This window comes from Sminthopsis crassicaudata, chromosome 6, assembly GCF_048593235.1.
Source record: "Sminthopsis crassicaudata isolate SCR6 chromosome 6, ASM4859323v1, whole genome shotgun sequence".
Lineage (NCBI taxonomy): Eukaryota > Metazoa > Chordata > Mammalia > Dasyuromorphia > Dasyuridae > Sminthopsis > Sminthopsis crassicaudata.
The window spans coordinates 189,278,418-189,396,630 of NC_133622.1; the positions used below are offsets into that span (position 1 = coordinate 189,278,418).

Consider the following 118,213-nt stretch of genomic DNA (forward strand, 5'->3'; position numbering starts at 1 on the left):
TTATTTATTAAATTACATTTTGTGACATTCCCATTAGAAAAAAAGATATTTTATAGCAGTGACCATGTTTTACAATTTCTGTGTATTTATTCTGTTACCATAAATCTGTTAATGCTTTGTTATGCAGGACTCACAATTTTTACACCTGTGAGAGAAAACAAATTGTAGATACTCAGTGTGATGAGGGTTGGAGTCCCTTTAAGATTCCTAATTGCCCAACCAAGGACTGACCTTGATTCACAAATCCTGGTCAAAGGCATCTTTGAATATCCGGGCCCAGCCCCACTCTCAGCTCAGCTTCCCCCAGCCCTCACCTGATCTGGGTTAACTGAAAAGCCCGACAGAACTGGGTACCGCTCATCATCTTTTGGGTATAAAAGAAACAAGGTGGAACGCCCTCTTTGCAGGAGCCCTTCCAGCCATGCAAGGGTCCCTGCCCGCCAACGGCCACCTTTGGCCCAGGTGTCTACCTGAGCTTTACTTCCAAGTTCCTACAATAAACCTTTTATTTATCAATCTAGGTTTTTGGGCCTGTAAATTCATTTTACAGGGGACACTGCGCCTCATGGGATCTATGCGCCGACAAATGGGGTTCCCCCTTTCCTTTCCCTCATTAAGTGTAGGGCAGTTTAAAGGCTGGAAGGCTTGCTGCTGGCTCCATAAGCAAAGTGGATCCAAGACTTGGGAAGACAGGACTAAAATATAGTTGATATCTAGCAATGAGTTTACTTCACTTTTTGTGGCTATACAAGATTTTTGCAAAATCTTAGCAAGTTGCCTGGAATATAGTAGGTGACTAATAAATGCTTGTTGATTGTTTTTTTTCACTTGAATTTATTTATATGAGAGACCCAGAGCATCTTGAAATGAGGGAAAACTGAAATGCCTCAGAAGCACACAATTCTAATAGGTTTGAGAGTGTAGAAGATGGGATACAGTGTAAAGGGTCACAGTCAGTGAGGAGACTCTGGATGAGGTATAAGAGCCTTCACCCAGAGGGAACCTGCTAACAGTGTCTGGTCCAGCTCCCCATCTCCCCATCTCAGCCTTCCGGAGAAATCCGGGGAAGGTAACCACCTGTGTTGTGATTGAAGCAGACTGATACCAGGTGACAAACTACATACAATAGCAAGTTGTTTATGTGGTCCCACGAGCACAGTGTTGTTTTTGTTACATTATATAGAGGGGAAAGTCCTTGAAATAAAAGGACTTCATTTTCCCACCATCCTCAAGAGTCTCACCTCATCACTTCTTTACTAGGATGGTATATTTTAATCACCCCAACTTGGGGGCTCTAGAAAGCAGGAATATAGTATATAGTATACAATATAGTATAACCCCTGCAATGGATCTGATGACTAGGGATCTCCATTATGGGTTACAAGAGAATTTCTACTAACTTTTAACCCTAAGGGTATAGACCATGGGCCACACCTAACCCATAAACTAATCATGGCCTCAGACTTAGAACTGAGTCACAAATCTAGGGGATCAAAGTCCAATTAAATGCTTTGGGGCTCTACTTATCTAGCTAGAAGTATTTAGCTTCCAACCCTTGGCCCCTGGAGCAAAGAATTTCTTCTGGGAGAAAAAGGTCACACCCAGTTTAAACCTCCGGGAACTGACCGAATACTTTTTTTTTTTTTTTTTTTTTTAAGCTTTTTATTTTCAAAACAGATGCACAGATAATTTTTTAACATTGGTCCTGGCATAGCCTTGAGTTTCAGATTTTTCCCTCCTTCCCCACCCCCTCCCCTAGATGGCAAGCAATATGTTATATACATGTTAAAATATATTTTAAATCCAATATGTGTAAACATGTATACAATTCTCTTGTTGCACAAGAAAAATCAGATCAAAAAGGAAAGAAAATGAGAAAGAAAACAAAATATAAGTGAACAAACAACATCAAAAAGAGTGAGAATGTTATGTTGTGATCTACACTCAGTTCCCATAGTTCTCTCTCTGGATGCAGATGGCTCTCTTCATCACAAGATCATTCACTGAACTGGCCTCAATCATCTCATTGTTGGAAAGAATCGTGTGCATCAGAATTTGTCGAATGGTATTGATGTTGGCAGAACACTTTTTACTACGATGAGATAAATTCCTTCCTAACAAAAAAAGATCCTCAGCTCATGTGCTCTGACCTTTGAAAAGAGGTCTATGTTTGAAAACAGGGCTGAAAAGCAGAGGCTGTACAAGCAGTGAGTCAAAAACCACTTATGAAGTGCCTAGTCCGAGCCAGGCACTGTGCTCCACATCCGTGGTAGAACAATGCTTAGCAGAAATGAGAGACTAGATACCGTGCACAGAAGCTGCCAGGCCCTGGGACTAATGCAAACAGCACTGTCGAACCAGACAGCACTAGAAGCTTTGTAAGTGGCCTCTGCAAGGCAGGTACCCCTTCCCATGGTTGTGGGTTATGGATAATAACAGTAGCATCTACACAGCTCTTTAAGGTTTGAAATTAACTAATGCCCACAATCACTTACTCAGTCCGCAGACACTGATTGGGCCTCGGGCCTTGGCGCCAGGCACACAGTCTCAGGAAAGCAATTTTGTATAAACAAGAGAGAAACAGTAGAAGTTGAAGAGGATGTTCTGAGAGAAGGCACCCGGTTAGGTGTAATTATCTCTATGTTGGAGATAAGAAAACTTAGGCTGTTTGCCACAGTTACTTATCAGGTATTATGCCTTTTTCAATTACACTATTTGTGTGATTTTAGGGATTACTCCTTTTCTATGTTAAGCCTCAGTTTCCTCACCCGAAAAATGATGCTGGACCTTTAAAAAACTTTCTAGCTCAAAATCTCTGATCCTGTTTGAATAAATGCCTTTCCTTTGAACTATGCGTATGTTTCCCTTGCTTTTTATTTTTATTTCTTTAAAGAGGAGCTCAAGAGCTATGGCTTTGAACGGAGAATAGTTTTTCAGCAGGGCTCGGTGCACAGATGGCTGGGCTTGCGGGGAAAGGTCAGGAAGACTCGCGCGCCAGCCCCTTCGCGCATGCGCTGACCTGTTGGGTAAATAGGCAACTCTGCCGAGCACCATAACAAGCCAAGAAGGCACAGATTTGCAAGAGTGCGGGGAGTTTTTTAAGCCAATGAAATCATAGCTTCTGTCAAAAAACCAAAACGAAACCGTATATCGCACTACTTAAATCAGCATGCTAGGCTAGGAAGGAGGCTACCTGAATAAGAGGCAGGCTCTTTATCTATAACGCCTTCAGGGAACCCCATTCTGTTTGAAACCCTGACTCTATCTGGCACAGTGCCTTACATAAACTACAAGCCCCAGAGATCATTGCGACCGGTCAGCTCGCGCCTTCCTCACCTGGCCGTAGGGGTCGACCCATAGCCTGCTGGGACTTGTAGTCTTTTACTTCGGCCAGCCGAATGTGAGCTTTTCGCCTTACCTGGCACGAGGCCGGGGTCTGTAGCGAGACTGGCCGAGCCAATGGGAGCGGCCGGGTGGGGTGAGAGGGCGGGGGTGCTGGCGTATCCTTGCCCCACCCCTCCCAGCGCCCTACGTTGGTCGCTGCCGGGACATGGCGACTGCCGGCGCCGGAGCCTCAAGCTGAGCAGACGCCGTCAACCGCCCCGAGCCAACGGCTAACGTTCCGCTACTGCCGCCGTCGCCGGCGTGCGTGCGTACGTGGTGCGTGCGACGTGCGGGCCGCGAGCCTGCGAGGCCGGGCTGGGCCGGGCCGGGCCGCCGCGGAGGAGCCAGGAGGAGCCAGGAAGCCCGCGACGGAGCGCAGCGAGTCAGTGCCGGGCACATGGCGTCCATCTTACTGAGGAGTTGCTGCGGACGTGGGGCCGTCCGCCTCGCCCAGCCCCACGCCGTCCCCACCACCGCCACTGCGATCCCAAGGGGTAAGCGCCGGGCCGGCCGCCTGGGTCTGCCCTGTCGCCGGGGTCACCCGAGGGGAGTGACCTGAGGAGGCCTGTGACCACACGGGCGGCCCTCGAGATGCGGGCCGGGGATGGGGTGACCTTTTTGTCCGTGCGCCTGCCCAGCCTGGGAAGCCATCCCCTTCCTCGTCCCCCCTATGCCCTCTAGTGCCCGGCCCTGCGAGCCTCTTCCCGTCCTCCCCCGGGCCCTCCTCCTCTGTTGCCTCGGACATCCCCTTCCTCTCTTTACCCCTCCAAACGCTTCCTTTCTTCGTCTGCTCCCTCCCTTCCTTTCCCCTCTCCCCTTTTCTCTCCCCTCTCTTCTCATTCCCGTGCTCCCCCTGTCTACCCTCCCCTACTCTCCAGCCTCCTCTTTCCGTCCTTCCCACCCTGCTCAGGATGAGAGGCTAACCATTCTCTTCTCCCCTCCCCCCATTATCTTCCTTAGGTAAACTCTTTGGAAAAGCCTTGCTTTCTGGAAGGGACTCCCTCTTGTCTGTTTCCTCTTGAGAACTTCCCCCCATCCCATTCCGGGCCCATGGCTGTCATGAGTCCCGGGGTGGATGCTTGGCACAGCACTTTATAACCATTAACCACTACTTGCCCTCTGCACTCATTACTGTGCAGCCCGCTGCCTCTTGCTGTGCCGCTTGTCCTGACTCTCGGTCCTGCCAGCTGTCTGAGTCCCTTTGCTCACTCTGCCTCTCTACATGAAGTTTGATTTTGTTCCAACTAATCCGGAGTCTCCTCCTTTCCCCTTAGTCACATTTTCAGGTGGAGTCATTTTCATTTTTTCCCCCTTTTATTTCACTGAAATCAGAGGGGTGGTTTATTGACACTTGTATTGAATGGCTCCTGAGATCTTTTGAAGTGAGGGGATTGTGAGATTTTTCTGTAGGCATTATTTCTTGGTCTGTCTCAAAAGCACTAGAAGCCTGGATGTAGAACAGAAAGGGATTTTAGAGTTCACCCAGCCCAACGTCCTCATGTTACAGGTGAGGAATTTTAGATACTGAGAATTGAAATGATTTCCCAAAGTCAAAAGTGCTTTCAAAGTCAAAAGTGAGTGGCACAGCTCAGGTGAACTCTCAACCCTGGACTCTCCACAGTAACTGTTAATTTTTTTTAATGTTAATTTTCTGAACTTCAAAAGTAGTGTTATTTCTCTCCATTTGCTGGTTATTAGATGTATAAAAAAATCAGCGGTATTTTAACAAAGATATATGTTGTCCAGAGTGTGCAACTCACTGTGGCCCTGTTTAGGATTTTCTTGCCAAAGATCCTGGAGCAGTTTACTATTTCCTTCTCTAGTTCATTTTACAGATAAAGAAACTGAGGCAAACAGGGTTAAGTGATCTGCCTAGGGTCACACAGTTGGGAAGTATCTGAGACAAGTTGAATCTTCCTAAGTATCTGAGATAAGATGAGTATTCCTAATTCCAGGCCCAGCTCCTAATGCACTCATACCTAACTTCCTAAAGAGGGAAGTAAGAACAAAGAATATAGAATAAAACTTCTTCCTTATAAGTTTCCTAGAATGTTTTATCTGGCTCTTACCTTTGCTCCCATCATTTGTAAAAGTATATTCTCCCACTAGATTGTAAGCTTGAGGAATGCAGCAAGCTGTCATTTTTTATCTCCATATTTCAGCGCTCAGTAACTTTTTAAAAGACAAAGTCAAGAAAGGTAAAATGAATGGCATATATATAATAGCTCTCGTTTTATAAATACTAAAATTTGACAGTTAAATTTACAAGAGATATAACAAAACAAAATATGTATAACAAAAGAAAGACATATATAATAATAGTGGGAGATAGCTACTCTCCATTATCTGAATATGAAAATCTAACAAAAATGATTAACAGTGAATATTACTAAATATGCATATCTTAATTGCATATTTACTTAATTGATATTTAAAAATAAAAACTGCTCAGTAATTTAACAGAAACAGGTAGTGTGCTCCTTATAAATGTTTGTTAAAATGGAATTGTAATATTATCTGTATTGTGAGAATAAGAGTGTAATACCTTTCTTAGGTTTGTTGTAAAGATCAAATGAGAATGGGTGCTACATAAAAGTCAACTTGATTTTCTCTTATTTCAGAAATTGGTATTTAGGGAGTTGTTATTGGGTTCACTGACTTCCTTGTTGATAACATGAGAGTGTGATCTAACACCTTTTATCCTTTTATTGCTCATTGGTAGCGGAAAGAACCCTGCACTTGCTTTTCAGAAGACCTGGGTTTTGAGACCTAGTATCATCCCGTTAGTTGTATGATGGAAAGAACACTGAATTTGGAATCAGAAGACTTGGCTTAACACCTAGCTCTGTCACTTCACAGAATCATGGTAGTCTGTGTTTTCAGCTTTGTGATCCTCAGGCAAGTCATTTGACTTCTCAGATCATCAACTTGTCTGTCTGTGCAAATTAGACATGTAATACTTGCATGAGAAAGGAATTTGTTAAACTTAAAGTATTAGGGAAATGTGATTTATTTTTACCTCACATTAGTTTATTTTTATATTGCATTTGATTTGATACATGTTTGTTAAAACTGGCCCAGCCACTTTGACTATCTTTCACATTGTTCCGTTCCCTATCTTCAATTCTGACCAAGGCAGATCACTGAACCCTGGGCAATCATTAGTCTAGTTTCAGCTGCCTCATGTGAATTCAAACCTTTCTCACCTCAGATCTGGGACTCAGGGCCAGTTTGTTTCTGTCTGAATTTGTTAGTTATATATGGTTGAGTAATAGGTTTTCCAGATTCCTAAGTTCCACAATTGACAGATCCACTGTGCCACCATTTTGTCTTAGTATATACTAACAGTATCTATACACTGTTAGTATATACTAGTACTGTTATTCAGGAGATAGAATCTAGACCTAACTACATAGATATATGGCAAGGATGATATTTGCAGATTCACAATGGGATCCCTTTGTAAGTACTAGTGATAGAAAAGAAGACTTTTATGGCCTTCTGTTTATTTGTGTGTGTGTGTGTGTGTGTGTGTGTGTCAATTGAGGGTTAAGTGACTTGACTAGAGTCACCTAGCTAGTGTTGTGTCTGACACTAGATTTGTACTCAGGTTCTCCTGACTCCAGGACCGTTGCTCTATTCACTATAACATTTAGCTGCTTAGTGTTTTGTTTTTTAATAAGGCTTTTACTATATGACTATGTTTTGAGGGAAATGATTGATTTTGGGTCTTTGTCAAAATCTGTAATTACAAATCATGCTATATCCAAATTGTGGAGTGATCATGTCTTGAACTCAGCCTCATTCATCAGAATACACATTCTCTCAGGTTCTAGAGTTAACTGGGTTTATAAAGACAGTGCCCATGGAGTGTGGCAAGGGACTGGGCTTGCAGAGCTACAGCAGTTGCTAATATGGAGATGATTCTTTCTCTGTTGTTCAGTGTCAGCCTAGCTGAATACAGACAGACTCTTCACTGGATTGATTTCCTGCAGGATTATGGATTCTGGTCTATATTGATGATTGAAGAATCCAAAGGGACAAAATTAACAATCCCTTGATTACAATTTTTTTCTATTAATTAGTCACCAACAAAAATAAATAACTCAGTTTTGTACAATTACAGAGTAAGGCCACTGAATTGACAAGCAAAAAATATGCAAAAATGATTTTATTCTGCCATTCTGCCTTTCTTTCCAGATCTGCCTTTTTTTTTTTTTTTTTTTTTTTTAAATAGTCAAAAATAATGTCTTTCTAGTTCTGGTTCTACTGATTGCACTTTCTTAGACTTTATCTAGGTTTTTCCAAATCTTTTTATATGTTTCATAGTTTTTTTTTTAATCACTAAATTACTCCATAATGATAATGTACCATAGTTGGACATAAGTTACTAACAACTGTTTTTACTATTACAAATTGATTAGCTCTAGATATTTTCATATAAGTAAGTTTTTTTTTTTTTTTTTTTTCTTTTTCTTTTTTAATTTTGCTTTAGCACAAAACCCTCACAAAAATCACTTGAGTTGAGAGGTTGGAAGATTGAATGCATTATATATACATAAAAGTGTGTGATTATTTTCTTGGTGAGACCATCATATAAATTTGAACTTTTGAACACACAAGGAATCTTTTTTCTTCTCATATACTCCATGGACATGATGTGCCCCCTGTTAGAATATAAGCTTCCTCAGAGCAGGGACTGTCTCATTTTTGTCTTTGGATACATAATATCTGATACTGAGTATGCATTTGATAATTTTTTGTTGATTGATAACAGTAAGGGCAAGGCTTCAATTAAACTCAGAAAGGGTAGGATTAGAACCCAGATCTGTGCGGACTCCAAGGCCAGTCAATATTCTTCATACTATCCCATGCTGTTGGTTTAACTTTTAACATTGTCCATGCATTGTATGCACTTACATTTTATATTCTTTTTTTTTTTTTTTTTTTTTTTTTTTTTTAATTTTTTTTTTGGAGGCTGGGGTTAAGTGACTTGCTCAGGGTCACACAGCTAGGAAGTGTTAAGTGTCAGAGACCAGATGCCAATGTGCTGGGAACTTATCAACCCACTTGGATTTTTAAAAGACAACATACTTTTTTAAAAATTAATTTTATAATTATAATTTTTTTTGACAGTACATATGCATGGGTAATTTTTTACAACATTATCCCTTGTACTCCCTTCTGTTCCGAATTTTCCCCTCCTTCCCTCCACCCCCTTCCCAAGATGGCAGGCAGTCCCATACATGTTAAATGTGTTATAGAATATCCTAGATACAGTATATGTGTGCAGAACTGAATTTCTTGTTGCACAGGAAGAATTGGATTCACAAGGTAAAAATAACCTGGGAAGGAGGACAAAAATGCAAACGATTTACACTCATTTCCCAGTGTTCTTTCTCTGGGTGTAGCTGATTCTGTCCATCATTGATCAGTTGGAACTGAATTAGATCATCTTTTTGAAGATACCCACTTCCATCAGAATACATCCTCATACAGTATAGTTGTTGAAGACACATATTTTTTAAAAGACGTAATAGGCAATAGAAGATGAATCAAAAGTATGATATGGTCCCTTATGAATAGTGTCAGGAATGTCAAATTGCTGGTCCTCTCAAGGAAGGGAGATGGAGAGAATTTGGAACTCAAAAAGTTTTAAAAACTAAAAAAAAAAATGCTTTTTACATGTAATTGGGAAAAAATAAATTCAGGAATGCTAAAGTTTGGGATGAGATGAGATTGGTGAAGACAGTAAAGTTTTACAAATGTGTTAAAAGGTAATAGATTATAATATTTAAAGCTAAAGTTTTTTAAAAGCCATATAATAGACAAATAAAAATTCTTGATTGTTAAAAATCATTAAAATTTTTTTTTTTTTTAAATTTATTTTGCAAACTATAGGTTAATGAGCTTCATTTTGATTCTTGGCAAAATTCCCAAATTTTTTATTAAGGATCTGGTCAGTGAACATTTCAAAGGAATAGTTGATGGCAGTGCAGCAGTGCCTTTTTGACACTATTAGTAAGCTGGCAGGTCTGAGAAAGCTTTAGATGTTGTTTCTGTATAGCTTATGACTTAGGAACTAATTGAATAGGTTGAACCTAAAGAAGAGTTATCAATAGTTTAATGTTATTTTGGAAGAAAGTTTTCACTTAAGGCCCATAGTCATTTGTGTTTGGATCTGGGCTGCTTAACATTTTAATGACTTGCATAAAGGTAAAAGTGGTTACTAAATTTGTAGATGACACAAAGCTAAAGAGAGATAACTAATACTACTGGTTGGCAAAGGAAGGATTCAGAAAGATTGATTAGTAACTTTGTTAATTTATTTTTCTAATACATTGGTTAATTTTTAAAAATAATTTTATTTTTTCCAGTTACATGTAAAGTAATTTTTAACTATGTTGGTTAATTTTACAATTTTTTTCTTTTTTTCTTTTTTTCCCACATTGCAATAGTATTTTATTTTTTCAAAAACATGTAACTATAGTTTTCAACATTCATTTTTGTATTCTGAATTTTTCTCCCTCCCTTCCTTACCTATCTCCTCAAGGCAGCAAACAATCTTGTATAGATTAAATTACTTATGTAAATTAAATTGAATGTACATATTTAATCTATATATGTGCAATTCCATTAAACATATTCCCAAGGTTGGTCATGTTGTGCTAGGAAAATCCAAAATGTGGGGGGACGACTACAAGAAAGGGAAAAATCTAAACCAGATACAGAAAAAGGTGAAAATACTATGCTTTGATACATATTCAGTCTTCAGAATTCTGTCTGGATGCAATTGGCATTTTTCATCCCAAATGTATTGGAATTGCCTTGAATCACAGCATTGTTGTAAAGAGCCAAGCCCATCACAGCTGATGATCATATAATCACTGTGACACAAACTTTCAGCCAAGTCTAGTAAGACAAAATGTAATGGTGATAAATGTGAAGTTTTGCATCTTGGTTTAGAAAACCAGCCTAGGTGCAGGATATGGGAGATGAGATTAGGGAGCCGTTTGAAAAAGATGTGGAGTTAAATAGTGTGAAAAATGATATGATTTTTAATAATAAAAGGCATAAAGTGTAGGGCATGTGATATTCTCACTGTATGTGCCCTTAGTCATAGCATCAGAAGACCTTAGCTTGAACACTTGTATCAGTTTCCAAGTATTAAGTTCCTTTTCAGTGCCAGCCCTTTGCTGGTGCTAGGAATACAGATCATGTTTTCAAAGAAGGCCAGTGACATCAGGGGGTGATGTCTTAACTTGCTCATGAATTCAATTTAAGTAAGACAGTTGCACAGTTATCAGTCAGCAATTGCTCTCTCTTCCTGAATCATGAAGTCTAATGGAAAGACAAGAGTCAAGATGACTGATGCGGTGATTTTGGTGTCTTCTATTTCTGACCAAATTCTATGTGTTCCACAGTGCCTATTTCATCTGCCTTCATAGCTTTTGGAACCAATTGTTCCATTCTGCTGTGGGACGTCTTTACATGCTTGAGGTAGACATCATTGATGACTTTGGGGCCTCTTGGTTATCCTCAGCCTGGCTTAACTTTGCTAAGATGGTTTACTGGGCTGTGGCCACTGCACATGATACAGTGTCTTAGAGCCACAAGTGGGAATTAAGTGAATAGATGGACAACTAATGTGGATGAGCAGCTCTGAGAAGGGCTGGCAAATCTTCACACCAGTGGTACTAGTTCTCCTCATCTTATATATCTCATGGAAACAGCCCTTATTGGAATTTGATGATGATTTAGTTCATCCCCATCAGTTTACAGAGAAGGCGAGTGAAGATCTTTGCTTAGAAATGACCAAATCATAGACAAAGGACTAGAGATTGGATTTGAACCAAGGTCTTACCTGGTTAAATCTTGGATTCTTCACATAGCATAGTGAGAAATAGGATGCTGTGCTAATTTATTAGAATTGTTTAATGTCTATTTTGTAGATTTCAAATTCTTTCATGTGAAAAGTCTTGTATTCATTATCAGTAAAGATATTGTTTATTAACTCCAGTGTGCCATAAATAATATATGAATTCTATTTTTCTGTGACTTGAGTTCCCCTGACTTCATAGTCCACAATTGACAGTATATATAGTATCAGCAGTTCAACAAAATTCTAACTCAGACTGTCAGTAATGTCAAGTACAGAAAGACAAACTCATTAATTTATAATAGTTATAATTTTGGGAGTAGATTAGGAATAGATGTAGTCCGGTGTAGTGATTTCATCTTAGCTGATATACAAATTGGCAATTGATATCTAGTCTTAGAAAGTTGCATAAGGTAGTAAAAGCTTCCGTGTCTCACCTGGTGATATCATAACTGGTTATTTGGCAGAGATATTACTAGAATTCAGGAATTTTTGACTCTTAAGGCTTGCCCAGCTTACTGGCAACATTGCCTCTCAACTTTAGTGATACTGTTTCCCTTTGTCTTAGCTCAACCTTTCTCGCTACTGTTTAACATAATGAAAAGTGGTTTTTTTTTTTTAAATTTTTAAACCCTCTGTTACTTGTTTCATGACATAACTATTAGAAATTGCTCATAGCAGATATATTTTCTTCTGTGACTTAAAAACCTCTTAGTTCTTTCATATTTGGGTATTTTTAAGGACTTCCTGTGTACCCCCTGTATACTCAGGAATATACTGACTTATTAATATTGGATCCCATTTAATTCCTTGGAATATGGCAGATAATTTTAGACACATTCTCTATTAAAATAGTTTTCACATTCAGGAGGACCTGAGTTCAAATCTGATCTCAGAAACTTGATAGCTGTGTGACTCTGGGCAAGTCACTTAACCCCATTGCCTCAGCAAAAAAACCAAATTAAAAAAAAAATAGTTTTCACAGGTTGTCAATTAACATTTGTTAATTGTCTGCTACATATGAGGTGGTATACTCTGTGCTGGAGATTCAGAGAAAGGTAAAAACAAAACAAAAACCAAATAGTCCTTGCCCTAGTGGAGCTCCCAGGCTAATGGGGAGACTACAGACAAACAACTCTGTATAGGTAGATCCAGGCTACATTGGAGGTCATCAGCAGAAAGATGGGAAAGAAGGCTTTTTCTAGAAGGAAGGATTGGAGGTGAGATTGAGGGAAGCTGGAAGGCAGAAATGTAGAGGCCTAAAGGGACAGCCAGTGAGTATGTACCAAGTTGGGAGTAGATTATCAGATTTGGGGAACAGCCTAGGAATTCACTTTTACAGGATTATAGAAGATCTAAGGAGGAGGGAAGTGGAAAAGGAGGAAGGGAAAAATCCATAAAGGGCTTGGAGAACTATAGACAATCAGTAAACATTTATTAAGCATCTATTAAGTACTAGGCATTGTGTGTGCTAAGCATTGGGAATATAAAAAAAGACAGATTCTGCCCTTAAAAAGCTTACAACCTAAGGAGGGGAATATGATGCAAAAACATATAAAAAAGTATACTATATACAGGATAAATAGGAAATAATTAGAAGAGGTTAGGCATTGGAATTAAGAGGGATTAGAGAATACTTCCTGTAGAAAATGGGATTTTAGCTGGAACCAAAAAGAATCCAGGGAGGTCATGTAGTCTGAGCTGAGGAAGGAAAGCATTCTTGGAGTGGGAGATAGCCAGAGCAAAAAATTTTTTTTAGTTAGACCCTGCAGGTGATTAGGGAGCAATTGGAGTTGAATAAATAGGGAATGACAGTCAAACCTTCCCTTTAGGAAAAACAATATAGGCACAGGGAAAAAGAAACAATATTAAAGACTTGAGGAAGGATGGGTGTTTTAATTTTGATCATATGATGCTAATATTTTTTTCTGTTGCATTTGATCAGAGTTTTGTTGCCTTTCAAGGTTGTCTTTATTAGAGTCAGACAGGTTTTTTTAAAAAGAACTTGGTAAATATCAACAAAAAAGGTTTCATCATCTTGAACAGAAAGAAGGTTGCACATGAAATTGTGAATTTCTGCTGTCTGTAAGTTTAAGTGAACATTACGAGAGGATGATTAGAACTTTACCCAGAGGACTGGGTAGTTTCACCATTACTTTCCTAGCAGCATCTCTTTAATAGCTAACATCTCTTATAAACATCTGCTATGGAAAATTTCTAAGACTGCACCTTATTTCCCTATACATAAGTGGTCAAAAAATAGGTACAAATTATATAAGTAGAAATTGAAACTATATCAACAATCAAATATACCCTAAATCTTAAGAAATACACATTAAAACAGTACTGAAATAACACTTTGTATCCATCAAATTAAGCACTTTTTTTTTTTTTATGGAAAAATTTTTTTGTTTATCAGTACGGGAAACTCTCAGTGAGGAACTCCTGCCAGTGCAGATCTGGCCCTTAGAACCTCATAGAGTTTACCTGGCACACTAAGGGATGAGGTCACATGGCTAATGAGTGACCAAAGCAGGACTTGAATGCAGATCTTCCTGAGTCTGGGGCCATTTCTCTATTTGTTTTGCTATGCTGCTTCAGCCAACATAATAAAAGATTGGAGGTGTGGTGGAAGGGCAGGCATAATGGCAGGTAGGATAGAGGAGAACAACTCTGGAGAGAATTTAACTCAAATACAGAGGCCAGTATCGCCTCACAGGAGTGATATCCCAGAGTCTTGTCGTTGCTGTGAAGAAAGGAGAAGGAGGTGATATCACATCCCAGTTGCTATGAAAGAGCTCTATGCTTAATTGGTTACTTCTTTGGAAGAAACCACATAATAAAATCCATTTATAGGGAAGTTTAAAAAATCAAGGGCTGGGGATTCAAAGAAAGGTAAAAATAGCCCCAGCCTTCCAGGAGTTCACCTTGTTGTTTCCTATTCATGGGGTGCTCCAGAAGTTCCCCTTAGGTATAGTATAGTTTCTTTGGGTTTCTTCAGAAATCTTGAAATCACTTCCCCTCCACCCCCACCCCCCAAACCCCATTAATGTTCCCTATACAGAGGCAGGGATGCTGGTTGTACTAAGAAGGGGATTAGGGAAATCCAGCTCCTTTGATTCTGTGTAAAGTTCAGGTCATCCTTTGGCCCAGGGAGAATAAAGAGACTAAAGGAAATAGCACCTTGAAGGGAGTGATGAGAAAAATCTTATGCTCATCAAGTTAATTAAGATATTAAAATTCCTTGTGGCTGGTGCTCTATGAAGAATTTCACTGCTGATAGAACTATGAAAATAGTACATCATGAAGTAAATCAGTTAAACAACAAGCATTTATTACTACTTGTTAGTCCCTGCCCCAAGGATTTCATTCTAATTTGTATGTGCAAATGCAGCATGTAGGTCCTAGAGCCAGTATGCTCTATCTTCCTTCCCCTTAAGAGTTGTCTATTCTCTATTGGTCTTGATCATCCTTCAGCTTATATTCTTTCCCTATACTTAACTGTCATTGTTAGAGGCCAGTTACTAGCATCCCAGGAAGCTTTTTCTTTTTTTTTTTTTTTTTTTTTTATTTATTATATTTTTTATTATTTATATATATATATATATATATATATTTTATAATATTATCCCTTGTATTCATTTTTCCAATTTACCCCCCCTCCCTCTATTCCCTCCCCCCGACGACAGGCAATACCATACATTTTACATGTGTTACTAGCATCCCAGGAAGCTTTTTCAAAAGTATTCTTCCTTCACAGCTAAAACATGTACAAAATACAGAATTCTACTAATGCAATTACAGCTCCAGTCTCTTGACTCCCATAATTTACCTTTCATCTGTGTCTTCTGTTGCTTGACTCCCAAACAAGAATTCGACCTTCCTGAATTTTTTATCTTATGTCCTTGGGTCTAGCCATTGGATATGCTTTAATTTGCTTAATCCATTTGTGAAAGATGGAGATATTTCATTAGTGCAAGGAATTCTCTATTATTGAAGCTTACCAAGCTTCTGTAATACTCTTGTGTTACCTTAGTCTCCCAGAGGTAAAATCTCCCATAATTGTTGTATATGGTCATCTAACTATTAGGCTGTTAAAAGGCAGACTGTTGACACTCAGAGGCTAGTATTCTATACCATTGACCTATATTGCCTCCTTAATATTTATTGGATTGAATTAATAACAAGATAAGTGAATTTTATAACATTTTAATGCTTTATTAAACTTTTTTGATCCTTATAATAGCCCTTTGAGGTAGGTATTATAGGAATTATTCCCTTTTACAAATGAGGAAAAAAAAACAGGGAACTTCAGTGATTGACTTGGTAGTCACATATTTAGTTCAGGCCCATAGCTAGTTCAATACTATTTAAATTCAGATCTGTCTTAACTCCAAATAGTCTTTTTTCTTTTCAAAGGTTGCACCTTTAAGTCTATTGTCTTAGGTGAAGGGAAGAATGTCATCCTGGCCTCAGTTAACCTAATTTAGAATCTAAATCCCTGATAGGCTAAATCCCTATTGATGTTAATAATCTACCTGAAATAATTTCTCTGTGTTTTTTCTCTTATCCGGTGATTCAGAACCCAAGGCTGGCCTTCATTATTCAGATTCTTTCTCCAATACTGCTTGTCATCTTATTGTGCTATCTGTAATGTTTATTCATAGGTTTTAAAAAAATTGATTTAATCTTAATTAAATCTCTTCCTTTCTTACTACTTTCAACTTCTGGCTTTCACTGAGACCTGTTGGTCTCTTAAATAAAGAAGGTATCTTAGAAATATGTCTCCTCTCATTTTATAAGAGGGGACCATCAAGGTTTAGAGGTTAGGTGATTTATTTGTCCAATCTTATGAGTTATGAAAGGGAAAAAAACTGAACTCAGTTTCTGTTACTTCAATTCAGGCATATTTTAATTTGATTGTAAAGAAGAGGAAAAATATCAGAATAATGGAGAAAATTAGACAATTTTGCTCACAAAAAAATTAAGAAAACATCTATAATCACCAATTTATAGGCCCACTTTCTTATATTTTCTTTGAGAATTATTAGCGGAATCCTTGATGAAAATATGAGGCAATAAATAACAGATTTTTGTAAGATTTTCTTCAGTGGATCACACCTTTTTTTTTTTTTTTTTTACAGTTTATTGAAGTATGTAGAGGATATAACAACCGTTTACGCTTATTGTTTGTTTGCTATGACAAGCATTAGAATAAAATGCAGACCTAAATTTTCTCTTTCAGTAACAAGTCTTAAACATGCATGTATTAAAATCATAAAAAGGTTCTGGTCACTACAAACAGATATTTAGATTATTATCAGTTGAGGCAAATAAGAGAAATGTACTGTCATGGAAAACAGTCTGTTCAAGTTGAAGGATTCCTTAAAGATGATGAGGTCCTCTAGATGGCTTTCATTCTTTGATAATGTGTTCTTTTTATTGCATTGATCCCTGAATATTAATGAGATATCCAGCCTTACCTATAAAAAGGTTGGCTTAATAATCCACATAGGAGGGGCAGTTAGAAAGCACAGTGGATAGAGCACCAGCCCTGAAGTTAGGAGGGCCCTGGTTCAAATCTGGTCTCAGACTCTTAACACTTCCCTAGCTGAGTGACCCTGGGCAAGCCACTTAACCCCAATTGCTTAAGCAAAAAAAAAAAAAAAAATAATAATAATAATAATAATAATCCACATAGAAAAAAATAAGTTAGGTGAAGAAGAGAGTAGTGAGTGTTATTTAGTCTATCAGTGATCTAGTGTGGAAAATGGCACATCTGTTGAATTAATATGTCATCATATACATGTGTATTGGACAGGTATTACTGAAGGACATTGAAGCAGATCTCAATTTGAATGGGAAAAAAGAGAATATATTAGCTTACATTTAGGAAATTGAATAGTTTAACAATCCTAAAGAACTCCCTTGATATGGAACACATTTTAAAAAATATAATAACAGCTTTTTATTTTATTTTATTTTATTTTTTTCTCTCCTTTTAAAATTAATTTTATAATTATAATTTTTTGACAATATATATGCATGAGTAATTTTTTTTTTTTTACATTATCCCTTATATTCATTTTTCCAAATTTTCCCCTCCCTCCCTTTACTCCCTCCCCTAGATGACAGGCAATCCCATATATTTTACATGTGTTACAGTATAACCTAGAAAAAATATATGTGTGTAAATCCAATTTTCTTGTTGCACGTTAAGGATTGGATTCCGAAGGTATAAGTAACCTGGGTAGATAGACAATAGTGCTGATATTTTACATTCAATTCCCAGTGTTCCTTCTCTGGGTGTAATTGTTTCTGTCCATCATTGATCAACAGCTTTTTATTTTTAAAAATACATACAAAAAGTTTTCAACCCTTGCAAAACCTTGTGTTCCAAATTTTTCTCTCTCCCTTCCTACTTTGTGCCTCCAACAGCAAGTAATCCAGTATGTTTAAGCATGTACAATTCTTCTAACTATATTTCTACATTTATCATGCTACACAAGAAAAATCAGATCTAAAATGAAAAAAAAAAAAAAACTGAGAAAAACAGGCATGCAAGCAACAACAACGAAAAAAAAGATGAAAATATTGTGTTGTGATCCACATTCAGTTCCCACACTCTTCTCTGGATGCAGATGGCTCTCTCCACAAATCTTTTGGAATTGAGCTGAATTACCTTATTGTTGAAAGGAGCCAAGTCCCTCGGAATTGATCATCACACAATCTTGTTATTGCTATGCACAATGTTCTCTTAGTTCTACTCACTTCACTTAGTGTTTTGGAACACATTTTGAACATAATGATTTCTTTATAATAATTCGCTAAATATTTCTTTTAAAATTTTAAAATTATTCTTTTTACATAAATACAAATTTGGAGTGGTTGGGATTTAATTTTTTTGTTTGTTTTTGGTTTTAGGTAGTCTGGGAGACCGTGCTTGTCTAAGTTGTACATCTCTGAGTTTGATAAACCATACGTAAGTAAAAGTTAAACATGAAATCAAATTTTTTCATAATTCTTTGTAAGTTCCTGTGTGAGAATTTTCAGTTTTTTCTTCATTGCTTGTAGAAAAATTTTGGGTAATTATTTCTTCCATTAAAAAAAAATAAACATTGTTTCTTGTTTAACCTTTATTTTTTTTCTTAATATCTGGAGATGTCATTACATGGTTTTTTGTATTGCTGAGAATGTTATAGAATATTTATTTGGGTTTTCTCATTGTTGTGTATTTATTTTGCTGTATGTTTGTAAATCAGTCATTGATAGTATATTTGTGACCAAATAAATGAGCAAAGCCAGAACTGTGACCATTTCTAATGGATAATATCCTGGAAAGATGATAATAGTAGCTTGATGACAACATAATTTCTTAATGGTTTTTATTTGTCCAAATACATGTAATGATAGTTTTCAACAGTCACCCTTACAAAATTTTGAGTTCCAAATTTTTCTCCCTCTCCCCCCCAACCTCCTCCCATATACAGGAAACAATCCAATATAGGTTAAATGTGCATTTCTTCTATATTTGCCATGCTGCACAAGACAAATTAGCTCAAAAGGTGAAAGAAAGAAAAAAAACTCAAGCAAATCAACAACAAAAACTGAAAATACTATGTTTTAGCCCACATTCAGTCTCCATAGTTCTCTGTCTGGGTGTAGATGTTCTATTTCCGTAACAAGTCTATTGGAATTGCTTGAATTACCTTATTTTTTTGAAAAGAGCCAAGTCTCTCACAGTTGATCATGACATAATCTTGTTATTGCTATGTACAATGTTCTCTTGGTTCTACTCACTTAGCTTGCTTATTACTTCATGTAAATCTCTCCAGGCCTCTCTGAAATTATTCTGCTGATTATTTCTTATAGAACAGTAAAATATTACTATAACATTCATATGCCATACTCATATACCATAAATGGTACCTCAGAGTTATATTAATTTGAATTTCTGTAATCAGTAGTGATTTAGAGCATTTTTTCAAATGATTAGAAATGATTTTAATTTATTCCCTCCATCCCTCCCTTCCTCTCTGTCTTTCTCCCTCCCTTCCTTCCTCCCTCCCTCTATTCCTTCTTCCCTCCCTCCCTCTAAGGCAATTGGCGTTTAGTGACTTGCCCAAGGTCACACAGCTAAGAGTATTAAGTGTCTGAGGTCAGATTTGAACTCAGATCCTCCTGACTTCAGGGCTGGTGTTCTATCCTTTGGGCCACTTAGCTGCCCCTGATTTAAATTTCTTCATGTGAAAATCAACTGGGGAGTAACTTGTATTCTTGTAAATTTGAGTGAGTACTCTCTATATTTTAGAAATGAGGCCTTTATCAGAAACACTGGCTGCAAAAATTTCTTCCTAGTTTTCTGCTTCCCTTCTAATCTTGACTGTATTAGTTTTGTTTGTATAAAACTTTTAAAATTTAATATAATCAAAATTATCTGTTTTGAATTTCATAATGTTCTCTACTTCTTTGGTCATAAATTATTTCCTTCTTCAGAGATCTTGAGAGGTAGACTGTAATGAGCCAGAACTCTGGAGAAATAAACTTGAGGCAAGGATTCTACCACAAGGTGTTAAACTCAGTGGAATTGATAAGACAATGGTTATTTAGTTCAGTATAGTGACTAGTAATTCTCTAGTTTAGTATGATTGTTTAAGTGATTCCCTAGTGATGTAATGATTGGCTTATACTCAGTATGATAAATTTATTTAATTGTAATAGAGTATATAAACTGGGGACAAACTCAGCCACAAGAGAGACTTGACCAGCCATGGTGGTTCTCCTGCCTTCATCACTTCTCCACTAAGGCCAAGGACTTGGGCTAGTCCTGAGATCCTCCAGAGATCTAGTCTGGACACTGTATTTTAATCCACCCCAGTGGATTAGAAAGCAACGGTATGTTTTGTCACCCTAACTTGGGGACTCTAGAAAGCAGGACATTACATTTGGATGTGCAGACTGCTGACTGACTGACTGACTGGATAGGAGCAGAGACTGACTGAGATTGCTGGTGCAGACTGGGAAACTGAAAGAGACTTTATCCCTGGCTATTCTGGTGGTAATTATTCTTTTTTTTTTTTTTCCTGAGGCTGGGGTTAAGTGACTTGCCCAGGGTCACACAGCTAGGAAGTGTTAAGTGTCTAAGACCAGATTTGAACTCGAGTCCTCCTGAATTCACTGCGCCACCTAGCTGCCCCTGGTGGTAATTATTCTACTGAGACAAAGGCTGGTCCCAAGGCCCTCCAAAAAGCTAGTCAGAACATTACAGTAGACTATCCCTTGTCTTCCTCATTTGTTTATAGTATCACTCTTTATGTCTAAATCTTGAACCCATTCCGACTTTATCTTGGTATATATAGGGTGTTAGATGTTGATCAGTGCCTAGTTTCTGAATTCTATTTTCTAGTTTTCCCAGCAATTTCTGTCAAATATAGGAAATTCTTATCAAACATTAGATTCCGTAGTCTTTGTTGTAAACCTAACCTATTCCATTGATCCACTACTATTTTTTGGGCAGTACCAATGGTTTTATTGACTCTTGCTTTATAATAGTTTTAGATTTGGTACAGCTAGACCACCTTCTTTTGCATTTTTTTTTCATTAATTCCCTTGAAATTGTTGATCTTTTTTTCTTGCAGATGTTTTCTACTTTTTCTAATACTATAATTTCTTGGTTGTTTGATTGGTATGACACTAAGTAGATCAATTTAGGTAGAATTGTCATTTTTATTATATTAGCTCAGCCTACCCATGAGACTTGATATTCTTCCAAATTGTTTAGATCCAACATCATTTGTATGAAAAGTGTTTTGTAATTGTGGGTTTCTGGCTTTGTCTTGGCAAGAAGATGTAAAAATATTTTATATTATCTATAGTTATTTTAAGTGGAATTTCTCTTTCTATCTTATTGCTGGACTTTACTGGTAACTTATAGAAATGCCAGTGATTTATGTAGGCTTATTTTATATCTTGCCACTTTGCTAAAGTTTTTGTATTTAGTAGTTTTTTAATAGATTCTCTAAGTATACCATCATATGTTTGCTAACGTTTCCTTCATCACTTTTAGTTACATATATTTTTATTTTTGCTTGATCTGAGATCAGGATTGCTACTCCTGATTTTTTTACTTCAGCTGAAGCATAATATTTTCTATTTCAGCCTTTTACCTTTACTCTGTATGTATCTCTGTTTCAAATGTGTTTCTTACAAATAGCATATTATAGGATTCTGACTTTTTAATCCAGTCTGCTATCTGCTTCTCTTTTATGGAGAGTTCATCCTATTCACATTCATAATTAAGATTATTAATTTTGCTATCCTATTTTTCCCTAAGTTATACTTTTTTCTCTTTTTATCCTTTCTCTCCTTGCCAGTGTATTGCTTACTACCACCACTTCCCTCAATCTGCCTTCCCTTTTTTCAAATCCCCCCTTAATCCCCTTTCCGCTTTTACTTCTTCGCTCTTTTGTATTAGCTTTTCCTTTCCTCTTTTCCCTCCTACTACCCTCTAGGATGAGACAAATTTCTATACCACCTAAGTGCACAGTGTTATGCCCTCTTTGAGCCAAATCTGATGAGATTCAGGTTCAAACAATGCTTATCCCCTTCCCTTTTTTTCCAAGTATAATACATCTTTTGTGTCTCTTCATGTGGCATATTTACCCAATCTTACTTCCAATATCCTCTTCTCTTAGTAAAATCTCTTGTCTACCCCTATTTTCTTTTTAAAATCATTACATTAAAGTCAACTTATTTAAGCACTAATTATACGTCTTCTAACTATTCTGACAAAAATACAGTTCTCAAGAGTTGTGCGTTTCTTCTGGGTGTAAACATTTTAACATTTAACATTTAAAAACAATTTTTTTCCCATTTACCTCATTTTGCTTCTCTTGAGTCTTATATTTGGAAATCATATTTTCTGTTCTGCTCTGGTTTAAAATCATTAAAATAATTGAAAATCCCCTGTTTCCTTGAATGTCTATATTTTCCCCTGAAATATTTTTTATTAATTTTATAATTATAATTTTTTTGATAGTACATATGCATGGGAAATTTTTTTTTTTTTTTTTTTTTTTTTTTTTTTTTTTTACATTATCCCTTGTATTCACTTTTCGAAATTTTCCCCTTCCTCCCTCTACTTCCCTCCCCTAGCTGACAGGCAATCCCATACATGTTAAATGTGTTACAGTATATCCTAGATACAATATATGTGTGTAAAACCAAATTTCTTGTTGCACGGTAAGAATTGGATTCCAAAGGTATAAATAACCTGGGTAGAAAGATAATAGTGCAAACATTTTACACTCAATTCCCAGTGTTCCTTCTCTGGGTGTAGCTGTTTCTGTCCATCATTGATCAACTGGAACTGAATTAGATCTTTATGTTGAAGTGTATAGTGATCTCCAGGTTCTGCTCATTTCACTCAGCATCAGTTGATGTAAGTCTCTCCAAGCCTCTCTGTATTCCTCCTGCTGGTCATTTCTTACAGAACAATAATATTCCATAACCTTCATATACCATAATTTACCCAACTATTCTCCAATTGATGGGCATCCATTCATTTTCCAGTTTCTAGCCACTACAAAAAGGGCTGCCACAAACATTTTGGCACATAAAGGTCCCTTTCCCTTCTTTAGTATTTCCTTGTGATATAAGCCCAGGAGTAGCACTGCTGGGTCAAAGGGTATGCACAGTTTGATAACTTTTTGGGCATAATTCCAGATTGCTCTCCAGAATGGTTGGATTCTTTCACAACTCCACCAACAATGCATCAGTGGCCCAGTTTTCCCACATCCCCTCCAACATTCATCATTATTTGTTCCTGTCATCTTAGCCAATCTGACAGATGTGTAGTGGTATCTCAGAGTTGTCTCAATTTGCATTTCTCTGATCAATAGTGATTTGGAACACTCTTTCATATGAGTGGAAATAGTTTCAATTTCATCATCTGAAAATTGTCTTTGACCATATCCTTTGACCACTTATCAATTGGAGAATGGCTTTATTTCTTATAAATTAGAGTCAATTCTCTGTATATTTTGGAGATGAGACCTTTAACTGTAAAAATGTTTTCCCAATTTGTTACTTCCCTTCTAATCTTGTTTGCATTAGCTTTGTTTGTACAAAAGCTTTTTAATTTGATGTAATCAAAATGTTCTATTTTGTGATCAATAATGATCTCTAGTTCTCCTTTGGTCACAAATTCCTTCCTCCTCCACAAGTCTGAGAGGTAAACTATCCTATGTTCCTCTAATTTATTTATGATCTTGTTCTTTATGCCTAAATCATGGACCCATTTTGATCTTATCTTAATATGTGGTGTTAAGTGTGGGTCCATGCCTAGTTTCTGCCATACTAATTTCCAGTTTTCCCAGCAGTTTTTGTCAAATAATGAATTCTTATCCCCAAAAGTTGGGATCTTTGGGTTTGTCAAACACTAGATTGATATTTTTATTCACTATCTTTCCCTGTGAACATAACCTATACCACTGATCAACTAGTCTATTTCTTAGCCAATACTAAATGGTTTTGGTGACTGCTGCTATATATAATATACTTCTAGATCAGGTACAGCTAGGCCACCCTCATTTGATTTTTTTTTTTTTTTTTTTTCATTAATTCCCTTGAAATTCGTTACCTTTTGTTCTTCCATATGAAGTTTGTTGTTGTTTTTTCTAGGTCATTAAAATAGTTTCTTGGGAGTCTGATTGGTATAGCACTAAGTAAATAGATTAGTTTTGGGAGTATTGTCATCTTGATTATATTCGATCGGCCTATCCAAGAGCACTTAATATTTTTCCAATTATTTAAATCTGACTATTTTTGTGGCAAGTATTTTGTAATTTTGCTCATATAATTCCTGACTTTCCTTTGGTACATAGATTCCCAAATATTTTATACTCTCAACAGTTATTTTGAATGGAATTTCTCTTTGTATCTCTTGATGTTAGATTTTGTTGGTAATATATAAAAATGCTGAGGATTTATGTGGATTTATTTTGTATCCTGCAATTTTGCTAAAGTTAAGAATTATTTCTAATAGCTTTTTAGCAGAATCTTTGGGGTTCTCTAATTATACCATCATATCATCTACAAGGAGTGATAGTTTGGTTTCCTCATTACCTACTCTAATTCCTTGAATCTCTTTCTCGGCTCTTATTGCCGAGGCTAGCGTTTCTAGTATAATACTGAATAGTAATGGTGATAGTGGGCAACCTTGTTTCACTCCTGATCTTACTGGGAAAGGTTCCAGTTTATTGCCATTACATATGTTTACTGACGGTTTTAAATATATGCTCCTGATTATTTTAAGGAATAGTGCATTTATTACTATACTTTCAAGTTTTTAGTAGGAATGGATGTTGGATTTTATCAAATGCTTTTTCTGCATCTATTGAGGTGATCATATGGTTTTTGTTAATTTGGTTATTGATATAGTTGATTATGCTAATAGTTTTCCTAATATTTAACCAACCCTGCATTCTTGGTATAAATCCCACTTGGTCATAGTGTATTATCCTGTTCCCCTGAAATAGAATGCTTAATCTTGCTGGGTAGTTTATTCTTGGTTGTAGTCCAAGCTCCTTTGCCTTCCAGAATATCTTATTCCAGACCTTCTGATCCTTTAATGTGGTCTTGGGTAAACTTGATTGTTGTTCCTTGATAATTGAATTGTTTCTTTCTGTCTGCTTGCAGTATTTTCTCCTTAATTTGATAATCTTAGAATTTAGCTGCAATATTCCTTGGGGTTTTCCTTTTGGGATCTCTTTCAGGAGATGATTAGTAGATTCTTTCAGTGACTATTTTACCCTCTGAGTCTAAGATATCAGGGTGGTTTTCCTTGATGATTTCTTCAAAGATGCTGTCTATTCTCTTTTTTCCTTCCTGGTTTTCAGATAATCCAGTCATTCTTAGATTGTCTTTCTTGGATCTATTTTCCAGGTTAGGTGTTGTACATTTTTTTCTATTTTTTCAGTTTTTTGATTTTGTTTGTTGACTTCTCATTGACTCATTCATTTCCATTTGTCCAGTTCTGACAAATTTTAGTAAATTGTTTTCTTCAGTTAGCTTTTTTACCTTCTTTTATATTTGGCTAATTGTACTTTTAAAGGACTTGTTTTGTTCAATGGATTTTTTTTCCATTTTGCCAATTCCATTAAAAATTAAAAATTCCTTAAAAGAGTTGTTTTCTTCAGTATATTTTTTCTATTACATTAAACTAATTTTTAAATGAGCTGTTTTCTATAGTCAATTTCTCTATTTCCTTTTCCAAGGTATTGGTTTTCCTTTCCCAATTTTCCTAATTCTCCTGCAAAGCTCTCATTTCTTGTCCCCATTTTTCTTCTTTCTCTCTTTTTAGATCCTTTTTGAACTCTTCCAAGAAGGCCTTTTGAATTGGAGATTAGTTCATATCCTGCTTTGAGGCTTCATCTATAGACATTTTGCATTTTCTCCCTTCTTCTGTGTTTGTGTTCTAGTTTTCCCTGATATTTCTCCATAGTAGCTCTGTGTTCAGAACTTATTTTTAAAGGTTGAATTCTGCTCCTGGGGCACAGAGAAGATTGTCTTAATCTTCCTCTACAGGGCAACAGGGGCTTCTCACTCACTGTGCTGGTGCTGCAGGCTTCCTTACGGCCCCAGTGGGCTGCCCAAGTCCCACATATTTATTATGTTGGAGTACAGAGGTTCACAATTTGCCTTCTGTAGGTGCTTTGTAGACCTCACAGCTATTCTGCTGATCTGTCCTTCTGAACTAGGACTGAGAAATCAATGTTTCTATAGTTGGCTAAGAGCCTCTTGCTCTGCCCTGGGCCTCCCTATACTAGGCTTGCCCACTCTGCATTTGCCTGTACTATGCCTTGTATGGACTGCATTCCCCCTTAGCCAGTTGAAACAGACTTTTGCTAGAGTCTTTTCAAAATATTTTAAGCTGGAAAATTATTACACTTGAAATGTTTGTAGATTCTGTCACTCTTAAATCTGTTCATTGGCTTGGTCTAGTCTTCATTAGAGAAATCAGAAAGACCTCAGGTAATATCTTGTTTATTCTTTGCCATTTTGGCTCCTCCCATTGACAAAAAAAATTCCAAGAGAGAAAATTTATTTAAAAAATTTATTTTTGTCATGCTTTAAAAGTTTTAAGTTCTAGATTCTATTCCTCTTACTCCTCTTCTACCCACTGAGAAAACAAACAATATGTCCATGTAGATATGTATGTGAAGTCATACAAAATGTATTTCCCATATCAGCCATGTCACCAAAAAAAAAAAAAAAAAAAAAAAGGAAAAGAAAATAAGACAATTATACTAATTTTTATACTTAAGAGTTCATTGTTTTTCTTCAGAGATTTATTTAATCTCTTTGGGATATACATGTAGAAGTATTGCTGGATAAAAGGATATACCCAGTTTTTTAGTTCTTTGAGTATAGTTCCAGATTATTCTCTAGAAGTTGGACCAGTTCACTGCTGTATCTTATTTTCCCTCATCCCTCCTGCATTTATCATTTTTGATATGTATAAGGTTGTTTTTGTTTGTTTGTTTGTTTTTGTTTTTGTTTTTTTGCTGAGGCAATTGGGGTTAAGTGACTTGTCCAGGGGCAGCTAGGTGGTGCAATGGATAGAGCACCAGCCTTGAATTCAGGACCTCAGACACTTAACACTTCCTAGCTGTGTGACCCTGGGCAAGTCACTTAACCCAGCCTCCCTCCCCCCAAAAAAAAAAAAAAAAAAGGGACTTGCCTAGGGTCACACAGCCAGGAAATGTTAAGTGTCTGAGATCAGATTTGAACTCAGGTCCTCCTGACTTCAGGGCTGGTGCTCTGAACTACCTAGCTGCCCCAAGGTTTTTCAAAGGTTAAAAAAAAAAAAAAATTAGACTCCATCCCCTATATATTTGAAAAATGAGACTTTTATTGGAGAAATTTGCAATAAAATATTTTTATTTTACTTTTTTTCCGATGGTATCTTTTAGCAAAATGTAGTTTCCTTGTTTATCTCTTTTCATTTAGACATTTTTTATGCGTGCTTTGACTCATGATCTGTATAACATCAACCATGTTCTCCATGGTTGTCATCTCTGCCCTTTTTATTCAGTTGAAGCAACCCTTCATTTCAACTCTGTGTTTAACTCTTTTCAGAATTTGTTTGCATTGCTCGTTTCTTTTTTCCTTACTTTATTTTCCCCCAGTTACACATAAAGATAATTTTTAACATTTTCACAAATTTGAGTTCCAGATTTTCTTCCTTTCCCTCACTTTCCCCTTTTGAGACAATATGCAATTTGATATAGTTATAACTGTGCAATCATGCAAAACATATTTCCATATTAGTTATGTTTTCAAAGAATATGGCCAACTAAAAGAAAAAAAAACAACCAAAAAGTTAAGGGAAAAATAGCATGCTTTGATGTGCATTCAGACTCTATTCTTTTTCTAGATGCGTATAGTATTTTCATGATGACTCCATTTCTTTTCTGTTTTTTCTTATCCATTCTTTAACCCTTCTAGGAATTCTCATTGAACTTGGCTCCATTTAGCATTTTTAAAAAGATTATTTAAAAATTTAAAAAAAATTGATAATAGCATTTTATTTTCAAAATACATAGTTTTCAACACTCATCTTTGCAAAACCTTATATTCCAAATTTTTCTCCCTCCCTTTTTTCCATTTCCCCTAGATAGAAAATAATGCAATAGAGATTAAACATGTGAAATTATTCTACACAGATTTCCACATTTATCTTGCTGCACAAGAAAAATTAAAAAGGAAAAAAATGAGAAAAAAAAGCAAGCAATAAAAAAAGTGAAAATACCATATCGTTAAATTTATTCCATAGTCTCCATAGTTCTCTCTGGATGGAGATGGCTCTCTCTATCACAAGTCTATTGGAATTGGCCTGAATCACCACACTGTTGAAAAACGAGCCAAGTCCGTCACAGTTAATCATCACATAATTTTGTTGCTGTGCACTGTGTTCTTTTGGTTTTTACTCACTTCACTTAGCATCAGTTCAGGTAAGAGATGTCATTGCATTTTTAACATTTGCTGCATTGGTGGTGTGATAGAGTCCAGTAGGAGATTTGAACTGATGTTGGAGAGAACTTTTACAGCTTGTCCAGGAAAATGTCCAGGGCTGGGATACCTTCCATAAGCCCTTTGCATTTGTGGGTCTCTGCCACAATCTGGCAAGGATGGCTTCTCTATCCTTTCAATTAATTAATTAATTATTATTTCTTTTGCTGAGGCAATTGGAGATAAGTGGCTTGCTCAGAGTCAACACACAAATAACAGGACTTGTCAATGTCTGAGGCTGGATTTGTACTCAGTCCTCCTGACCCTAGGGCCAGTGCTCTATCCACTGTGCCATCTAACTGCCCCCTCACTATGCTTTTTAGAAGGAGTTTTTCAAGGTCTGTTGTAGAAAGGAAACGGCACCTGCACCTCAGCCCATTGTCTCTGGAACCTTGTCTTTACCATTCTTTTTCATCTATCCCCCAAATATAGTCTGAGATTTTGTAGAACTATACCAGTTTGTAGAGGAGACTGTACTCTCTCTCTTTTTTTCCAACTATACACTGAATATAGATAAGTTCAGCTGAGAGATGGTAGGAATTGTTTTCAGTTGTGGATAGAAACTCAGATTCTGCCCTCTCCAGATTGAGATAATATCAGCTTTTCTCCAGCCCTTGGTGATGGAATAGGCATCATTTTATGGGAAACATTTTAACTTTAAGGGATCAAAGTCTCATCCCTGAACTTGGATACCTGGAGAAGAGAGTGAGACTACAGGCCTTGCCTTTCTCTGCCCTGCTTTCATGCAGATGTCACCCTCCTGATGTTTGCTGTGCTCTTTGGGAGAGAAACAACAAGGAACATCACCAAGAAGGAGTTTTGTTGGGGGAACAACTTCTCTCTTGTGATGTTCTTAGTATAGGAATTCTTTCCATCAATTCATGAGATCTTGCTCAGAAGTCAGGAGGATGGTTCAGGCACCACCTCTCTGACTCCTTCGGCAAGTCGCTTACATTTGCTGGGACTCAGGCTGCTTCATGTAGAATGATGGGTCTAGATTGGATGACAACAGGAGACTAAAGATCCTGGAGAACTGCCAGTGGTCATAGACAGTAAGTGTCAAAGGCCTCATCGTGTGAACTCAGGGCTTTCTGACACCTAGTACTTATTAGTTTAATTCCTGCTCCATGTCTGGTTTAGTATTAATGTATTTCTCTGCTTGTGGGATATTCTAAAGAATATCAGTTGTGTATGCTTAGGGTAGCTCATAAATGAACAAGACCCAGAAATTTTAGGGCTGTTGACCTCTGCTGAGAAACAGACAGGATGTAATTTTCATTTCTGTGAAAGATGTAAGAGCCTTGACCTACCTTGCAGGTACCTGAGGTATTTCTGATACCTCATATAATTCCCAGGGTGAGGCAGAAGAGTTGGTGTACATTTTGAACTAATTCCTCTGATATACTCTCTGATTCTCTGAAGGATATGGTGAGAAAACAATATCATCCAAATTAGCATTCCTGATTTGTCACACAGTTTCAGATTGATTTTCTTACCTAGGTCTGGGATGGCCTTCTAAGGTGTTTATGGTGTAGTTTCAATAGTTAAGGAATTCATGAGACTGAACCATATATTACTTTTACTTAGTAAAACTTTATTAATAGTATAACAGTTTTATGGGCATTTTAAAATATTCTTAATACATTTTTAAATTCCCTGTGAATATAAAATTGGCAATTATCCTATGTATTCCTTAAAGTAGGGCTATTAAAGATTTCCCTTCATTTATTTTTAATATATTCACTAGACCGAATAAAACAATTCTTTTAAAAAGTCACTTATTTAGAATGACTTTTGCTATAATTAGATTGAATTAGTAAAATTTTGACTGTGCCACTTCTCAGCTTTTCTTTCTTTAAGAAAAATACTTTTGCTGTTCTTTAGCTTTCCTAGTTGAATAATTAATAAACATTCTAAATCAAAGCTTTTTGATTAAAATATTAATACTGTGATCAGTTATTATGAAACTTAATAAAACTCCAGTGATAAGAATTCTAATAATGATATTTTATAAAGAAAGGGATATTCAGTTTTTCCCATCCTCAAGTATCTTAAAAAATAAAATTTTTAAAGAGATACATAATGAGACTTGATTGTAACTTTTAATATAGTTGGTTGCTCAATTCCCTCTAGGATCCTAATAGATTATCAGATTATTGTAGAGAAGGTGAGTCTAAATTTATTTTTCTTTAGATTTTACCTTTAGTCTAAAAAAATTATCTGAAGCCTTTGATATTTTGAAATTTATTTCCTCTTATCTCCTTCAAGTTGGTATTATGGTAGGTTGCATTTTAATGGTCATTAGCATTAAAATGAGTGAAAAATGACTATAATCCTGATTCTTGCAAAATACATTAAATTGAATCTATTTGCAGGCCTTCATCTACAGTACTTCATGATCATGTTGCATAGCAGCCTCATTTTTTGATTGAACAATTCACATTGAAATGCTGACTTCTGAATCTGTAGCTTAGAGATAAGATTAATTAAAAATTCATTTCATTTTAAGGTTTCTGTTAAATTGTAGGGCAGTGGAAGGGAACAAATTTTACTACTACTTAATCATTATAAAGCCTAAGGTTCTTTAAATGTTTTACAAATTAATTCTCAAATTTTTAAAAGAAATTCATAACATCTGATGAAAAAAGTGCCACATTCTTTGAAATTGAATTATTTTATTCTTATTTATAAAATATATATTTCATATTTTATATATATGATAATAGTGTGTTTTAAGTAGTAATTTCAATAAAAATGTGAGAAAAAATTATGGCTGGCTTATTTTTGTTAACAGGTAATACAGATTCAGCATATATTGAGTATACACATTCAAATAGATACCCTGAATAACAGAAATCATGATAGTCACTTGGCAATCACTAATTACATTTATATGAAGTTTGTAAAGCTGTTCCTCAGATCAACCCCTGAATTAGTAGAAGCTGATATTTCAAAGAAAAGGAAAAAAGGCCTCTTATATCAAAGAAAAGGAAAAAAGGCCTCTTATATTTCAAAATAATTTTAGCAGTATTTTTGTAGTAAGAAAAAAACAAAATGGGCATCCATTAATTGGAAATGACAATAAATTGTGGAGTATTTATGTATATGTATTCATATACATACACACATCCCCATTCCTGATGTGAATAGGTTTTCAACACTTTGACCTCTCCTATCTATGTGGCTCTTTGTCTATTCTTCCTCTGTACCTCATTTGTATGATGTAATTAATATTTTTACTTTAACTCTGCCTCAATCTTTCTACTGTTGATGTTAATCTTAAACATATAGCATACATTTCTCATGTTAAAAAAACAAACAATTGGCCCATATTGAGTTCCTTGAAATTAGTCTTTGGTATTGATTCTTATATGTTAAATTTTCTAAAAGTTCTGAAAATCTGCAAGTTAATTGAATATCATTTTTTCTTGTTCAATATTATAGATAATTTTGCTGAATATGATATTTTTGGCTGTAGGCCTAGTTCTTTTGATTGTTGGTAGATATGATTTCAAGACCTGTGGTGTGTTATTGTGGATGCTGATAAGTTCTGTAGAATTCTAATTGCAGCTCCAATATTTTTGAATTGTTTCTTGCAAAATTTTATCTTTGATCTGGGGTTTTTTGAAATTTGGCAATAATATTCTGTTTTCCACAAAGGATCTTGTTGTGGTGGTGATCAGTGGTTTTTTTTTTTTTTTTCCATTCCTACTTTTCCCTCATGTTCTAAAACTCCAGGACAATTTTCTTGGATTATTTTTTGCATTATTGTTTCAAAGTCCTTTTTTTGGTCATAACTTCCAGGCAGTCCAATTACTCTTGTAATTTTCTCTTCTTGATCTGTTCTCGAGATCTGTCGTTTTTAATGTGTTTCACGTTCTGTTCTAGTTTCTCATTCTTTAGAATCTGTTTTGTTATTTTGTGGTCTCATAGCTTCACTCACCTATTCTAATTTTCAGAGTTATTTTCATTTTTGAGACTCTGTATCTCCTTTTCTTGTTGATTAACTTCTTTTTTCATAATCCCGTTTTTCTTGGATGGTTTTTATTTTTCCTTCAATGTGTCTCATTTGATTTTTAAATTATTTTTTGAATTCCATAAACTCTCTCTGGACAGGGAGCCATTTCATGTTATTCTTTGGTCTGGAAGTTTTTTTTTTTTTTTTTTTTTCTTAATTGTCTTCTGAAGATGAACTCTGGTCTTCCTTGTTCTCATAGTAAGTTTCTATAGGTGGGTTCTATCTTCCTTACTGATTCTTTTTTTTTTTTTTTTTTAATAGTTATTAGTGTAAGCAATTCTGATGGGAGGAAGGAGAGGAAGGGGTGCCTCAAGCTTCTCGTCAGCTCTCCACTTTGATCAGGAACCCCAAACCAAGAGCGTCACCCTTCTGCAAGTGCCCATAGCTAGGAGCATCCCTGCCTCATGGCTTCTATATTCACCAGCTGCTGGTTCCTTTTCACTCAGTATGTTCACAATCAGCTGAGATTCACTCAGTTTTCCTGGACTCTAGTCTATAGATAATACCAGGAGGTGAAATATCTCTTTGATTCCTGCTGAAGCTCCAGTCACATCTTGCCCCAGGACTCCCCATGAGACTTTTCTGAGGAATGGGCCTGGAGGTTTTTGCATTTATTCAGGTTAATTTTGGCCCTGAGGTCTTCCTGTTGTGCCCCAAATCTTCTGGATTTTTCACCAGTCTTTGTTCACCCTGAGGTACACATTTGTTCTATTTGTGTGGAAAATCTGGAGAGCTTGAAATTTACCAACCTATTCCACCATCTTCCCAGAATCCTCTGATGAGGAAAATACTTTTAAAGCATTAAAGTGTTAATAAGCTATAATTGTGAAGCTTATGGATGTGTGTGTATGGGTTTTAAACAAGTTTTTGGTTTTTTATTCTTTGCTTTTGAACATAATTTTTCCATTTTTATTTATCAATAACTTGTGACCAATTTTGCATGGAGGTCAAGTACCAAAATACTACTTGATTTCACTTGAAAGGTTTAGAAAGGGTGGTAAGATCTGTGGGCATTGTATTTGGATGTGTCAAAAACTGCCACATTTAGAAGGTAAGAGATCCTGGATTGGTGAGAGTGGGATGGGGTTGGGAAGGGCTGATCTATGATACTAACTGCTGAGAAGTTGAGGAAGATGAGACTGAACCATTTATACTTAACTGATTATACTTTGAATATAATTCTCTAGTGTTAAAAACTTATAAGCATTAAAAAAAATTTCAAACAGGAATTTTATCTTTCATTACAGATTATGGAAGGAAAAGTCTCTAATCCCCTTTTCTCCTCCCCCCCTTTTTTTTTTTTTTAAGAATTAAGTTAGGGAGACATTTTGAAGGCTAAATGGTTCATAAGAATCAGACATTTTTTCTACTTAGTTGACTGTAAAGATAACCTTGATTTATACTTTTTTGAGATTGATGTTTACGAGGAAGAGGAAAATTTCTTACTTAAATGTAGATCAATCCCACAATCCTAGCTTCCTTGGTATCTTATCTTAACCAGCCAACTTGACCACTTCTGCCTATTCTTTTTCTTGGTAGAACCAGCAATTCAAATATTTATAAACAGGTCACCTTGGAGGCTAGAGACTACAAAATATCCTTTCAATATTATAGACAGAGTTTTATGGTAATAGAAAATGATTTATTTCTTGACTCAAGAAGGGATTTTTTTCCCCACTTAATAGTTTAACCTGAAACATTTAGTTAGTATATTGTTTTCTTAACTGATTTTTAACATTTTGTTTAGTGCCACTTTATATAGGTATTTTCTTCTAAAGAAAATAGCAGAAAACATTTTGCTTATATATCAAAAACTGATGAAAAAAAATTCAAATATTTCCCAATTATAAAACATCCACATTAATTGGACAACAAGTAGAGAATTTAAAGAATCCAGTTTCAGGGGGCAGCTAGGGGGTGCAGTGGATAGAGCACCAGTCTTCAAGTCAGGAGGACCTGAGTTCAAATTTGGCCTCAGACACTTAACACTTCTAGCTGTGTGATCCTGGGCAAGTCACTTAACCCTGATTGCCTCAGGAAAAAAAAAAAAAAAAAAAAAAAAGAATATCAATAAATCTGAAGTATGGGTTATACTAGATAACCTTTAGGTTTCTAGCTCTAAATCTTATATGGATCTTTTTTTAGGCTATAATATGTCATGATATAAAGATATATTTTGAGAAAGTAATGGTGTATTTCAATTCATAGAACATATTTAGGTTTTAGATCATAAATTAAATTCTTTGATTGCTCACTGTTTTCTCTCTCTCTTTTTTAAAGGAATATTAAGTTTGGTTGTTGCACTCATGTCCATCCTGTTTACATTTCCTTCAAAAGTAATCACTTAAGTTGTTGGACTAAAAGACCTGAACAAACATATATGGTAATAAGATCTTCTGAATCATGGACGCCTCTTTCCAGTTTGCACTCTCTGGAACCTCCACACATTTCTGTGCGGTGCTTGCATTCTTCTTGTCCCCTACAAGATGACTCGGTAGTGGAAAAGTCCCTGAAGACTATTAAGGATAAAAATAAGAAGCTCGAAGAAGGTGGACCAGTCTATAGCCCCACTGTAGAGGTGCCTGTGAAGAAATCAATTGTCCAAAAGGTTGTAGATGAGTTGAAGCACTATTATCATGGCTTTCGGTTGTTGTGGATTGATACAAAAATTGCTGCACGGACACTTTGGCGAATTCTCCATGGTAGCACCTTATCTCGGAGGGAGCGGAGACAGGTAACAGGGAGTGAAGATCTTTAATTATCCCTTCTTTGGTTTTGCTTGATTTTGTTGCTTTAACATTTTTAAATTTGTGGGTAGGAACAGACGTTATCATCCCTTATGAGGACTAATTTATGGTTTTCCTTGCATGGAAAAAATTTCCTACTTTCCTATCCTCTTCCTCCCTTTCTTTTTAAGTATAAAGGTTGTTTTTTTTGTTTTGTTTTGTTTTGTTTTTTTTTGAGGCAGTTGGAGTTAAGTGACTTGCCCAGGGTCTCACAGCTAGGAAGTATTAAGTGTTCTGAGATCAGATTTAGACTCAAATCTTCCTGACTTCAGGATTGGTGTTCTAATTACTGTGCCACTTGCTGCCTGTTAAGTATAAAGATTAACATTTTGAGAGTTAATTCAATGGATTGGGCTAGATGGTGGAAGACATATATTGCTGATTATCTTGGAACTAAATGCTCTATTGCTCTCTTCTCCACTTAAAGAAGAAAATAAGCCTATTTTCTTAGCCTATTTATTGTGGAGGCATATTCAAGGAGATTCATCTGAATATATTTTGTTAATGCTCTTGAAATTGTACAAACTATATGTAGAATGTGAATGATTATCATTGTTAGTACTTACAAAGGAAACAAAATTAAGACACATTTAATACCCCTAAATTTAATTTTACATATATATTAATCTAATGATGTCATAATAATAGTAATAGTTACATGTTTAATACTCTAGACAAAAGCATTAATAGAATATGCTATATTGTCATAACATTTTCATTGAATGCTATAAAAGGATTTATCTGACAAATATATTGGATTTTTACCAACAGTTTTCATATCTTATTAAGCTTGCTGAAGAAAAAAAAGAAAAGCATTTTTTGATCTGTGAGAGTTACTTAGACTGTGATCTTTTTCTTGAAAATAGTATTAACAGTAAGAGCCATAGAAGGACAGATAAACTTTGTGTACCCCCAAAACAATAGAGTTGAAACTTTTGTGTAGAAGAGACAGGATATGCAGATTAGTACTTTATTACATGCAAGTCTTGGACTATTCAGTTCTAAGAGTATTTGATTACTTGAAATCTAATGAAACATTATCTTCATTTGGGTATTTGGAATAAAAAAGAAAAGCTTTATGAATTCCAAATTCTTTCCATAAGTGTGTGTATACAAGCACAAGTTTTGAAAAGGAAATAAAAGAATGCTTTGTTCAAATATCATGTTTAAAATATTTAATGGCCATTGTTGGTTATAAGTTTTACATTTTTTGTTATGTCTTTTTAAAAAGAGTAGGGTATTTGGTTATTGTCTAAAAATGTGACTTCTAATTTTGCTTTTCAGATTTTAATAGGTTTTTTTAAATTTGTATGGGTTTTTTTTTTTTTTTTTTTTTTTTTTTCAAATAGCTTTTATGGAGGAGCAATGCAAAATATCCAAATGACCAATTTTAGGTAGAAAATGAAGTTTTGACTGATTTAATAGTAGGCCTTTTTTTTTAGGTGTAATTCATGCCATTGAATAGTTGGACATATCAGAATTATAATATTGGGCATTTATTTTTTTCAGTATATGTTTTCTTTAGCATATTATGTTTTGAGTCAGATATTTATTGATCTATGATTTAAATTTAGCATCAGTACTGGAAATTATATTTGTATTTCATAATTACTAACCGGAATAACATATAAGACTAGCTATCTCAGTAGATGCCTGCTTTATTGAAGAATTCAAAATTGAGGTTTTAATGTTGGGTGCATAAATGAAAACTTTTAAGAATATATAGCTTATAAATATAGTGCCTGCTAATTTTTTTATTGTGATTACTTTAAAAAAATGTCTAAAAGTATGATGTTTTTCCTGAAGTATTTCAGTTGGAAACTTTTAAACAGTAAAGATCAAAGTAGTGATATCCTTAGGACAATTCAAAGTAGCAGCAGGAGACTCTGACACAATGAATGAACCCTTAGAATTTAAGAATCTGGAGAGTCAGGCAGATTGACAGCAAATTAGTGTGTAATGTCTCCAGGGTTTTTTTTTTTTTCCGTTTGTTTTTGTTTTTTTAGATCAATGAAGGTAACTAATTAGTCTTAGCCTTTAGAGTATTCCACTTCACTTATTTACGTCTGAATAAATGAAATTTTTCATTTATTTCTGAACAAGTGTAGTAAATAGCATAGGCTTTGAGAATGGTGAGAAGCAGAGCTGCTGTCAGGAATTTTTCTCCTCACTTTAAAATTGTATATTCATTGTAAGTTGAGATTGGATGCATGATGAGAGATCCCCTCTGAAGGGAAAATGTATCTAGAAAAGAGTAACATTAAAATAATTGTAGTTGTGCATTGCAGACCATATGGTGTTTCTTGCCTTTTTTCAGGAAAGTAACTGGCAGCTCATTATATTGTCAGCCAGCTTTTGTCTCCATTTTTAGAGGCATGCCTCTGCTAATCGGAAGTGTCCTAATGATGGTTCTGGCTGGAGTGAAAGTGGGGGAAATGCTGTTAATATATGTTAGATACTTAATATCAAATGATAAATTCATAGTTCAGAAAATAACTGCAAAGAATTTTTTGTGAGTCTTGACATTAAAAATATTTTTTAAATGGAGAGTCTCTCAGAACCCAAGTTTTAAGAAAGGAGACATTGTCAAAAATCTATTTTTTTTTTAAATTAAGTATTTTTTTCAGAAGACCACAAATAATTGTCAGTGTATATGGAAAGCTTTAGAATTAAAATAAACCTGGGGCAGCTAGGTGGTGCAGTGGATAGAGCACCAGCCTTGAATTCAGGAGGACCTGAGTTCAAATATGGTCTATGGTCTCAGACACTTAACACTTACTAGCTGTGTGACCCTGGGCAAGTCACTTAACCCCAGCCTCGGGGGGAGGGGAGGGGAGGGGAAGAATTAAAATAAACCTGAGAGATAACTGCAAGTTTTTTTCTTCCAGTTTTATATGTGAAATAACAGAGACTACAGAGAGATGAAGTGATTTGCCCATAGTTACTTTCTTGATGGGTACTTAGCCTGGAGCCCAGGGTCTTTAATTCTTTCTCTGCCTTGTAGCTCAGAAAGAATCATGAATTGACCACAACATGACTTGGGAAATTCCATTGTTTTGTTCTCTTCTGACTGAAATAGAAAAAGATGGTAGCATAGAAAATGAGAAAGTAAAGACCTGGGTAACATAACTATCCTGGAGCCATTGTCTGCTAACTACTTTCCCCTTAGGTTAGAAAGTGAATGCAGCACATATGAAACCGTCTACCATTTGTTGTTAGATGACAGACATTTTGGAATGTAACTGTCTCTACAAATTAGAAAACAAATTGAATAATATCTAATGATTTGGCATGTAATATAGTGACATGGATACTATAAAAAGTAAGAAAAGACTTTGAACAAACTGTCAATAATTATAGTACTTGTAGAAAAAGTTATCTTTCAGTCTTATTGTGGTGTAGTGCTAAATCCCTGTCAGGTTTTGTAAAACTGAAAAGGCTTTCAAAAGTAGGTCAAGTGATAGATTGTACTTCTGGTATAGACCAGTCTGGCTAAATTTGGACAAATTCATTAAATGGAGGACCATAGAGTAATGGTTGCTTTCTGCCATGGCACCTGATGAAAATTATAAATTAAGGGCAGAGAAAACTTTCAGTCGTCTGTGGAGAGAATATTTGTCCTGATGAAATCAAAGGTTCTTGAACGATCAAAATTAAGAGAAAAATCACATAAAAATTATGATGGGCTAAAGCTCAAATGATGAGAAACTGAGGTTTATTTTTTTCCATGTGCTTTATGATGAAAAGATTTTTTTAAGTAATAACTTTTTATTTTTAAAATAATGCAAAGATAGTTTTCAGCATTCACCCTTGTAAAACCTTGTGTTCCAAATTTTTCTCCCTTCTTACCCTCTGCTTCCTTCCCTTACACAGCAAGTAATTCAATGTACATTAAACATGTGCAATTCTTTGAAACATATTTCCACATTTATGATGCTATACAAAGAGAATTAGATCAAAAAGAAAAACAAATGAGAGAAAAAAATCAAGTAAACAACAAAATAGGCGAAAATACTATGTTGTGATCCACATTCAGTCCCCATAGTCCTCTTTCTGGATGCAGATAGCTCTCTCCATCACAAATCTGTTGGAATTGGCCTGAATCATCTCATTGTTGAAAAGAGCCAGATCCATTAGAGTTGATCATCAACATATTCTTGTTGCTGTGTACAATGTTGTCTTGGTTCTGCTCACTTCACTTAGTATTAGTTTATGTAAGTCTCTTCAGGCCTTTCTGAAATCATCCTGCTGATTGTTTCTTATAGAATGATAATATTCCATTACATTTATATATCATAACTTATTCAGCCATTCTCCAACTGATGAGATCCACAAAACTGAGATTTATTTAAAGAAGCCCCTCAGAAAAATGCTGCCAAATGAGATCATAGATATAAATTGTTTGGATAATCTGAAAACATTATATAAATACAATTATATATTATATAAAAATGCCTAAATGTTATATAAATACAATTATATACAACTATTGTTACTTAGAATATCAATATGACCATTTTAAAAAGGCTGGGGAAATTTTATTTGTATTGAGGATCATAATAAGAGGTAAATATTATTTTGCAGTTATATATACATAGAATGAGATTTTTCTGAAAAGTTCTTAAAATTTCTTTTCCTTTTGACTTCTATAAATCAGGAGAAACATTTCTGTGCTTAATTTGGAGAATAATAAAATTTAACTTAAAAAGAGTATGGCAAGAAATTGTTTTTTAATGAATTTTGGAAAATCAAAAGTAGTTCCCACCATGTCACAGAGTAATATTGAAATTGATACACAACAGTTGTAGTCAGTATGAGAAGTATTACTATAGACAGAAATAGCAGTAGTTAACCCTTCATAGCTTCCTGATTTAGCTTTGTTCTCTGTATTGCTGCAGTGGGTCCAGTACTTCTAATTTTTACCTTAAGATCTTTATGATCTATTTTCCCCCATCCTTGTTTTTGATTGTTATTTTCCATACATCTTTGATTTTGTAACCTTGAGATTGAGATCTGTTTCTTGGTATTTTTTGGTGAGATTAAATCCCTGATTATTGGATAATGATTATAATTATTCCAGTGTGTCTGACTGTCCATTAGTCAACACCAAGCAGGAGATATGTACTGGAAGACAGAGGCTTTGTTACCTTACTGGCTTCCTGAGATCTTAAGTTATTATCTTTTATTTTTTTCTTAAGATAAACTATTTTCATTTGTTTTGGGGAGCATCCTGAATTCTATCTTTCTATCTTCATCTTGATTTCTTTGGCCTCTTATTTTTTCTTAGATTTTAGCTATTGAGGAGAGTTTTATCCCTCAGCAAGAGCTTTAGCTGTTTTCAACAAAGACTTAAGTTAGATTTAACTAAAGATAAGTATTTGTAATGACAGACATGAGATTCTTGTCAGCTTTGGCAATTTCCCTGAATTTTAGACATTCTTTCTTTTTTTTTTTTTTTAATTTTAATAGTATTTTATTTTTCCAAACACATGCAAAGATAGTCCTCAACATTCACCTTTGCAAAGCCTTGTGTTCCACAATTTTCTCCCCCCTTCTCACTTTTCCCTCTCTCCAAGACATCAAGCAATCTGATAAACATGTTAAACATGTGCAATTCTTCTAAAGGTGAAAATACTAGCTTTGATTTGTATTCAGTCTCCATAGTTCTCTCACTGGATGTGGATGACATATTTTGTATGATGGGTTTTAATGAAAAGGAAAATTTTCTGCATATTGGCTTATTAAAACAAGGGATAATGGAATAGTAATCTGCTTGACTTGTGGTTTTTTTGAGTGAATTGTAGATATTCATTCAACAGATGAGCACATAGATCTACTATGTGCCTGCTAAGTATTGTTTTAAACACTAAGACGCACAGAGACAAAAATGAAATAGTCTTTAGTTTACAATTCATTGGCTGTTCCAGTGTGACACACATTTCTTGTTTTTAGTTGTTTGGAAAAGGACAACATGGATTTGCAAAGCCTTGGTTAGTTGCTTAAAGTTAAAAGATTTTCTTTTTTCTTTTTTTTTTCTGAGTAGCTTATATCTTGGGAACTAGTTTTGTTTTAAGGACGTCCATAGGTAAAATTAAAAATTTAAATGTGGATTAATCTATGTTCTTAGGTATTAACTTTTTCTGTCTTTAGAAATTCATTTAACTTAAAATACAGCTAACTGTAATTTTAGTTTTCAGCAAATGATCACAAATTACCTAATCATTCATAGGATGCTGATTATGTGGAAAAAAAAGATAATGTGATCAAACTGATTTTTTCTCTTCTGATGTAGACTAATACACCATCAAATGATAAAATAAATATTTACAAACTAACATTTTGTGTCTGGAAGTTAATTACATTGTTAAATTGTTCTCATCTGAAAATTACTTGTGACAAAGTATATGGTCTCTTTTCAGTTCTGAGGCACTTTAAACTTCCATTATTAAACTAAACCCTCAGGTTTCTGGAATGGGCAGAAAAAGAGTCTAGTCTTTGGCTACAAACAGCTCTTTATGACCCAGCAACAAAGGGATTTGTTAAAACAGAGCTGAAGCTCACACCTGTTAATACTATGCTGGAGGTTTTGCTCTGTAGAATGAAAGCACTTTCTGTGTGATAATGATGTGGAAGAAATGCTGGAGTCTTTTGTGATAAGCAATAAGGTTTAAAAGAGCTAAGAAAAAAGGGACAAATAAATTGGGGTGATCAAGAACACCTAGATCAGCTTTTGACATTGGAAGAGGAGAAGACCCTTATAAAATAGTAGAAAAAAGCTTTGTGGGGTGAAATAGCCACCTGTGCTACCTCTCAAAGGACTTTGAAGGAATAAGGTATCTCTCTTCCTGCCTTTGATAATAACTGCTGAGAAAGACATGAAATATATCCCTGTGTGACTGGAAGTGATACTAGAAATCATCCATGCTGTGCCTCTTTGACCCCCAGAAGGGATTGATGTACATGATTTCAGCAGTGTGAGAAGGGAGCACCATGTGCAAATATCTTGAGTATAGTTACAGTCCTGGAAACTACAAAATACTTGGTAGATTCATGTAGTTGGGAAGACACCCTAGAAATACAAATAACTCAACAGAAATCCCTAGACGTGACTCCTATATACCTTTCTTTGTTCGTACATTCTTTTTTCCTTTCCTTTAATTTCAGAGGATTTGGTCCCCTCTCTCTTAGCTTCTTCCTCCGACCTATAAAATATATTCAGGTCTTCCCTTTCTCCCCAATCCCAAACCCCAAATATCTCTGATCTCTGTTCCCAATTAAAGGGATCATTCTACTTCTCCACCAAATTTCTAAAAAGAGTTGTTTCTACTTTCTGTTTCTACTTTATCTCCCAATTCCTTGCTCCTGGAAAAAGGTAAGTTGGAGCCAAGTGATAAAGAAATTCAAAAACTAAGCAGAGGAGCTTATACTTGATTTTAGAGTCAATAGGAAGCCATTAAAGTTTGTTGATTATGGTCAGGACACTGCCGTTTATGAGGTTAACTTTGGAACCCATATGGAGCATATACTGGAATATGGCAGGAAAATTAGTCTTGGACAATTTCAGATGAGAAGTGATAAAGGTTTGTAGTAAGGTGGTAGCCATGTGAATAGAGAGGAGATGGATTTGAGAAATGAGAGAAGTTGTGGAGGATAGAAAGATTTGGGAAATGATTGGCTATATGAAGAGTGAGGAGTCAAGGATAACATTGAGGTTAGAAGTGCTGCTTGTGCCCTCAATAGAAATAGGCAAATTCTGATGTGGAATAAACTTGATGGGAAAAATAAGATGCCTGTTTTGTACATGCTGAGCTTTAGTTACCTATGGGACATCGTTTTGAAGTTATCATTAGGGAGTTGGAGATTTGAGACAAGCTTAGATGACTTCGTGAGAAAGTGTAGAGGGCCCCAGGATATATCCCTGAGGTAGACCCTCAATTAAGGGGCATTATATTTTTCTATAATGTAGACAGGAGTAGAACCAAGGGAAAAGCAAGGCCAGGAAAACTTTGAGAGGAGAGAATATCCAGGAAATACTAGTCAGCAATATTGAAAGTTGGAAAAGTTAAGAAAGATGAGAATTGAGAAAAAAACCACTAGATTTAACATTTAAGAGTTATGTAGTAAGTGTTCAGGTTAGAAGCCAGATTACAAAAAGTTGAAAAGTGAAAAGAGAGGAAATGGAAGAAATGAGTAGATAGATAGTTGTGTTTCCTAGGAATTGTCTATGAAAAGATGTATGTGTGAAAGAGAGAAGGGAAGAGATAGAGAAAGAAAGAAAAAGGAAGAAAGGGTGGGAGGTGGCAGAAGATTTAAGGTGACAATTAAAATTTTTTTTAATTTAATATTTTATTTTTGCCTAGTTAGATGTAAAACAAGTTTTTTACATGTTTTTAAAACTTTGATTTTCAGATTATCTCCCTAACTCTTAATCTCCCCCCATTGAGAAAGCATATGTGAAGTTATGTAAAACATTTATGTAAAAGTCAAGTTGTAAAAGAGAACATCGATTCCTCCACTCCAAAAAAAAAAACCCCAAACCCAAGAAAAATAAAGTTTAAAAAAATATGCTTCAACTTGTATCCAGACACAATCAGTTCTTTACCTTTGCAATATCTTGTGTACTAAATTTCCCTTTCCCCACACCTCCCCTTTCCTGGGTAGCAAGCAATTCAATATAGGTTAAATATGTACAATTCTACTAAACATATTTCCATACTTATCATGTTATGCAAGAAAAATTAGATCAAAGGGGGGAAAAACTTCAAACCCAAGCAAAAAATATTTTTAAAAAGGTGAAAATACTATGCTTTGATCCACATTCAATCTCTCTGTCTCAATACGGATGGCTCTTTACATCACAAATCTATTGAAGTTGCCTTGAATCACCTCATTGTTGAAAAGGGCCAAGTCCCTCAGGGTTGATCTTCATATAATCTTGTTGTGTACAATATTCTCGATTCTTCCTACTTCATTTAGCATTAGTTCATGTAAGTCTTTCCAAGATTTTTTGAAAGCCAACCCCTCATCATTTCTTAGACATTATATTCATATGCTATAACTTAGCCATTCCCTAACTGATGAGGATCCAACAATTTTTAGTTCCTTGCCACTATAAAAAGGGCTTGCTGCTGCAAACATTTTTATACATTTGGGTCCTTTTCCCTCTTTTATGATCTCTTTGGGACATAGACTCAGTAGAGACACTGCTGAATCAAAGAGATATACACAGTTTTATAACTCTTCCTAGTTCTAAATTGCACTCCAGAAATGGATCAGTTTACAACTCCACCAACAATATATGTGTCCCAGTTCTCCCACATCCTTTCCAACATTGATCATTATCTTTCCCTGTCATCTCAGCCAATCTGAGAAGTATGAATTGGTACCACCGACTTGTCTTTATTTGCAATTCCCCAGTTGATAGTGATTTAGAGCATTGTTTCATACTTCTGGAAATTGCTTTAATTTCTTCCTCTGAAAATTGTCTGTTCATAACCTTTGACTATCAATTTGGTAATGGCTTTAATTTTTTATTAATTGGTACAATATATATGTGCAGAACCAAATTTTGTATTCGGTAAAAATAATCTGGAAAGAAAAACAAAACAAAACAAAAAAATGCTCACAGTTTACACTCATTTCCCAGTGTTCCTTTTCTCGGTGTAGCTGATTCTGTCCATCATTGATCAATTGGAATTGGATTAACTCTTCCCTATGTTGAAAATATCCACTTCCATCAGAATACATCCTCATACAGTATCGTTGTTGAAGTGTATAATGATCCCCTAGTTCTACTCGTTTCACTCAGCATCATTTGATATAAGTCTCTCCAAGCCTCTCTGTATTCCTCCTGCTGGTCATTTCTTACAGAACAATAATATTCCATAACATTCATATACCATAATTTACCCAACCATTCTCCAATTGATGGGCATCCATTCATTTTCCAGTTTCTGGCCACTACAAAAAGGGCTGCCACAAACATTTTGGCACATACAGGTCCCTTTCCCTTCTTTAGTATTTCCTTGGGATATAATTGGCTTTTATTTTTTATTTTTTATTTTTCTTTAATTCCAAAAGTTTTGTATTTTTCAAAATACATGAAAAGATAGTTTTCAACATTCACTTTTGCAAAACCTTGTATTTTTCTCCCTTTCTTCTCCCCACCCCCTTCCCTTGACAGCAAATAATCCAATATAGGTTAAACATGTGCAGTTCTTCTAAACATATCTCTTATTTTTAATTTTTTTTATTAATTTTATAATTATAATTTTTTTTGGCAGTACATATGCATGGGTAATTTTTTTTTTTTACAACAATATCCCTTGTATTCATTTTTTTCAAAATTTTCCCTCCCTCCCCTAGAGGACAGGCAATCCCATACATATTAAATGTGCTAAACATATCTCTACATTTATCGTGCTGCACAAGGAAAATCAGATTAAAAAGGAAAAAATAAATGAGAAAAAAAGAGCAATTAAACAACAAAAAAAATGGTGAAAATGTTACGTCATGATCCACATTCAGTCCCCATAGTCCTTTCTTTGGATACAAATGCCTTTCTCCAATCACAAATCTGTTGGAATTGGCCTGAATCACCTCATTGTTGAAAAGAACCAAGTTCCTCAGAGTTCATCATCACATAAACTTGTTGCTGAGTACAAGATTCTCTTGGTTGTACTCACTTCAGTTAAAAACAGGTTATGGAAATCTCTCCAGACCTTTCTGAAATCACTCTGCTGATTGTTCCTTATAAAATGATAATCTATTACATTCATAGACCATAACTTATTCAGCCATTTCCTAGCTGATGGTTTCTTATTTCTTGAATGGCTTGTATTTTTATAAATTTGAGCCAATTCTCTATTTTAGAAATAAGGCCTTTATCAGAAACTTTGGATATAAAATTCTCCCCCTCTTCCTAACTTGGCTGGTTTGGTTTTGTTTGCACAAAACTTTTTAATTTTAATATAAAAACTATCCATTTTCTATTTCATAATGTTCTCTTGTTCTTCTTTGACCATGAATTCCTTCCTTCCCCATAGAGCTGAGAGATATATTATCCCTTATTCTCCTAATTTGCTTAATAGTATCACCCTTTATGTCTAAGTTATGATCCTATTTCAACCTTATCTTGGTATAGGTGTTAGGTGTTATGCTATTTTCCAGTTTTCTCAGCAATTTTTGGCAAAGTGAACTCTTCTCCCAGAAGTTGGAGTCTTTGGGTTTATTGCTTATATTAGCTTTTATGTCCAAATCATGTATCCATCTTGGTGTATGTTCTGTGCATATTGAGCTCTGCCTAGTTTCTGTCAAAGTACTTTTCAGTTTTCTCAATGGTTTTTGGCAAATCATGAGCTTGTTCTAAAAGTTGAGGTCTTTAGGATTATCAAAACTGTGTTCAGGTGATTCTCTAGGTTTCATTGATTAAATAATTCTACTTATCCATTAACAAATTTGGATGATTAACAGTAATAAATTTTGAAATCTGTTATTAGACTTCTTTCCTCTCTATTTTTTTCATTGATTTCTTGTTAACAATCTTGATCCTTTGTTCCTAGCTCTTTAAAGTATTGTAACTAAATTATTTTTGCAACAACCCTATTGAAGCACATTGGTACTTTGGGGTCCCTTTAAATTTTTGGTTATTTAATTGCTATTTAACCTGCATCTGTGTATTTTTAAAACTATATTATAAGTAATTAGCATAGATCTTAAAAAGTATCAATGAAAATTTAAAATTGTTTAGACAAAAGTTAATCATCATTTTCATAAACATTTTATTTTACAGCTTTTATCATTTTTTCTTTAAAGCAATGCTAAAGGATAGTTATTAGGATCATCTTGAAATTAATATCCAGTAAATATAATAATGAACAATAGCAAGCTATCCTTATTCCAGATGTCAATTTTTTTTTCTTTAACATTAATTTTTACTTTTTTTTTTCCCAGTTATCAGGGAGTTATTACTGATTCGAAGAATTTACAACATATTTTGTTTACCTAAAAAAAGATATACTGTTGAACCCTCTCAAGTCCAACAGCTGTCACCTAAGTTTTAACACTGTTTTAAGTTGTGAATTCTTTGTTTCATGATGAATACTGGAGGAAAAGAAGACAAATGTATTTAAAGACATGGCTATATTCCCAAAGTAAAATAAGTCGTGATTTCATTTTTCTTTTTTTCCTTTTTTTTTTTTTTTTTTTTTTTTTTTTTTTTTTTTTTCCTGAGGCTGGGGTGTAAGTGACTTGCCCAGGGGTCACACAGCTGGGAAGTGTTAAGTGTCTGAGACCATATTTGAACTCAGATCCTCCTGAATTCAAGGCTGGTGCTCTATCCACCACGCCTGATTTCATTTTTCAAATAGAACTTCATCCTAGAAAGTCATGTCATTGTTTTTTCAGGACTTTTTTTCCTCTTGAATTTCAGAGATTCTGTTTGGATTTAAGAATTTCATTGACAATATTTTAATTTTGACATATTGGCTCTAGAAAGCAAGTTATTTATTAAACTGCACGCATTGTTCTTGGCAGGCTAGAAATTTTGTAAGACAATTGTTGTGTTTAGCTATCATCAGATTGGCACTTTTACCAGATTGCAGAGGCTTTGTTGTCTCACTTGCAAGCTGAGCCTATGGTATATTTATTTCCTACTTTAAGTTTTGTAAGTTTAATTTACTGCTGTCATAGTCTACTTAGGCATCAACTCAAGATTCTAGTCTATTTGTACTATTAATTCATGGTTCTCATAGATGCTTTTGTTTATCATTTATACTTCTAATTCCTACTCAAGCATTCTCATTTCTGCCTGCATTTCAGAGTAGGCTGAATCTCATTGATCTTTCTTCTTGGCTTAGAATTTTCTAATTATTAAAATTATATTTATTTAAATTTATATAAATATATATTTTATTTATTATTTTATTATTATATATAAAATATATTAAATAAATACATTTTAAAATTATTTAAATTTATATTTAAAATTAAAATTATAGTTTATTTGCAGAAACTGAAAATACTTATTTCTCAAAGATTCCCCTTGAGCAACAAATTCTTTGTGGTGTTTATTTGAGAAATAGTAGAAAACACTTGAATCAAGATCATTTAATGTTGATACACCAAGAAACTCAGTGTCTTGAGAGTTCTACTGGTGTGAGGAAAAGAAAGATAAGCACTGTGTGCTAGCAACCTCTGGAAGCATGTATACATAGTAAATGGTAAACTCCACTTTAGTCATCAACCATGTTCCAAGTCTCCAGCACCAGTTGAGTTTTAGAAATGGAAATTGTGGAATCTAGATCATATTTTACAACTTTAGGTGTTGGATAATTATCTTTAAAGCCTACTATATGTAATTATCTTTAAGGCCTATTTTTTCCTTCTTTCCTTCTTTCTTCCCTTCATGACTTGACTTGAGACAATTGGAAATAAAGGTCATGCATTAAGTGTCTGAAACTGGATTTGAACTGGGTCTTTCTGACTCCAGGGCCTGTTCCCCTATCTTCTACATCATCTAACTGTCCCAAGGGCCTTGGTTTTCAAAAACCCTTGAAAAGAAAATGGATTAGTCTTATTCAGATCTTCAAGATTGTCCACCTTATTGGTGAGTTCTGAGAGGCTGGTGTAAGATGTCCCCTCCTAGCCTCACATCTACTATGTACATAATTGGATCTCTATTACCTGGGCAGTCAGACTATTTAAATAGCTCACCTTGACTCAACTCGCTTGGGATTGGGCCCCTTTCCTTCTAAAATGGGAAATGTGAGCTGCCTGCTTTAGATAATCTTGTAAGAAGGTTAAACTTTCTGTGCTTTGTCACCTGTAATACATAGCCATGAATATATGATGAAAATATATTAGAATGAATATACTATATGAATTAACATGGTTTAAAGAAAGGTTTTACCTTTAAAAATTCTATCAAAATTTGTAGACTATATATTAAAATTCATGGATTCAGAATCTTAGATTTTAAAGGAACTCAATATAGAAGTAGCTGGAATCCCTCTAGTCTAACCCTTATTTGAAGCCAGAAACCTTGTACATCTGTGGCAAGTTGTGATCCAGTCCTTCTTGAAGAGATCTGTGGGATAGAAAGACTTGCCAGCTCTTCTTTGTAATATATTGTAATTGTTGATTTTTACGCAGTAAAAATTCTTCCTTTGTAAAAATAATGCTTTTTAGTTATACACTAATATTTTTCTTTTCCCTAGTTTCTTCGGATATGTGCTGATCTTTTTCGCCTGGTCCCTTTCTTAGTCTTTATTGTGGTTCCATTTATGGAGTTCCTGCTTCCAATTGCTGTTAAGCTCTTCCCAAATATGTTACCATCAACATTTGAGACACAGTCCATAAAGGTAACAATTAATGTGGGTCAAAATGAACTAACTTATGAATGATTTTTGATTTTGCTTAACACAGTTTTGCACTTCACTGGCCAAATTTTAGATGTTAGCCATAGTTGTCAATTTGAAAACTTTGTGTTAACATTATATTGCAATACTGTAATTTTTAGCAGACTTACAGATTTCCTGATTATGCTATTTTATTTTAAGTAAAACAAACTTTTTTTTTTTTTTTTTGGTCATCTGTATTCCAAAGTGAAATAATAGGGAAGCTGTTTTGTTCCTGTGACTGAGTCAGTCAGCCATAACAAAGTGGTCCATTTCTGCTGCTGAAATGGCAGTTCCCCTGTTTCTACAGAATCCAGTGAGGAGACATGAATATAACTAATCTTGAGTGAGATATAGGAGGGCAAGTTTCAGAATTAATAAATATTTCTGTGAGCCAAAGCTTCCTTTTTTTTTTTTCTTTTTTTTTTTTTTTAAACCCCTTTTATAGGAGGAGAGACTGAAGAAAGAATTGAGAGTAAAACTTGAAGTGGCTAAGTTTCTTCAAGACACAATTGAGGAAATGGCCTTAAAAAACAAAGCTGCTAAAGGAAATGCTACGGAAGACTTTTCGAAATTTTTTCAAAAGGTGAATATGATTTCTTACATTAACTTGTTTTGTTTTAGAATACTTGTTTGACTTGTATTTGAAGCTGTTTACATAAGGAATTTAACAGTTGTGAATTTTGAGATTATTATCCAAAAAATGTGTCATTTTGATAGGATTACCTGATAGTAAGAGAAGAGGCATAAAAATGACAGCATGTTGACAGAATAGAAGTCAGCCATTTTTTAACAACAACAAAGAATTTACCATAATTATTAAATAAAAAGATATAATTTTAGAGCTTAATGGGACTCATTTTCTAGCTACGAATATAAATGTCCAGAAAAAATTTAGTCATTTGTTGAAATTCAGAAAACTAGCTGGTAATAAAGCTGGAACCAGAATCCCAGGTTGCCCTTGTTTTCCCATTTATGTGCAAGGTACTGTGCTAGAGGTTGGAGACTTCAAAGACAGTCTGTGCAAAGGAATTGGACCTGAGAGGAAGTCAGATGTAAATAAACCATGTGTGAAGAGGAATAATAGAGTCACTGAGGAAGAGATATGGAGCAAGGGAGTAACATGATCAGATATGGTTACTGGTGCTCATTCATAATCTTATGTTGTCAAGGAATGGTTAAATTTAAATTCATTATAGTGTTTACTAAAACAAGCAAATGCCATATATTTTAGAAAAATTGACTAAGAAAGTAAATTTTTAAAAAAAATGATACCTTAAGAGGGTAAAGTTTCATTTTATTCAGAAATTACACTGATATTTGACACTTGTTTTTCTGATGATCCCTTAAAAATGAAGTAGTGTTTTTTAACATGTTACCAAAATCTATTCATGTTTGCTTATCTCAAATTGGGAAAAATTGGACTTGTGCTGACATTTCTGCTTTTAAAACAATATGTGACTAAGAGAACTCTCATTATTACTTGCTATTATATATTTGTTGATTTGACTAAAGTAAAATATTGCTTTTATATTTACTCCATTGCTGCCAAGACTTGATTTTTGAAACACATTTGATGATTTTCTCCAATATTTTCTCAAATTCAGAATACACAGTCATCAGGTTAAATTCTAAGTATCCATAAATTTCTTGTCACCTGGATTTCAATTGTAGTTACCATCAAATGCAACTGAGAGATCATAAAAAAGAAAGGTTTTTCAATTAGTAAGGAGTCTTATAAATTGAGAGTACTTGAGCCTCTCTTGAGATTCTGTGTTCAGCTGCATGTGGGGTGATATTTGGAAGGATTAAATTGAATTCCTTTTGGTCGCTGAGGACAGAAGTTAAGGGATAGTGGGTAGAAATTACAGGGAGACAAATTTCAGCTCAGTCAATGAAAAGACCTTGTACATGGACTTGTCCCCAAATAGAATGGGTGGCTTAAGAAGATATTGATGCAGAAACTAGCTGGCTTGTTGGAATGTGTTAGTCACTAAGACTAAATAGCTTTTTGGTGATTAGTGGGCATCAGAGGACTCAGTTAAAATAAAATTTTATCAATTTTTCAAGTGATTTGAACCCGAGTAGAAAGGACTCATATTCCTTGTCTGTGGTGGATTCCTTTGTTCAGCATTTGCAAATTGAGTTTTTGAATCCCTACAATTAAGTTTTATTTTGCTAGACCTTTGGCTTCATGCAAAAGCACAATACATCTCAGTTATCTGTATCACTATCTAAAAGTTCTATTTCCATTAAGTGTAAGTATATGTAATTTTAGCTTCAGTAGTTAGTAGCATAAGTATTCCCTTGAAAAAAATGATTGCTTGACTGTTCTTAATGCAAAAAAAGGGTGGTTTTTTTTTTTCTTGTTTTTTTTTTTCTTTTTTTTACATGATCCACCTTGATTCTTAAGCTTCTCTCTCCCATCCAAGATCATTTTCAGAATAAATTCAGAATAAGTAATGAATGTGAATATTCAATATACTTATGTTCATTGACACATTGTTAGATTTGTTTTAGAAGTGTTTGCATGAGTTTTGATGCCAGATAATCAACTTGTAATTCCTAAAAAATAAAAGGTCTTTTAAAGATAGGTAACTCGAGAGGGTTTGAACTTTGAAGTGCTATTCTTCTCAAATTTTGAAGGGTGGTTTTATGGAACAATGATTCGACTCTCTTATTTTGGTCCCAGAGAATAACGGTAGGAGTTAGGAAGGAAGGAAGGAATGGAAGGAAGTTATAGAGGGATACATTTTGGTCTAGTATGAGAAATAAATAATATATAGGTCAGTTAAAAATGGAATAGTTTGGAGATAAAAGAATAAGGGTGGTTCTCATTCAGATTCTGGTTGAATGAGATGCCTTGAGACTTTTCTTTCTTGGAGATGCTTTGCCCTATCTGGGAAACCCGGGACAAAACCCTGGGTTCTGTACCATGAGGCTTCAAGTCTTAGAATTGAGGGAGTGATGGAGTTCCTCCTGTGTCTTGAGGCCTGTTGCTGATTTGTGTGAAACCCATTGGATAGTCTTTGTTTCCTGTTTGATTTGCAGATCCGAGAGACTGGAGAGAGACCCACCAATGAGGAAATCTTGCGCTTTTCCAAGCTGTTTGAAGATGAGCTGACTCTGGATAACTTGACTAGACCCCAGTTGGTGGCCCTCTGTAGATTGCTGGAGCTGCAGTCAATAGGGACAAACAACTTTTTGCGTTTTCAGTTGATTATGAGACTGCGGTCAATGAAAGCAGATGACAAGGTAGGTGGACAAGAGAGCAGAGTGAGCAGCTAGCAAACTGACAGAGGTACTCTCTGATATTTTCAGGGGCATTAGTAGCAGAGTTTTTGGTTAGAATTCTTATACTTCTCTGCCGATTTATAAAAGGGGAAAGAGGGAGGGAGTTCTGGGGGTATGAATTTTCTTCCTTTTCAAGAAGAAAGTTTAACTGAAACGTATTGAGTTTTTCAAAAGTCTTTGTTCAGTTTTGAGCTTTAATAATTTCAGAAATAATGCATGATAACAGCGTTACTCCAAAATACTTCAAATTTTTAATTATTCAGATTTATTTTACATTTATTAATTTTATGAATTCTGAGTAGCAAATTTTTAATTTTAATGAAGGAACATATTTTATCATTACATGTTCCGTGTATGAATTTCTGGATGATACTTTCTCAGACCAAGGGATTGTTTGAGTAAGTTCACTTCTTTGAAAGTCCCCTCAGTCATCTGATATATCTCCATTACACTTTTCCTTATGGGATTATATCACAACTGATATGTATGCATTAAACTATATTATTTGAAAGATATTAAGGCTAGAATTACAAATGCATTTCCTTTTTGCACTGAGCCACAGCTCCTTAAGGGTTTTTTTTTTTTTTTTCTTTTTTCTTTCTTTTTTTTTTTTTTTCTGAGGCAATTGGTTAAGTGACTTTCCCAGGGTCACACAGCTAGATGGTAAGTGTCTGAGGTCAGATTTGAACTCAGCTCCTCCTGACTTCAGGTCTGGTGCTCTATTCACTCACCACCTAGTTGCTCCCTAAAGATTTTTTTTTAAAAACAAAGTTTGAAAATTGAATATTTCAAAAGTTGTTTTTGTTTTCATTTTATTTGAGAATTGATAGATATATAGCACAAGATGGTGATTTTGAATTTTAGCAAAGTATCAATAGTTAACATTTTTAATAATTAGTCTTTTAGATGTTTTTTGTAAGTTTGTGGTACTTAATACTTCAGAAGTGGCTTATGCTTAAAACCATACTGAGATTTTTGGAACACCCTACATTTTGTTTCTGGAATCTACCAAAGTATCTTTTCTCTATATTTTTCACATCTGAGCTTATAGATTAAAACAAATATATTTAGAAATTAGATTGAGAAGCTCTTTTGCTCGGATTATTGCAAAAGGCCTAGGACTGAATAGCCACTTGCAGGTCAGAAGCAAAAGGCACTAGTATAACCTTTTGCAGAGCTTCTGTGACATCTGCTTGTTATGTATGTCTTCTCACCCAAACACTGCTCATTTTCTATTCTGTCTGCCTCAGTGCAGGCTTCATAGTTTCTCGACTATAGGTAATATCTTGAGTTTTCTAAATCCAAAAATCTTTGTTTTGGAAATGGAGCTCCTAAAAGAGAGCCATGAGGAAAGATATTTTTATATGACCAATTAAGAAAATTGCTGGTTTCTCCTATTGTTTCCATATTAATAGTTCTCTGTATCAGAGATTCTTAACCTAGGACTGTTGATTTTTTTTTTTTTTTTTTAATATCTTGATAACTGTTTCAATAAAATGGGTTTCCTTTGTAATTCTCTGTGTCTTATTTATTCCCTTACTCTGAGAAGGTGTCTCTTGATTTTACTAGCTTGGCACTGGCCTTAGGTTCTGAGCCTGAGTGCTGCTCGTGGCCTTTGTCCAAGTCCTTTCACTTCTCATAACCTTGTTTTCATTTTCAGATGATATCTAAAGGCTCCTTTACCCAAGATCTTGTGACTTGCCTTAAAATGCTGGAGCTTGGCCTATTGGACTCATGATACGTTTTGTTAAACTTTCTTGAAATTTAGAAAATGAACATCCCTAGAACCTCCCCTGCCCTTTTATAAATTAGCAGAAAAATATTACTACCAAAAAGGTTACAATTTCCCAATAGTCCTGTTACATCACAATATTAAAAGACTTGTTCTAATGGATTCTTAAAACTTTTCTCCATTGTGGCTGTTGAATTTACAGTACAGTATGTGTGAAGTACTAGAATGCTGGGTTTAGGATTAGGGGACCCTTATTTAGATTCTGCTTTTAGGGCTTGCACCTATTATGACGACTGTGGATAATCATCAATTCAACATCCCTCAGGTTCCAGTTCCTCATTTGTAAGAACAGGAGTAGTGATACCTGTATTTCCCACTTTACAGGACTCATTTGATTTGATTTCAGGATCATTTGAGACAATGTAAAGTACTTTGCACAGTGAAATGTACTATATAAATGTTCATTATTCATAGGTGTTTAATTCATAGTTGTGTTACTATGGGGAATTTGTCTAGATCAAAGATGTTAAACAGATTAGAATGTAATTGGGAAGTAATGTTAACGTGTGCTTTTCTAAAGGTCAGTATGTTCCCTACATAATTGTCAAGGATCTTTCAGTGGTCTTACTTTCTATCATTGGGCTATATTGTTTTGCAGTTTTACTATTTTTGTTTATTTGCTATTTTGAAAGGAAAACCCTTCTATTGCAGCTTTCTTCTGTGCCTATTATGTTTATGGAGGCAAGCTAGGCCTATGTAAGGTCTAGCAGGTCCTATCAATAGAAAAAGGCTTTGTGGATGAATTGTGTCCACGTAGTCATGGATACTCACACGTGCACCCACTTTTTAGCTATAAAATCAGTCTGTAAGTTAAATTTTTCATGCGTTTTTATTTAAATCTTTTTTTTCAAATATTAAATATTTTGACATGATAGTAGCCCCTAGTGGCTATTATCTAAATAAAAGTAAATAGGAAAACTAGAACTCTTAGCCACTGTTGGATTTCACTAGCATTTAAATTTTTCCCTGTTCATTTTTTCATGGTCTTGTCTCATTCCTAAAATCCATGGGGTCTGTAGCTCTTTTGCTTCCACAGCGGAATAGTGCACTTGCCTTATCTGCTTACTTTTCTGGTAATTCCTTTCTATCAGCCAGCTTCCCTACTTACGTCTCCTGTATATCATGTATCTTTCATCACATTTCTCAATGATCAGGCCTGGGCCCTGTATTCTCTGTAGTTTTCCCTTTGCATATCTTATTCTCTTATTTTCTCAATTCCCCACCTCCTGAAAGTTCTTGATGCTTTTAACTAAACATGTTAAAAAATGTAGCTCTAAAATTAAGATGTGTTTTAATTTAGAACTATGTTTTGATGCTGTCTCTTAAAAAGTTTGGACAAACCTTGATATGAAAGAACTAGTTTATAAATTAGAGCTTATTAATCTGTTGTGTTAATCATGACTTCACAAAACCTTTAGTGATTTAAAAAAAACACATTTTTGAGATGATTATATTTTATTTAAAGTTTTAAAATTTATTTTAAATTCAAAAATAAGAAAAGGGAAAAAAACCCCCAAAACATTGTAATGTACACAGCAGATCCTAAGACAGGATTCGATATAAAACAAATTTCCATTTTGAAAAAGCTGTCCGGCTTTTTTTTTTTCTTCCTTGTAGATTTTCTTTTGTTCTCTGCTTTGTAGTTTTTACTTTATTTCCCGTTTTCCTGAAAAGTTATCTTTAAGCATGGATACATACTCATATAATCTATCAATGAACATACATGTATATTTTATTCGTACATACTAAATATGTATGTATGTGTGTGTGTATATGTGACTATACTAGTAAGCTATGTAATTCTGAATGATTATTTATGAAATTTTCCCCCCAATTTTCTGCATTCCTTTTATTCTTGGTTGTATAGGTTTTATTTATGCAGGAAAATTTAATTTTCTTGTAATTATCTTATACTTTAGTTTAAAGTCTGATACTATTAAATATGCTCCCGTTAGAAGTTTTTTTTTCCTCTGATCTCATTGCATTTTCTGTCTTTTTGTTTTTCCAAATGCATTTTGTTATTATAATTTTTTAATTCAGGAAGATAATTTTTAAATAATTTAATTGGGATGGCATTATAAATAATTAGATAAAATTGTTATTAAAATTTTTATGTTGACTTTACCTACTGATGAACAAATCTTCAATTATTTAGATATAGCTTTATTTGTATGAAAATATATATGTTTATGTTTTTATAGTTTCTGTGTCTATTTTGGTAGGTATACTCTTGGGTGTTTTATACTATCTAGTTATTTTAAATGGTCTAAAACAGTGTTGAGTAATATGGCTGACAGATTTCATTTTATTTTACAGCTAATTGCTGAGGAAGGAGTAGATACTCTGAATGTCAAGGAATTACAGGCTGCTTGTAGGGCACGAGGTATGAGGGCATTGGGAGTTACAGAGGAACGTCTCAGGGAACAACTTCAACAGGTAAATAACAGAATGAGGAATTGCTAAATTTTATGCAAATTAAGTTGTGGATGTAGTAGATAATTTGTGGGCTATTTTTAAGAATAACAAAGTGACTGAAAAATCACACATTCATTTGACTTGATAGCTATTCTCAGCCTTGTGACTTTTTACAGACCTTCAGTTATGCTTGTTGCAGAATGGATTGGAATAATTACTGTTTTGAGATGCTAAGTTATTCTGAAAAATCACTTGCGATAACTATTTTTGTTATATATTTTATATTTTAAAGGGAATAATGTTGTTAGCATTTACAAATTTCACCTGAAAATTTCTTTTGTCTTCCTTAGAATACAATTTCAGAAATGATGAAAATTCTGTTCTTTAAGCCAGAACAAACATAAATGAACCAAATCAGTAGAAAATTTCTGAACCTCAAATTGGCCTTATTATATGACTGCATTGCTAATAAATAAAATGAAATTGTTTTCATCTTGGGCCTTCTAGATGATTACTAATAAGCAGAAACAAAGTATCTATATATTTCAAAGATACTATAATAAACTGCCAAGTGGTGAGGAATTAATCTTTATTTTTCGTGGAAAGGAGTGAAGTAATCTTTTGACTTAGACTAGAAGCTTTATCCCTGTTCTATAAGTATAGAAATAGGGATTGGGACATTTTTTAATGGGGTTATTTGCAGGTAATGGCTTGTGTGATTTTCTTAACATGCTGATTTTTCCTTGAGTGATTCATTCTATGGTCTGAGTCCATTTTAGTATTCCCTGTAGATCATAACTGCAAATACCAGTAGAAGACCTGCATACTTGGGTTTTAGAAACTAACCAAAAGAGTTCAGGTAACTTTTGGGACTAATTCAGAATCAGAAGTGGCTCAAAAAATTTGGTGCAATCTTTTGCTCAGATGGTTTTGTTAGATCATTTAGCTCATCTGACTGATGTTTCTTACATACACTACCATAATCATTTAATATAGACCAGGACATTATCAAGAATCTGGGAGATATAAATCCTGAAATTATCAATGCTGAGAAATTGGGAATTGAACTACAATGTTAAATAATTTGTACAAATGCGAAACAGTGTCAAAGAAGAAAAGTGTGAATTTAGGACAGAGATAATTACTTGTGGAAAGGCTGGTAAGTTGCGACAATTGGCATGAGGAAAAAACAGTGTATCCTGAGCTTAACAAATCAGCATGGAAGAATTCCTCATTCTGTTTCCCTGATGTTTTAGATATATAAATGGACCCAAGGGAGGGAGATGGAGTAATGTTGAAATCATCTTGAAATCCCTAGATCATCATCATTTGGAGAAAGAAAATTAGAAATCTTGGTTTCATTATCACCACCTAAGTAAACCAGTTATAGGTATAGGTTATATAGGGTCAAATTGAAATGATGGCCTCTCTCTCTTTGTTAGAGAGAAAGAAACAGAAAGAGAGAGATGTGTGTGTGTGTGTGTGTGTGTGTGTGTGTGTGTGTGTGTGTGTGTGTGTGTGTGTAGGAGTGTCTAAGCTTTGGTAACAGCTTGGTCCCTGCTTTTAGTATATTATTTAATAAATGTAAAAACATTGCTGGATCAAAGGGAATACACATTTTGAAAACCCTTTGATAGTTCCAAATTGCACTCCAGAATGGTTGGATCAGTTCACAACTCTACCAACAATGCATCAGTGTCCCAGTTTTCCCTCATCCCCTCCAACATTTGTCATTATCTTTTCCCGTCATCTTAACCAATCTGAGACGTGTGTAAGTGGTACCTCAGAGTTGTCTTGATTTGCATTTCTCTGATCAGTAGTGATTTAAAGCATCTTTTCCCTTAATCTCTGTAATGGTTTTGATAACCACTGCTTTATAACATAATTTTAGGTCGGGCTTATATCACAAAGAGATCATAAAAGAGGGAAAGGAACACACATGTTCAAAAATGTTTGTGGCGGCCCTTTTTGTAGTGGCAAATAACTGGAAACTGAGTGGATGCTCATCAGTTGGGGAATGGCTAAATAAGTTATGGTATGTGAATGTTATGGAATATTATTGTTCTCTGAAATACAATCAGCAGGAAGATTTCAGAGAGGCCTGGAGAGACAAGATTATAGGATGATCAATTCTGTTAGATGTGGATCTCCAATAGTGAGATCATTCAGGCCAGTTTCAATGATCTTATGATGAAGAGAGCCATCTACACCCAAAGAGAGGACTGTGGGGACTCACTGTGATTCACAACATAGTATTTTCATTCTTTTTGTTGTTTGCTTGCATTTTTTTTTTTTACTAAATTTTTTTCTTTTTGATCTGATTTTTTTTGTTGTGTAGCAAGATAATTATATAAGTATGTATACATATATTGGATTTGACATATTTTTAACATGTTTAACATATATTGGATTAGTTGCCATCTAGGGGAAGGAGTGGGGGAAATTTGGAATGCAAGGTTCTGCAAGGATCAATGCTGAAAATTTATCCATGCATATGTTTTGAAAATAAGAAGCTTTAATTTAAAATAAATAAAATAAATAAAAGTCCTATTCCAATACCCATTCCTATTAAAAAAAACTAGAGAGCATAGGAGTAAAAGAAGTTTTCCTTAAAATAAGTAGCATCTACCTAAAACCATCAGCCAAGCACTGTATGTAGTGGGGATAAACTAGAATTATCCCCACTAACATCGGGAGAAAACAATGTTGCCTACTATTAATGCTACTATTCGGTATTGTACTAGAAATGTTAGATTTAGCAATAACAAAAGAAATTGAAGGAGTTAGAGTAGGTAATGAGGAAACAAAATTATCACTCTTTGCAGTTATATGATGGCATACTTAAAGAATCCTAGAGAATCACCTAAAAACTACTAGAAATAATGTTAGCAAAGGTTAGGATGTAAAATAAACCCACATAAGTAATTGGCATTTCTGTATGTTATCAACAAAGTCCAGTAGTAAAAGATAGAGAAATCCCATTTAAAATAGCTACAGATAATATAAAATATATGGGAGTCTACTTGCAAAGACAAAATCAGGAACTAGGTAAACACAATTATAAAACGCATTTCACACAAATAAAGTTGTATCTAAACAATTGGAAGAATTTCAAGTGCTCATGGGGAGGCTGAGCTAATACAGTAAAATTGACAGTTCTGTCTAATAACAAAATTCACCTTCAAGAACAAAATGTCAAGAATTTCAAGGGAATTAAATTTTTTTTTTTTTTCATATTTTCATAATGATAAGCTTCATTCTCCAACAATTATCTCTCTAGAGGTAGAGAGCATTTTTCACTAGGAGTCTTTTGGAATTGTCTTGGATCACACAATCTAACCTCTTAATTAGTATTTTTTCCTCAGAAGTGCCTCACTGTCCATTCATTCTTTTTTTTAAAATAATTTTTATTTGTTAGATATTTGCATGGGTAATTTTACAACATTGACAATTGCCAAACCTTTTGTTCCAATTTTTCCCCTCCTTTCCCCCCTTCCCCCCAGATGGCAGGTCAACCAATACATGTTAAATATGTTAGAGTATCAATTAAATACAATATATGTATATATGACCAAACAGTTGTTTTGCTGAACAAAAAGAATCGGACTTTGAAATAGTGTAAAATTAACCTGTGAAGGAAATCCAAAATGCAGGTGGACAAAAATAGAAGGATTGGGAATTCTTTGTAGTGGTTCACAGTTATCTCCCAGAGTTCTTTCATTGGGTGTAGTTGGTTCAGTTCATTACTGCTCTATTGGAACTGATTTGGTTCATCTCATTGTTGGGAGAGGGCCACGTTGAGGTATACAATGATCTCCTGGTCCTGCTCATTTCACTCAGCATCAGTTCATGTAAGTCTCTCCAGGCCTTTCTGAAATCATCCTGTTGGTCATTCAAGGGAATTAATTTTTAAAATATGCAAAGGAAAATGGCCTATCTGAACCAGACCTAAAAGTACATTATAAAGCAGCAGTCATCAAAGCCATTTGGTACCTGGCTAAGAAATAGAGTAGTGGATCAGTGGAATAGATTAGGTTCACAAAGCACAATAGTCAATAACTGTTATAATCTAATGTTTGATAAACCCAAAAGACCCCAGTTTCTGGGATAAGACCTCCTTATTTGACCAAAAAATGCTAGGAAAATCGGAAAATAATATGGCAGAAATTAGGCACAGACTAGCACTTAACACCCTATATCAAGATATGGTCAAAATATGCTCATGTTTTATACATAAAGGGTGGTACTATAAGCAGATTAGGAGAACAAGAGATAGACTATCCCTCTGATCTGTGGAGAAGGAAGTAATTTATGGCCAAAGAAGCATGAAATTCAAAATAGATTATTTTGATTATATTAAATTAAAAAGGTTTTGTATAAAAAAAACCATTGCAATAAATGTCTTGTTGCCCATTGAGGAAGAGAGACCAAATATAAATCAATTAAAATCTACAGTAATCACTGGGAAATCAATTAGAAAATAGATGTTCTGCTTCCAGTTAATTGGAGCAATGTACTGTGTTCTGGGTCTAACATCAGAAAGATCCTTCCTCCCCTCCTCCTTTTTCTATTCCTTTTCTTCCTTCCCTCTCTTCCTCTATAAATGAGGGGTAGCAAAACGTTAATCATCTCATTTTAGAAGGCTATTATTCTATCTAATAGTTTGTAGAATTTCTAGCTGCTGTACTAATTAGTTTAAGCCTTCATTTATTTGCAACTTAAATGTTTATGTGTATGTACGTGTATATTCCGTATATGTAGAAGTCTAATATAGTTTAAGATATATGTGTATGTATGTATTTGAATATGGGGTGGGGGAAATGGCCAAAAATAGATCCCAGTTCAAGCCTCAGCCATTGTTTGGATTATGATGGCTAAGCGTGAGTATACAAGGCACTTGTTTCTGTTTTGACTAGAAATCCTGAGGGTCTTTACCTCTCAAATTGATTTTATTTTATTTTTTGACTAGAGAAGATGGAAGGATCTAATGAAGGTAGTTTTAAGAATGAGAGACTTGAGCATATTTGAAAGCAGCAGGATAAGAACAGAGAAGGAAAACCAGAAAGATTACCAGAAGGCTGAGAGAAGAGGAGAAGGTGATGACTAAGCAGGCAATGTGCTGGAGAAAATGGGAAATGAACTACATATACAGAACTTTTAAATATCTATCAATACAGATCTGTAACTGCTCTGTGAATTTAGTCTTAGCGAGCTGCTTAGAGCATCAGAGGAGGATGACTTGCCCAGTCTGTGTATGTAAAAGGTGGACATCTTGACTTCTAGGCTAACTTTCCATCTCCTCTGTATTCTTTTGCCTGTCATGGATGTAGATGTTTGTGCATGTGTCTGCATTCATAGATACATTAAGAATAGTATCAAGTAATACAATGAAACAACTCAAAGAGATTGTCCCAAGGCTACTAAAGGAATATGATTGTATCTGGACTCTCTAATTTCAAATCTAATGTTCTTTTACTCTCATCTCATGGAAACTTCTGGCTTCCAGACTGCTGCTTTCTCATTGACAGTTTAGGAGCAGAAATCCCAGACTTATTCTAGATCAAGTTCTTGACTGTTACAGCTTTCTTTTTCTATTCCCTACTAATGAACTCAAGACTTTAGAGAAATGTAGAGTAGCCTCTTAAAAAAAAAAAGTTTGGGGAACTTCCTTCCTCAAAGATACAGAGTAAGGAAGATGATACTTCTTTGTTCTTCTACAGTGATCAGGTCTTATCTAGAATATTAAGTCCATTTCTGGATTCTGTGTTTAAGAAAAGACATTGATAACTACAATTTGCCTGGAATAGAGGAGCAAAAGAGAGGATAAGGTGAAACTATGTCATAAAACCTTCTTTTGAAAGAATTTGGGGCTGTGCTTATTCTGCCAACAGAAGATTGTTGTGGAAGGAGGACATTATTGCTCTCTCCCAAGTAGAGATACAAGGGTCCTTAGAGATCATTTAATCTAATTCTCTCCTTTTAAATAGATGAGGAAACATGACCCAGAAAGATTTAAATCATTTGCCTTACATAGAGAGTAATTGATGGGTTTCAATCTGATTCCAAAATCCAGCACCTTGCCTAGTACATAATACTGTATCTTCAAAAAACTATCTGAGCGATCTGTTAAAAAAACAAAACAAAAAAAAAAACAAACCTTGAGAAAGTTATTTCATCTGATTCTGAATCTGATAGGATCTTACTAGAGTGTCATTGTATGTTATGTGTAGGAGCAAATTGAAAAACAAAACATATTTTGTAAAATGTTATCTCTTTTGAATTGTAGTGGTTAGACCTACATCTGAACCAAGAAATCCCTACTTCGTTACTTCTCTTATCCAGAGCTATGTATCTTCCTGATACTCTTTCTCCAGCTGATCAACTCAAAACAACATTACAAACTCTTCCAGAGAGTGCAGTAAGTATGGCATATTTAAATACAAGGAAGACATTTTAATTTTAGTCTTTTTTCCTGAATCTATAAATAGAAATTTCTATAAATCATTGCCTTGTTAAGATGACATTTTTTAGATAGCCACTTGTTCCTCAACAGTACCCTCTCCTTATTAATAGCAGCAGGCATTTTGGGGCTTCACTTTTCTGGGAAAACTGTGAGGCCAAAGGTAGCAGAATGGTCTAACCAAGTTCTGTTTCAAGGGACTTGCTATCTGACTGATAAGATAATATTACTAGGAGAAATGTTTAATGAAGTTGCAAGATAGAATATGTGAAAAGGACATGGTACTAGTAGCAAAGAGCTTTCTTGAAGTTCGCTGATCAAAGAAGGACCATCTAAGGAAGAGATACATGGGCTAGGCCTTGGGCAAAGCTCTGTTGAAGAGAAACATAGAAGTTACTTCCCATAGTATTATTATTTCGGTAGCATTCCAGAATTTACAAATGCTGTCCTCATAATAGTCCTGTGAAGGAGAAGAGTACAACTGTTGTTATCCCCATTTTACAGATGAAGAAACTGAGATATAGAAGTGTTATAGTTTGCCCTAAGAACCTTTAATAATTGTTGGGAAGCCAGTACTTAATTGGGTCTTCAGTCTCCAATACTGGTTGGCACTTTTCCTTTACACCAGTCAGGAATGTTAGAGGTGAAGATGGCAAAAGATCTCTACCACTGGAGAAATAAGGAAAATGACTTAATATTGTACTTTCATGATCTCTATTTTGAAGATCTTTGTGTGACCACAGAACAGGGAAAAAATGGGATACCTTTTTCAGTGCTAAAACATTGGAAAATATATATGCCATTCATTCACTGGCTAGTTACGTTATTCCTTCTTTTTTGGACTAGATCTCAAGTTGGTAGACCCAACCACACATATCTGAACAATTAGTAACATAGATGTAGTTATTCCACAGTGGCCGTTGGCACTATATATTGTCCTGAGGAAGAGCTGTGGAATTTAATCATTTAATGAGGGTGAAAAATAGGATTTCATGGTTGACCACAAAATTTTGGCACTGTGGATCCTGGCATATTCCTCTGCTAGTTTGCTGGAGTAGGCCTTGTGTGGGTGATGTAAAGGGCTAGAACTGAGCCAGATGCAAGGTGACCTAGCCCATAGGGCTAATTGCCAATTGGACAATTCTCTATTAACATATGTTTGGAGGATGATCCTTCTTAACTATTCTGTGCTGGCTGTGCTGTGCTGTGGTGGGTGTGGACAAAGAAGGGGAAGTGAGATCAGTAGGTGGAGTAGGAGGAGTAGATTCATTCTTTTGGCAGTGGAAAGAGAGGAAGGAGGTATGGAGTTTGCTAAATCTAATCCCCTGACTGTGATCCCAAAGACCAAGAATAAAGACTTTTACTTATCCTGACTCTGGCTTATTCTAAGAGATTCAGGGTCTCAACAAGTGTCATCTTCCTATGGTCATTTTTGTCTTTTTTTCCCCAATACAAGGCCTTTTTTTTTTTTTTTTTGCTGAAAAAACAGATGCCAAATCAGATTTAAGCAATTTAGGTGTCTCAATTTTGTCAGTTATAATTCCACCTACCCATAAGCAAAGGTGTTCTGTACCTTTGTTACTGTAATTTCCCAAAATAGCTTAAAAAATTTAATTCTTGGCATCCTTAGTCCCTAAAACCAATCAATTTTGTTGTCCTTAGCTTCAGACTTACTTCAGAATGTGTTCTTATATTTATCCTTGTTACTAACCTGATTTTTCTCTTTTGTACATTTCTTTTTAAAATTCAAGGTGGTTGGTTGTATGTATCTTATTGGTTTCTTTTTACAAATCTCATTTTTTTCCTCATTGAAACTGTTTCCCCTCATATCTTTAGAATTTTGTTTTCAGTTCTAGTCTCATCAGATTCTTTTTTTTTTTTTCTGAAATTTTGGAAAAATTTCCCTCCCAAGTCTTTGGTGCTTTTTAGAGTATATTCGGAGTTCTTTTCAATCACAAATTTTTGAAGTTATTAGGTTCCCCTCTCCCATCCCCTGACAGGAATCCTAATATTTTAACTTCTTAAACATCCTTGTTAATGAGAATCAGGTACAAAATAGATATTTTTCCTTGTTGGTGCTTCTATAAATTGGGCATCATTGCCAGACACTTTTGTGCCCCTGTGCAATCCTGTTTTTTGTTTGTTTGTTTATTTGTTTGTTTGTTTGTTTTTTTGTTACTGAAGCAATTGGGCTTAAGTGACTTGCTCAGGGTCACACAGCTAAGAAGTGTTAAGTGTCTGAGACCCGATTTGAACTCAGGTCCTCCTGACTTCAGGGCTGGTGCTCTATCCATTGTGCCACCTAGTTGTCCCTGTGTAATCCTTGTGTATAGAAAGGCCTGAAATATCATCAAATGTTCTATGATATTGACTTTCCAGGTTTTGACTCTTTAGAATTCACATCTGGATTTTGATATTTCCTTTGTATAGCTGCAGAAGGAAAGAAAATGTAGCAATTTTAAAACATTAGCATGTGGTGTTGCAGGGTGGGTTTCCCCTAACTTCGTTACAAATATCCTTTTTAGACTATTCAGAAGCACCACCACTTCCTGTAGGACATAGATTATTACAGTATCTTGGATTTTTTTTTTTTTTTTTTAATAGGCCAAAGAAGCCAAAGTCAAAGCTGCTGAGGTTGAAGGTGAGAAAGTAGACAATAAAGCTAAGCTGGAAGCCACTCTGATGGAAGAAGCAGCCATTAGACAGGAAAATAAAGAGAAGGAAGAGCAGGAGAGGCTGACTGAAGCTGCTGAGAAGGCCCGAGAAATTCTGCAGGAGGAAGCATCTGGAAAGGTAGTTTTCATATGTGCAATTATGGTGGGAGTGGTTGTGCTTTCTTGGGTGTTTAGATCTTTAACATGTGTCTATTTAATCTGGAGATTCTTCGCTCTAAATATATAAATTCTTTGCATTCATATATATTTAGAAAATATGAATGGAAATAGTGGTATTCGGGGACAAATAAAAACAAATTTTCAGCAATTTTTATAAGTTCCATTATTTTCCTTTCTCATTCTCAAATCTTCCCACAACATTTGTTCTCAAAGGTACTTGGACAAATGTTTTTACTTTATTTTAATTTTTGTTTCATTTTGTGACCCATCTAAGATCTAGATCATTTGCTTTTCTTCATCTTCTTTGCTGTGCTTTTATTTGTCTAGTTGCCAATCATGAACTCATAAACTTTATTTCACTAGTCCTATCACCCTACTAGAATCTCTCAATTTGTGACCTTTGTATTATTTCCATCCCTCTAATCTTAATCCTTGAATTGTTCTTATCATATGCTTACTCTGTTTATAGTTAAGAACTGCTGAGCATTACTGGAGAAAGTCAGGAAATAAAACTTTATCACTCATGTATTATCTATTACAATTGACAATGACAATGACCTTACCTTGGTCCCCAGTCTCATTTAGTAATATAACAGTCCATTTACTGTTTTTTCATTACCCATCCCACCTACCATTTCTGAGTAGATAGAGGCAGATAACAGTGATGATAATTCAAAATAGTAAGCTAATCTAATAATTCATTTCTGTTTCATTTGGAGATGAATATTTTTTAAAATTAATTTTATAATTATAATTTTTTGACAGTATATATGCATGAGTAATTTTTTTATAACATTATCCCTTGTATTCATTTTTCCAGATTTTCCCCTCCTTCCCTCTACTCCCTCCCCGAGATGACAGGCAAGGAGATGAATATTTTTGTACATACATGTTTATTTGTACATATACGTATTTTATGTTTTGGGGACTTTACAGTTTTCCAAAGAAAGTTAACCCTTATGTTAGAATTTTAAGTTCCTTAGAGAAATACTAAACCTTTCCTCCCTTAGTGCCCTTTGCATTCCAAGTTGGGAAAGGATTGTCTCATCTGTTAGTTAGACATAAATCAGCAGCCTAAGGCAGAGGCTGCCTTTTCCTCAAGGTATCGGATCACATTTCCCATGGAACAAGGAGGTAATCGGGTGTAGCCTTCCTTTTCTGGGGTGATAAATATTTTGACCTTGAAAACTGCCTTTACAGAATCACAGGGTTTTAGAGTTGGGAAGGGATATTAGCTTAGTTGGTGACTGCCTATATTCTAGTCCCTACTTGGGGAAAAAAAAAATATCCCCTGCTCTGATGTACCTGGCAGGTACCAGTTTTGCTTGAAGAGGTTTGCTAAGGAAAGCAGCCTGTTTAACTATTACAGTTGTAATATTTCCTGACATCAAACCTAAACTTGTCTCTTCATGGTTTCATCTATTGCTCTTAACTCTAAAGTCAAATAAAATAAATTGAATCCTTCCATATGATTGCCAGCCTTCAGATTGTTGGTAGAAAACTTATGTTCCCCCAGAGTCTTTTTCTTTCTAAATATTCCTAGTTCCTTCAAACCCTTCTCATCTGCATAGACTTTTAAGACCCTACAACATTCTAGTTGCCTTTCTCTGAATGCTTTGCATCTTATCAATATCCTCTTGGTGCTATTCAGCAATGAAATGAGAACTACATGTGGAGGGTAGTAGGGAGTGGGATTGTTACTTCTTTAATCTTAGACATTGTAGGCTCTGTGTGTAGCACAACTTGATGTTAGTGTTAGATCACATTCTTGACTTATCAAATTTATAATCCACTAAAACCCCTGGATTTTTCCTGACAAACTGCTGTCTAACCTTGCCTCCTCATCCTACATCTGTGAAGTTTTAAAACTTTTTTTAAACTCAAGTTTATATTTTAAACCCAATATATAGGTTTAAATTTATATGTTAATTAGATTCAATCCCCTGTTAACACATTATTTAAGCAGTATGGGTAATCTAGGAGTAATTGAAAATTAATTTGTTTCAGTGTAAATGTAAAAATGACATAAAAATGTCATATTATGTGATCTTCTTTTAGCCTCTTTACTCATTACTTTACTTTCGTATTCCCCCATTTCCACACAACCCAAATAGGAACATTTCATAATTTGTAAGGTATTTTAAAAAATTGTTTTGCATGTTTATCTTACTTTATATATGTGCTTTTGAAAAGTAAGTAGCACTTTTCTAATTGAAATTTTATTTTTCATACATTATCTAAAGGTATCCAATCAAGGATTCTTTTGTAAAGTAAAGAATCAATCTGTTATTCATATTTTGCAAATCTAAATGTTTCTGTCATGTTTATTTAAGATGGGAACTTTAAATGATGTTACTTGTAGCTGATGACCTTCGTTAACTATAATCCTGAAAATGTACTACCTACTATTGAGTTATTTTTGATTTCTGTGTGGTGTTCAATTCAGAAGGAAGCTGAGTTGGGTCCAGAAGTCCTTCGGCAGGGAAAAACAATCCCTGAATCCCTAGATTTGGAGCCAGAGTTCACCAAGGTGCCATTGAAATCAGAGACTCTGATTGACACTGCCCCAGTCTTAGAAGGCCTGAAGGTAACTAACATGCAAAACAGTATGTTTGGAATGTTTTTTCAGTGTCAGGTTGGAATTGTGGAGAAATGTTTCAGTAGAACCAGATCAGTAAACCAACTACTGTTGGTAGTCAGGATTTGAAAAATATTGCTTATCTCAAGTTTGTCTGAGGTGACAAAAACAATTTATCTTACTTTATAAAATCAAAATAAAGCAGATTTGATGATAAATACCAATAATTTTAATTCATAAGAATTTACATTATTTTGTCCACATTTTTACCTGTGTTATAACATAAATTAAAAATATTGGGAGCTAGAAGGAACTATGAAGCAAATGATTAGAAATGTTTGAAGCAGAAGAGAGATTATATTTTTATGTAACCTTCATTCTTAGTATTTGTTTCTCTAGGGTAGCAGTAACCCCATAGAAGATGTAGTTGTTTTATATCCCTTGCTCCCCCTCCCCCAAATTTTTTGTTTAAGAATATTAAAATATATTTTTCAGTCTGTATATAAATAAAATTGTTAGGATTGTTTTAAATCATCTAAATTGGAAAATAAAGTTTCTAAACAAGGACATATGCAAAAAAGTAACCTGTAAAACTAGTGTTAGGAAGGCTAAATAAAGCCCAAGATGACTCGAGTGTTGCAGAAAGTGTAAAAAGAACAGAAGAGATTCTTAAAAATGAATGTTGGAAGTAAAACCGAAGAAAGAACTAGGTGCCCTGCTTTGGAGGGGAAGTATCGTCAGGTGACAGTATAAAGTAGCACTTCTTTTCTACAGTGTGAAAAGTGGTCTTCTAAGGAAAAGGGTAGAACATACTATGGAAAGAATCAGTCTCTAACTCAGGCTAATCCAGAGGGAGGAAAAAAGGACCCATTCTTGCTAAGTGAATCTTCTTGGTTAACTTCATTCACTTGGTTAACCTTTAAGATAAAATTGAAATTCTTCAGCCTAGTCTTCCAGGCTTTTTTAGCCTTATTTCCCATGACTCATTACACTACCCTGTGCTCCAACAAAATAAATGGAACTTTCCTTCTCTGGGGCTCTCCATATTCCTTTAGTTTGTCTGCTCAGCTTAAAGTACACTTATTGTCCTTTCCTGTCAGAACTCATCTTTCACAAAACTTTCCCTGATCTCAGTTGTCAAACTTCTTGCCTTGATTGATTGATTGATTCCCTTTCATTATGCATAGAATATTCTCCCATCAGAAGGCCTGTTTTACAATTGTCGTTCTTCTCTTAGTACCTAACATTTTAATTGTTTTTATTCTTGCAACTGGAAGAGGTTAATGGACTTATCTAGAGTTTCACAGCTAGTGTCTGAGATCATGCTGACTCCAAGCCCAGTATTAGCAGTAAAAGTCACTCACTGACAGAGGAGTAATTTCAACAGGGATAAGACATAATAGCTCTAGTTTCTGGGAAGGGGGAAGGAGCAGGAGCCCAGAGTGGCTCTCAACAGCCCTTTTTGTAGCCCCTAAGTATTTCTGAAGACCTAATTTGCTCTGCTGAAGTCTCCCCAGGCTGGACAGTGGCATTCACTACATATAATGTGACCTCAGCATTGCTAGGAGAGGATATTGATAAGGCTGTAAGGATCAGGACAGTGATAGACATTTTGGATTCCAGCTTTGCCATTGAGTAGTTACTGACTTATGGGCTTCACTTCCTTTAATGTAGACATGGAGGCTGAACTAGAGAATGTTTCCGTCTCTAAATCTTGTATAAAGAAGATGTATCACCAGTAGTATTAGTGGTGTAGTTGTAAAAGTAATTTAATGTATATAGCATCCATTAAGTGCCAGGAAACTATGCTAAGCACTTAGAATTATTATCTTATTTGATCATCACTACCACCCTCATAGGTAGTTGCTATTATTATTCCCGTTTTATAGATAAGGAAACTGAGGCAAACAAGGTTAAGTATCTTGCCCAGGGTCATACAGCTAATAAGTGTTTGGTTTGATATCTGATTTGAACTTAAGTGTGGTAGCTTAAAGATGTCTGAGCTGTTGAAAGACTTTGCATTAAAAATAAAAGATTAAAGTGAAATCCTCATTTATTTGGGAAACAAATTTTACTGTACCATTTTTATTGTAGCAGTTAGCTTTTAATTTATTAAGATCTAGATAGATTCTCATAGTTTGAGAGTCCTGTCAATTTTTCTAACATGTTATTTTGCTTATAAAGCTGAACTTTTAAATATATCCTATGGAGTAGTGACACTTCAAGGACTTAATTTTCCCATTATTTGCTTAAAATTCTATAAGTTTCAACATTGCAAACAAAATTTTTGTAGGTTACGTGGTAGTCTAGTAACATCAGGAAACTTAGATCCTCTATTCTATGCTATTAGTGTATATGTTCCAGTCTGTCCCTGAGAAATCAGTGATACTAAATTGCTTCTCGTTTCCACTCAGCGTTTTAGACAAAGACAATAAAGCTGAGTGCTAGTATTCTGTTGGGGTTTTCCGCTGGTATGTTAAAGAACTGTGAAACAGCTTTTTCCATGATTCCCTTAATCAGTGAGTTATAAAATTAGTTCCTCCCATAGGTAATGTATTTGGTTCTTAAGAAACTTAAAGATTGAATTTAACTTCATTGGAAACATCCTTTCTCCATAGTAACAAATAACAAGGAGACACGCTTTTGACTCAGCAAAGGGAGAGTGTATTAAAATGTCCAGAAAAGTTGCTTGGCCCATGCAGAATTAATGGTTGTTTTTTTTTTTTTAATCTGTTTTATTCTTTGGGTTTTCATTATGCCCTTTATTGTAAGGATATTTTCAGGGTTGTAAAATAGGAGAAACATTTGGAAGGAAAGATGATATAAAAACCAAAAATATCACTAAAAATGCCTTTTTAAGACAAGGTTAGTTAGAATCAGATCTAGACAAAGAAGCGCTAGATTGAGGGCCAGTAGATTCATATTTGATGCTGCCTAGACACTAACTTCCCTTCTCTGTATCACATAATGTTAGTCTATGTGTTCTTTGAGGATTCCTTTCTATTTATTTATTATTGATATGGATTGACAGCTTAGGCAGCCTGTGATAGAACAGAAAGAAGGGGAGTGAGTAGTTTCTTTCTCATAGTAAAATTCCATTTGATGGTGGTTTGCAAATTAAAGTCTGTAATGTGGGAGTGAATTTTATATGAGTTATGTAAGCTCTATTTGAATACCTTATGCATATTCCAAGGGGTCATCATCTTGTTACCATTTATGGTCTTGGTAACTTGAATCTGATTCCCTTTGTACCTCCATCCTCAAACATTTAATTTTGGCGTTTTAAAATTTATAACATGGTAGCTAAACCAGCTCCATGGATATATAATAGGAATATATGGTAGTATTTGGAAAGTTTAGGAGCTTGTGAAATTATCCAGGAACAAAATTCAGACATTTTTGTTTGTTATTTGGGCTCTTCTTTTTGTCCAGGGAGAAGAAATAACCAAGGAAGAAATTGACCTGCTTAGTGATGCTTGCACTAAACTGAAGGAACAGAAGAAGTCGTTAACCAAAGAAAAGGAGGAGCTCAAGTTGCTGAAAGATGATGTTCAGGAATATAAAGAGGTACGGAGGATCAGTGGGAGAACAGGCACCTTGATGATGAGTGTTTTCCACTAGAGTTTCAAGCCCTCTTTGTTGGCTCATTTTCATGATAGATAATTCTTTTTATATTACTGTACTGTCTCCCAGAGTCCTCCAGGAGGCATTGACTTATTGGATTTCAGGCCTGACACATTGTGCACTTGCAATCTGTCATCCTGGATAACTTGCTTCCCCTTTCGACATTTATTCTTTAAAATGGCAACATGATTGCTTGGTTTCCTTCCTTCTTAGCTTTGTTGTAAGGAAAGTGCTTCATAAAACTTAAAAGTGCAATAGAAATGAGGGATGTTTGGTCTCAGTATTCCTGGACCCCTGTGGGAGTGACTGCAAGAAAAGATGCCTAAAACCTACTGAGAATGGGCTTGCTTCTGTCTCATTTTCTGAGCAGTATTTTTAACTGCTCCCAAAGATGGAGGTTAGGTTTGCTCTGAGGTAGGAGAGGAAAGATGGAGAACTGAATTCCCTGTCTGTTATTACCCACCCTTCGCCTGGTTTGATATGGATTGACAGCTTAGGCAGCCTGTGATAGAACAGAAAGAAGAAGGGGGAGTGAGTAGTTTTCTTTCTCATCGTAAAATTCCATTTGATGGTGGTTTGCAAATTAAAGTCTGTAACGTGGGAGTGAATTTTATATGAGTTATATCAGCTGCCATAATAACAAAATCCCTTCATTGTTGTCCTGTTTAATACACGAATCTATGAAAGAAGATGTAGTCATTTGTTGTTGTTGTTGTTTAAATGAATAGAGTAACTGCAGAAATGGAAGTGATTTATAGAGAAAATGAAGATGAATTTTCAAAACTGTCTTCAGAAAGATAATGAAAAAAATTCTTCTATTAAATTGGTTTATGATGTCTGTTGCTGAATTTAAGATTGGAGTAAAAAATAAAATTATAGTTCCCATTACTCTTAAATGTTTGCAGTTAAAAGTTTCTATATTACATTACATAAATTAAATATTTTCAGAAAAGATGAAATAATAAATCAACTTTAATTTATTTCTTTTGACATTCTGGCATCATCCTCTTTTTTGCTTGAAATTAAATTCCAGTAGCACATACCTGATGTGTACTATTGTTTAATTGCTCAATTAATGTATATGTGACTAACGTGTCACAAACACACAGCAGAATGTAAGGACATTCATCTCTTTTGGTGCATAATCAGAGTGGTCTTCATTTCTCAAATGTAAGGAGACACTAATATTTTGTATTGTTATTTTAAAAAGAAATGTTTATTTTTTATTTATCATTTGGCTTTATATATGTGTGTGTGTGTGTATATATATATATATGTGTGTGTGTGTGTGTGTGTGTGTGTGTGTGTATATATATATATATTGGCTTGAAGGGGGAGTGTGTTTTCAATCTGCTAATGTTAGTTTTTTATTTTTTATCTTTCCAATAAAGCTTATAGCTTCATAGAGGTTGGGTGGCGGTAGAATAAGCTTCAATTTTTTGCTTTATTATAATGTTTGTTTGCTATTTAGTTTAATAGCCTAAAATCAGGCAGTCACTCATACTCCTAAAATTTGGCTTTAGAAGGAGGAAGGATTCAAATATTAACAAAAAGTTGAATTACAAACATATTTCCTTTCCCTGCCACTGGATATGATTTTTGGTGATTAGAGATTATTGAAAACTCAATTTTACATTGGTCTCAAGGAAAAAAAAAAAAAGGGCAAATGTGTATGTGCATATATAGTATATAGTGTGTGAATAGTTTTATTTAGATATAAATATGTAGAGAGCAATTTTTTGTGATTGATAACAGTGGAAACTCTTAAGTGCATAATATATCATTTTTATATTTTTTTTAGTGCTAATACTCTTGAATTTTATTACTGCCTTGATATTAAGCTGTATTTGAACTTGGAAAATATCTCATGAAGATTTAATGTGTCCTTTTTTAAACCTTCATCAGGATTTGCAAGAGATCAAAAAGGAACTTTCCAAGACTGGTCAAGAACAGATTATAGAAGAATCAAGAAGCAAGCAAGAGATTGTCTAAGAGGGTGAACCAGATGATTGGACAGATAGGAAAAATACTTCATGAATTAGAGAAAGATCAAAAACCAGAAGCAGGAAAATTGGACAGTAGTAGTGTTGTTGCTACTGGGTAAGTGTTGATAAATTAATTTGGATCTAATTTTATATAGTGATTTGACTAGAGTATTACTTTTAGATATTAAGAAGAGATTATTTTTGAAATTAGTTTTTACTTTATGAATATCCTGCTTTGATCAGCTGTTTTTTTTTTTAAATAAGTTTTTCCAAGTACCAGAAAGAAATAATGTTTATTCTTTCCCTTTTCCCCAAAACCTCTTCATACTACATATGTTTCAGTCTTGAGATACTTTATTATAATTTCTAATGACTTCTGTGACATAATTGGGGCTCAATAAATGTAGATGATGAAGAGCCACCATTTACTTAGGTCCTAATCTTTTCCGGGAACTATAAATATTGCTTGCATACAGAAGTTAATCAGTGACAAGACATTATCTTTGCTTTAATAATATGTAAATGGTAATATAGAAACATTCACAGAATCTAGAAATAAGAAATTGAAGAACAGATTTTATATCTTCTAGAATTCTGGTCAAATACCATAAAAATGCTTTGTGTAGTTTGCTGTTCTGAATCTTTGTTTTTTCCTTGTAATGAGTTTGTAAGGAAGTCTGATTTGGTGAGAAAGATGACAGAGGAGCAAGGGGAAGAGCAAGGATTTTGATGCATGAGATACCACTTCATCTAATTTGGTATTAATGTTTATATAGAAATTGTTTCTTTTTTCTCTTTAATTTTAAGTTTATTGTAAACCTGTGTTCAAGTAGCCATATCCCTAGGAATAAAAAATCTTAGGCCCTTTTCTGGAACTGGAGTAGGAATCCTACATGTTGTATTTTTAAAAATCCTTAGTATAATAATGGAATAACAAAAGGTTTTATCAGATCCCAATCTCATAGTAAGTGCTATGTTTCATTGACATAGTAAGTGTACCTAAGAGTACAAACCAAAAAATATACTACTGCTTACACTTTATCAGATATACATATTTTTAATAATCCCACTTTGTATATCTAATCTTCCTTATTTTTGGATGAGAAATCCTAGAAGGTGGGGTGGAAGGTTAAGGTTAGAGAACGGAGCCAAAAAGAGACTAGTGGTTAGATGGTGGGTTTAAGGTGAAGGCGGGATAGGGAGGGGCCAGTTTGGTTCCGAAAGGAGAAAGAGGTGTCAGGTTCAGAATCTGTTCAGTAGAGAGGAGAGAAAGAATCAGGATGTGTAAGTTAAATTCATTGGTGCAAAACCGACAGAAGATTTTAATGGATAGTTGACTCTTTCCCAGAAATGAAGACTAGATATCCAAATTGCATATGTTCTTTAAAAGCCCATTTAATTAGGCAGAAGTGTTGGTACACAGTGACTCCTAACCAAATTTTCAAAGGAATTTCAAAGGAACATTCTGGACACTTGCTACTTTTTCCTGGTAGCACATTTCAGATAGTCATTTGCACTAATGTACTTCACTATTTTAAAAGGAAAAGGCTCCTTAATTTCTTCCTTAGAATTTGATAGTGTAGTTCCCTTAATATTTCTCTCACCTCTTAAGTGGAGAAGATGTTGGGACCAAGAGATTGTGTAGTTAGGGTGATATGTTTTATTCTGAATATTAAACATTAATATGAATAGGACTTTGAACAGCAGGAGACCTATAAAGAGTGTTAACACTGGCAGAACTATTTGACTTTAGAGGGTACTCATGCGGTTTGCATTCCTTAGTGGGAGATGATGATGTTCTTCTACTCCTTGCATATTTCTTTCTAGTTCTTCTGTTTATAGTAACTGTTTGCCATATACAGATTGGGTTTCCCCCTTAGGGAAAATGTCATCACCATCGGTGAGCTCATAAATGTGATGAAACAACTTGAACAAATTCCAGAGAGCAAATTGATGAAGTTGGCTTCTGCCCTGGATGAAAACAAGGATGGCAGGATTAATATAGATGATGTTGCCAAGGTAAGTGTCAAGTGAGATTTAATGGTGACAAAAGGGGTGCAGAGCTTTGTAGAATTTTACCAAAGTTGAATTAACATAGTTCCAGTTAACATCTTTATTTCTGCAAAATGTGTATCTTGGGTTATAGTCTGTACTTCGTTCACTGAAGGAGTCACAGAACCCATCCTTAGAATTTGGAATATTTCTGTCTGGCTTGGGCCTGCCTTCTATAGCATAGTTGAAATCAGCAAGACAAGCCATTTAAACATACTGAAAAGGCTTTCATTGTTCAGGTTTCAGTTAGAAAATTTAAGAATAGATTTTAGTTAAAAATGAAATTTTGGTAATCTAAACTACCTTATTTTAGGTTCTCTTTGAAGTTATGGCATAAATTAGAAGGGAAAAATTTTTCAAATCCATAACTTAGCAGTATGTTTGAATAGCAAATAAAAGATGAAGTTTTGACAGAAGCCTTTAGTTGGCTAAGGAATATTCAATGTTATCAATTGTTTTATTGTTGAATTTTTATATTCTTTGTTGCTTTTTGCTTGAGTTATATTGAGTAGATCAGGGGTTCTCAAACTACGGCCCATGGGCCAGATGTGGCCCGCTGAGGACGCTTATGCAGCCTGCCAGGTTATGGCAGATGGGCTGAGGGGTGGAGACAGAGTGTGAGTTTTTGTTTTTACTCTAGTCTGGCCCTCCAACAGTCTGAGGGATAGTGAACTGGCCCCCTATTGAAAAAGTTTGAGGACCACTGGAATAGATCCTTGAAAGGGATCATACTTTAATTTCTTTGCATTTTTTCCTAATTATTAGTTTCTAGCATCTGATTATTTACCTGTCTGCTCCTTCTTTCCCTTTTCTTTCACAAACTTTACTGAAAGTAAAAAATTTAACTGGCTTTAAAACTTAAATGGAATGTCCTTTAATGTAAAATTATTCACCAGAATATTGGTGTGTTTATAGGGTGAGGGTAGTAGCACAGTATGTCAAATGTGTGTCCAATCATTTCATCCTGTTCATTTGCTTTTTAATATGTTTCTTGTTTTTCAGGCATTTAAGAGAAATTTAGTTACCTATAGGTCACCAATGCTTGTAAAAAAAAACCTTGAGCATCTTTTTCAGTCGATAGTTTTTATGGGTCATATTTTTGTAGCCAGATATCTTCATTATCTTTTTCAGGAGCAGGGTCCATCATCATACACACTTTTGTACTTCTATTTTGTTCTTCACCATTGGTTAGAATATAATTTCTTTTTATCTTGCCATTTTTGATATTTGCCCATTGCAGATAGTTTTAAAGTGTGCATCTCTCTGGGGGGAATTTGGAACAATGTGAGTTGAGTATAGACTGGTAATGGAATATCCATAATGGAGAATTAGGTTGTAATGGGGCCACTCTTTGACTTTTAGATAGATAGATAGATAGATAGATAGATAGATAGATAGATAGATAGATAGATAGATAGATAGATAGATGTGTCTGTCTGTTTATCTGTCTATCTGTAGTGGAAGTCACATTAAAAGGCAGAGGTGAGCATAAATAAACACAATTCCTAGAGGCCTTTCAATCAAGCAAATTTTTTCTGTTTGCAAATGCTTAACACATGTGAACTTTACATTTGTCTATACTACCGATCCTAGATTTAACACTGGAAAGACCCTTAGAGGTGTTGTAATCCACCTTCCTTGTTTTATAGATAAGCAAACTGAGACCCAGAGAAGTAAATCATGTTACCTAGGTGGTCATTGACTGAGCCAGGCTTTAATTCACGGCCTGTGATTCTAAATTCAGTGTTCTTTCTGCTCTTCCCATAGGATTGACACCACAATTATGAACCTCTTGTGGTTGAGGTTTCAACCATCACTTGATTGATCAAACAATCTGTAGCATTTTTCTGTAAGGGGATTTAAAATACCAACAAGTGAAAAGAAGTCATTTCATTTCTCTAGGCCTCTGTTTTCTTTCTATGGTTAAAAGTGTTGGTTTCTCCTGAGAACTCCTCCAGCTCTAGATCAGTGATCCTAAATTAGGAGCATCCCTGCTTTGGAAGGACAAGCTGAATGTTTTTGTAGCTCTTTTTGTGGCTAAATCAGATTTAAGAAAGCTTATTTAGGAATAGTTACATACTTAATAGTTTTATCATGTTTTTAAATATACTATCTCCTACTAGGACCTAACTTAGATGAAATAAAAAATAATTGGAGAACAATAATACCAGTTAAGAAAATGAAATTGTAGATATCAGGATGCTTAGCCATTTTTTTTTTTTTTAATACCACAGAAGCATGGGTACTCGAAGTTTGCAGAAGTCTTAAAAAATTTTTTTATTGATGATTATGAATGCACAGTAAGAAACTTACTCTGGACAAATTGAATTGACAGAAATCTGTAGGACAGGAATTTAATTTAAGAAAAATTGAGCATTTGCTGTGTGCAAAACTGTTAGGATTACAAGGTGAGAACTCAGGTTGTCTGGACAATTACAAGGTGAGAACTCAGGTTGACTTGACAGCTCTCTGGCTCAGACCTTTGGTTCAGGCCTTTAAAGGGAGTTTATACCTTAGGAATTCTAAGAGGAACAAGTTCATTGGTTGAAGTATTTCCCCATGCCCCATTGAGTTCTCACATGCCTGTTCTCTGGGAGGATAAAAGAAGGGCAGCATTGGGTCTGAGAGAATTGACTCTGGGATAGAGTTTTGACGCCAGGCAGGCTGAAAGGGGACCAGTCTGATTTGGGGAAGGACAAGAGCTGGAGGACATTCAGAGCTCCCAAGAAACCTGTGCACAGAGGAAAAGATTTTACAGATCTCCTCCCAGAGAAGGATTATAATTGAGCAGACAACTGGTCCCTCACAATTCAAGAACATTACACAAAACACTGTTTTTAGGTCCTGGTATAGGAAAAGGACACAAAACTCTTAAGTAATATATGGTCTTAAATGGTCTTTGCATTTTTGGAATGGCTTCTGTGGTCGAGGAGAAGATACATATGCAGGTAACTGTTATCTGATAGATGACAGGTTCAAAATCAGGTGCTTGGTTGGATTAAAAGGAAAAATTAGGAAAGACTTCTTTAAGTAAGGGAGGAGATAGCATGTGAGTTGGGCTTTAAAGAGGGAGTAAGAATTCACCTGGTCATGAGGACAGACAAGGTTGATAATTCAGGCAGAGGGAAGAACCATGATGAATTTTGGCACAAAGCCGTTGGTCATCCATTATAGGATAGTGTAGCAGAGAGTGCATTGGACTTACCAGACTTGAATCCCCTTTGAATCTCTGTGGATTTTGGCAAGCCATTTTATGCCCCTGAAACTCATTTTTCTCATCTGTCAAAAATATGATAATATACTACATATTGAGTTTTACAGGGATGTTTGTTATGAGGACCAAATGAGGTCAATATGCATATCTTTACCAGAAAGCAGGATATAAATATGACCCATTATAGTTACCAAGTACTTGCACACCCATTATCTCGTTTGATCCTTGTAATATTATCTTAATAGGATTGGCAGAACATAGAGGAAGAAATTAATATTCAGAGATAAGTGACTTGACTAAGATTACACAGGTAGTAAGTGACAGAGCCAGGATGGGAAACCAGGGTCTCTGGTTCTGAGTCAGTGTTCATTCAGCTTCAGTGTAACCTGGAACCCTGGTCCCCTTGCCCTGGCCCCAAAACAGAGAAATGAGCCCTGAAGCAGGCAGGGAACGATTGTCGGACCTTTGATTTCAGATGGCCATCTTGGGTTCTCTTTGTTTCTCCCTTCCTATAGCCCGTGTTTCCCTTTGATTTCTCCCTTGTGCCTCCTGACCAGATTTCTTCTCCATGCTTACTCTTGTTAGTACTGCTCTTGGGGGCATCACCCTGTTTGTCATTCCTCATAGATGGATGTGTGGGCTATGTAGAGGACTCAGCTGTGTGGACTGTGGTGAGCCTGGTGAGCCCTGGCACCCTCTGTCACTTGTCCGGCTCTCCTGGGCTTGCAGCCCCAGGGCTAGGAGCAGGGATAGGAGGGCCGAGAGAAGTTTCACCTTTATGGTGCTGCAGTAGATGCAGTAATTGTTATTTTTACTTAAAGGTTCATAGGATCCTAGGCAGACACTTGCTTGGAAGACTTTTAGTGTCCAGCCCCACATTTTACAGATGAAAAAGCTGAGTCTCAAAGAGGCAAAGGAATACAGGTAGTAAATAGCTGAGTCAGGATTCAAACACAGTCCTCTGACTTGAAATGCAGCATGTTTCCACATGAGTGAGCTTGGGAATAGGTTAAGTGGTGTTTCCATTGGAAAGTTGTTCTTGTATGACTTTGCTGTGTTCTGCTTGGGTTCCTCTAGGTTATCGAGTTGATTGACAAAGAAGACATCGACATCTCCACGGGTCAGGTCAGCGAGATTGTAGCATTGCTGCACAAAGAAGAGAAGGTGGAAGAGAAGGAGAAGGCGAAGGAGAAGGCTGAGAAAGAAGCTGCAGAAATAAAAATATAAAACTCAGACTGCTATGCCACTGGAGCTTTGTGGAAAGGCAGCTTGTGCGCTGGGCGGCACATGACAAATGCCTCCTCCTCATGCTTGAGCCTCTGGGTAGTGAGAAATGGTGATCTTGCTTTGAGGTGATGCTAGTGGCAAAGCAGCTATTTTTCTGGAATAAAGCAGACACTTCCATGATCAAATAAGTAATTTTCTATCATTCCATGAAGATGAGAGCAATCTGGACCCTCTTCCCCCTACTCTTTCCATGAAATCATGTATTGGTCCATGTATTGATCGTGATTCCATCAGCTAGCTTATCTATGGACTACAAACCATGCCCCTGGTAGTAAACACACTACGTACACTTACAGTTAGGTGTACCATAAATTGCTGAGTAATAATGATTGATTTAAAAGGCAGGAAGATGGGGCAGAAAATATCTGGTCCCACCTTTCCTACTTTGTCTAAAAGATTTCAGGTGGTGTTTTTTTTTTTTTTTCCCCCTTGCATCTAAATGATACTTTCCTACAAATGAATTAGAATCACTCCTTTGTTCTCCCAGGTGATCTCTTTCAAATGTTTAAAAACAAAGATAAATTCATTCAAATTTCCACCCTTCAGATGGAAGGGCATGGGCAGTGTTTCACTTCTTATTGGGTCAGTTTTGAGTTTTGGGTTTGTTTTTGAAGTTGTTTGAGATTGTTAATTTTTACACCCCTTTCTGTTGATCTGCTTTGGTTGTTATTGGACAGGCATATTTCTAGGGATTTATATTCACATTCATTTGAATGAAAACTTGATTTTTTTTTTAAAGGAGAATTAAACAAATGTATGAATGTATACCCCAGAAATAAAATATAGTACAAATTTATCAGAAATTCACCAGCATAAAATTGTAACTAACGATTAAGGAAATGTTTGTTTTCTTTAATTAATGTATGGGATAATAATGATATCAGTTTTGCTTGTACATTGTGTGTCAGGGAATGATTTCTTTTTGGGTGAATGGGAAGTGGTTTTCATCCTAGTGATTAATTTCCTGATTAGACAACTGGCAAATGTGTTCTCTTACATGTCCCTAGCCTTGCATACCTGTTTTAAAATTAGCTTGTGTCAATTATACTTTGGAAAAAAATTAAGTGGGTGAATGTTGGCAACTAGTGTGTCTGAACTTACTTTACCAAATCATTTTATTCTCTGAAGTGTTTGATATTTAAGTAAATAATTGCTTTTGGGAGTTTTTGGATAAGCAGATTTTCTCAGTTGTCCTCATTTTCAAATTTTAGCTTAATAGAACAGGATGTCTTTCAATATGTTAAAAAAATGTAATAATAACATTGTATAACATTTCTCATGAATTTGGGATTGTCCTCTTTACAACTAATATTTTTGAGCCACATGATTCATATATTTTTTTTTTTTTTCGGTTACCATCCACCAAGCATTTCTTATTTCAGTACCACTTATATAAAAATATCTAAGCACTCCCCTTGGATTGGTTAATATTTCAATTTTTAATTCCAAACTCACTTAAAAATAGGTGATTTATTAGACAAAACTTAAATACTTAAAATGAATTATTAGGAGAGCTGGTAGTATAGAGTTCAGTTACACGATGGACCACAATAGCAACTCAAATGCTTAGTTTGCTACCACTGGGCGTTTTTCTTTTGTTGAGGGTTTTTTAAAAATTATTTTTAGAATCATTTGTCATGAGTAGTATGAAATGTTAGATATCTTTGAGTGACGAAAGCTGTAACTATTTGTAAATTTTGTGTATTCGGCAGATGATAAAGGATTTTAGAATGTTCTTTACAATACTTGTACTGTATTTTGAAACTGGGCATTTTCAAACTGCTATATTGGTAAGGGTGAGTTATAGTTCCCTTGATAAAGGTAGGTGGTCTGGTTATTTGATTTGGCTATATTTCATATAAACTTGCCGTCCAGTACTGAAAGCAAGAATGTTTTCTAAAATCTATATTAAAGTAAAACTTTAAGGCAGTGTTTTTTTGTGTGTGTTAAAATGAGTTGGAAAATTTAACCTTTTTTCCACATTTATATCACCCCCAAAGCAGCTTTTATTTAATAATAATAGATGTGCCAAATTCTCATTTGGCCCATAATTATGGTATTTGGGTGATGTATATTTTGGGCAAAAATCTTAACCTTCAATGGGTTGTCTTTCATATGTCATCTAAATATAGGATTATAAAAATACAGGAATAAAATAACTCCTGTAGCTAAACATAGAAGTGAGGAAAGGAGAATTGGATGAATAGGCTCTAAATTGCTTTCAGTGTTTTACTTAGCGATTATATGGCAGCTTAAATGAAGTAATAGGATTGTATATTCTACAAGGGACACCTTGATGAGAAAATAGTTGCATACAAAAATTTTCATTTTTTTCTATCTGAAATGGCAAGGTTAGATACTTTTATATTTACAAATCATTTTAGATTGGTTATTTTGAACTTATTTTCAGTGGTAAAAGACTGTACTACCTTATGATTGCCAAATGTATCATCATTAGTCTTGAAGATTTCATTTGTGAGAGCCATTTCCTTGTATAGATATAGATTAAAAGTGAGTAAAATCCACCCATGTTGGCTCAATATTACTCATATCAGGAAAGGGAACCTCTGACAGAACATCCCTTATGAAGCAAGCAAAGTGGCTACACTTTATGGGGCTGTGACAGGGAGTCCATGAGGGCACTTAAACTTGGAATTCAAGTGACTTTTTAAAGAGCAATTACTTTAAACCAGATGAGCCTGCTAATTGCAAATAGAATCTGAACACCCATACTTGGTTACATTTGCTTAGGAGAACTGCTCTCTCTGTAAGAGGTATGTAATTTTAAAAGTTTTTACTGCAGTCTTCAACTTTGCGATTGGGAAAAGGGGGCTGTGATAGAGAAGCATAACGGACTGAGTTCTGTATAAGGAACCATAGATTGTAAGGATTTAAGGAAACATTGACAGCCATCTGACCAAGTCCCTCATCTTACAGATGAATAAACAAGGCTCAGAAAAGGAGAGAAAGGGATTTGCCCAAGGCCCTGAGAGGAGCACCTATGTCAGCTTCAACTCAAGTTGACTGGTTAGAATTCCCTTTTATTCCTTTCTTTTCTCCCTTCTTTTTATGCTTCCTGGTATTTTATACATTGGACCATTGGATTCTCTCTTGCAGCTACCTGTCTTATCACTTTGTTAGAGCATCAGAGATGTAGGAAAGACTTTGAGCTCACTGAAAGTATCTTATCCTTATTTTACCTTGCCCTTTGTCAAGTATTGTTCCATATTTTGTATGACCATTGGTTGCTGGACTCCAGTTTGTAAACCTCATTACTCTAACATGAGATGATGAGTGACAAACTTGGAACAAGATAATAAAGTAGATGGGTCTTTAACCTGCTGTAAGTGCAATAGCAACAAATTTCTCTCTTCCCCTCTTCCTCCTCTCCCCCCCCCCCCCCAATTTAAGATCCTGGGGTTTTTAAAATGTATAAAAATGCCAGTTTTAGTAAATTTGTATTGGTTTTACATCAGGTCTATTGGTTATTTTTGTTTTGTGTGCAAATGTGTGTGTTGGGGGTGGGAGGGAACTATACTGAATTTTATTTATTGCTGCTTAACTATATCACCAGGCACAATTCAGAGATATGGTGGATCCAAGAATACAAGGTTTCTGTGCTGAGGTAACAAAAGGGAAGAGTTTTGATATAAACTTTGTGATTTTTTAACTTAAAAAGTAATTGAGTGTCATACATTTACATTTCAGAATTTGCCATGTTTTGGGGAGTTTGTACAAGTTGTACAAAGCTCAATTTCTAGAGAACTTGAATGGATGTTTTTTAAGCTGATGTGAATGGTGTACTTTTCCTTTTTCCCCATTACTCAACCTAAAAATCTTAAAAATTGGCATGGTTCCAAATGCTATTTTGGACAGTCCATCTCCAGATGCTGCTTTTGAAATGGGAAAGTTACCTGGCTATTTTTTTTTTTAAATAGTTCATAGGTAGATGTAAGCATTTTAGAAGAGTTTTTAAAATTAATTAGCATATTTATGTTAATGTCTCAACTTAAAATGACTGGCTTCTGAATTTTAATCCAGTAAAAGGAAATATATCAGTGATTTAAAATATCTGCCTTCATGGTTCAGAGCGTGTGTGTGTGTGTGTGTGTGTGTGTGTGTGTGTGTGTGTGTGTGTATTTCATAATGGAAATAAGTTGTCTTAAGTACTGAAACAATTACGGAAAATATGGCCTTGGGGTTTTGAGGTTTTTGGGGTTTTTTTGTTTTTTGTTTTTTTAAACTGTCCCTAAAGAAGGGAATGAGTTAGTTGAATTAAGGACATACTTACAGCCTTAACTACATTTCTAGTGCCTAGCAGTCTCTGCATACAAATAGGCACTCAGTAAATGTTTATCAAATTGAATTTCTTGGCATTTATCAGTAAGACAACTGTTTTTATTTGATATGTATGAGTGACTTATTTTTCACAAGCATGACTAAATCAAAGTAACCAGAGCCCTGGACTTTTGAAATTCCTCCCTCTCTTAAGCCTAATTTACTTCAGAGTTCAGATACCTTTGGATCCACCATTATCTTACTGATAGAAATGCACTGATAATGTAAAACATAATTTAAGTGATACAATGTCATACATTTTTACTGTGTATTTTAAAGAAATATCAATAGTCCAGTTTCTTTGTATGACTTTCAGAAGAAACAAGCTCGTGTTTTCTTGACACATTAAATTTGATGTAAGGAAAAAAATTATATATATATATATATATACATATATAATAAAGGGATGTCAATTACTTTTTTTTATTTTGTGTTTTTTCCCCCCCTTCCCTATTAGTGTAAAGATAAAGCTGACAGTTTGTTTGCCTTCTTTGATTTAAAAAAAAAAAAACTCAATACAAAAGCTGTAGAGGATCTTTGTCATGCTACATTGTATATTATCATCCCTTCCTGCTTCTTTTACTAATTATTCATATTTCCTAACTACTTTTAAAGTTTTATGAATTTGGAAAAGTTTTTCCATTTGACCAGATCAGCTGGGTAATTGGTTATGACTGTGACTAACATGATGGAATGATAGTTTTCAAAGCGGATCCCTCAGAAGGGTGTATTCTTATTCTGTGGATGCTCAACTATTGAATGCATGAAATCAGTGATTCCCCTGGGAGAATAGCCTTCATAGCTTGTGGCATGTTATCTTTGTCCTTGAGGATGGATTTGACTTTGGGAAACTCAATAAACATAAAGCTCTGACTCAGGCATTCAAGAAACTTTGTCTCCAACCTACCTGTCCAATTTTATCTTGTATAAATTACCTAAAATATTCTTTCTTTTGGTCAGACTGGAAGACCTTCCATCTTTGATCTTATTTGGCTATTCATAGAGGATTCTCTCATCCCTGGTATGGATTCCCTTTTGTATTTATCCATCCATATCTTCGTGACTGACAATTCTTCCCACAAATTCAGTACTTAATGTTTGTTAACATTTCTTATTGATTTGAAAGTTAAACCTTGTTTCAGAGACAAATTTAGAGATAAATGAGTGATTAAACATTGTAATTGATCAGCAACAAGAAACATTTATTAAACACCCAACTATGTGCCAGCTCTTGTTAAGCACTAAAGATCCAAAAGGAATAATCCCTGACCATAAGGACCACAAGGATGTTAGCATTTTGTTGAGGGTGGTAATATAAGTAAAAAGGAATAAATGCAAAGTACTGCTGAGGCAGAAATACTGTCAACTGAGAGGACCAGGAAAAGCTTTCTGTATAAGGTGGCACTTAGCCTGAGTTGAAGATTAAGATGCTGAAGTTAGGAGAGAGTGGTGCATATTCTAGTAGTGTGTTTGAGGGGTAGCCTCTGCACATTAAAGGACCTAATATTGACAGATCAGTCAGAGACAGTGTGACTAGGAGTTAATGAGATCAAGAGGGATTTCTAGTGTGGCTCTTTGTCATTCCCAAAGAAAAAGTGTGATATTTTTAAATGATAGAGTTTTCAGAAGTGCTACTTGGAAGGATGAAATTGACTTGAATGTATAAAATCTGATTTAAAAAAAAAAAAAATGATCACCACATTGTGCCTTATCCTTATAATGTCCTTGTCACAATCCCTGAACTCTTTAGGCCAGGAACTATAGTCAAAATCTTGGCAGTGAAGGGGATGCTAGAGTTCAAGTAGAATGATGTCTGAACAGGAGTCCCTTTTACAGATTATAAATAGTGGTCTTCTGACCTTTACTTGAAGACCTCTGATGATGGGAAACCCATTCTATCAAAAGGCAGTCTACCCCTCAGCAGCAGTACTGCACTAGTCTTGCTCTTCTTTCTGTCTATAATGATGAGAAACTCCCAATGAGATGACCAGAGAAAAGGTGTTACCCCATCTTACTGTTTTGTTTATTACATCAGTTTGCTGCTGTCTCCTGGAAAGCCTTCCCTAATCAAATTTTCTCAGTGAAGACTTCTTCCCCCACTCTGATACAGGTACATATTTGATCCTATAGTTTTTTGGGGTGTCTCATTGGAATAAATAAGTTCCTTGAGGGCAGGGACCAGGCCATACCTAAAGAGTATACATTTACCAATGTCTGAACACATAAGATACTATGGTAGCTCATATTTCTGTGGCATTCTAACGGTGACAAAAGCACTTTCTTCACAGCCTTCTACAATCAAGTGGCCTAAGTGTTATCACCATCTTACAGATGAGCATCTCTTAAGACAAATTAAGGAACTTGCTCAGGGACACAAGTTAATTGCATAAGGGATTTGAACTATCTGGCTCACACAGTAGATGTTTAACAGATTTGAAGAAAGATTTGCATGAACTGGTACAGACGGAAGAACTTCACCTTGACTACCACAGTGTATAAGGAAAAATACTAAAAGGAAGTTGAATTATGAATAATGGAAAAGCCAATGAAGACCTTTAGAGGGGAGATCAACAAAGCAGTCTTTCTTCAGGCTGAGAGGGGAGAGAAAGCTAGGCAATCTCTGAAAATCCTTTAGTCTGTCAGACTTGCTATCACTATGAGACATTATCCCTAACCTTTTTTCCTTGTCACATGGGGGGAGGGATCATTCTTAAGAAGTAAATGGGAAGGAACTGTGATGTAAAGATAAAAGGTCTCAATAAATTGTATGAAAATAGTACATGTTTGTTAAATCTTTCCCTATCCCTCTGAAGTTCAACTCGATTATCTTTTCCTTTAGATGATTGCTACTTTTTTTTTTTTTTTTTTTTTTTTTTTTAACTACTTTTCTAATGAAGTCTAGTAGAAGTGGGTTGGATAATCAGTCACCTGTTTTCCTCATCCTCCCTTCTAGAGCAGAAGTCCGAGGCCTGTCACACACTCCTGCATCCATCCATAGTGGGTGCTTCTTAATAAGCTGACTTTTTTAAGACTTGAAGGTTAACAAAGAGTTTTGCATCTGTAAGCTCATCTGAACCATAGCACTGTAAAAGTGGTGATGCAGATTAGGATTACCTGTATTTTATAGATAAAGAAACAGACTGAGGACTTTGATTTGTTCAGGATCTATTATTGGAAACAGGATTTGGACCCAGCTCTCTCCTGACTCAGAATCTTTCTGCCCAAAATCAGCCTTTCAATAAGAAAAGGGGACTAGGTAGATTTTGAGCTGTCCCTCACAATACAACACTGCTGCTCTTAACCAGCTGTTTAGTTAAGTATAGCCAGATCTTCTGTAAGGGGCAAAGAGTGACCTTCTACACAAATGGCTACAATACTTCATAGGGTAATGTAGTGAGTGATAAGTATGAAAAAAGAAGCCCAACTATCTTAGAAAATTGGGGTAAAATTGATTTAAAAAAAGGGGGAGGAATCAAAATGCTGAGATTGTCTTTGTCGTCTTCATAAACTTTGTTGCCTTCTATGCTATTTTTCTTTGAGCCTCTTGCTTTCCTCTTCACTTTCTAGTGTTTTCCCTTCCTATGTTTGGCATTTGGTATCGTCCATGTTTATGTATGAATGTTTTTGTGGTATGACCATCTACCATTTATGTAGTGCTTTAGGGTTTATAGTGGTAGAAGCAGTGCCAAGATCATTCTTCCTCCTCTACAGAATGGAGGCCCAGATATGGAAAGTGACTTTCTCAGCATTGTGTCAGAATTGTGTTCAACTCCAGGTATTCTGACTCAGAAGCCCTGTCTTGAGTCCTGGTTGCATAGATGTTTTAAGTCAGGAAGCTCTTACTGGGGGGATATGTGCTAAAAATCATCTGATCCTATTGAGAAGAGATTTTATTTCAGAGCCAGGGCTTTTGGTTCTCTAATCACTTCCTGGCCTGTCTAGGCATTTGTTATATTGGCCAGTTCTCGTGCTGCCCAATTGGCTTTCCTTGGGTGTATAGCCACAGATTGAATCCCAAATCTCAACCAAACATCTCAATCCCAGGAAATATTTAAGAGAATGTGGGTGGTTCAGTGAAACCCATATCCGTCACTGGAAGGCACAGCAAAGGAAGTAGGAATTGAACAAGTCCAGTACTTCAGTGATGTCTTATTAATAGGGAAACTGCCAATAACGAATGACTTGAAATTTAAGAGCTAGTATCATACAGAGGATTGGAATCATGTTGGAGATGCTTGGAAATACAGGAATGTTAATGCATTGTTAGTAGAGATGAAGATTACAACCATTACTGAAAGCAGTTTGAAATTATGTAAATAAAAATGGCCAAAGTGCCCAGAAGTTTCACTGCTTGGCGTGTACCCTGAAGAAATTAGTGACAAAAAGTATAGGCTCTGTATACCCAACGCTAAAATATAACAGTCCTGTTGTGGTAGCAAAGAACTGGCAACAAAGGTGTCCATTGACTGAGGAATAGCAAAGCAAATTGTGGCACATGAATGTAACAGTATTGCTGCCGTGTCAAATTATGATAATAAAGAATTCAGAGTAGCATGGAAAGATATAAACTGATACAGAATGAAATAAGCAGAATTAGGAAAACACTATACATAGTGACTATGACAATATAAACAAAAAGTACAACCATCACAAAACATAAGAAAAAGGAAACTATTGAACAAGTTTGTCTTTGAAGAAGAAATCTTGCCTCTTCTGTCTTGAAGAGGGTAGGACTCCATAGGCTTGGAGTGTTGTATATAATGTCAGCTTTTTATTGTCTTTTGGTTAATTTTGTGGAGTTTTCTCATTTTTTTTAATGCTGTCTTCCCAGTAAGATCAATGGTCAAAGGATATGAACAGGCAGTTTTCAAAGGAAGAACTCAAATTATTAACAGTCATGAAAAAAGCATTCTAAATCACAATTAGAGAAATGCAAACTCACACCTATGAGACTGGCAAAGAAGACAAAAGAGAAAAGGAGGGGAAAAGGGACACTAGTGATGGTGTCAGTCATTCTAAAAAGCAATTTGAGACTATGCCCAGAAGTTACTAAACTCTCTACCTTTTGGCCCTGCTATATCACCATCAGTCCTATACCACCCCTACTCTACCCTCCAAAGAGATGGAAAAATATGTACAAAGTGTTTATAACACTTATAACCATGGTAGCCTATTTGGAAACCAAGGGACTGACCTTTTGAAGAATGCTTATGGAAATTGGAGTGCCTGAATATAATGAAATAATGTGCTGTAAGAAAGGATAAAATAGACAATTTTAGAGGAAAGTGGGAAGACCTGCAGGAAGTGATGCAGAGCAAAGTGAGCAGAACTAGATCAGTTTGTACAATTGTATAGAGAAAATAATTTTGAAAAACAGCTATTTTTGATGCAATAAAAAATCTAGGAGTTCAAAAGATAAAACTCCATTTGCCTCCTGGCAAAGAGACTATGAACTTAAAATTAGGAAAAAGACATTTTGATACATAGATAATGTAGAAATTTTCTTTCGTCATGTGAATATAAGAGAAATTTCTTCTTTTTTTTTTTTTTGGACCTAAGAAAATTGACCTATGGTGGGGGGAATGTGGAGAGAACAGATTAAATATTTTATTTTTTAAATAATTAATACTTGAGAAAAAATTGTTCAAATTAAAATTATCATTTAAAAGATGATTTATAAATAGAGGCACATTAATGTATTGTTAGTAGAGCTGCAAATTAGTCCAACCATTCTAGGAAAGCAGTTTAGAATAATGTGAATAAATTATTAAAATATCTATTTCCTTTGATCCCCAAATCTCACTGTTAGGCATGTACCTCAAGAAAGTGACAAAAAGAAAGATTCCATATGCAATAAAACGTAATAGAACTTTTTATAAGAGCAGAGGACTGGAAACGTAGTGAATGCCAGTTGTTTGAAGAATAGCTAAATAAATTTTGATATAAATATAATAGAACATTACTATACTGAAGGAAATTGTGATTATATCGAATACAGAGAAGCATGAGAAGACATGATGCAAAATATGAAGTAGAAACAGCACAATGACAACAACCATTTAAATGGAAAGAACAACAAAAACTAGAAATGGAATGACTATAAAATTACGACTTAAACTTGGCTTGAAGATAAAGGAGAGTAGCTACACACATCCTGTAAGGGCCCTTTAAATGGGCTGCACCACAGCGCATCATTAAGGCCCGGAAGTAATTTCTATGGATATTAGGATTGCCTTGTAGGTGGGATCCTGTCTATTTTGAGATAGCTTCGTAATGGGTGACTCTCTCGCTGATTGGCTGTGTGTGTGACCTCACAGGTCCTTTATAAGCCCACTGCAGGCAGCAGTTGCTCTCTTTAACCTGGCGCTCTTCACCCTGGCTCCCTAGCCTGGGTGGCCAAGCCGAGATGGGTAGCTGAAAGAGGTAAGGGTTTTGGTAGTGAACACATGGGTCTTCTGACCAGGTGTTCACTCGGGAACCAACAAGTCAGGGCATCAGTCAGGGCATTATGTGAGTAGGTATAATAAAGGCTTTTAAGATTACATGTGGCTGTTCTTGAGTGCGCTACCGGTTATTAAACTATAGATTCAAGAGATTGTGGCCAGAGACCTTTGAAGGCCTCAGAGGAGGTGAGCCGGGTAGAGTTCACACTGCAAAGGACAGTGGTCATAGGTACTCTGGTGGGTCTAGGACAGACTAAAATTGTAACTACCAGGAGAGCACGTTACAACATCCCTCTTTGCAGAGAAAAAGAATAATTGATGTGGAGCTCTATATAACTTTAGTCTTTTTCAATATGCTGGCTTATTTTTGTTGAACAATTTTTTCCCTTTTTAAAATTGTTCTGGCTCTCTGAACTAGTGATGGAATAAGCACATATTGGTAACATGGGTGATATATATAAAATGATCAAAATCTTTTTTTGAAAGGAACAATTATCACTCGTAATCAGGGCAAAGCAAAGGAAGTTTGGGGAAAAACAGATTTTGGATCAAAAGGGATTTTTAAAACAAATATTGACTCACAATGAAATAGTCTGCCTAGAAACAGTGAGTCTCCAGTTACTGATGGTATCTAAGTTAAGTTGGAGAGAGAATTAAGACACTAGAATTTGGAATAGAAATCTTGATCACTCAGCACTGAGAAATCAGAAATAAGAAGTGTACTTGACTTAGTCTAAAAATTCCAGTTTTTACTATGTCCATGGATGAGTTAGCATAACATAAGGCAAAAGGGGTTAAGTAAAAGCCAGAAGTTAGCCTTTTTGATTCCTCGTTATCACTTGCAAAACTGACATTAGGACAAATAGTTTCTCTTAACTGGGTCTATTTCCTGAACTGTAAAATGAGGGAGTTGTATTAGATGGTCTCTGACAGATAACTGATAGAAGCTTCCATTCACAGCTGTTGTTTCCTCATTTTTAAAAGGGAAAATGCAGAGTAAATGCAGCTTCTTCAAAAGAGTAGTTATGAGGAAAGCACTTTGGAAATGTGAGCTTATATTTTTGTAAGGATTCTTTGGATCTACAATTCCAGGGCCTGCCCTTTTGTTCATTTTTTTCTGCATATTTCTGAAGAGTTGCCTATGTGGATGGATTGATCTTACTTGGGCATCCGGATACTCCAATCTATTATAGATCTCAGATTTAGACAGAGATCTTGAATTAGTTACAAGCCTGCAAGGGGGGAAAAAAATGGTTAGCCTGGAAAAGAGTTGAATTAGGAAAAGCATAATAGGGTTTTTTGTTTGTTTGTTTGTTTGTTTTATGGGTGGGGGGATAAGGTTAGACTTGTTCTTTTGTCCATAGCAGTGTTTGGAAGTTGAAGAGATACATATTTAGAGTTGATGTCTAGAAGAATAGATCAAAAAAATCCCAAAGTGCTGTCTCATGATAGTGAGTTCTGTGATATCAGAGGCCTTGAAGTAAAGATTGGATAGCCTTTTAAGAATATTAGATATATTATTAAATACTAAAAAGATTTTTTTGTCAAATTCAGTTTGGATGTAACTTGGCCATTGTTTTAGCTCTTCTACTAAACTTTTTTGGGGGAGAAAGAGGTAAGTTTGGACACTCTGGCAACTGCCCTCTGACCACAAGGGTTCATCCCCAGTCTGGAGCATCTGAAAGAAATTCCTTGATCAATCAAAAAATATTAAGTGCCTACTATGTGCCAGATGCTATGGATGCAAAGAAAGTTCTATTTCTGCATAGAATAATAGATTTTTGGAACTTCTGAAAGCTATTTAATAGAGTGTATTCCTCATAGAATCACAGGGTTGCAAAGAAACATTGAAACCAGGTTGTCTGGATGTCTAGCAAAATCCATGGACTCCTTTGGATCCTATGGAGCCCTTCTCTGCGTGATGTTTTCGAATGTATAAAATAAGTTAACAAAGGAAATCAATTTTGTTGAAATAAAGAATTTTTTCCTATCCAAGTTCATAAAATCCCCATCCCCCTGAAATCTATTAATGTACTTGTAAAAGGTCTGTGGACATCAGGTTAACTACCAATCAACTCCTTCCTGACCAAGCATCCCCTTACATCAGAAGTCATCCAGCCTTTGGTCCAAGCTCCCACTAGCAATGACCTCTTAAGGCAGCTCATTCCACCTTTGAATGGCACTAGTGCCGATTCTGTTGGGCCCAAGAGAACTGTAGGATTCTTTAGGTGCTTGAAGTGGCGATCAACACCACTGTGTTCTCTTCTTTCAGCTGGCCTTCTAATGATCTGGTTTGTAGTTCCCTCTCCATCGCTATCCCTGACTCTGCTCTGAACCCAGTCCTTGACAAGGAGTTGCTGCAAAGGGTTTGGGGAGGTGGCCTGAGATATGCAATAAAGGATTATATCACAGGGAACTGAAGACAGTTTTGCTCTTTTATAGTTCCTACTTTAATTTCAGAATGATTAATTTTGTTAACCTACAACTGAGCAGAAGAGTAATAATTCCCATACATAGGACTTTATGAATTGTGAAGCATTTTTCTTCAATTGAAATGGCTATATGATTATCAGAAATCCCTGCTTGTGAATGGCCATATGACCAAACTTGGGCGGATTCCCTTGCCTTCATCCGAGGCCCCTTACAGCGCTGACATTGTTTCCTAGGCTAAGGTCTCTTCCGGGGCTGACATTTCTTACTCTGAAGTCCCCTCCATCTCTGATGTCCCATTGCTAAGGTCCTGTCTGTCTCTGACGTTCTATATTTCCAGTTCTGATATTCTGTGCTCCAATGAGCTTTGTCATTCTATGTTCTCAACTTCCCTACTACTAACTCTGTTTTAAGAGCTCTTCGAGTTTTACCCTTCCATGTTCTGAGATTCTCTTCAGATCTGAGATTCTATTCAGCCAGGCAGAAGTATTCAGTACCAAATTCTGGGACCACATGGGCTGTTTAATCTGGATATACATGTATTAATATGATATTGAATTTGGCCGCTAGGTGGCACTTCAGCACCGTGTAGAGTTAGGAATTTATATTAAGTTTTCTGGGCACTGGTTAGAAAGTCCTTCAGCAGCTGGACCAGCGACCAGTGAAGCATTTCCCCAACACTCCCAGCTGCCTTCATTGCTGACCAGAAGAGGAAGAGGAGAGCTCCAAGCAGATGGCAGGCTTGTGGAGCAGCAAGGGATGACATGGGACCTCTTGTCCTCTAGCCCCTCCTGCCATCCTAGACTCTCACGGCTAAAAGGGACCTCCGGGGTATTCAAACAACCAGGACCTGAAAGGAGTTTCCTCGGCCGTGTTCTAGACAAGTGACCATTCAGCCCTAACTCAAAGAGATGACGGGGAAGTTCAGGGTCGATGCAAGTGATAGGTGACGGGTTGGGTGGTCTTGGAATGGTGGGTTGCAAGCAGCCTTCAAGAAGGGCTGGCTTTAAGTCCTATCTCAACAATGGCTGGGAGGATTCTGGGTAAGTCACTTAACCAAATGTTCCCAAACAGCCCTCTTAACTTTGTTAGAAAATTGATCAAGGAGGGATAATTTAGGAATCAAAGCTACCTGAGAGCCATGAACAACAAAAAATAGCCTAGATAATATTTCAAAATATTTCAAGGAACTATGGGCATAAGGTTTAGAAGAGGTGCCATTCTACATCAATAAAGGGGGAATCTCCATATTGATGAAACCACAGATCTGATCAAGTGATAATAGAGGCTTGGGAGTTAGATAACAGATTTGGGGGGCTTGGAAAAGTCATCTGATCTACCTCCTGCTTTTTTACTGGAATACTTGAGACTAGGCTATAACAAATCACATTATTCTCAAAGGCCCACAAAGTATTTTGCTTATGATAGTTCTAGAAATACAGATATTATTATACTTGTTTTAGTCTCTGCTAGGGAAATCACAATGAAAGCTGATGATCTTGTGATATTTTAATAAAATAGTGGGGTCATAACTTGACAGGACTGAGAGAGATTAGTTCCCCTGGTTCATTTTACAAATTGATGAACTGAGGCACACAGAAGGCACTGACTTGTTCCAAATTATGCATTCAGCCAATGGTAAAGATCTAAACCAAACCATGCCCACCCCTTGGTTGATGAAACTCCCTCCCCCCAACTAGAAATAGGAGATCATTACTCGAAGTCAGAAAACCTAGGTTCATTGGCAAATCTGGTCCTGTCACCAATTTATGTAATTTTGATAGCTATTTTCCTTCTGTGGACCTTGTTTCCCCTTTTGTAAAATGGGGATAATAATCTCTGTCTACTTCCCAAGTCTGTGTGAAGATATGATGAGAGAATGGATGAGAAAATACCTCGAAAAGTTTAGCCTGGAGTGGTAAGGGGAGGGAAGAGGGCAAAAAGAAAGGGCAGATTCCCAAAGACCACAGAAATTGCTGTTCTTCCTTCCTTCTTCCTATCCCCATTCTCTGTTTTTTCCTCTCTAGTATCACCCACTCTTCCTAGCATTTTCCTGTATGTTGGCAATTCCACTTTTGGCCAAAACATTCCACATACCAGAGTTCTCTTAAATGGACAACAGGTCAGTAAAAATGGTACCTCCAATGGCAGTTCCCCCATGCACAGCAGCCAGGCTAGTATTTCCTTATTATTCTGGCACCTAATGTCCTTCCCAGTGGGGACCACCCTCTCTCTTCAAACTAATATTATATTACTCCTTTCCTGTCAGCTTGTACAGTCTGTAACCTTGGATTCTACCTTTTCCTTGCCTAACTCCATTTGAATTTTAGGAGGAAAAGCACTAGATTGTGAATCTAAGGACATGAATTTGAATCCCATCTCTGTTGCTTTTAACTCTGTGACCTCGGAATGGTTACTTAACCCTTGACCTCCGTTTCATATGTCAGTTGAAAATAGCTGAGCTAAGATCTTTTCTATCCTTAAATCTACTGTTCTGTAATCTTTTATTCATATCATTCCTTCCTTGTAGTCCCACAGAATTGCAGAGGTATGGAAGGGACCTCAGAATCCATATAATCCTATCCCTAATGATTCGACCTCTGCTTAGAGACTCCAACGATCAACAATTCATCTTGGAAGGTGGAATCAAGGTAGAAGAATTTGAATCAGCATTTCTGCCCAGGTCTTCTAACACACTTCCATCACAATAACCTAGAAAACATACCAGACTAAATTCTGACCAGAAAGTTAAAAAAAAGTGATAGTCATTTTTCCAACTGGGGCAGCTTAGGCAGATAGATTTTTGGACACTGTGGGGGACTGGTTATAAGTATAGCTTTATAGCCATGGGACAGAATGGAAACCAAAATAGAGGATCAAGACAAAAGGCAGAAAAATATCCCAGGAGACCCTTGGATTAGGTTTAAGGGCAAGAATGAGAGCCATCTGGCAACTAGGTCATCTATTACCCAATTTTATGTCACAGATCCAGGTATGAGAGAAGCAGCTAAAACTAAATATGGAGCACAAAACAAATTCCAAAAACTTAGCTGTGTGGTCCTAAGTCCAGGAGCAGAACAGTGATTCAGTTCTAGCTTTTAGCTCAACACACAAGTCTGTAGTGAACAATCCAGGCCAGGAGCTCCAGAGTAAAGGGGAGCCAGTGATTTAATCACGCTGAACCCATAGAACCTCCTAGTGGTCTAAGAGTGAGTGAGTCCAGCACCAGCCAACTGAAACTCAATTATATACAAGACAACATCCTAGGCCAGCAGCTTGCAGAACTCAGACCAGGAGGGCTGTGAACAGATCTTTCCTTAGATGACACCATTTTGGAAGCACTGAAAACTTGTAGGTCTCAGGTTGAATTGTGAAAGCAGCAGTATAGGCAATCAGTCCAGAAGTGAGCAGAGACCAACACTAACCTAAAGCAAAAAATCAAGAGATATGCTAGAAGATTGAGCAAACAAAAAGAATCTAATCATAAAAACCATTATGGTGATGGGAGAGCTCAAGACACAAAGAAGACAATGACTTTAAAACACATATAAGCAAAGCTTGAGAGAAAATGCAAATTGGATGTAATCCCAACAAAAATACCTATACATATATGTATAAAATACCTAGAAGAATAAAAGCAACAACTAAAAAAGCTTTTTGTTAAAGAGCAAAAAACCAAAACCAAAAAAAAGAGTAGTTGAGAAAAAAAATTGAAAAGTTAATGAGAACTGGCAATAAAGTTGTGAAAAGAGTAAATGCATATATGTACGATATGTAATATGTCTATATACATATAGCATATGTATATGTGTGTATAATTCCAATACATAATAAGTATACTGGTCTAGTGTATTTACTTTATGATTATAAAGAAGGTTTTTTTTTAGTTGGTGATTGAAAAAGAACCCAGAGGCACACAAAAGACTCCCATGATACAACTTTCCTGCCCAGTTGATTCAAATGAGGAAGATGTGCTGTAAGCTTCCAAGTGAGGACTGTGCGTAGTGCATTTATACAATTTCACAATCATCTGGAATTTGTGTATATATTTACTATTCTTCAGTTCCTATCAAAGAACATAGTTCCCTGGAAACTTTGAAGAATGAGGTACTTGCATTCACACCCTGTATAAATTCTTGGTATTCAAAGTCTCCCACGATCTAGCCCCATCTGATCTCTATCCCACCCCCACTTTTGAGATTCTCAACCCCATCAGTGTTGGGATTCTCTTATCTTCTTGTTTTCACCTTCCTGCCTGGGCTCCCCCCTATACCCACCCACCTCCAAATCTACTTGCTCAAACCTGACTCATCCTTCAAGACCCACCTCCAAGTAAGTCCCAGCCCTTCTAGGATGCCTGGGATCTCGACTTCTGCTAGTCTGCTCCTGGAATCTCTCTTTTAAAGCCAAGGTCAATTATGATTGTGTTCTTGACTCATCTCCTATACTATTGACCAGAAGTGCCAAACAAATGGCCCCAGGATCACATGGCCCAGACGTGGCCCAGACCAGATTAAAATGTAGTCTCTGATTTTAGTGTGTTGATATATTAATAACAAAGGAAATATATAAACATGTAGTTTCTAAGTTAATATGTGGCCTGCAGAAAAAAATCCTTGAATCTGGAATCAGGAGACATTTTCTATCTATATGGAGAGGTCATTGTCCATATCTGGACCTCAGCTTTTACATTTATAAAATGAGAAGTTTGGACTTGATCATTTCTAAGTTCCCTGATCTTAGTTCCCTAAATTGTTAGTGATCTGATAGCTGAAAGGAAAAGGGAGAGGAAAGTCATGGCCTTAATTGTGGAGGCAAGATATTTACCCCAAACCTAGTATGACAGCCCAATAAGCATCATAAGGCAGTCCAGTTGTAGGAGATAGAAGAGACCTGAGCTAGGGCAGGCAAAAAAAAGGCATCAGTCAGTCAGCAAGTACTTATTAAGCAATTATTATGGACCAAGTGCTGTGCTAAGTGCTGGGAACAAAAAGCAGAAAACCAGTCCTTGTCCTCAAGGAGCTTATATTTTAATGGATTAAGACAACATATAAAAGGGATATGAAAAGTGAGGCTGGAAAGAGGAGGGAGAAAAAAAGGTGCTTGTCATTGGGTCATGGTAGAGAAAATGCTGTTGAGATGAGAGTAACCAGCAGTGAAATAATTGGGCCTCCTCCTTCAAACGGGTTCTGGGAGGAACCAGCCGAGCAGAGGGAGGCCATAAGAGCAGAGAGTACTTCCAAATATGGGGGGTAGTTCAGGATGGAGTTGTACATGTATTGGACTACCTGTCATCTAGGGGAGGGGATAGGGGGAAGCAGGGGAAAAGTTGGAACAGAAGGTTTTGCAAGGGTCAGTGCCCATGAATATATTTTGTTGATTCCAGATTCAAGGTTTTTTCTGAATGAGTTAATGAACAAAGAAATGAGTAAAGGATTAATAAATTAAATATCTCTAACTTTCAGGTTAATGCTGTTCTTTCTTCATTAACAACCCTGAGAGATGATATAATTGTCTCTATTTTGCAGATGATGGAAATGCGATTCCAAAACCAGCCCTCTATTCCTTTCCCAATCCCCACACTACTTTTCAATGCAGGATTCTCTTAACATTGTGAGGCTGCTGGTTGTTCCAGCCGTGCTAAAGGGATGATTGAATGGGGCTGGGTTCTGCCTCCCTGATTCCATCTTTGGCCTCTATTTCTACTCCCACTGATTCTCCAGAAACAGCCCGACAGGGAATGACTCACTTGGGCACTTCCTGAAGAACTTCAAGAAACCACCTGCCTGATGTTAAGCACTTAATTCTGGGAGTCACAGCTTCCCAGAAATCTAGTCACATTCTCCTCCCATCTGGCCCAGGGCTGAGAGGGAGTGACCTAGCCTAATTCCTCCCTACCCAGCCTTAAACTCTTTTGTCCTCTCTCTACTCCAGATAGGCAAGAAAGCACTTTCCAGGGAGGTATATCTGGTGAGGGGTTTCATACTTACTTGGGAATAGATATGTGATCAGTGGATGAAGTGTAGAATTATAAAGCTAGGAATCTCAGAGCTTGGAAAGCCACTTAGAACATAGAATGTAGAATGCCATTTCTGGAAGGGTTCTTAGTACATAGTCCCATAAAATGGAAGAACTGAGAGCAATTTTAGAACTTAGAACCTAGAATGTTAACGCTAGGAGGAACATACAACATTAGAACATTAGACACTGAGGACATTAGAACTGAGAGTGCTTTTAGAACATCAATTATCAGGCGAGAGGAGAATCCTAGAATAAAGAAAGTAGAATGTAAGAGCTGGATGGGATCTCAAAAAGTGAAATGTGGAAGGGACCTTACAACATAGAAAGTAGAATTTGAGAGCTGGAAGGGTCCTTAGAATATGCAACATAGGATATTAGAACTGAGAGTAAGGTTAGAAGAAAGAACTATTAACTGGGAGGAGAATTTTAGTAATGCAGAATTCAGAGCTGGATGGGACCTTAAATGATTAGATGGAATCTTAGAACATAGAATGTAGAATGTCAAGGTTGGGAGAAGCTTTCAGTTATGGGACATAGAAGGGAAAGTAGAAAAGTAGAATATCAGAACTGGACATGACCTTAGAACATGCAAGGACATTAGAGCTGAGAGTGAGATTGGAGCGTGGACTGGCAGCTGGGAGGAGAACCTTAGAACATAGAATATAGAATGTCAGAGCTGGAAGGAAAGGGATCGTAGAACATACAACATAGAACATTAGGCCTGAAGTGATGTTAGAACATAGAACTATTGGGGGGAGGAGAACCTTAGAATATAGAATGTCAGAGCTGGATGGGACCTTAGATGATTAGATGGAATCTTAGAACATAGAATGTAGAATGTCAGAGCCGGGAAGGGCTTTTGTTCATGCAACATAGAACAAATAGAAGAAAGTAGCACTTCAATGATTTTTGACTCTTGTATATTGCCTGATCTGCATTCATGGTTCCAGATCTGATGGAAGACCACAGAAATATGAGGGCTCTTTTTTTTCTCCTGTTGCTCATTTTGCTTTCCCATTCATGGAGGCCGGCACGTGAGAAGCAGTGCACTCTTAGCTGCTCCGGGCAGGAAGGGCGACCAGCTGTCCCTGAACTTGCACAGTGGAATTGTTGGCCTGAATAAATCAATGTGAATTCCCAGGATTATCACAATTACAACCTGTTTATATCAAGTTACAGCATGGCTGACAGCCTTAGCCTCCCCTCCCTCCCTTCCAGCCCCCCCAGGGCCTGAACAGCTGTGGCAAGTGGAAGTCCTCTCCATCAAGCATTCCTCAGAAGGCCTGCATGTAAGGTACATGGAGATTCTTGGAAGGCCTCAAGAAATGACAAGACCTCCAATGAGCACTGCTTGGTCTGGAGGAGGCGGAGAAGGGGGCACAGGGGCAGAGTTCCACCCCCCTGCCACGGTCCCAGGCAGGTCCCTGGGACTTTTGGGCCTGGTCATGCTGCAGGGGTGAAAGCAGGATTAGACCTGGCTCTCCCCTCCAAACGCCTTCCTGTTGCTATTATGTTTTTGGCATAAGTCTAAGACGAAGAAGGTATTCTTTGATTTTGGTAGGCTGCAAACTCAATATGCGTCATCACAGTGAAGTGATAACTGAAAAAAGGTAATCTTGGGCTACTTCCATTTCAGAGAGGAAGTCACTCAGTCTTCCCCATACCCTAAAAGGACGTCCAAAGAATGGAAATCCAAATCCTCCATTTTTGGAGCTTCCCTCAAATTGTCCTCTGCAGTTTCTACTGGTTCTGAACTATGGGCCAAATAAAAATAAGAGTTGCTTTTCTTTCACACTTAAAGATGGCTATTACCCCACCAGACCCCAGTCTCTCTTCTCTAGGCTAAATGTACCCAGTTCTTTCAATCTATTACTCTGTGGCATATAGGCCAGGCTTTTTATTATCCTGGTCACGATCCTCTAAATGGTGTCCATTTTATCAATGTCCTTTCTAAATGGTGGGCCCCAGAGCTGAATGTAGTATCCCAGACATTGGCTGCGCAAAAGGATTAACAACCACCTTATTTCTAAGAAACAGCTCAAACTCCCACATCACGTGAGTTTCTCCAAATCCTTTGGGAGTTATCCCTTTCATCATTTCTTATAGCACAATGATATTCTATTTCATTCATAAAGCATACTCTGTTCAGCCACTCTCCAGTGGATGGGCAGATGGGTAGGATTTAAATGGGCAGAGAAGGTTGGGGTGGGGTGGGACAGGATGAGTGAAGGAATAGAAAAGGTAACAGACAGTGAGAGAGGGATGAGGTCACAGGAGGTGAGGGCACTAGGCCCGGAATCAGAATAGAACTAAGTACACCCAGTCTCAGTTACTTACAAGCGCTATGATCCTGCCTCAGTTTCCCCACTTGTAAATGAGGATAATAGTATCTTCCTTTCAGGATTATTATATTTTATTATTTTACCTATTTAAATATAATATAGTTATATGTTATACTCATATAAGTATATTTTATCAAGATAAAAGGGGATAATATCTATAAAGCATTTCTACAAACCTTAAAATATCATAAAATTCTGACTCTTATTATTTTAGTTACTATATGTCCTAAAAGGAAAGCATTCGAATGTTTAAGATTATCTTAGGAGAGTTGGCAGGGTGTATTATACAGCAATTATCTTCCCCAAACCTCAGTCTCCTCATCCGTCAAATGGATATATTTATAATAAGGAGGCATCTATGGTGTAGCAGCAAGAACACTTGTCATGCAGTTGAAAGACTTCAAGTTCTCTTCTGCCACTTATGATGTCTCAGTTTTCTCACCTGTAACAATTGTAGTATTTTAGGTCTGCAGCTCAAAGAGATCATAAATAAGAGATAAGAGAAAAAATAACTTTTCTATGGTTGCAAAGGACTGGAAACCAAGGGGATGCTCATTAATTGGGGAATAGCTGAACAAATTGTGGTATATGAATGTAATGGGATACTATTGTTCTATAAAAAATGATGAACAGATTTATTTCAGAAAAATCTGGATTTACATGAACTGATGTTGAGTGAAGTGAGCAAAACTGACACATTAACAGCAAGATTATGTCATATCATAGCTGATAGACTTAGCTCTTCTCATCAGTACAATGATCCAAGACAATTCCAAGGCGCTCATATACAGAAAAGGACTATGGAGTTTGAATGCAGATTGAAGCATACTATTTTCACTTTTTTGTTTTGTTTTTTTATTTCTTGTGGTTTTCCCCTTTTGTTCTGTATTGACTTTCATAGCATGACTAATGTGGAAATATGTTTAACATGATTGTACATGTATAACCTATATCAGATTACTTGCTGTCTTGGGGAATAGGAAGGGAAGGGAGAAAAATTTGGAGTTCAAAATCTTACAAAGATAAATGTTGAAAATTATCTTTATGTGTAATTGAAAAAAATGCTATTAAGCACAAAAAAAATCCTAGTATTTTTATTTAATTTTGAAAAACTGCTTGTTTTTAGGGAGATTGACCTTTGAGACTCTGATCACCACATGTGTCCTTTATCATACAATGAGAACATAACTTTTTTTTTTTTTTTTTAAGTCTGGTTCATACATCAATGAGATCCCAAATATTCACATTTGAGTGAACCCTGAGAACAAGTGTATTGGAAGCAATGCCTTTATCAGCCCTGACAGTTTCAAATTTTCCTTTTTTCTTCCCAGTCTAACCATGGTCCCCTTGGGATGCTGCTAAGTCTTGACAGAGCTAAAGTAGCTTGCTCACAGGAAAGTCAGTTGGTCAAACCCAGGGGTGTCTTGGGGAAAGTTTTTTTTTTTTTTTTTTTTCTTAAATCAACCATAAAACTCCTTTATGATGACTTTCCCTCCCTTGTATGGCAGTTAAGAGGAAAGTACTTTGTAAACTGCTAGTATCATGAAGGTTGCATTATTGTAATTCACCAAAGAGTGGGAGGCTCTCTGACCACAAGTTTTTGGCTGTCATTTCAAGGCTGATGTCTTTGGGCCATTCCCTTCACAAGCCCAGAAAATATAGTTATTTTCTTGTCTTGATATTGTCTTGATAGTCAGTGAAGTGAATGGCTTCTTCCCCATTACATAGATGTGTGGAGTGGAAACTTAAAAGTTTCCAGAAGGTTTTCACATTCATTTTCCTGTTTAATCCTCACAACAGGAAGAAAGGACAAGGATTAATCCCATTTTACAGATGAAAAGCATTTGAAGCGACTTGTTTGTTGTACCTTAGCAAGTAAGTGGCCAAATGGGATTGCATCCCACATGTCCTGATAGCCCATGCTGATTTTCAATTTAAATCAATTCAACAAATGTGCATTAGGTCAAAACTTCTTAAAGTGTGGGTTGTGACCCCATATGGGGTCGCATAAGTGAATGTGGAGATTGTGAAAAATTTGACACCAGTAAAAGGTTTCTGAATGCAACAACCCAAACTTAATCCCAAATCAAACTCACAACAAATCCGATGGATTTCTAGCAATGCTTGCCCTTGTGTCTCCATGCAACTTTCATTGGAGTCTTGGTTCTGAATACACAATATGCGCACTGAGCATGCATGAGTGCTGCTGGAAATAACTCAGCTAGATTTGAGATGGGGTTGTGTAAAAGTTTCTCACGAAAAAGGGGTTGCCGATAGAAAAAGTTTGAGAAACCCTGTATTACATCTCTGTTATATGCCAGTGAGTATTCTGATTCTGGAAAAAGAAAGGTCAAAATAAAACAATCCTTACCTGTAAGAAGTTTATATTCCACTTGGGGAAACAAACTGTACCCCAATAATAAAATTAAAATATATGCAAAATAAATATGAAGTCATTTTGATCTAACCCCTCCCCCCCCCTTAGCAGGAGCAAGTACTAGTTTTGCATTTCTTTTTGTTTCCAGTTTCTAAGCAGTTCCTGGAATATAAGTGCTTAAGAAGTTGGACACTTGGGCAGAAAGAATAACATATAATCAGCTTGGGAAATAGGTTGAAATCAAATTGGAAAGGCCTTTAAACACCAAAAACAAACAAACGAACAAACAAACAAAAACCAAAAAACCCAAACAAAACACACACACAAAAAAACCCCAAAAGCCCCAAAACCCCAAATCAAAAACAAACAAAACAAAACAAAACAAAGTTTGATTTTGAGTTTAGAGGAAATAGCCATTGAAAATTCATGAGCAAGGGAATATCGTGGTCAGACCTGTGCTCTAGGAATATCAAATTAACTTAGCATAGTGATCAAAACCTGTAATCCCTGCTGGTGAAACTCTTTACTCGGAATCTTGAAGCTACATTGGGCTAGCACTAAGTAGGGAATCAATATGGGGAGCCCCCTGGAGTTGGGCTCTGGGCATCAGGTTGTTTAAGGAGATTGAGCATGACCAGGTCAGAAATAAATCAGGTCAAAGCTCTCATGCTAATTAGTAGTGGGATCAAACCTGTGATGTCTCCTGCACTTCCAGACTGAGCAAGATAGGAACCTAGTCAGAGAGAGAGATGGGTAGGGAGAGGGAGAGGAAGGGAGGAATAAAGGGGAGGGGAAGAGGAGAGACAGACAGACAGAGACAGACATAGGCACAGAGAGAGGGAGAGAGAGACAGAGAGAGGGGGGGGAGAGGAAGAGGGAGAAAAAGAGAAAGGAAGAGGAAGAGGGAAGAGAGGAAAACAGACAGAGGCAAAGACAGAGAGAGGGATAGACAGAGACAGGGAGAGACAAAGACAAAGAGGGAGAGAGAGAAACAGACAGAGAAGGTAGAAGGAAGAGGAGGAGAAAGAGGAGGAGGAAAAAGAAAGGAAGGAGGAAAGGAAGAAAAATAAGAAAAAAGAAGGGAAAAAAGCAAAAAAAGAAAGGAAGAATGAATATCAATTTAACAACTAGGATGGAAGGATGGAATGGAAAGGGAAGAAGTTGGACACAAGCAGATAAGTTAGATGACTTGTGCAAAAGCCTAGACAAGAGGTAATAAATAAGTGTCTAATGAAAATGGTGACAATGATAAGAAACGGAAGGGAACCGGTGTGAGGCACTTGGCAATGGGTTGGATGTGAGTGCCGAGGGAGAGCCAGGTCAGGGATGAGTTCGAGCTTGTCATCCTGGGAGACTGGAACATGGTGATGCCCTTGATAGGAGGAGAGGTGGGCTTAGAAAGATGGTGAACTCAGCTCGGCACATTCTGAGTTTGAGATCTTTATGAGACATTGGGGAAGGGATCTCTTAAGGCCATTGGCGATGGAGACTGGAGGAGCTCTGGAGGGACACTAGGGCTGGATATCTAAGTGTGGGAGTCAGCACAGAAAAAAGTCATTGACATCATGGAAGCCAAGGAGACCAGTCCTCAGAAGAGAATGCAGGGAGAGAAGAGGCCCAGCACTGAGCTCTGAGCTTACACCCACCCAAGGGATGTGGGACACGCAGATAGATGATCCTTCAAAGCAGACTGATTCGTGAATCTTTGGGAAATTGAGGAATATCAGAATCCAAGGTTCTAGGAAGTCTTTGTCCATAATGAGCTTCCCTAACTTTCAGATTTCACAAAACTCTTCACATCTCTTTAATGTGCTTTATATAATTTCCTTCATCATTTATATGTGCAACAGGTGATGTTACATAGTGCATAGAAAGGGCTTGGCTTTAGAGCCAATTAGATCTGACTAGCTGTGTGATCCTGGACAAGTGACTATAAGTTGCAACAAAAGGTAATGATGTGCATTGGTAGAGGATGTTCCTCACTGGTTATCCCCCCATACCTGGAACCCTCTTCTCCATCTCCACCTTCTGCTTTCCCTGGCTTCCCTCCCTACCTTCTGGGAAGCCTTTCCCAATTCCCCTTTATCTTAGCTTCGGAGATTCCCTCTAAGACTATCTCAAATTTACTCTTTTTAAGAAAAAAATTCAATCACCTAATTTTGGGCCTAAAACAACAATTCTTAGTATAATAAAACACTTATCATGTGGCTGAACTTCCAGCAACATTTTCTGGATCCAAGAAGTTTCCAGATCATACATAAGTTGCTCTGAACCAAAATCCAATGGACTCTTTTATAACTGGTTTGGACAGAGTTTTTTAATATCGTCTCTCTTGTTAGAACAGGGATTGTTCTTTGCCTTTCTTTGTATCTCTTTGTCTAGCATGGTGCTGGCGCACAATAAGTGCTTAATAAATATTAGAAGATTGTCTCCCTGACTGACTCTGTATGCCGTTGAAGTCACAAGTCCGGTCTCCCCATTGTTCTCCATTCTCTGCTTGAGCATCTCCAGTAATGAGGAGCTCACTACCGATGTATGTTGTATGAGATTCAAAGGCAGAAGTAGGAACAAGGACAGCGGCGTGACCCAGGATCAGAGAGAGGAGACAAGGAGACTCTGAGGTCAAGATTGTACGACAGCAGACAACCCTTGGAGGGACGGCAAGCTTTGGTCCAACGTCTGAGTATCAGATTCTGCATAGCATCTGACAGTTGGGAATCTCAGGCTGATGGGTTGAGCTTTTCTTATTATCTATTGCTGGGATCCTGGTGGGAAATATATTCCTTGGATGGAAATGGGAAAGTCCACGAATGAAGAACATCCCAGTCGAAAGTTGACTTAATGATCCTTAAAGATCATTAAATCCTGACTCTCCCCATTTTACAAAGGAGGAAACTGAGAGGCCCAGGGTAAGGAGGGATCTACTCAAAATTAGTAAAGTAAGAACGAGGACCAAGCTCTTCTAAGAGCATTGTGGGGAACACAGGACATTAGAACAGCACCCCTGCTTTCCTCTAAGAATCTGTAGCCAGGGCATGTGAAACTCAGCCTGGAGCCACGGAATAGAAGGAAGCCCAACCAGTCATCCACACCTGAACCCTAACCATGGACCTACTCAACAAGCACCAAATGCTAAATCCCAGCTTCTCAAACTGCTTTGCAGCTCTGTATAGGGTCTCCTAACTGATGTGGGGGTCAAGAAAGTGTGATTTATTATCAGCAAAAGCTTGATTTATATACTTATTTTATATACCTCTATAAAATACCTATGTAAACATTTCTCAGGCAAAAAGGGGTCACGAGTGGAAACAAATTTAAACAGCTAAGCAATCCCGAGAATCCTGAAAGCCCTGAACTAAAAGTCCTCACAGGGTATCCAGTCCAGCCTTCCTAGCCATTGGAGGGTCCTCCAATTCTTCTTGAGCATCTCCAGTGATGGGGAGCTCACTACCTAGCAATGCAGCCCATTCTATCGCTGGCCACCTCTGATCGTCATTATGGGGGACTTTCACTCCTCTGTATCTTCCCTCAGGCAGAAGTGAAAAGGAAAGTAGTGATGGAAGCCTTGGAGTTTTTCCTTTGCCCCCGGGAAAAGTAGCTTGGATTCCACCAGTCAGTGTGACAGCTCTGAAGTTAACGATGTTCTCAGGGTCTGGGCAATTCTCCAGCTGGGCCAGGAGTCGAGAGTCCCTGGAACAGGTGCCGCGGCCTCAAACATCAGCACCAGGTGTTTGGGCCTGGAGAGAGGAGGAAAGGGGAGGAGAGGCAGGCAGTGGGCCTTCTCTGGGCCGCCTGCTTCCCCCAAATATTTCCGGAACCATCTCCCCAGACAAACAGCTGGCCAGCTGGGCTGTCAGCAGCTGGGGAGGGGGCTGGGAAACATTTAGTCAGTCCCCAGAGAGACGCCGAGTCCTACCTCTGCTTCCTGCCTGCGGAGAGTGGAGAAAAGCAGCGAGAAGCCTGGCCAGGGAAACCCAGGGAACCTGGCTTTGGAAGACTTGCTGCATGAACTTAGCTCGGTGTTTTCCCTCTCTGGGTTTCAGTTTCTTCTTCTGTAGAAAAGGGAAGGGAGCAGGGAGGAGTTCGATACGATGATCTTTAAGGTCCCCTCCAATTCTGACGCTCTAAGTTCTAAGCATCCCTTCAGCTGCGGCATCCTCAGGCCCCTCTGAGCTCTGGCTCTACTTGCTAGGTCTTTGCTTGGTATAAAGGAGAGAGTCTAGGATTTGGAGTCGGAGGAGATGGTTTCGAATCTCAAGTCTACTGAGGCTCAGCATCCCAGTTTGTAAAATGAGAAGCTTGGACTAAATGAAATCTCAGGGTTATTTTGGTTCTTTTTGTGAGTTCCTGGACGTTGGGCTGGAACTTCTGTCCCTTCAGGGGTTGTCTGGTGACATACAGCACTGACCTCCGAGCCAATCTTCTTTCCTCTCTGTGGCCCTGGGTCACATCACTGTCCCTGCCCCTGGCCCTGCTCCTGAATCTCATGGAACGTATAGGGATGAGGAAAGGAATGGAGACAGGAGTTGTGATTTCAATGGTGCACAGTCAGCCAGATGGACAATCTACTAGTATTTATTAAATACCTACTGTATGCCAGCACTGTACTAGAGGAGAAGTAAAAGATAAAGAAAGGTAAAAGTTTTAAAAACAAAAGATAAAAAACATGTCTCTCTCTCTCCTTCCCTCCTTCTCTATCTCCCTTCTTACCTCCTTCCTTTCCTGTCTCCCTCCCTCCCTCTCAGTCCCTCTCTCTGTCTCTCTCTGTCTCTGTCTCTCTCTCTCTCTCTATATATATATGTATATATACACACACACATACATACATAGTACCTATCCATCTTAAGCCTGTTTGCCTCAGTTTATTCATCTGTAAAATGAGCTGTTTGACTCTTCCCAGAGATAGGAAGGAACCAGAAAGTGAAAAACTTTAAATACCAGGTTAGCATTTCCAGCTTGGAAAATAGTGTTTGTTATTCAATCATCCCTGACTCTTCGTGACCCCATTTTGGGAATTTTCTTGGAAAAAATACTGGAGAGATTTTTTATTTCCTCCTCTAGCACATTTTACAGATATAGAAATTGAGGCAGACTCAAACAGACTCAGACTGTCTGGTGAGTTAGGGGGATGTCTACTCCAAGCTTGTGAAGACTTCCCCTGGTGAACGGGTGGATGAGAGCAACCTGTTCCAAGGCTGGGAAGGTGGCTGAAGTGGATGTCGGGGAGCGTTTAGAGCTTGGTCAGACATCAAGGATTCCAAGGTCATCTATTGCATCCCAGGCCAACACCAGTCTTGACTTTTGTCCCGCCATTGAACTTCAATGACTGGGGAAGTGAGAGTGGGGCTGTTTACTGTCTCACTTAAATCTAATTCATGTGAAAGTCAAGCCATCACCTATCATCCACTATTTGACCTCAACATCATGATGTTGTTGGTTCTTTTTGAAAACAAAGGATGAACAACATATATACACGTATATATATATATACGTGTATATATGTTGTTCATCCTTTGTTTTCATATATATATATATATATATAAAATCTATCTTCATCTGTTTCTTCATCTATAAAATGAGCTAATTAACCCTTCCCACTCCGAAAAGCTAGGAACCAGACTATGAATAGCTTTAAATGCCAGGTTAGCAGTTTATCTTTGTGGCTGTTTGTCCTGTTTTCCAAGAGAACCAATGCTATCCCAGGATGACTTTGGATTAAGTTTAGAGTTGCACACAGTCATCACTTTCCCTTTCCCTTCCAGTGCCCTTGACGTTCAGCGATAGGACAAAAATTGGGGTGAGTGGCTCAAGATGCAGTGGATGACCTTGGTCAAGCTCCACCGCACCTGCCATGGCCGCCTCCATGACCTTTGGGACAAATTGTTCTCCTCTGCTTCTCCCTCCGAGGAAGGCTTCACGTGCTTGGACTAGACACTCCCTGACTTACTGACAGATCTGTTTGTACTCTCAGCCTGGTTTGGCCCCTCAGTTTAGACAGTTGCCTAAGTGTGGCAGCTGTACATTATACGGCTTCTTGGAGCTAAGGGGAGATTTCCAGATGGACATCAAAGGTGGATGAGCAGCCCTGAAAAAGGCGAGGCTTCCTTGAATAGCCCATACACTCCCGCACTTTCTCTTAGAGGCAATAGGGAGCCACTGAAGCTTTTCAGCATGTGGTCCTTCCTGGGGGCCTGCTCAATTTGGACCAAATTCTTCCTAATATTCCCCTTTCCCTTTAGCCATGTTATCCCTCTCTGTCTAACCCCCTACACCCTGAGCTTATTTCCAATTCTGCTTTTTTTTTTTTTTCCTGGCCGGTACCTATTTCCTTCTCCTTGAATGTATTCTCTCCTTTATCCTTCCGAAACTTGGAGATCAAATCCTTCTTTTCCTAACTAATCCTAGACCTCAGTAAATTGTCCCTTCTTGGCTTCCTATAGCCTTTACAATCTAACCATCCTCTTGCCCTCTTGTTCCTGTCCCATGACATAAGACCATCAGAATCACCTTGTTTTCATTGATCCCGTGGCAGAGATTTCCTGAGTGGAACAGAGAGATGCCTTAGACCACAGGACTCTGATCAAATAAAACGAGAGTCAGGAACAAAGAGCATAGAACGTCAGACCTGGAAGAGCTCTGGACCTAAACCAAAGAGGGCCATTAGAACACAGAGCAAAGAGGGCCAGAACTGACGACCTAGTCCAATACTTGCTGAAAGTCCCAGGTCACAGAGCAAGCAGCCGGGACAGAAGCAGAGCCTCAGGTTTCCTAAATTCCAGTTCTGGGTCCTTTTTACTACACAGTCATGTCTCCTATGACTCCCTAGCTCATTTTTCTCCTTGAAATCGAGGCATCAGTTGGGCTTCCTCCTGTCCACTCATAGTGGAGGCTCAGACAGGGTCCAATTGCATCTCTTGGGTGGGCCAAGGGTGAGCAGTGTGATTGTGCAATCCAGGGCAAGGCCAAATGAGCACAGGGACAGAGCGATCTGCACATCGAGGCGTCCGTCTCTATCTTGAGGTTGGGGGTGAGGGGGGGGGCTGTGGTCTGGGAAGATGATCTGGAAAAAAAAAAAAAAAGACAGAAATATCCTGACTGCCGAAAAGAAGCACGACCAAGGGGAATAGGCTTTGTCAGCAAAATGGAAAAAAAAATTGGTGTTATTTATTATAAAGGTCCCAAGAAAGCTCTGACAGCAGCCCAGCTGTGTCGAGATCCTGTCATTATCCGCCATATTGATCTGAGCATTAGCTGCGTTCTTCCCCCAAATCTGGCTTGTATAAAACTTGAATGCAGCCTATAATCAGAGTGATTTCTAAATTGATACCTATGGAATATTTATTTCTCTTCAAAGAAATCTCCCATATATAGCGCTGGCTTCTATTCAGACCTCTACAGTATGCATGTTTTGTATTTGCCACCGGTGGTGGGGTGTGGTGGTTGTGGAGTGAGAAGGCTTGGGTTCTAGGGGCAGCTAGGTGGCGCAGTGGATAGAGCACCAGCCCTGAATTCAGGAGGACCCGAGTTCAAATCTGGTCTCAGACACTTAACACTTCCTGGCTGTGTGACCCTGGGCAAGTCACTTAACCCCAGCCTCAGGGGGGGGGGGGGAAGAAGAAGGCGGCTTGGGTTCAAATCCCAATGCCCTCATTTATTAGCTGGGTGATCTTGGCCAACTCCTTCTCATCTCCGGTTCTCAGTCTGCTCCTCTGTGAATTTCTAGATATTTAAGGAATTTCCCTGGAGAAGAGGGGGTGTGATAACTATTTCAGGTCTTTGTAGGGTTATCAGATGGAAGATGAATCAGATTCGTTCTGTCTGATTCCAGAGGACAGGATCAGCCACCAAGGGTGGCGGCTGCAAACAGGTCCCTGGAGGCTGGATATCAAGAAAACCTTCATTATTAGAGTTGGCCCCGAGTAAAACTGGCTGCCTCAAAAGTCATGAGTTCTCCCTCTTTGGATGGCTTCAGACACAAGTTGGATGACTACTTGGGTGAGTCATCAATCAATGAATCAGTAATCGATAAATAGTTATTAAGTGATTGCCAGGCACTGTGTTAGACTCTGGTAGGATTGCTGATGGATTAGACATTGAGATCCCACCCACCTCTCAAATCCCGTGATTCTAAGGTCCCTCGAAGCTCTGAACAGCACGATCCAGAACAGAGAGATAACTGTAATCTGCTCCAAGATAAACGAATGAGACATGGGAATTATGGGAGGGTGAAAGTTGTTATTCATAGGAAAGAATCAGGGAAGGTTTCCTGGAGGTTAGGCTTTCAAAAAAAAAAAAATAGGCTTGATGGGTAAAAGGGGAACAGAAAGATGTTCCAAGCACAGGAGACTGCCTGAGCAAAGGTGTGGAGGCAAGAAAATTCAGTCCTTGGACTCTGAGGGCAGAGAGATTATTCAAGTTGCCTGAGGCATTGAGTGTGGAGAAAGGAAATAAGAGCTAATGCTGCCATGTGGGCAAGGGGAGGCTAGATACATAGTGCAGTGGACAGAGCACAGGACTTGCTGAATTAGAATCTAGACACACTTCCTAGATGTGTGATGTTAGCCAAGTCACTTAACTATATTTGCCTCAGTTTCCTCGTGTGTAAATGAGCTGGAGAAGGAAATGTCAGACCACTCCAGTATCTTTGCCAAGAAAACCCCAACGTGGACAAAAATGAAAGGATTAAACCATAGAGTCAAAAGGGAGTTCCTGAAGATTTTTGAGGAGGGGAATAACCTGATTGTACTGTGCAATCAATTATTAAGCATTCAGTAAGTGCTTATTATGTGCCAGACACTGTTCTAGGCCCTGAGACCTCCCTTGCCCTCAAGAAGCTTATATTTTATTAGTATAAACATCTATATACATAAGCGTATATAACAACATGTAAAATAGAGAGGAGGTAATGAGGGAGGGGTACTGGCAGCTGGAGGCATCAGGAAACACTTCAAACATCAGAAAGATAATTTTCTTTAATTCTTTTTTTTTTTTTTTCCCCCTGAGGCTGGGGTTAAGTGACTTGCCCAGGGTCACACAGCTAGGAAGCGTTAAGTGTCTGAGATCAGATTTGAACTCGGATCCTCCTGAATTCAGGGCTGGTGCGCCACCTAGCTTCCCTCTAGATAATTTTCTTAAAAAGAAAAAATAATTTACTTTATTCTGAACTTAATAATAGAAAGGAAAAAGATTATATATGAACTTGGAGGTCTCTATTATGCACAATTTGCTTTTGTTTTTAAATATGAAGTATGATCAGCCTTAGAGAAAACTCATTTTCAGTGCAATAGGAAAGAAGGATTGGATGATGGGGACAGTGGGGGAGAAGAGCTGGGAGGTGGCTAGTGAGAAAGCTCAGGCAGGTGGTAAGGAGGGCTTGGCAAGGGAAAGGAAGAGGAGAGGAACAGGACGGGGGAGCTATTATGGGGGGAGGATCACCTGGGAATCAGAGAAAGCTAAAGGCCATGTACTTATCTCTTGCTAAGTTTAGCGGGGGCTTTCCAGCTCCTCCTCAGGACTCCCCTTCTTGCCTTAAGGAGCTCCAGGCCCACCTCCCTCAAGTAACCTTCCCTGACTTGACGCTTGAACATAACAATAGTGGTCTAATCATTATTTTTGGGAGGCAACAGGTACAGTGGGAAAAACTCTGAACTTGAACTCAGGAGACTGGAGCATTTGTTTAGCATTCAGTAAATAGCTACTGCATGAATGGACAGAGGAGGTGATATAATGAGTAGAAGGCTATTCCTAGAGCCAAGGAGGTATGGGTTCAAGCTTTACCTTTAACTCATTTTGCCCGTGTGCCCCTCGGCAGGTTTCATTTAACCTATCAGAACCTGAGATGGCAACTCTCCAAGACTGTAAAGTGATGGAGAAGTTGCCCATCTCTATTGGAGGGAGTTTACACACTTGGAATATGTGACAGACCAATGAAGGAGTGAATGAATGAATAAATGAATGAATGAGTGAGTGAGTGCTCTGGCTCCAAATAAGTTTTTCCTCTCAATTTGGAACAGCATCTGGCATGTTAACAAAGTTCACAAGTTCCCTACTCCTGGGAAGGGTTTGACCACCAATGATTAGACCATTAACTCTCTGGCCAGGAGAACAGCTGGTGGGGAAAGAGTCTCTACAGACCTACGAGAGTGTGGATAACCCTGGAATCATCTCTGCTAACTCACTTAAGGTCATTTTACAGGGAAGCATGGGCTGCGTCACTGGGAACCAGCTGGACCTGTAAAATAAGTTGTATCAGCAACAGTTCTCTGTCCTCTCCCCTCTCTCCATCCTCCCCCATCCCTCCCATCCATGGGAGATGGAACCTGGCATGGGGGACCCAGGTCAACATGATCAATAAGCTATGGGAGATTGTAGAAGGTCCTGGAGAGAATCCTAAGCTGTGACCCACCAGTTGGATGATGGTAGACAAATCATTTTTTGTTGCCTACAAGTCAGGAGGGAAGGATGTCCAGGAAGAGAATGCTACAGGCAAGAGCTGAACTCCAGAGAGGAGGAAGTAAAGGCAGGAGTGGTCAGTACCACCCAGGAGCCTTTTGAAATAGTGATATCCCAGGTAGTCATTTGCCAATCAGGTGAGGCCATTAGACAGCAGAATGTTAGAAGCAGGAAACACTGGCTACAAGGCAAAGCCTGATAGAGGCTAAGACTATATGAAACAGCCTGAGATCTGACTGTCAAAGCAGTGTCTCTTTGGTCAGGAGCTCTGAGTTGGGGAGGGATCCTATCTGCTCAATTTTTGATGCTTCAAGGAACAAGCCCAAGGACAGGTTTATAAGGGGCACAGAAAGGGGGGTGCCCAAGGAGAGGGATAGGAGTTCTGAATGGAGGTACAGGAAAGGAAGCAATTATATAGAGTGCATGAACTTCATTGTTTTGCATGCTCTTCCTCAAAGTCTTAAGTCAGGGCAGGCTTCAGATGTCTTCCTTAATCCCTTTCCATTTCCATGGCACATTGAAAGGCACAAAGTACTTTTACACTCTTCCAGCCCTGTTCCCAGCAGTAGAAATGACATTCAGTAGAAATGACTGAAACTGAGTAGTGGGAATAATATGGTCAGATCAGTGAGGGCAGGGATGTCTGGGATGAATAATCCTGATAGTGGTACCTAGTGGTTAACTCTGCTACAATCTTTATTCAGAGCAAGGTTACTTTTGTATATTTTCCATCCAGAGGCCTCCTTTTCTTCTTTTAAAAATATTTTTATCTTGAATACTCCCTGATTTCTTCAGGGCACCTGGAGATGTTCTGTTCTGTTCTGTTTCCTTTTCTTTTTTTCTATTCTGTTCTTTTTTTTTAATAAATTAAATTTAAAAAAGAAAAAAAATCAAATCAGTGATCAACTGTGAACAATTTGGCTACTCCCAGAAATACAATGATCCAAGACAACTCTGAAGGACTTATTATGAAAAATGCTGTTCATATCCGGAGAAAGAACTGATTGTTGTCTTCATACAGATTGAAGCATACTTTTTTACTTTATTTTTTTTGAGGTTTTTTTGGGGAGGAGATGTCTATGTTTTATTTCACAGCATGACTTTTAGAGACATGTTTTGCATGGCTTCCCATGTACCTTCTCAATGGTTGGGGAGAAGAGTACAGGAGGAAAGAATGAAGAGAATCTGGAACTCAAAGTTTTAAAAACAAATGTTAAAAATTGTTTTACACGTACCTCAGGAAAGACAAAATACTAAAAAAAGAAAGAATATTTTTCTCAAGAAATTTTTTTTTTTTAACTTTTCACTAAATATAATTTCTCATTTTTATCTCTCCCTCCTTGGCTCCCTGCCCCCTATTTAAGAACCTTTCCTTGCAACAAATAAGTATTAACATGCAAAACAAATCATCTCAATGGCCATGTCTGAAGTCTATGTTTCTTTGTTTACCTATAACATACCAGTTCTCTTCAGATAAGCAAGAAATCCCCTTCCTCATCAATCCTCCAAAGTCACATCCAATCCCTCCATCGATGGAGGTTCTGCAGTCTTGAAGGATTGTCTTCCTATCTGTGATTGTGGTCATTATGTAAATTATTCTCCAGGTTCTGTTTACTTCTCTCAGTGATTGATTACAAGTCATCACAGATTTCTCTGAATTCTTCAAATTCATCATTTCTTGTGAAGTAACAACATTCCATTTCATTCATATACATCAATTTTTGCAGCCACCCCCCAATCAGTGGGCTCTCATTTCCTTCCCAGTTCTTTGTCCTCGTAAACTTTTGAAGCCCTCATCTATCTGGTTCCAGTCTTCCTTTCCAAGTTTATTACAAATCACTCACTTTCATACACTTTTATCATCCAGTCAAATCAGTCTATTTGCTATTTCTAAAACACTACTTCCCATCTCCTTTCTCCATGCCTTTGCATAGACTATCTCCCATATCCAGAATGCTCTCCCATTCTTCCTCTGATTCTTAGAATCCTTGTCTTCCCTAGCCTGTAAGCTGCAGCTCAAGTTCCACTTTCCCCAGGAAATGGCCTCTCTTGGTCTCAACAGCCATAATTTAAGTGACCTTTAAAGTTACATTTACCTATGCTGCATTTAGTCTTACATGTTCTGGTATGTCTGTGTCTATGCCTGTGTCTACATATTTTAACATATGGATCTAATTTCTCTTTCTCTAGTCTATTATCTATCTTTGTTCATACACCCATTCATTTATCCATCTAATTAATCTATTTATTTGTTTCTATGTTTCAATCTCTATCTTGAATGTTCTGGTATCAGAAATACCAAGTACAGAGTAGATAGAGAGTAAGTTCCTACTAAATGTTTTTTGACACAAAAAAGTGCTGCTATAAATATTTCTGTATATAATGGATTCCCGCCCCTGATTTTGGCCTCCATGGACTCTGATACATACAAAAATATTTATAGCACCACCTTTCTGTGTTGACAAACATTTACTAAGTACTTTTTCTACCTACTATTTTTGTGATCCTAACCTAAGAACCCTTTTCTGATCTCCTGCCCCTGAGAGAGCAAAAACAAAAACAAAAACAAACAAACAAAAAACTCTTTTTTTTTTTTTTTTTTTTTTTAATTTATTGCCATTCTCAACAAGATTTGGTGATACTGCCCTGTTTGCTTTGAAAGTGATAGAATAAGGGGCAGCTAGGTGGCGCAGTGGATAGAGCACCAGCCTTGAATTCAGGAGGACCGGAGTTCAGATC

At 36.6% G+C, this 118,213-nt stretch overlaps 1 protein-coding gene across 1 annotated transcript; it reads left to right on the forward strand.

Annotated features, from left to right (window-relative positions):
• Positions 1-3,522: 3,522 nt before the first annotated feature.
• LETM1 (leucine zipper and EF-hand containing transmembrane protein 1) lies at positions 3,523-82,344 on the forward strand. The gene is given in 15 exon segments (XM_074272563.1): positions 3,523-3,878; positions 18,188-18,245; positions 34,635-35,088; positions 49,357-49,500; positions 49,985-50,122; positions 52,588-52,791; positions 56,939-57,058; positions 63,324-63,455; positions 66,102-66,290; positions 68,778-68,918; positions 72,342-72,476; positions 74,439-74,504; positions 74,506-74,633; positions 76,399-76,537; positions 80,862-82,344. Coding segments are annotated over 15 exon segments (2,295 nt in total). The 5' UTR covers positions 3,523-3,781; the 3' UTR covers positions 81,012-82,344.
• Positions 82,345-118,213: the final 35,869 nt, after the last annotated feature.